Consider the following 144179-nt stretch of genomic DNA (forward strand, 5'->3'; position numbering starts at 1 on the left):
TCCTGTAGGCCTTCACTACCCATGGCTGATCCATCCAGCCTGCACATTCCTCGACACAATGGACAATTTAGCATAGCCAATCTGCTTAACTGCACATCTTTGGACTGTGGGAGGAAACCAGAGCACCAGGAGAAAACCCACGCAGACACGGAGAAATGTGCAAACCTCACAAAGATAGAATCAAAGCCACGTCTTTGGCACTGTGAAACAGCAGTGCTTGCCATTGAGCCATTTGAAGTCCCCTATTATTATTCTAATAGTGCCTTTATTACATGCCTTTTCCACCTGTTGATTTATTTTGTTTTCATCATCCTGATTACTGCAAGGAGGCTGTGCACAGCCCCAAACAGGGTCTTTTTTCTATTTGCAGTTCCTCAACTCCACCTGTACAGATACTATATCATCTCACTCTGCATCACTTCTTGCTATCAATTTAATTTTGTTTCTTACAAACAAGGCAACTCCACCCTCTCTGGCCATCTTCCTGTCTTTTCAATACAATGTGTATCCTTGGATATTTAACTCCCAGCCCGGGTGCCCTCGCAGCCACATCTCTGTGATGATGAAGGGCTTTTGCCCGAAACGTCGATTTTGCTGCTCGTTGGATGCTGCCTGAACTGCTATGCTCTTCCAGCACCACTGATCCAGAATCTGGTTTCCAGCATCTGCAGTCATTGTTTTTACCTAGCCAATTCCACCCGCCTGATCATAGAGGACACCTCATCTGCTGTGCCTGTTGTTAGGTTCCTGACCCTTTCTGTATGTCTATTACTTGTCCTGTTTCAATGTTGAGTTCTTTGGGTTGTAGGAGTAACAAGGGTAATTAAAATAGGCCATTCCCTTTCTGACATGACAGTACTTGGCCTCCTTCATTGCCACAATGAACCAAACCGCAGATTGGTTCTGCCTCATCTTTCGCCTGGGCAACCTACAATCCAGAGGACTCAACAGTGAGTTCTCCAATTTCAAATAACTTCCCTTCCCATTCCCCGACTCCCTTTCCAGCCCTTCCCCCTCCCTTCCATGCCTCCCAGCCACCTACCAGATTCTTTCCACCCATTGAACAACCAGGTTGTACCTTCTGCTTGTATTCACCTATCCCCACTTCAGCATCCTGCCCAGCCATCCTCGTTATCTGCAGCTGCCCCTATAACCAGCCCCAGTCCTGAAGAAGGATTACACATGAAACATCGATTTCTCCACCTCCTGATGCAGCCCGGCTTGCTGCATTCTTCCAGTCTCTTGATTGTCTACTTGGGATTCTAGCATCTGTAGTTTTTTTTTTTGGTTTCTGACATTCAATCGTGGCTGATAAGTTTCTCAACTCCATTCTCCAGCTTTCTCTTCATAACCCTTGAAACTCAAGAACCTATCTATTTAAGTCTTAAACATACTCTATGACCTGGCCTCCACAGCCTTCTGTGGCAATGAATTCCATTGATTCACCACACTGGCGGAAGAAGTTTCTCCTTATCTCCATTCTAAAAGGTTGTCCCTTAACTCGAAGGCTGTGCACTTGAGTCCTAGTCTCTCCTACCACTGGAGATATCTTCCCAACATCCACTCTATCCAGGCTATTCAGTATTCTGTAAGTTTCAATTAGATTTCTCCTCATCCTTCTAAAGTCCAAGTATTACCCAGAATCCTCATATGTTAAGCTTTTTATTCCTGGGACCATTCTCATGAACCTCCTCTGAACACACTCCAGGGTCAGTACATCCTTCCTGAGACATGTGCACAGATTTGGGCCCCAATACTCCAAATGTGGTCTGACCAAAGCCTTAAAAAGAGTCTTAGAAGTACATCCCTTCTTTTATATCTAAGTCCTCTCAAAATAGATGCCATCATTGCATTTGCCTTCCTAACTACTGACTCAACCTGCAAGTTTACCTTGAGCAAATTCTAGACTAGAATTCACAAGTATCTTCGCACTTCAGACTTCTGAATATTCTCAACATCTCATAAATAGTCCATGCCTCTTTTCTTCCTACCAAACTGCATGACCTTACACTTTCTCATGTTGTACTCCACTTGCTACTTCTTTGCCCACTCTCCTATCCTTCTGCAGCCTCTCTGCCTCCTCAATCCTATTCCTCCCGTATCCTATCTTTGTATCATCTGCCAAACTTAAACAGAATGCCCTCAGTTCCTTCATCTAGATCATTAATTCGTAAAGTGAGAAGTTGTGGTCCCAACACAGAGCCTTGCGGAACAACACTTGTCACTGGCTGCCATCCTTAGAAAGACCCTTTTACCTCCACTCTCTGCTTTCTGCCAGTCAATTTTTCAGTCATTTCCTCGTTCCCATTGCTATCTATCCAGCACCATTTTCTAGTAGCCCAATGTCGCAAGTTACAACATTTAACCACCAATGAACAACACTGCATTCAAAGCAGATCACAAAGAGTGAATAATCAGTTCAGTGACTGCAGCACGAAACGCTGGGCTCTGTCTTTCTTGGTTTCCCTTTAACTTTTTCAAAATTTCTGCCAATTGTTTTATGTGATCATGATTAAATGTGCCATTAGGTGGAAATGGCTTCTTAGTTTGTGTTCATTTCACCCATTTGTTGACAAATTGTACAGAATCAGGCCCATAATGGAAATACATATATACCAAAGGTGTTCCCTTCTGAGGCTATGTGCCTTATGAGGGACGTTGGTCCCCATTCTGTTGGCAGCTGTCTCACACACACACACACAAAATCACAAATCGTACAATCATTCAAACTAGACATCCTTTAATTCATGTATTACAATTTACCAAGTTGACCAATTTTATATAAAGTATTTACCAAAATGTCCAAACAGTCCCAGATTATTTTCAGGTGGGGTCCCTGAATAATTTACCAAGCTCCCCAATTTCACATAGGGATTCTAACCCATTTTTTCCTCTTAGGGGGACTATAACCCCCTTACTCTGAGCAAGCAGGTTAGAGTCCACGGACTATGCACATGTAAATAGAGGGTGACTGGGTGATAGGATGCTTCAGTGTAGTTATTGCAGTGGTGACAAGAGACAACAGTACACTCTTGAAGAAACTTTGCTCACAACAGTTGTCGTTGAGCTGGAGTAAGCATTTCTGGCATCATGCCTTTATTTGAAAAGATTGACTTACATGATCTTGCTGTTGAAGACTCAGCCCAGCATGTGGACAGAAAGCATTACTTTTTCCTGACAGATGAAAGAAAAACAGGTTTCTCAGAGATTCTCCTCACTCTCGGACCTGTCTGACTCAGCTAGTCAGAGGCCATATGCTGTGCAAGTATACATAAAGGGTGATTTGCTGATGGGATACTGTCCACCATGGAGTTATTTCACCCTCAATCTGTAAGTAACCTATATCAAATAGTCAAATTAGTAGCTATCAATTAACTTATGGTTTATCATTTATTTGGGCCGGGCCTCTGATTTTGGGCTTCAGTTTATCCCAGTTAAAACAAAATGTGAAACAATGAGCCAAAATAAAACCGCCTTTTTTTCTCTGCACTGACTTCCCACACTGCCTGCAAATTCCTTAACTACTGTATATGCTCACTCATACGGTGTCTCACTCTGGATGTGATCTCTCTGACCGTGCAAAGCTTAATTACTGGCATGAAAATTTGTGGTGTTGTTAATAGTAAGGAGGATGATCTCAGGCTACAGCCCAATATTACAGTATTCAACTGGTAAATTAAGCAGAGTAATAGGAGATGGAATTTAATCCAGACAAGTATGATATGATGGATTTTGAGAGATTTAATTAAGAAAAGGATATATACAATGAATGGTAGATCCCCAGAAAATAATGAGGAACAAGGGACATTCATGCACAAGTCCACATATCCCTGAAGATTCAACACAGGTAGACGGGATGATGAAGAAGGCATTTGGGGTGCTTGCCTTCACTCAGACCAGAAGACATAAGTCTAAGGTAAGGAGTAAGTGGGTCGCAGAATATAGGAGCAAGGAAATCTTATATAACTTCATGAAGCATTGGTTAGACCACCGACTGAATACCATGTGTAGTTCTGTTTGCCACGTTATCAAGACTTGATGGAACTGAAGAAGGTTCAAAAGAGATATTGCTGGAGATAGAAAATCTCAGTTATGAAGAGAGACTGGATAGACTGGATTTACTTTCCTTGGAAATGAGGATACTGGGGGTGGGGTGGGTGGAATATGATTAAAATTTTGACAGGCATATACAGTAGATTGAGAGTGTTATTCCCATGGCAGACATGTCTAAGACCAGATGGCATAAGTTTAAAAGGTGAGGAGTAAGTGGCTTAGAGGGGATTATGGAAAACCTTTTTCACCCAGAGGGTCTTTTTAGATTAGATTAGACTTAGTGTGGAAACAGGCCCTTCGGCCCAACAAGTCCACACCGACCCGCCGAAGCGCAACCCACCCATACCCCTACATTTACCCCTTACCTAACACTACGGGCAATTTAGCTTGGCCAATTCACCTGACCCGCACATCTTTGGACTGTGGGAGGAAACCGGAGCACCCGGAGGAAACCCACGCAGACACGGGGAGAACGTGCAAACTCCACACAGTCAGTCGCCTGAGTCGGGAATTGAACCCGGGTCTACAGGCGCTGTGAGGCAGCAGTGCTAACCACTGTGCCACCGTGCCGCCCACAATGGTGATATAGAACATGTGTGGAGGTAGGTATTTTTGCAACATTTAAGAAGCATTTTGATGGCACTTAAAATGCTAGGGCATAGCAGGCTATGCACCAAGTGCAGGTAAATGAGGATCAATCTAGTTTTATGGTTGTTGGTTGGCATTGACATGAGCCAAAGGGCCTCCTTCTATGCTCGAGGATTCGCTTAACAAAATAGGTCATTTTTCAGTTGGCAAGATGTAATGTATACAGTGTATGCTGTTACAGCCTCAACTATTTACAATCTATGCCAATGATTTGGATAAAGGGGCCAAATTTATAGCTGCTAAGTTTGCTGAAGATGTAAAGATGGATAGGAAAGTAAGTTGTGAAGTGGACTAAGGAGTCTGCAAAACAATATAGTTAAGTGTGTGGGCAAAAGTTGGCAGATGGAATATAATGCAAGGAACTGCAAACTTGATGAATTTGGTCATAATGTTATTTAAAAACCAAAAGAACTGCAGATGCTGTAAATCAGAAACAAAACAAATGATTGAAAAAGCTCATCAGGTCTGGCAGCATCTGTGGAAAGAAATCAGAGTTAACGTTTTAGGTTGAGTGATCCTTCCTCAATTAAATTACTATGTTCTTTAAATGCAGAGTGATTACAGGACACTGAGGTTGCCTCGTGTCCTATTACATAAATCACAAATAATAACATGTTGTCAAATTAGCAAGAAGTGTGCTAATATTTGCGTCCCACTATTCCTGGGATCATCACAGATTACTCAAAATTTCCAAGCTTCCTGTCCGCTAAACTCAGGTTAACAGAAAACCTGATCAATTTCCATACTTAAATAATTTATTACCAAGAAATCAATTCTAATCTGAGGCAGCCAAAACTGTGGATTATCAATATTTATCTCTACTAGCTAAAACTCAAACCTCCTTAAACCACTTAACACACAGGCAAACAAAAACTATTGATGTCATCAAGGAAATGTTCTGGTGAACAGCTCAATAGTACCAGTCCACAGGATTCAGTGAGCCATTCCTTTTACTTCAAGTATCTCCTTATTTCCAGGTTCTTTACTGAAAACACAGTCTGTCTGTTGCGCTAATTGTATAATCTTTCAGCCACTTGTGAACAGCTTATAAGAACTCATGGGAGACAATCATAAAAGTTTTGGTTAAATTGCTGCAGAAACAAAACACATTTGACCACAAATTCATCAGGAAGTGGCCAGCATATAGTGTCCTCAAGCCCCTGTGAAAGAAGGAGAGGGTATATCCTGTTGCACGGTTCCATGAGCAGACTTCAAAGTCATTTGGCAGAATGTCTCATTGTCAGAATTCTAACAAGCATCAAGATGTAGCTTGGCTGGTGAAAAGGGCAGTCCATCAGATCCTTCATTCATGGTCAGTCTTGTGCATCACCATATGCTGCCCACGAAGTGGCTGCACTTGCGAAGAATCCGTCACATATCGTCTTTTGAAATGTTCCTTTTGTGACGTCATTGTGCATTAAGAGAAATTTTCATAGATTCATTCAGTGCAGAAAAGGCCCTTCAGCCCATCAAGTCTGTAATAACAGTCTATAACTACCATCAAAAATGCACTAATCCCAATTGTACTCATCCAAATTTTTTTTTTAAAAAGGTTATAAAGTTTCCAACCTCCACTGCCTTTCCAGGCAATGCACTTCAGGTTCCCAACACCCACTGGGTGAATTCCTTTTTCCCAATTCCCCTCTGACTATACTGCCTCTTGGCCTAAAACAATGCCCTTTTGTGACGGACCCCTCAACCAACAGAAACTCGACTCAGGCGACTGACTGTGTGGAGTTTGCACATTCTCCCCGTGTCTGCGTGGGTTTCCTCCGGGTGCTCCGGTTTCCTCCCACAGTCCAAAGATGTGCGGGTCAGGTGAATTGGCCATGCTAAATTGCCCGTAGTGTTAGGTAAGGGGTAAATATAAGGGTATGGGTATGGGTGGGTGGCGGGTCGGTGTGGACTTGTTGGGCCGAAGGGCCTGTTTCCACACTGTAAGTAATCTAAGAAAACAACTGTTCTCTATTCAACCTGTCCATACCCATCAAATCTTATATACTTCGAATCATGCTCCTCTCAGTCTTCTCTGCTTTGAGTAATCCAAGTCTATCTAGTCACTCCGCATAGCTCAATTTCTCCATCCCATGCAACATCCTGGTGAACCTCCTCTGTGCCCAGTCTAGTGCTATCACATTCTTCCTGTAATGAGGTGACCAGAACTGCACACAGTACTCCATTTAGCCATGACTGATGACAGCAAGTGCCTATATGACTTAACTATCCTATTCACATGCTTAGCCAACTTAAAGGATCTGTAAATAATTATTCCAATATCCCACAGAGAGGTGTTGCCTGTGGTAACAGAATGTTTGCTTCAGTAGCAGTAAGACGACAGCTTTGAGCTCCGAGTGTTTTCTTTCAAATTAGACAAAAGAAGTCAGGCTCTCACAGATCCAGGGTTTCAGTTTTGCTTTCAGTTGGGGTTTGGAGTTGGCTGTTAAACCTTGTAGATACCCTCTGCTGCAGCAACAAGTTTGTGTTCCCACTCTGTTTCTTCTGGTGGTCCTTTTTCCTGGACTAAAAGGGGAGAAAGCATGTGAGGAAAATTGGTTTTGCTGAATTTGCCTTTATCAAATGTAAAAGTGTTTATTGATGCTGCGATAGTGGAACAGTTGATGATTAGTCGCTAAGTAATATGTTATTTTGTCAAGTATTTCAAAAGAATTAAAGTTGAGTAATTTTTTTTCTGTTTATGTTGTAACTATTTTAGAAGATCAAAATGGGTTTTGTTTAAAGCCTAGTTGTGGACCAATCAAATCATAAGCGGAACACTGGAACATTTTATTTTATTTAGAGGTAAATAAAGTTTGGGTTTAGGTTATTTCCTTGATCTATTTTGAGGTGGTCTGGTCTGGTCTATCACAGTTAGAGCTTGGATCCAGGATCAAAATCTCTAACTCCAGGTTGCATTTAGAATTATTGGACTTAAAGTGGAGAGAGTGTTAGCATTCTCTTTTCAGGTATTGCATTTGGTTGGTTTAAGTAGGGTGTGGCTAAGAAATCTTTCGCCACTGAAAGAGTTTCCTAGGTATGGAAGGAGTCTTTTGGGGTGGGTTTATGGAAGGTGAGTAAGGCAGAACTTTGAATTGGCAGACAAGCTGAAGTTAAGGTTGCCTGTGCCCATGCGGAAAGGGGAGATACTTGCAGCAATAGCTCAGTATTTACAATTGCTAGGAATGGAGTTAGAACCATTGGAAATAGCTAAAATTCAATTGCAAATGAAGCAAGGTTAGGGGGAATAAACAAAATAGAATAGCCCTAATACATGGAAGAGATTCAGGCAGAAATTTTGAACTTTAGAAGTTGGCACTGGAAAGGGAAAGTAAAGTATAGTGGAGATAAAAGGTGCAAGGAGAGAGTAGTGCTGAAGACCGTAATGAAAAGCAAATCCATTGAAGCCAAAGACCTGGTGGGGATCTGTTTAAGTACGTTCAAGCATTGCCAAGGTTTGATGAAAAAGACATGGATGCCTTTTTCATTTCATTTGAGAAAGAGGCTAAAAAATGAAATCGCCACTGGCCATGTGGGTATTGTTGATTCAAACAAAATTGGTAGGTAGAGCTAGTGAGGTGTTTGCATCACTATCACAGGATGTACATGTGGGTATAAGCTGGGAAAAGCCATCTTAATTGCATGTGAAGCTATAGACAATGATTTGGGAATCTAAAGAGGGAACCTGGTCAAACATGCATAGAGTTTGAAAGGCTCAAACAAAGTAACTTTGATGAATGGATAAATGGGATTGTAAAGAGATCAGTCATGGGACACTTAGATAGTTATTTTGGAGGAGTTCAAAAATTCATTTCCTGAATTAGTGAGAACCCATATGGAAGAGCAGATAGTTAAAATTGCAAGATTAGCAGCAGATGATTAGCTAGTTCATAAATCAAACATGAATTGCAATCTGTGAGGGATAGAAATTGTGGAAAAGAGAAATCCTCAGGGAATAAAGAAAAAGGATATCTAACTGAAGATAGTAATATAGGTTACCACAGTTAAAAAGGAAAACCATGAGGGGAGAAGAGAAGTTAAAAAATCTCAAGTGTTTTCACTGCAATGAAGTAGTTCCATGAAATCGCAGTTGAAATAGTGATTTAAAAGAAGCACAGGAAAGATGGACATGGTAAAACAAGACAAGCCTGTGGGGTTGTTAAAGTAGAAAAGGAGATCACAACAGAAGTTGTAAAAGAATACAGCCTGATCTGGGATTGATGGAGAGGGAAGTGCCAGACATTTTTAAGAATTTACCTATGTGGTAAGATTTAGATTTTATTGTCACATGTACTTAAATACAGAAATACAGGACTGCAGTGAAAAGTGTACAACAGTGCCATCTTAGATACTGGTCATTCTGTTATAATGCGCATTTCATTAACTTCCCACTTTTAGGGAGCATCAATATTTGTTGACCATAATGGATGTGTATTAGATTTCCAGAGGTCATTCCATTGGCAATATCACAGCAAAAAGGATTATAGAAGGTTTACTCAATTTTTATTGTATGGACAACCCACAGAAATAGAATCACCTTTTGTTTCAGCCCAGGAAGAGTGGGAGAGTCGACTGAGAATGGTGGGAAGGTGAATCACTGATTTAAACTTACTTCATGAACAGGCAGAGCGCACACTGAGCAGGAGTGGACATGGGACTGCTGAGTAAGTGAAGTAATATATTTGGGTGGTTGTGTTATCCAAAACACGACTTAGTGTCTCCCACCCATCCTCCTCTTCTAACCAAAAAAAATTTCTGTGCTCCAGATTGGTAATGTAACTCTTTTTTTCCACATTTTCTACTTTTCTAGAGCTTCTTTGGGAATTTAGATTTGTGGGAGTGGTGGTTAGGGCAGTTGAATGTTCCTCCTGCAGAATGTCACCACAAGTGTCCCTGCTGACTTCATCTGCTGGAATTGTACCCAACTCCAGCTCCTCGAAAATCGCATTAGGGAACTGGAGCTGAATGAACTTGGATCATTTGGGAGACAGGGAAGGCTATTGAGAGGAGTTATGGGGAGGTAGTCATACCTCAGGTACAAGAAAGAGACAGATGGGTTACAGTCAGGGAAAGGAAATGAAACGAAACCAGCAGGCAATGCTGAGAACCCTGTGGCCATTCCCCTCAATAACTGGTATACTGTTTTGGATACTGTTGCAGGGGGAGACAACCTATCAGGGATAAGCCATGGGGTATAGATCTGTGGCACAGAATCTGCCCCTGTTGCTCAAAAGGGAAGTGGGAGAGGAGCACAATAATTGGGGGCTCCACAGTTAGGGGGACAGATAAAGGGGTTCTGTGGGAATGAGAGAGACTCACTGTTGGTGTGTTGCCTTCCAGATGCCAGGGCACATATTGTCTCAGATCATGTCTTTGAGATCCTTGGGGGGCAGCCCCAAGTCGTGGACCACATAGGTACTAACAACATAGGTAGGAAAAGGGATGAGGATTTAAGGCAGAAATTCAGGGAGGTAGGGTGAAAGCTTAGTGCTAAAACAAACACAGAGTTGTTATCTCTGGTTTGTTACCTGTGCCACAGGTAGAGAGAAAGGAGTTGAACGCGTGGCTACAGGGATGATGCAGGAGGGATAGTTTTGGATACCACGATAGATTGGGGCTCATTCTGGGGTAGGTGGGACCTCTACAAACAGGATGGTCAACACCTGAACCAGAGGGGTACCAATATCTGCAAGGGAAAATTTGCTAATGCTCTTCAGGAGGGTTTAAACTAATTCAGCAGGGGAATGGGAACCTAAATTGTAGTTCCAGTGTTCAGGAGGTTGAGAGTAATTAGGTCAGAAATGAGGTTAAGGTTGCAAGAGTGCACGGACAAGCAGGAAGGTAGTTTGAAGTGTGTCTACTTCAATGCCAGGAGCATCCAGAATAAGGTTCGTGAACTTGCAGCATGATACCTGGGACTTCGGTGCTGTGGCCAATTCAGAGACATGGATAGAGCAGGGACAGAAATAGTTGTTGCATGTTCTGGGATTTAGGTGTTTTGGTAACAAGGTAGAGATGATCTATATGGACTTCAGTAAGGCATTCGACAAGGTTCCCCTTGGTTAGCAAGGTTAGATCTCACGGAATACAGGGAGAACTAGCCATTTGGATACAGATTTGGCTCAAAGATAGAAGACAGAGGGTGGTGGTGGAGGGTTATTTTTCAGATTGGAGGCCTGTGACCAGTGGAGTGCCACAAGGATCGGTGCTGGGTCCTCTACTTTTTGTCATTTACATAAATGATTTGGATGCGAGCAGAAGAGGTACAGTTAGTAAGTTTGCAGATGACACCAAAATTGGAGGTGTAGTGGACAGTGAAGAGGGATACCTCAGATTACAACAAGATCTGGACCAGATGGGCCAATGGGCTGAGAAGTGGCAGATGGAGTTTAATTCAGATAAATGTGAGGTGCTGCATTTTGGAAAAGCAAATCTTAGCAGGACTTATACACTTCATGGTAAGGTCGTGGGGAGTGTTGCTGAACAAAGAGATCTTGGAGTGCAGGTTCATAGCTCCTTGAAAGTGAAGTCGCAGGTATACAGGACAGTGAAAAAGGCGTTTGGTATGCTTTCTTTTATTGATCAGAGTATTGAGTACAGGAGTTGGGAGGTCATGTGGCTGTACAGAACATCGGTAGGCCACTGGTGGAATATTGCGTGCAATTCTGGTCTCTTTCCTATTGGAATTATGTTGTGAAACTTGAAAGGGTTCAGAAAAAATTTACAAGGATGTTGGCAGAGTTGGAAGATTTGAGCTATAGGGAGAGGCTGAACATGCTGGGGCTTTTTACCCCTGGAGTGTCAGAGGCTAAGGGGTGACCTTATAGAGATTTACAAAATTATGAGGGGCATGGATAGGATAAATAGACAAAGTCTTTTCCCTGGGGTCAGGGAGTCCAGAACTAAAGGGCATAGGTTAGGGCGAGAGGGGAAAGATATAAAAGAGACCTAAAGAGCAACTTTTTCACACTTAGGGTGGTAGGTGTATGGAATTAGTTGCCAGAGGAAGTGGTGGAGGCTGGTACAATTGCAACATTTAAAAGGCATTTGGATGAGTATATGAATAGGAAGGGTTTGCAGGGATATGGGCTGGGTGTTGGGAGGTAGAACTAAATTGGGTTGGGATATCTGGTCGGCATGGACCGAAGGGTCTGTTTCCATGCTGTACATTTCTATGACTCTAACAGTAAAGATGGTAAAAGAGGGAGGGGTGTAGCAATGTTATTCAAGGACAGTATTACAATGGCAGAAAAGACGTTTGAGGACTTGTTTACTGAGGTGGTATGGGCTGAGGTTAGAAACAGGAGAAGTCTTGTATAAGCCTCCAAATAGTTCCAGAGATGTAGAGGAAAAGGATAGCAAAGATGATTCTGGATGAGAAAGAGTGTAACATGGTAGTTGTTATGGGGGTCTTCAACTTTCCAAATATTGACTGGAAATACCATACTTTGAGCACTTTGGATGGGTCAATGTGTGCAGAATGGTTTCCAGAAACAGTATGTTGGCAAGCCAAGAAGGGGCAAGGCCACATTAGATTTGGTACTGTGTAATGAACTGGCCAGATTTGGAGGCAGGTGAGCTTTTTGGTTACAGTGACTACAATTTGGTTATGTTTACTTTACTTTTCCTGTAAAAAATGAGGTCTGCAGATGCTGGAGATCACAGCTGCAAATGTGTTGCTGGTCAAAGCACAGCAGGTTAGGCAGCATCTCAGGAATAGAGAATTCGACGTTTCGAGCATAAGCCCTTTCCTACCTATGTTGTTAGTACCTATGTGGATCACAACTTGGGGCTGCTCTCCCCTCCGCCAAGGATCTCAAAGACATGATCTGAGACATTATGTACCCTGGCAACTGGGAGGCATCACACCAACAGTGAATCTCTCTCATTCCCACAGAACCCCTTATCAGGCATGGCAAGAGTTATTGCTGGGGGAAAGGCAATTATGATGTGATTAGGCAAAATGTAGGATGCATAGAATGGGGAAAGAAATGGCAGGGGATGGGCACAACTGAAATGTTGAGCTTATTCAAGGGAAAGCTACTGAGTGTCCTTGATAAATATGCATCTGTCAGGCAGACAGGAAATGGTCAAATAAGTGAGCCATGGTTTACTAAAGAAGTTGCATCACTTTCAAGAGGAAGGAGACCACCCATGTTAGGATGATATGTGAAGGCTCACTCAGGGCACTTGAGTGTTAGCTACAATTAGCTCTCTCTTTAGGTCTTTCCTGGCTAAGAGGAGCCAGGAGAGGACATGACAGGTCATTGGCAGATAGGATCAAGTAAAACCCTAAAGTGGTCTATGGGTATATGAGGAATAATGAATGACTAGAGAAACATTAGGGCCTATGCAGGGTTGCAGTGAGAGGTTGTGCATGAAGTCAGAGGAGATAGGAGAAGCACTGAATGAATATTTTTCATCAGTATTCACACTGGAAAAAGACAACGTTGTTGAGGAGAATACAGAGATACGGGCTACTAGACTAGACTAGACAGGAGTTAGGTTCACAAGGAGATGTTAGCAATTCTGGAAAGTATGAAAATAGATAAGTCCCCTGGGCCAGATGGGGTTTTATCCTAGGAGGAGATTGCAGAGCTTTGGCTTTCATCTTTGTCATGGTCTACAGGAAAAGTGCCAGAAGACTGGAGCATAGCAAACGTTGTCCCTTTGTTCAAGAAGGAGAATAGAGACAACCCTGGAAATTATAGACCAGTGAGCCTTACTTCAGTTCTGGGTCAAGTGTTGGAAAAAGTTACAAGAGGTAGGCTTTATCATCATCTAGGGAGAAATAAGTTGATTAAGGATAGTCAACATGGTTTTGTGAAGGGTAGGTTGTGCCTCACAAACCTTAAGTTCTTTGAAATAGTGACCAAAAAGGTGGATGAGGGTAAAGCGGTTGATGTGATATATATGGATTTCAGTGAAGTGTTTGATAACGTTCCCCCACGGGGCGGCAGTGGCTCAGTGGTTAATACTGCTGCCTCAGTGCCAGGGACCTGGGTTCGATTCTAGCTTTGGGTTACTATGTGGAGTTTGCACATTCTCCCTGTGTCTGCGTAGGCTTGCTCTGGTTTCCAAAGATGGGCAGATCAGGTGAATTGGCCATGCTAAATTGCCCATTGTGTTATGTGCATTAGTCAGAGGGAAATGGGTCTGGGTGGGTTATTCTTTGGAGGAATAGTGTGGACTTGTTGGGCCAAACGGCCCGTTTCCACGCTAGGGAATCTAATCTAAAATATGGGATTGAGGGTGATTTAGTGGTTTAGATCAGAAATTGGCTGGCTGAAAGAAGACAAAGGGTGGTGGTTGATGGGAAAAGTTCATTCTGGTAGACCAGTTACTAGTGGTGTACCGCAAGGACACTGTGGTTTGTCTTTTAATAAAGTGACCTAGATGAGGGTTTAGAAGGATGGGTTAGTAAATTTGCGGATGACACAAAAGTTGGAGGAGTTGTGGATAGTGCTGAAGGATGTTGTGGATTACAGAGGGACATGGATAAGCTACAGAGCCAGACTAAGAGGTGGCAAATGGAGGTTAATGTGGAAAAAAGTGTGAGGTGATTCACTTTGGAAGGAGCAACAGGAATAAAAGAGTACTGGGCTAATGGTAAGATTCAATATAGTGTAGATGAGCAGAGAGATCGGTGTCCATGGTTCATAGATCCCTGAAAGTTGCCACCCAGGTTCATATGGTTGTTAAGAAGGCATACGGTGTGTTAGCTTTTATTGGTAGAGGGGTTGAGTTTTGGAGGCATTAGGTCACGCTGCACCTGAACAAAACTCTGGTGCAGCCGCAATTGGAGTATTGTGTACAGTTCTGGTCACTGCATTAATCGGAAGGATATGGAAGCTTTGGAAAGGGTTCAGAGGAGATTTTTTAGGATGTTGCCTGGTATAGAGGGAAGGTCTTACAAGGAAAGGCTGAGGGACTCAAGGCTGTTTTCGTTAGAGAGAGATGATTGAGAGGTGACTTAATTGAAACATACGATAATCAGAGGGTTAGATAAGGGTGGACAGTGAGAGCCTTTTTCCTTGGATAGTGATGGCTAGCATGAGGGGCATAACAGATATAGGACAGATGCAGGGATAGTTTATTTACTCAGGAGAGTAGTAGAAGTGGGGAATGCATTGCCTGTGACAGCAGTAGACTCACCAACTTTAAAGGCATTTAAATGGTCATTGGATAAACATATGGATGAAAATGGTATAGTGTAGGATAGATGGGTTTCAGATTGTTGCACAACCGGTGGAACCATCAAGGGCCAAAGGGCCTGTAGTGTGAGGTAATGTTATGTTCTATGTTCTAGATCAAGGATCAAATTTTACATCAACATTCTTCAAGGAAGTTATGGATAGCTAGTAATAAAATAATTCAAATCAACTGCAGACCACCAGAATCGCAGGGAGCACCAGAATGATGGCATCAAACTTTAAAGACCATGTTGAGGGCTTATAGCCAAGACCATCCAGAGGATTGATATAAAAGGAATTCCATTTGTATTCTTTGCAATTCAATCTATTTGAATTAGTTATTGGATATGAGTTGAGAGAACTACTGAAATTAATTAAGGAGAAATTGGTGAGTCAGAGTTCAGGGACTACATTATTGGACTATGTCTCAAATTTTAGGGAGACATTAAATAGAGCGGGTGACAGCATTTTGAAAGTAGCACAGCATATGATGAAACAAGAAGCAGACAAGGAATCAAAGATTCATAATTTTGCTCAGAGAGATGAGCTCCCAGTGGTAGGTGAGCCTTTAAAAGCAAGGATTAGTGGGGTTCAAAGCAAAAAAAGGAAAATTGTGTGAAATGAATTATTTGATAAGTATGCCACATAGGTGGAAAATTCAGTGTGCCATGTGGATATGCTCAAATGGTATTTTAAGTCGGAAGGAAAGCCGATACAAGAGAGTGAAAAACCAAATCCAGATGATTCTGAATTTCACAGTCCTCAAATTAAATTGGACAATTTCTGATATCTTCCAGTGGAAAATTAAAATGACCAGAAAGATTTTTAAAAATCACATGGAGAGATACATGGGAGACTAAACTGCTTGTGCATGATGTAGATTTAGGAAATACAGTTCCAATCAAGCAACATCATTACAGCTATTAACTCTCTAAAATTGTCACAGGTTCACAAGGTGAGTGGAAGCATGCTCAGAGGTAGCGTAATCAAAATGAGTTGCAGCAAATGGAGTTCACCTATAGTAATGGTGCAAAAACCAGATGGTACCCAACAATTGTTGGGTGGACCATCCCAAAGTCAATACAGTTACAAAATCTGATTCATATCCTATTCCATATTTAGAACACTGTATTGAGAAGGTGGGACCAGAAAGTTATATTTCTAAGCTGGACTTATTCAGATGATGCTGGCAGGTAGCTTTATCAGAAAGAGTGAAGGGAATTTCGACTTTCATGACACCAAATGGACTGTACCGATTTAAAGTGATGTCATTTGGTACAAAAAGTGTGCCAGCCACATTTCAAAGACTAACCAGTAAGATCATTTCGGGATTACCCAATTGTGTGGTGTACAAGACGATCTGGTGATTGTCATTAACACATGGAAAGTAAAATTTGGAGAATCTACAGAATTATTCAATCAACTTCAGGAGGTGATAAACCTGGCTAAGAGCAAGTTCACAAAACTGCAAGTCACATTCCTGGGCCATATTGTTGGATATGGACAGATAGCTCCACATGCAAAGTGAAAGCAAAGGGCAGCGGAGAGTTTCCCCATACTGATGAAGATAGAAGTACAATGATTCTTGGGACCAAGTGGTTTTTAGTGAAAATTTGTACCAAATTTGAACAGTCTTGTTGCTTCACTGACTTCTGTTGAAGGGCAAAAAAAATTCAGTGGACAGGAGTGTCAGTAGACATAACCTGAAAGCTGTGTTGACCACTACTTCTGTGTTAGCAACACCTAATTACACAAAGTTGTTTAAAGTGGTTGTTGATGCAAGTAATGTGCTGTATTCTTCCAAGTAGACAGTGAGTATATAGGAAGACCTATTGGACATTTCTGAAAATTGAATATTATTCAAAACAAATATTCCACCATTGAGAAAGAGACTTTGAGTTTGGTGTTGCAATATTTGAACTTATGTTGCCAGTAATACATGAGATAAACTATTTTCAAAAATGTTAAGAGGTTAAGGATAAAAATACCAAACAGTTTAGATAGAGTTTATTGTTCTAGTCGTTCAATTTGAACATTATACATGGGTCAGGATGAGAGAACAAAACCCTGACACGGAGGTCACGACTTCTTTGACAAAGGAAGATGGAGGTATTCAGTCACAAGAAAATGGACCAAGATAGACTGTAGTATTAGAGGGGGAGAGAAGCAATGGCAGGAGTCTTTGAAAATGCAGCCAAATTTTGTATATTCATGGCTCCATTTTTTTGAAGGAGGGAAGTGTGACACCTTTGAGAGGGATTTGTTCTGAGCGGTTTCTCTTAGAGGTGTTGCAACAGTGATGTAAAAATGTCTGCTTCAGAAGAAGTGGGTAAAAAGCTTTGAACTCCGAGTCCTCAGATCTGCAGGTTAGGTGCTTTGGCCATGGAAATATGCAAGGTTACAGGAATAGTGTAGTGTAGGGAGGGTGGAATGCTCTTTGGAGGGTTGGTGTGGAATAGCCTTTTTCCACACTATGCGGATTCTATAATCTGAATTAGATTAAATTACTTACAGTGTGGAAACAGGCCCTTCAGCCCAACAAGTCCACACCGACCCGCCGAAGCGCAACCCACCCGTACCCCTACATTTACCCCTTACCTAACACCAAGGGCAATTTAGCATGGCCAATTCAACTGACCCACACATCTTTGGACTGTGGAAGGAAACCGGAGCACCTGGAGGAAACCCACGCAGACACGGGGAGAACGTGCAAACTCCACACAGTCAGTCAGTCGCCTGAGTCGGGAAATGAACCCGGGTCTCAGGCGCTGTGAGGCAGCAGTGCTAACCACTGTGCCACCGTGTTTTTCTAAATTAGACAAATTTTCTAAATTAGACAAAAGTGGGTGGAGTCGGGCTCACACAGACCCAAGTTTTAGCTTTGCTTTTAGTTGGGATTTGGACTTGGCTGTGGAAGCTGAGATACAGGCTGTGTAGTTCACACTGCAGCCTCCCAGCACCAGGCACCAGGTTTGATTCAATCCTCGGGTGACTGTCTATATGGAGTTTGCACATTCTTCCCTGATTTGCGTAGATTTCCTCTTGTGTCCTCCTATAGTCCAACGACGTGCAAGTTAGGTGGATTGGCCATGCTAAATTGCCCATTGTATCCAGGGAGATGTAGGTTAGGTGGGTTAGCCATTAGAAATGCAAGGTTTTGGGGTCTGGTTGGGAGACTGTTCAGAGGGTTGGTGTGACTTAATGGGCCAAATGGCCTCCTTCCATACTGTAGGGATTCAATGATGATACAGCTTTCTGTTACTGCAAAAGAGTTCAGTTTTCTCTCTGCCACTAGATTGTCTCTTTCAATACTCCTTTCACCTGGTCTGGAAGGGAGATGGCAAGTTAAAAAATCTGCTGAATTTACCTTTGCCAAGTGTGTGTTTATGGAATGTTGCTCTATTGAAACAGATGATTAGTATTGTAGTTAAATAATACACTATTAATTATTTCAAAGAGTTCAAGTTATGCAAATTCTTCTATGTCTGTATTTTAATTATGTTGTAAGAATAAAGTGTGTTTTGTTTGAAGTTTCATAATGGACCAATCAAATCACATCTGGAACACAGTGCTTTATACTTGCCTATAAATAAAATTTTAAATTAAGATTAGATTACTTACAGTGTGGAAACAGGCCCTTCGGCAAAACAAGTCCACACCGACCCGCCGAAGCGCAACCCACCCATACCCCTACATTTACCCCTTACCTAACACTACGGGCAATTTAGCATGGTCAATTCACCTGACCCGCACATCTTTGGACTGTGGGAGGAAACCGGAGCACCCGGAGGAAACCCACGCAGACACGGGGAGAACGTGCAAACTCCACACAGTCAGTCGCCTGAGGCGGGAATTGAACCCAGGTCCCTGGCGCTGTGAGGCAGCAGTGCTAACCACTGTGCCACCGTGCCGCCCATCTAGGTTAATTCCTTGATATTTTTCAAGAGGGTTGAGTCTGGCCCATAATAATTTTGCAAGCAATGTCCAGAGAACGATGCAGTGATTTTTGTCGAGTTTCTTTCAGCAGTTCTGTGATGGAGGACTCTGCTGTATGGATTGTTCCCCAGGACACACAAAGACAAATATTGACTGCGCCTAGAGAACCATCAACTCAGTGAAAGATGCTCTTTGATCTACCCAAAACCTTGGTCTTCTAGTGAAAAGCATTGAGCTTGATCTTATCTTGTAGATTGGCACATTGCTAAGTCCAGGACTATGTGCTGAGGGATGCACTAAAGCCTAAGGCAGGTATTGCCAAAGCACAGTGGGGAAAGACCATTTCTAAGGTCCTTCTGCCAAAGTATAATAAGAGTCTCTTTGCCTCAACGCATGTAAAATGTCCTCCACAAGTAAGAGATGCCTTTGGTTTTTTTAGAAATGCAGGGAATGACAAATTCCAATGCTTATTTTTCTTGATTTGCAAAGACTGTAAGAACTGCTTTAGTACCTACAGGTGTAGATAAAGATTTTTTATGAATAAGTATATTTTTGTAATTAAATGCGGTTACCATTAAAATCACCATGCCCATCCTGAGGGTCATACTGACCATAAATTGAACTGAATCAACTGTACAAATACTATGGCTACAAGTGCTAATCAGAGGCTAGGAATTTGGCATTGAATAACTCACCTCCTGAACGCTGCAAGGCATGTCCATTATGTACTAGTAGCGTGATCGACTACTTTCCACTTGGCTAGATGAGTCCAGCTCCATCAATACTCCACTCTACACCATCCAGGACAAAGCAACAGTTGACTGACACCCTATCCACCCCCACCACCACTGATATACATTGGCTGCAGCAGGTGCCTTCTACAAGATTCAGAGCAGTAACTTATCTTCGGTGGCATCTTCTAAACCGCAACCTCTACCATATAGTGGTGCAAAGACAGTGGATACTCTTGAGAGTACTCCCAGATTCCCTTCAAAGCAACACAGGTATAAACTTGATGTGGATTTATAAATGAAGCTCATGTACAGTTGCTGGGTCAAATCCTGGAACTCTTCTTATCACTTATCACCAGTGGCCTGCAACAGTTAAAGAGCCAGCTCATCACCACCTTCTCACTGGCAATAAATACAGACCAAACTGAAGCAGTTCAAATGCAGCTAGATCTGAACAGTATCCAGTCTTGGGTTAACAAGTGGCATATAACATCCATGCTGCACACAAATGCCAGGCAATGACCATCTCCAATAAGAGACAATCTAACCAACATGTGTTGACATTTGATGGTGTTGCCCTCATTGAATCCCCCACTATCAACATCCTTGGGGTTACCATTAACCAGAATCTCAAATGGACTGGCCACATAATAGTGCCTCCAAGAGCAGGTCAAAGGCTAGAAATACCGTGGCAAGTAACTCACAAAGCCTGTCCATCAAGGCACAATCAGGGGTGTAGTGGAATACTCCCACAAACCTGGAAGAGTACAGCTCCAACAACACTCAAGAAAGTTGACACCATCCAGGACAAAGCAACCTGATGCTTTATGTGGCACAGAGGTGGAGGAAAAAGGGTCGGTGGGGGAATGGCATTTTTGATTAAGGGAAGTATCACAGCAGTAATCAGAGATTAAATAATTGAGGAATCATCCGGTGAGGCTTTGTGGGTGGAGCTAAGAAGTAAGCAGGGGATGGTGACGTTATTGTACTATAAGCCCTGAAATAGTCAACAGGAATTAGAGGAACAAATATGCAGGAGATTAAAGAGACTTACAAGAGTAATACGGTTGTCACATAGATTGGGACTGCCATAGCATTAAGGGCTTGGATGGATGGAATTTATTAAGTTTGTTCAGGAATGTTTTCTCTAGCAGTATATAGAGGTTCCTACTTGGGAAGGGGCAAAACTTTACCTATTCTTGGGAAATAGAACAGGACAGGTGACAGTGGGGAAGCACTTGGGACCAATGACCAGCATTCTGTTAATTTTAAAATCGTTATGGAGAGGGACAAAACTGATCCATAGGTTCAAGTTCCAAATTGGGGCAAGGTGAATTTTGATGATTTAACAGGAGCTTGCAGAGGTTGATTGGAGTAGTTTGTTTGCACGCAAAGGGACCCCCAGCATGTGGAAGGCCTTTAAAAGTGAGATTGCTAGAGTTCAAGGTCTATATGTTCCTGGGAGGCTGGCAGGAATAGGGAACCTTGCATGACAAGAGATATTGAGGATTTGACCAGAAACAAAAGGAGGCATGGTTCAGGTACAGGCAGCTGAGATCAAGGGAATCCCTGGAGGTGAATAGGAGATACAAGAGCTTACTGAAAAAGGAAATCAAGACTATGAAAAGGGAGCACAAGACAACTTCGGCTGAGAAGATTCGGGTGAATCCAGAGAGAATCCTTAAGTATATTAAAAGGAAAAATAACAACTAGTGACAGAATAGGACTGCTCAAGGTCCAAAGTGGACATGTTTGTGTGGAACCACGGGAGAGGAGTGAGCTCCTCAGAATATTTCTCCTCTGTTTACCACGGAGTACTATGTAGAGTTTGCACATTCTCTCCATGTCTACATGGGTTTCTTCCAGCTGCTCCGGTTTCCTCCCACAATCCAAAGATGTGCAGTTTGGGCTTTTCAGCACAGCCAAAACCTTAGTGTTCAGGGATGTGGAGGTGAGGTGCATTAGTCAGGGATTTATTTAGGATAAAAGGGGAATGGTGGGTTGCTCTTCGGAGGTTGGTGTGGATTTGTTGGGCCAAAAGGCCTGTTTCCACTGTAGGGATTCCATGGATTCCATGAATCAATAATGGGAACCTGAGAGCAACTTTTTTTTTAACACAAAGGGTGGAACACATATGGAAGAAGCTGTCAGCAGAAATTTTTGAGGCAGGTTCATTAACATTTAAAAGGAATTTGAACAAAGACATGGATAGGAAATGTTTAGAAGGATATGGGCCAAGTTCATGGAAATGCAGTTCATGTGGATGGACATATTTGTCGGCGTCGACCAGTTTGGGCCAAAGGGCCCAAATCTGTGCTGTCAGACTCTTTATAAAAAAATAACCTAGTTTTCTTCAAGCTTGAAGTGGCTTTTACTGCAGAGAACAAGAAGGGACAGCTCCTGAGATGGTGAAGAGCTGAAAGCTTCCCAATATCCTCTTCACAGCTTCAAGCTGTTCAGCCAACTGAGATGAAAATGTGTTGCTGGTTAAAGCGCAGGTCAGGCAGCATCCAAGGAACAGGAAATTCGACATTTCGGACATAAGCCCTTCATCAGCTAACTGAGAACCAATCACATAGCTGTTGCCTGGCAGAAAGCCTTTGTCTTCGACAACTGGACTACAGAACAATCAACCACAGGTCATCAACTAAAGCTCCACTTAGGCACAACTCTTATTCTGGAACTAGTTTGTACTGTACTTCCAGAACCAGCAACCGTGTCAATATTTTCTCAAACACGAATAGAAATTATGGAGAAACTGGCAGCATCTGTGAAAAGTTAAAAATCTCAACACCAGGTTATAGTCCAACAGATTTAATTGGAAGCACACTAGCTTTCGGAGCGTCACTCCAAAAGCTAGTGTGCTTCCAATTAAACCTGTTGGACTATAACCTGGTGTTGTGTGATTTTTAACTTTGTACACCCCAGTCCAACACCGGCATCTCCAAATCTGAGAGAGAAAGCAGAGTCAACGTTTCTAATCCAGTGACCCTTCTTCAGAACTCAGTTCTTTTCTCTTTTCAGTCCACAATGAAAAATAACCACAAGTAAGACTTAATCTTTACTTTTTCCTTTATCTGTATTTTAAAATGTCAAACTTCAGGCGAAAGCGAGTACTGCAGATGCTGGAGATTAGAGTCGAGAGAGTGTGGTGCTGGAAGAGCATAGCAGGTCCGACAGTTTTAGAGAAGCAGGAAAATCGACGTTTCCGGCAAAATCCCTTCATCAGATTCAGATTCATTCATCACTCTACACGAAAATACGCTAGAAGTGAATGCCTGACAATATTCCTTAATTGCCAAGAGTTTAACAGTTTTTTTTTGTTGGGGGGGGGATGTACACCCGTTTTATGTCTCCGAACCAAGACCGACCCACCATTTCACAATCCCCACCATTTTCCAGCTCCAGTTGTACGAACCATGACTCAACCATCACAAAACATATCTTCCAACATCTATCAAAATATTGTGGGAGAGTTGCTCATCACCAACACACAATTTGCGGAGAGAAAAGGGGGCTTTTGCTTTGGCGAAGGATGAATGTTGCATTACGTTTTACGCCTGTCTATACAGATTTCCTTGTTTGGAATCCCTGTACTTGATTATGTGCAGCCTCACAGTTCTCGTCGCTATTGGTTGCAGCAGAAGGCAAGATTTAACTGGTGTAGGCTTACTCGCCGTGAAATTTTCCATTTGCTCTGAACCAACTCTCAAACAGTGTATCCTACAACAAACAACCCAAAAACAGCCATTTCATATATGTGATGCAAAGTATTTCTTCACTTATGTTGCGTTCACGTCAAATGCAATCCATCGTTACCTATCTTTGAAAGGATTATACACGAAGAGGTAAAATACATCACCAATTACTGTATTCGAGAAAACTGTTTTGGTTTAAGTTGTCAGAAAAACACAATAATATATAACGTAAGTGCTCATTAAGAAACAAACATCACCCACCTATAATATTGATTATCTTTGTACGGAATCAGATCATCTTTTAAATCCATGTAAGCTTCTTTAACCCTTTTGCAGAAATATTTCAGTTCTATATACAGAGGATTTTCAAATGAAGCGTCTGAATCCATGGCTTGCTGGTATTCCCAAATGGCGGCTGACTCCTTTCAAGATTGAATATCTTCGGAAACAACATGGAATCATCAAAATCCGCCTCGATTTGCCTTTATACTGCGTGCAAATATCGTTTTAAAATGTGTGACGAAATAGATCAGCTGCCCCTTCGTTCGGGAGTGATGACGATTAGTCAATAAGATACACACAGTCTTGTGTCAGGAAGAGACCGGCTGCATACTAGTAGCACTAAGATCCATATGATCACTGGACAAGTTAACCCTCTCGATTCATGTCCATATCTCAATATCATCCTCTCCAAAAGCTGCCACAATATATCCGTGATGGAGGGGTTGAATGTTTGGGTGATGGGATGTTGATCAGGTGAACTGCTTTATATTGGATAAGGGTGAGATTCTAAGTATTGCTAGAGTTGCACTCATCCAGGCAAGTGAAGAATATTTCATCGCACGCCATACGTGACCGTTCTAGATAGTGGGGTCGAGAGTGGGGTGCTGGAAAAGCACAGCAGGTCAGACAGCATCCCAGGAATAGGAGAATCGACGTTTCAGGCATAAGCCAAGAGTTGACTTACTCGTCACATTCACAGCCTCTTACCTGCTCTTGCAGTGACAGTATTTATAGATTAGATTCCCTGCAGTGTGGAAACAGGCCCTTTGGCCCAACAAGTCCACACCGACCCTCCAAAGAGTAACCTGCCTAATGCACCTAGCAATGAGGACAATTTAGCATAGCCAATTCACCTGGCCTGCATATCTTTGGAATGTGGGAGGAAACCAGAGTACCTGGAGGAAACCCACACAGACAGGGGAGAATGTGCAAACTCCACAGCGACAGTCGCCCAAAGCTAGAATCGAACCTTGGACCCTGGCACTGTGAGACAGCAGTACTAACCACTGAGCCACTGTGCTAGTTAACAGTCTAGTCAATGCTAACTCCCAGTATGGACATGGTGGAAGATTCAGTTACCACTGAATCTCAAGGAGACATGGTTAGATTTCCACTTGTTCGAAAGACAATTGAGACGCACCTGTATGAGTGGTGGATGTGGTGTATATGGACTTCAGCAAGGCATTTGATAAGGTTCCCCGTGGTAGGCTCATTGAGAAGGTCAGGAGGAATGGGATACAGGGAAATTTAGCAGTTTGGATACAGAATTAGCTGGTCGACAGAAGACAGAGTGGTAGTGGAAGGAAAGTATACTGCCTGGAAGTCAGTGGTGAGTGGTGTTCCACAGGGCCTCTACTCTTTGTAATTTTTATTAACGACTTGGATGAGGAGATTTAAGGATGGGTTAGCAAGTTTGCAGACGACACAAAGTTGGAGGTGTCGTTGACAGTATAGAGGACTGTTGTAGGCTGCAGCGTGACATTGACAGGATGCAGAGATGGGCTGAGAGGTGGCAAATGGAGTTTAACTTGGATAAATGCGAAGTAATGCATTTTGGAAGGTCGTACTTGAAAGTTGAGTACAGGATTAAAGACAGGATTCTTGGCAGTGTGTGGAACAGAGGGATCTTGGTATGCAGGTACATAGATCCCTTAAAATTGCCACCCAAGTGGACAGGGTTGTTAAGAATGCATATGGTGTTTTTGCTTTCATTAACAGGGGGACTGATGTGGATGCTTTGGAGAGGGTTCAGAGGAGGTTTACCAGGATGCTGCCTGGAATGGATGGCTTATCTTACGAAGAGAGGTTGACTGAGCTCGGACTTCTTTCATTGGAAAAAAGGAAGAGAGGGGACCTAATTGAGGTGTGCAAGATAATGAGAGGCATAGATAGAGTTGATAGCCAGACACTTTTTCCCAGGGCAGAAATTGTTAACACAAGAGGCCATAGTTTTAAGCTGTTTGGTGGAAAGTATAGAGGGGATATCAGAGGTGGGTTCTTTACGCAGAGAGTTGAGAGAGCATGGAATGCGTTGCCAGCAGCAGTTGTGGAAGCGAGGTCATTGGGAATATTTATGAGACGGCTGGACATGCATATCGTCACAGAATTTGAGGGTTCATATGTTAGGTTTACCTTACATGAGGATCAATGGTCAGCACAACATCGTGGGCTGAAGGGCCTGTTCAGTGCTGTTCTGTTCAATATTCTATATTCTATTAGTTTAAGCAAGATTTCCATTTCATCCAATGATGCTAACTTTGTCTAATCCCATTAATGCTTTCCAAGTGTTTGGCTATCACATACAGGAATAGGTTTAGTTCAGTTGGCTGGATCATTGGTTTATAGAATGTGAGATGCCAACAGCGTGGAAGGCAACAGTAATTTGGAAGGCAAATGGTATGTTGGCCTTCACTGCAAGAGACTTGAGTTCGGAAGTAGGATGCCTTGCTGCAGTTAAACAGACCATGGTGAGATTATTATGTGCAGCTTTAGTCTCCCTACCTAAGAGAGGATATTGAGGGAATGCAGCAAAGATACTAAGCTAAGGTTACCATGAAGGACTCTCCTCCTCAACCTCTTCCCTCACCTGAGGCTTGGTGGCCCTCAGGTTAAATCACCATCAGTTGAGAGAGCATCCCCTATGATTAGATTACATTATAATGTGGAAACAGGCCCAACAAGTCCATACCGACCCGCCGAAGCACAACCCACCCATACCCCTACATTTACCCCTTATCTAACACAACGGGCAATTTAGCATGGCCAATTCACCTGACCTGCACATCTTTGGACTGTGGGAGGAAACTGGAGCACCCGGAGGAAACCCACGCAGACACGGGGAGAACGTGCAAACTCCACACAGTCAGTCGCCTGAGGCAGGAATTGAACCCGGGTCGCAGGTGCTGTGAAGCAGCAGTGCTAACCACTGTGCCACCCAATGGTGTGTTAAGACTATGGCAAAACAGCTATCATGTAGAAGAGGAATTCTTGGGGTGCATAGGAGATAAATGTTTTGAGAAACCAACTAGAGAACAGGTTGTCCCAGGGTTTTGTATAATGAAAAAGCAAAATTGTCAATATGGCTGTTTGAGACACATTAGGAAAAGTGACCATAATATGATAGATTGTGACGTAATTGATTCCAAAACTAGGATCCTGAACTTAAATAAAGGAAGCTGTGATGGTATGAGGCCTGAGCTGGCTATGGTAAGTTAGAAAACATTACTAAAGGAGATGATGATATATTCTTCAATATATGCTATTGCCTATGTTTGAAATAAAATGCCCAAGGCTAACAGGAGAAATTAATGATAGTACGAGATGCAAGGAAGAGGCATACAGAATCAGCAGCAAACCAGAGGATTGGTAACAGTTTAGCTTTCAGCAAAGGATGATGTGAAGGTGCCAGTGTTGGACTGAGGTGGTCAAAGTCAGAAGTCACATGACACCAGGTTATAGTCCAACAGGTTTATTTGAAATCACGAGCTTTCAGAGCGCTGCTCCTTTGTCAGGTAAAGAATGACTAAAGGATACAGAGAGGGAAAATAGAGTACAAGAGTGTTTTGTGAAAAGAAACATACAAGGAAAATGTAGGTCCTTTACTATCAGCAACAAGGGAAGTTATAACAGGAAACAAAGAGATGGTAGACCAATTAATTAGATAAGATAAAGCAAAGAACTGTGAATGCTCGAAATCTGCCATTAAAACAGAAATTTCTGGAGAAATTCAGCAGGTTGACAGCCTGGCAGAGAATGGCAGAGAGAAACAGAGTTAAGATTTTGAATCTGAAATTACTTCTTCAGAACTGAAAGGTTTTGGAAATATAAGATGTAAAATAAGGTGCAAACTGCAGAGAATTTATGAAGAGAAAAGTAAACAAGACACAAAAAAGACAAGGCAGTAGGGTGGTGGGGGGGAGCGAGGTGAAGTGGGTGGAGGGGAGAATGTAAAAAAAAAAGTGATTAGTTTCTGAACATTATTGAATTCATTGTCGAGATATCAAGGCTGTAAAGTGCCAAAATGGAAAATGAGACCCTATTTCTCAAACTTGTATTGTACTTTGTTGGAAAGATAGAATAGACCCGGCCCAGAATCACTGAATTCCTACAGTGTGGAAAAGGTCCATTCAGCCCACTAAACCCACAACAATTCTCTGAAGAGCATCCCACCAAAATCCATCCCATACCATCCTGTAATCCTGCATTTCTCAGGGCAAATCTATCTAACCTACATATCTTTGGTCTGCAGGAAGAAACCCAGACAGACATGGGGAAAATATGCAAACTCCACACAGCAGATCACCTAGCATTCAGAGTTGAACCCAGGTGACTGGCACTGTGAAGGAGCAGTGCTAACCACAAGCAACCATGCCACCCATAAATGTTAGTATGAAAACAAGATGGTTTGTTGAAATGGCAAATAACTGGCAGCCAAAATTAGAGTGGTGCTGGAAAAGCACAGCAGGTCAGGCAGCATTCGAGGAACAGGAAAATTTATGTTTTGGGCATCAGGTTATAACTGGGAGGTCATGGTCATTGCAATAAAAAAAGCGGAGGTACACAGAAAAGTGATCACCCAATCTGCATTTGGTCTTGCTGATGTAAAGCATTCCTTTTCAGAAAATATATATTTTCGTCTGGCTTCATAAAGTAGGACACAAATAACTTCCCAAAAACTTTGGAAAACATTGAGTATAGTAAGAGGGAGGAAATCAGTACTAGTAGCGAAACAGTATTGGGGAAATCGTTGTGAATGAAGGCTAATAAATCCCCAGGCCCCAAAAGGCATTCATTCTTCCAATAGTGAATGCATTGGCAGTCACCTTTCAAGATTCTATGGATTTTGTAATACTTTCTGTAGTTTGGACAGTAGCTAGTGTAACATCACTATTTTAAAAAGCTAGTAGAGTGGAAATCAGTTAAGCCTGACATTTGTAGTGGGGAAATATTAGACTTCATTATAAAAGCTTTAATAGCAGACCTCTTAGAAAACAGTGACAGTACTGGGCAGAGTGAACATGGGTTTACAAAAGAGAAATCATCTTTGGAATTTTTCGAGGATGCAATTGTTGGAGATGATATGGGGAATCTTTCTGTATGCAGTTTACTGGGACTTTCAGAAGGTTTTTAATAAGGTCCCATGTAAGAATTTAGCATGCAAAATTATAGCACACAAAATTTGAAGTAGAGTGCTGACATGAATAGAGAACTAGGAGAAATTGAGGACTGCAGATCAGAGTTGAATTTTGTGGTGCTGGAAAAACACAGCCAGTCAGGCAGCATTTAGGGAGCAGGAGAGTTGACATTTCGAACATGAGCTGCAACATGGCTTACCAATGTTTATACTCAATGCCCCAACTGATCAAGGCAAGCATGCTGGAAACCTCCCTTACCATCTTATTTACTTGTGCTGTCACTTTCAGGGAGCTATGGACTTGCATCCCAAGATTCGTCAATATGTCAATGCTCATAAGTATACTCTGTATACTTTCCTCTTGCATTTAATGTGTCACAGAGTCAAAAAATCCCTACAGTATTAAAGAAGGCATTCAGCCCATCAAGTTTTCACCAATCCTCGAAAAACATCCCATCTCCGTATTTACCACACCGCCTGCATATCCCTGGTCACTATGAAGCACAGACAATCCACCTAACCTGCACATCTTTGGACTGTGGGAAGAAACCAGAACATCAGGCAGAAACTCACACAGACATGGGGACAAATGCATCACCTTGCATTTGATCAATGGTTGGATCAGTGCCTTTCACAATATATAGTAATGATTTAGATGACAGCTAAATATAATCTCTAAGTATGCTGGATGAGAGGGTAAACTGTGAGGAAGATGCAGAGTTGCTTCAGTGTGATTTGGACAAAGTGACTGAGTAGGCAAATGTATATTGGATTAACTATAACGTAAATAAATATGTTGTTATTCACTTGGGTAACAAAAACAGGAAGGAAGATTGTTATCTGAATGGCAATACATTGGGAAAGGGAGAAGTGCAATGAGGCCTGACTGTCTGTGTACTCCAGTCACTGAAAGTAATCATGCAGGTGCAGCAGATGGTGAAGAAGGCAAGTTGTATTTTGGCCTTTGTAGTTAGAGGGTTTGAGCACAGGAGTACAGATACTTTTGTTGCCATAGTGAGATCACTTCTGCAACATGGTGTGTAGTTTTCGTCTCCTTATCTGAGGAAGGATGCTTTGGGAGGGAGTATAATCAGGTTTACCAGACTAAATTCCTGGAATGGCGGAATTGACTTATGAAGATTGACTGCATCAGCTAGGACTAAGGTCACTGGAATTTAGTCATATGAGGGAAAATCTCACATGACTAGATAGGCTAAACGCAGGAAAAAGAGTCCCAATGATCAGGGAGACTAGGACTTGGGATCACAGCCTAATGATATGTTGTAGGCTATTTAGGATTAAGATGAGGAGAAATTTCTTCATCCAGAGTGGTAAGCCTGTTGAATTCTCTGCCACAGGGAATTTGTTGAGGAAAAAACATTGAATCAAAAGGCATAGGGAGAAAGCAGGGCCAATGTGCTGAGTTAATGGTCAGTAGGAACTGCTCCAGAGTCTTTTAGAGTTTTGGAAGATGCCACCAATGGATCCAATTGTTCCAGGGTCACTTCCTTTAGTACTGTGAGAAACAAATTTTCAGGCTTTGGGAAGTTGTCAGACTTCAACCCTATTAATTTTTCTAGCATCTTTATTTTAAAGATACTGATATTCTTCAATTCTTCCATGTCACTAGTTCCCTCAGGCTCTGCGAAAATATTGATATCCTATTTTGTGAAGACAGACACAAAATGTGTTCAATTCATCTCCCCTTTCTTTGTTGTCCCATTGTAATTTTCCCAATTTCTGACTGCAAAGGACATACGTTTATCTTTACTAATGTTTTTCTCTTGATTTCTTAAGAATGATTTTAGTCAGGTTCTATTTTCCTTGTAAGTTTACTTTCAGATCCTATTTTCCTCCACTTGATGAAATATTTTATCCTCTTCTGCTGAATTCTAAATTTTATACGTCAACTCTCTGGATCGAATTTCTTTTGTAAGTCTTGGTTGAGCCACCTTTCCTGTTATATCTTTGTGTCAGATAGGAATGAATAATTGCAATAATTCATACATACGTTACTTCATTATTGGCCATTGACTATCCACTGCCAACCATTTTAGGAAGACCATAAGAAATAGGAACAGGAGTTGGCTCTGCAGCCTCTCAAGCCTGATCCCGCATCCAAAAAGATCGTGGCTGATCTGACATTCTTCACGTCCACTTTCCTGCCCTTTTTTGTAATTCTTGATTCTCCAACAGATCAAAAATTGATCTATCTCAGCCTTAAACATACACAAAGACTCTAACCCCCACAACTCTCTGTGGAAAGCAGTTCCAAAGACTGACAACTGTCTGAGAGAAGAACTTCCTCTGCGTCATTGTCAACTTGTGCCTCATACCCTCACAGTTCCCTGTATTCAGATTCAGGACCTTAGCTTCAGATTCAACAATTTCACTCTCCACTTTAATCAACAGTTCTATCAGTTTATGGTTGCTGCTGCCAACAGACCCCACACAATAGGATTGTTAATTAATCCTTTCTCATCGCACAATTCTTTGTGCATGATAACCTGCTCACTAGTTGCTTCCTCAGGTCAAAAACCATTACACATACATTTTAAGAAATCCTCCTCCATACTATTATTGTTAGTTTGGTTAGTCCAATCTACTTGTAGATTAAGGTTACCCATAATTACAATTGTACTCTTATTACATGCATCTCTAATTGACAGTTTAATATTCTCCCATACATCTCCACTTCTGTTTGCAGGCCAATAGAAAACACCACACCAATGTTTTCAGTCCCCTGGTGTTTGTTTTCTGTACTTATATAGATACAACATTATGATTTTCTGAGCCAATATCCTTCCTCCCAATTGATTGATTTCATCTTTTACTAACAATGCTACCCCACCTTCTTTTCCTTTTTGCCTATACTTCCTAAAATCAATATCCCTGGATTTTCAGTTCCAATACCCTCCAACTACAGAAGAACCTCAATTATCCGAATGAGATGGGCGGGGAGTATTTTGTTCAGATAACTGACCTGATCATAAACAAAAGGAAGCATTTACAGGACCTTGAGATCTTGTTCGGGTAATCCGCAATTCAGATAATTGATGATCGGATAACTAGTGTTGTTTTGTATATCCTAACTGAATACATTCATTTAGAGTCATAGTGTCATAGAGCTGTACAACACAGAAACAGACCGTTCAGTCCATGCCAACCTGATATCTTAATATAATCTAATCCCGTTTGCCAGCACTTGGCCCATATCCCTCTGAGTCCTTCCTATTCATATACTCATCCAGATGCCTTTTAAATGCTATAATTGTACCAACCTCCACCACTTCCTCTGGCAGCTCATTCCATATATGCACCACCTTCTGTGTGAGAAGGTTTCCCTTTATGTCTCTTTTATGCCCTTCCCTCTCACCTTAAACCTATGCCCTCTAGTTCTAGACTCCCACACCCTTATCCTATCCCTGCCCCTCATGATTTTTATAATCGTCTATAAGGTCACCCTTCAGCCTCCGACGCTCCAGGGAAAACAGCCACAGCCTATTCAGCCTCTTCCTTTCGCTCAGATACTACAACCCTGGCAACATCCTTGTAAATCTTTTCTGAAACCTTTCAAATTTCACAACATGCTTCCAATAGGAAGGAGACCAGAATTGCAAGCAATATTCCAAAATTCCAATCAATGTCCTGTACAGCCACAACATGACTTCTCAACTCCTATATCCAATGTTCAGACCAATAAAGGAAAGCATACTAAATGCCTTCTTCATTATCATATCTACTCTACTTTCAAGGAACAATGAATGTTCACTCCAAGGTCTCTTTGCTCACCAACACTCCCCAGGACCTTCCCATTAAATGTATAAGTCTGGCTTGGATTTGCTTTTCCAAAATGCAGCACCTCGCATTTATCTAAATGAAACAATATCTGCCACTTGTTATGAAGATGTGGGTGTACTATATCTTTCAGAGAGTTAAAAGCTAGCAGTGACAGCACCAAGTGTTCTCAATAAGATACAATGGAAGCATATGATCCAGCTGCTGGAGTAGCTAGGGTAGCTAGTTGCCTGGAGACAAAAAAAAATACAGATTTGAATTAGGCCAATCAGTTTAAATTATTCCCCAAAAAACCAAATGCCAATCCAGTTTGAATTGAGTGTATTGACAATCTTAAAAGCCAATGACACAATCTGATGCTTTTGGGGTATAAGGCCAGGGAAAATTGAACAGTTGGAGGGAGAACTGCCAAGCCAATTACATCTGCACACTGCCCAGAAAATTAGCTCTCTTAAAGCCATCTTTATCAATCAGTAACCTGTGAAGCAGAATTCCCAAGAAAAGAAGACGGGAATGCAGAGAAAATTGAAAGTTGCCTGTTTTTGAGATATTTTTTGTTTTTTAAAATCTTAATCAGGGGGTTCTATCCGATAAGTATTGTAGAAGAGTAAGGTAAAAGATAGGTTAGAGGAAGGACTTGTAAATAGTTGTTAGTTAATTATTCCCTACTGTACTTTAATAGATATAGTTGCTCATTTTTACTTGGAATAGTGCTTGGCCTCTCAAATTTTCCTGGGTTACTACACGGGATAAATCTTTTCTGTGTTGCTACTTTATATTCAGCAGGATTATTTACCCTGTGTCATAACAGTTTGGGGGCTCGTCCGGGATTTGAACTGTTTTAGACACAGATTTAGGGGTATGAAAAGTTCTCAACAGAATTAAACACTTGCAGGTTAGTGTTCTGGATCTTTAAATAAAACAGGTGAGGCAGTTTATTCACTTTTGGTGACTTGTAATTGAGTAAATTAAAAGTAAGAGAAATGGCCCTTAAAAATGCATGGGTTTTTTAGGATTAGATTAGATTCCCTACAGTGTGGAGGGATCTGAAGATGATTCTATAATTTGCCAAGAAAGTTTATAAGGAAAGAAAAAGGCCATTCTTTTAGAATTAGCAAAGAAGTTAGATTTGGGTTTAAGCTGAAATTGTTAGGGAGTTACTCAAACACGTAGGTGTGTCAGAGAAACAGACAAGTGCAGTAGAGATAAAAAAAACCTTAAAATTACAATTGAGGAAACCAGAGTTAGAAGATAAACAGTGAGAGAGAGAGAGAGAGAGAAAGAGGAAAAAGATAGAGAGAGAGAGAGAATTTGAACTTGAGAAGTTGTGACTTAGTCAGCAAAGTCAAGTTAACAGGATGGAGATTAAAAGACAAGGTACATACATACATATACATATGTCAAAACTCTGCCACATTTTGATGAGAAAGATGTTGAAGCCTTCTTTATTTCATTTGAAAAATTCGCAAGGCAGTTGGAGTGGTCGAAGAATTCATGGGTAATGCTAGTTCAGACTAAACTGGTAGGCTGAGCTGGTGAGGTATTTGTCAGATGAGGTGTCAAGAGATTATGAAGAGGTTAAACAGGCTATTTTAAGTGCTTGTGAATTGGTACCAAAAGCATATAGACAGTGGTTCAGAAACACAAAGAAGGAACGAGGTCAGACTTATGTTGAGTTTGAAAGAATTAAATATAGTCATTTTGATCAATGGGTACATGCTTTGAAAATAGGTAAGTCCTTTGAGGCTCTGAGAGACTATTCTGCTGGAGGAATTTAAAAACTCATTTCCAGATGGTAAGAATTTGCCTGGAGGAACAGAAAGTTCAGGAAATGAGAAGGGCAGCAAAATTAGCAGATGAGTACATGTGGTGCATTAGACAAGCTTCTGGCCAGAATTTTGTCCTGTGAAGGATTGAAGTTGGGAAAATGGGAGGTTCTCCACTACTAAACCAAGAATAGAGAGCACTAGTAAGTATTTATCACAGGATAAAAAAGAAGCCCAAGAAGGTTGAAAGGAGATAAAAGGCCTTAGGTATCTCCACAGTGGTAAAGTAGGACACAAATTCAAAGTGCTGGTCATTAAAGAAAGGCACTATGGGAAAAGAAGCTAAGCCAGTGGCTTCAGTGAAGAAAGTAAAGTGGACCCCAAGAAGAGCAGAGGAGCTGCAGGAGAGTGCACAGCATAGGCAGGGGTTGGGTATGGAGTTGGTACCTGAGCTCTACAGAGAATCTTCCTCAGTAGGTAAAATCTGTTCAGGAAGAACAGGGGGAGAAGGACAAGAAGTTATCATTTTCGAGAGTTGCAGGATCTAACTAGTCGCTGAAAGTAAGAGACGAGTGAATATGCACTCTTGCTGATCTGTGACCTGAGAGTGTGGTAATTTGTGGGATAGATGAGCATAAGCATTCCCCTATGTAAGGTTAGGTTGGAGTGCCAGCTCAAGACTGGGGATGTTACAGTGGGAGAGATTGACAGAGTGTCAGTTCCAGGAATTCAGTTTGTTCTTGGGAATGATTTGGCAGGATCCAAGGTGGAAGTGACACCCTTTTCTTAGAGAAGTCCAAGAAAGACCAAGAAACTGAGGAGTTAAAACAGAAGTATCCTGGTATTTTCCCAGACTAAATTGTTGACATGAATTTCTCTCACAAGCAGGATAAAAATCCAAACAGGCAGCATCAATACATTGAAACTCAGCTTCTTAAATCAAGAGCTGAAAAACGTCAAAAACGTAACTAGATCCCACTATCACCAGTCACAGCATGAAGTGAAAAGAGAAAGATGAAGGAATCAGGGTTTAGATAGCAGACACCCTGTTTGAAGTAATGGTGCAGGAAAAACCTGAACAGGCAAAGGGTCAGGCAGAAGTGTAGGAAAGAAAGATCGAAGACTAGGATACTTACAACAGCAAGACGATGAGAAAGGATGTGTAATCCGAAAAGGAGGCAGAGAATTATTATCTGAAAGATAGAATCCCAAGGCAAAAATGGAAACTACGACAGGTTAGTGCAGAGGAGAAATAGGTCAACGTGCACCAGATTACGTTGTCGGTAGTATACAGACAGGAGGTGTTATGGGTAGTATATGAACTACCTGTAGGAGGTCACCTAGGGGTATGAAAGACTCAGGCTAAGGTACAAAAACATTTTTATTGGCCTAGAATGCAGAAGGATGTGGTGAACTTTTGCTGAAGTGTCATACATGCCAAATGGTAGGTAAGCTACAGGCAGTATTAAAACCAGTACCTTTATTGCCAATTCCCACATTTGAAGAGCCTTTCACGTGGATTATAATTGATTGTGTAGGGTTCCCCCTCCGAGAACTAAAAGTAGGAACCAGTACTTATTAACTATAATGATGTGTTTACCAGATTTCCTGAGGCAATTCCATTATGGAGTATCAAAGCAAAAAGGATAGTCGAGGAACTAGTAGCTTTCATCACACGGTATGGGCTACCCAGAGAGATTTAGTTGGACCAAGGGTCAAATTTTAATGTGAGGCTGCTTAAGGAAGTGATGGATAGCTTAGATATAAAGCACTTTAAATCGAGTGCTTATCATCCTGAATCCCAGGGTCCTTCAGACTGGTGGCATCAAACCTAGAAGACCATGTTGAGAATATACTGTCAAGGTTATCTGAATGATTGGGATAAAAGTATTTCACTCATTGTTTGCCATTACAGATGCCCCAAATGAATCTGCTCAGTTCATTCCATTTGGTTAATATTCAGTTATGAAGTGAGAGGTCCTTTGAAATGAAGAGAAATTGACAGGTCCAAAGTTGGAAATCTCACACTTAGATTATGTATCAGAGTAGGTGAGTTAGCTAAACAACACTTAAAGAGGGCACAGTGTAGAATGAAGCAGGTGGCAGATAAAAGCTCTGAGATTCAGACGTTTTCCCTCGGGGATAACATGTTAGAAATGTTACCGGTGATAGGAGATCCTTTCAAAGGCAGATTTAGTGATCCCTATCAAATTGAGGAAAAGTTGAGTCAGGTGAACTATCTAATAAAGATGCCACATAGGATAAAAAAGACTCGAGTATGTTATGTGAACATGTTGAAACTGTATTATACTAAAGAGAAAGAACTGGACAAACAGGTTTTAGTTACTACAATGCAGAGTGAGGAATCAAATCCAGGTGATATGGATTTTGATGCACCTCAAAATAGATTAAAAACTGAAGAAGTCCTTGAGGAGTGGTTAGTAAGCTGTCAGGAGCATAGAACACAGTTGAAAGATTTGTTACTGCAGTACAAGGACGTATGTGAGGATTAGAAGGGGAGGACTAATGCCTTTGCACATGAAGTAGACATAGGGAATATCGCTCTGATAAAACAACATCCCTATCGGCTTAATCCTTTCAAAGCCAGACAGGCCCATGTGCTGGTGGAGGCCTTGCTCGACGAGGACATCTTCAAGCCAAGCTACAGCGAGTGGTATTCGTCGATCATCTTAGTTCCCAAACCAGACGGGACTCAATGATTCTGCGTGGATTATCGGAAGGTCAATGCCATTTCAAAATTGGTCTCATATTCAATTCCTAATTGGAGGACTTTATTGAGAAAATCGGACAAGCCAGTTACACCACCAAGTTGCGTGTAATGCGTGGTTACTGGCAGGTACCTTTATCAAAGACGGCAAAAGAAATTTCTGTGTTTACAACCCCAAATGGGCTATATCAGTTTAAAGTGATGCCCTTTGGAATGAAGAATGCACCCACCATTTTCCAAAGACTCATGAACAGAGTTGTGACTGGGTTAACAAACTATGCAGTCTATTTAGATGATGTAGTGATCTTTAGTAAGTCCTGGAAAGATCACATGGTACAGTTGGCAGAGCTCTTTGAATGACTATGAGAAGCAAAACTGGTAATAAACTTAAATAAAATGGAATTTGCGAAAGCAGAGGTGATGTTCTTGGGACATAACATCGATCATGGAAGGTTGACCCCATGGAATGCAAAGACTTCCTCCATCGAGGAAGTCCTATGACCAATCTCGAAGAAAGCGGTGCTTCAATTCTTAGGACTCAGTGGATTCTGTCAGGAGCCTGTTCCAAACTTCAGTAGTGCAGTGACACCGTGAACCAATTTTCTGAAGAAGAACACAAAGTTTCAGTGGACAGAATAATGCCAGGAGGCATTCGACCATTTGAAAGCCGTATTAACCGCCAAACCAATTTTAGCTACACCAAACTTTTCAAAACCTTTTAAAGTTGCCATCAATGCTAGAGACATAGGAGTTGGAGCTGTACTCCTACAAAAAGATGATGATGGGATTGAACTGGTTACTTTTTGAAGAACATCGACATCCACCAGAGGAAATACTCCACAATCAAAAAGGAACTATTGAGTTTGGTACTGCCCTTACAACATTATACTATGTGTGTCACGAACAATGTATCGGAGACATGGATCACAATCCGTTTACATTCTTAATCAACTTTAAAGACAAGATTATGAGACTATTTGGTTGGAGTCCTATCTTACAGGCTTTTAATTTAAAAATCATACATGTTGCAGGTCTTAAAAGTGTAATCGCAGTTGCATTATCACAGATTTAACTGATAGAGTTTAGATGAGATTTGTATTTATTTCATGTTATGTAGATATACAGGTATATGAGAAGAAGGTAAGGTTAACTTATATTAAGGTTATCTGTATGTTAGGTAATGGGTTTCAAAAATATTTTTAAAACATGAAGGCATCTTTTCATTTTTTCTTAAGGGGCGGAGCTGTTATGAAGATGTGGGTGTACTGTACCTTTAAGAGAGTTGAAAGTGAGTAGTGACAGCACCCAGTGTTCTCAATAAGATACAATGTAAACATGTGATCCAACTACGGAGGTAGCTGGGGTAGCTGGTTGCCTGGACACAAAAATACAGATTTGAATTAGGCCAAACAATTTAAATAATACCCCGAAAAATACCAAACTCCAATCCAGTTTCAATTTAGTATATTGACAATCTTAAAAGTCAATGACACAATCCAATGTTTTGGGGGTATAAGACCGGGAAAATTGAACAGTTGGAGGGAGAACTGCCAAGCCAATGACATCTGCACACTGCCCAGAAAAATAGCGCTCAAAGATATATTTATCAATCAGTAACCGGTGAAGCAGAATTCCCAAGAAAAAGAAAAGGAAGACAGGAATGCAGAGAAAACTGAAAGCTGCCTGGTTTTTAGATAAGAAATTTTGTTTTTTAAAATCTTAATCAGAGGTTTTATCGGGTGAGTATTGTAGAAGGGCAAGACCAAAGATAAGTTAGAGGAAGGACTTGTAAATAATTGTTAGTTAATTATTCTCTGTTATACTTTAAGAAATAAAGTTGTTAATTTTTACTTTAAATAGTGCTTGGCCTCTCAATTTTTCCCAGGCTACTGCACAGGATAAATCTTTTCTGAATTGCTGTTTCAAATTAAGCAGGATGGTTTACCCAGTGGTGTAACACACTCCTCAGCCCATTGGCCCATCAGATCAAGGTCCCGTTGTAATCTGAAATAACCTTCTTCACTGTCCAGTACACCTACAATTTTGATGTCATCTACAAACTTACTAACTATACCTCCTATGTTCACATCCAAATCATTTTTTTTTAAATGATGAAAAGCAGTCCTTGTGGCACACCACTGATCACAGGGCTTCAGTTGAAAAGCAACTCTCCACCACTACCATCTATGTTTGAGCCAGTTCTGTAGCCAAATGGCTAGTTCTCCCTGTATTCCATGAGATCTAACCTTGCTAACCAGTCTGCCATGAGGGACCTTGTTGAATGCCTTACTGAAGTCCAATAAGATCACATCTACTGATCTACCCTCATCAATCCTCTTTCTTACTTCTTCAAAAAATTCAATCAAGTTCATGAGACATGACTTCCCATGCAGAAAGTCATGCTGACTATCCCTAATCAGTCCTTGCCTCTCCAAAGACATGTACATCCTGTGCCTCAGGATTCCCTCCAACAACTTGCCCACCACTGACGTCAGGCTCACTGCTCCCTAGTTCCCTGGCTTTTCCTTACCACCTTTCTGAAATAGTGGCACCATGTTAGCCAATCTCTAGTCTTCTGGCACTTCATCTGCGACTACCAATGATACAAATATCTCAGCAAGGAGTCCAGCAATCACAGAGTTCTAGCGCACATCTGATAAGCTCCCAGAGATTTTCCACTTTTATGCATTTCAAGACTTAAAACACCTCCTCCACTATAATATGGATGTTTCTCAAGATGTCACCAAATTCTCTATCTTCCATGTCTTTCTCCACAGGAAACACTGATGAAAAATACTCGTTTAGTATCTCCTGTGGCTCCACACATAGATTAGATTAGATTAGATTACTTACAGTATGGAAACAGGCCCTTCGGCCCAATAAGTCCACACCGACTCTCCAAAGAGCAACCCACCCAGACCCATCTCCCTATATTTACCCCTTCACCTAACACTACAGGCAATTTAGCATGGCCAATTCACTTAACTTGCACATCTTTGGACTGTGGGAGGAAACCAGAGCACCCAGAGGAAACCCACGCAGACACAGGGTGAATGTGCCAACTCCACACAGATAGTTTCCTGAGGCAGGAATTGAACCTGGGTCTCTGGCACCGTGAGGCAACAGTGCTAACCACTGTGCCACCGTACCGCCCATAGGCTGCCATGCTGATCTTCGAGGGGCCCTGTTCATTATCCTTTTGTCCTTAATGTATTTATAAAATCCCTTTGGATAAAGGAAACAGGGAAAAAAAGCATAAAATCTCTTTGGATTCTCCTTAACCCTATTTGCCAAAGCTATCTCATGTCTGCTCTCCTGATTTCCCTCTTCTAAGGATTCCCTCGATCTTTGCAGTCTATACTTGACATATGCTTTCTTCTTTTTCTTAATCAAAACCTCAATTTCTTTCGTCATCCTTCATTCCCTATGCCTACCATCCTTTCCTTTCACTCTAACAGGAATATGCATTCTTTGGGCTCTCGTTACCTCATTTCTGAAGGCTTCCCATTTTCTAGCCATCCCTTTACCTGAAAATTTCTGCATCCAATCAACTTTTGAAAGTTCTTGCCTAATACCATCAAAATTAGCTTTCCTATAGTTTAGAGCTTCGACTTTTAGATCCAGTCTACCCTTTTCCATCATTATTTTAAAATTAATAAAATTATGATCACTGGCCCCAAAGTGCTCCCTCACTGACATCTCAGTCACCTCCCTGCCTTATTTCCCAAGAGTAGGTCAGGTTTTGCATCTTCTCTCGTAGGTACACTCAAATTCTGAATCAGAAAATTTCTTATTAACAAACTTATCTCCATCAAAAACCTAAACATTATGGTAGTCCCAGTCTATGTTTGGAAAATTAAAATCCCCTACCATAACCACCCTATTATTCTTACAGATATCCAAGTTTGTTACTCAGTTTCCCGCTGACTACTGGAGAGTCTATAATACAATCCCAATAAGATGATCATCCCTTTCCTATTTCTCAGTTCCACCCAAATAACTTCCATGGATGTATTCCCAGGAATATCCTCCCCAAGTACAGCAGTAGTGCTATCCCTTTTCAACCCCCCCCCCCGCCCCGCCCACACCATCTCTTCTCTTGGCCCCCTTTCTGTCCTTCCTATAGAATTTGTATCCTGAAACAACAAGCTGCCAGTCCTGTCCATCCCGGAGCCACATTTCTGTAATTGCTATAATATCCCAGTCCCATGTTCCTAACCATGTCCTGAATTCATCTCTTTCCCTGTTCAGCCTCTTGCATTGAAGTAAGTGCAGATTAATTTATCAGTCCTACCTTGTTCTCTTCTTTTGTTCTGTTAATTCATCTATTTTATTGCATATGCCTTTGCACTTGTATTTTTAGCCTTATTTTAGCATTGTTTGCACCATGCCCATGTTCCTTCCCCCGTTGTTCTGCTTTTCACTTTTACTTCTTACTTTCTTTCATTTCTATTCTTGTTTCCTTGTTCACTGTCTCCCTGCTCATGTTCCCATCCCCTGCCATTCTAATTCAAATCTTCTCCAACAGCACCAGCAAACAGATCCCCAGTAATATTGGTCCCCATTTTTCCCAGGTGCAACTTGTCCTGTTTGTATTTGTCCAATTTTTCCCAGAACCAGTCCCAATTTTCGAAAAATCTAAATTGCTCCTTCCTCCCATATTATTTCTTCTGACATATTCTGTTAATTGGATGCTCAGGTGACTCTGGTGTAATGCTGAGAGATTACTATCTTTGAGATCCAAGGTTTTTATTTATATTTAAACTCCCTCTACTCAGTTTTATGTATGTCATTGGTACTGTACCAGAATCACTGGCTGTTCACCCTCCACCTTCAAAAGTGCTCTACAGCCTTTCTGAATCATCTCTGACCTTGACATGGGGAAGCAACACACTATTCTTAAGTCTCTTCTCTGTAGCTGCACAGACACTTGCATGTGTCCCTTATAATGAATCCCTTATAAATGAATCCCTTATCTTTATACCTTATCACTCTTATTCCTCCCTTGCTGCCATGAACCTGGCTCCGACTGCAATTCCCTGAGAAGTCATCTCCTCCATCAGTATTCAAACTGGTATATCTGTTAGAGATGGGAGTGGCCACAGTGATCTTCTGCCTTCCTCTACTCTGTCTTATGGTCACCAATACCCATTTTGCCTGTTCAATCTTTTCCTGTGGTGTGACCATGTTACTGAACATTCTGTCTATAATAACCTCAGCATGTGGATAGCTAACAGTGAGTCCACTTGCAGCTCCACCTACACAATCTGGTTGTCCAGCAGTTGCAGCTGAACACACTTCCTGCACGCAGGGTCATCACAGACATTGAAAATGTCTATAATTTCCCACATTGTGCAGGAAGGGCATATCACGGTGTGACATTGGCTGCATGCAGTCCCTTTAAAATAAGCTCCTTAGTTACTCACTTTAAAGAATACTAATTCCACCATGGTCCTCTTTCCACTCCAAGGGCTCCCACTGCAGTCCAAAATCCCTCATTTATTTTGTTTATTCTAATGGACTACGACAGTTTAATTGTAGACTACTTGGAGTCATTCTGAGACCATTCAGAAATTACATTTGACCCTTGGTGGGCATTTTAACAACAGATAATTGAATTTGACTGTCAATAGTGGGTGGAGGTCTTATTTTAGGAATATGGTATTTATTTTCACTACACGTCAGCTGAACTTGTTGGATCTGGATAGCTGTGCAAACTTTTCAGCTATAGAACTTTAATTAGGCCATATTTGGAATATTGTGAAAAAGGTATGAACAGCATATTACAAGAATGTGGAGGTTTTGGAGTAGCTTCAGCAATAGTTACCTAGCTTGGAAGTATTAGCTATAAGAAGAGATTGGATACACATGGTTTGTTTCCACTTGAACTTCGAAGGATGAGGGGCAACCTGATAGAAGTTTACAAAGATATGAGTGTATGGATAGAATGGACAGTTGGAATCTTTTTCCCAGAGAGCAAGTTTAAAGGACATGTGAGAGGCATGTTTTTTTACATGGAGGGGTAAGTGCATGGAATGTGCTACCAGAGGAAATGATAGCGGCGCAAAGGACTGCAACTTTTAAGATGCATCTTGACATATGATTAGGCAGGAAATGGAGGGATATGGACTGCACAGAGGTAAGAGGTTTTTAGCTTAAAAAGGTTGTTGTGTCACCATTGTCTTACCAGACTATAAGGGTTGCTCTCTCATTAGAGAGAAGCAACTGGTGGTGATTTCACCTGAGGGCCACCAGTTCGCAGGTGAGGGAAGAGGTTAAGAAGGAGAGTACTTCATGTTAACCTCAAACCAATACTGGGAATTGGACCCATGCTGTTGGCATCACACTGCTCTGCAAAGCAATAACCTAGTCAACTGAGCTAAAATGTTAAAAAGGTATCATGTGTCAACACAGTCTTGGTCAGCCAAAGGGCCTGTTCCTTTGCTGTACTGTTCTTTGTGGAGGCAATAAATACATGAATGATGATTGCAGCAACTGGTGAACTGAAACATTGGCAAGTCAAGCAAAATTATACAATTTTATTGATGATGTAAACATCAGGTCAGAAGCCACAGAAGACTGTGACATATAAAGTTGCAAAGAGTTTAGACTGTTAGAAGAGGTATGGAGTCAATATGGCATAGTCGGCAATGGACCAAATGCCAATAAATGGGATTAGTGTAGTTTGATGTTTGTTGGTCAGTATCGGCATGGTGGGCCAAAGGCTGTTTCTATGCTATGTGACTTTATGACTCTCTAATAGTTGGTGAATGCAGTGAGAACTGAAGACTATGACTCACTCTTCCAATTGTAGAGTCATAGAGTTGTACACCATGGAAATAGATCCTTTGGTCCAAATTATCCATGCTGACCAGAAAATCAAAATTAACCTAGTCCCAAATGTCAGCTTTTGGACCATATCCCTCTAAACTCTGATTCATATACCCATCCAGACACTTAAATGTTGTAATTGTACCAGCCTCCACCAATTCCTCTGGCAGCTCATTCTGTACACGCACCACCCTCTGCGTTGAAATGTTGCTCCTTACATCCCTTTTAAATTTCTTCCCTCTCACCTTAACCTATACCCTTTTGTTTTAGACTCCCCTATCCTGGGGAAAAGCCCTTGGTCATTCACCCTCTCCGTTGGCCCTGATGATTTTATAAACTTCTATAAGGTCACCCCTCAGCCTATGACTTTCTAGGGAAAATAGCCCCAGCCTATTCAGCCTCTCCCTACAGCTCAAACCCTCCAACATGGCAACATCTTTGTAAGTGTTTTCTGAACCCTTTCAAGTTCACAACATCCTTCCAATAGCAGGACGCCAAAATTGAATGCAGTATTCCAAAACTACAGCCACTAGATAACCTCCCACCTCCTAAACTTAATGCACTAATCAATAAAGGCAAACAAATGCCTTCTTCACTATCCTATCTACCTGCGACTCCATTTTCAAGGAACTGTGAACCTACATTCCAAGGTCTCTTTGTTCAGCAACACCCCTCAGGATCCTACCATTAAGTGTATCAGTCCTGCCCTGATTTGCCCTAATAAAATACAGCACCTCACATTTGTCTAGAAGTTAGAATCCCTACAGTGTGAAAACAGGCCATTTGGCTCAACAAGTCCATGCCAACCCTCCAAAAAGTAACCCACTCAGACCCATTCCCTTACCCTATTATTCTACATTTACCCCTAATGAACATAATTTACACATCCCGAAACATTATGAGCAATTTAGCATGGCCAATTCATCCAATCTTTGGATTGTGGGAAGAAACCAGAGCACTCAGACAGCTAGATGTAGCACTGGGGGTGAATGGGATCAAAGGTTATGGAGAGAAAGCAGGATTAGGTCATGATCGTGAAGAATGACAGAGTAGGCTCAAAGGGCTGAATGGCCTCCTCCTGCTCCTATCTTTTATGTTTCTATGTAACCCATTGCCATTGAATCAAGACCTATTGTTGCTTTATTTCAAATAATGCATCAGTATGGACAAGCTTTGAGAAGTTGGTTTTATAGGGCACTTAATTTGGAGCATCAGTTAGGAAACCCCGCAGTAGCCAGGAGACAGGGAAACATAATCAGTAATCTTTCAAATCTAGCGCAGTGTGGAAAGGTCTAATCTTTACAGAGCAGTTAGTTTGGAGCAGCAGTCAGAAGGCAGGGACACTGTAATCAGTAACCACACTTCTGCACGAACAACGAGAGAATCTCTAGTACAGCTTCTGCTGACATCATAATTTCATGATTTGGAGATGCCTGTGTTGGACTGGGATGTACACAGTTAAAAATCACAAAACACCAGGTTATAGTCCAACAGGTTTAATTGGGCTCCACAATCACCTGATGAAGGAGCATCACTCTGAAAGCTAGTGTGCTTCCAATTAAACCTGTTGGACTATAACCTGGTGTTTTGTGATTTTTAATCATAATTTCAAACAGTGAGAGGGGCTCTGGATTGGTGAGTACTGGGCACCTGACAATTATTGGATAACCCTTTCTTAGTCAACCATATTTAGCATAGTGAGAACTTCAGTAAAATAACTAATAATTCTGGTCAATTCTGAATTATAAATTTAAGATATGTCATTGCATCCCAGTAATGCTCTCCTACAATCTTTTCTGTCATTCAAAAAGGTACAGATGCTTGAACACACGCACCAGCAGGTTCAATAACAATTTCTTCCCTGCCGTTATTAGACGAATGGACTCTCTAACTTCAAATAATGCTGATCTCGCTAACGTTGATCTTTCATGGCACATGACCTATACGATGTAATTTGTATACCTCTGTCTAGTATTTTCACCCTATGATCTCTTTGTTCTTGTTTACTGTGATCTGCCTGTGATCTGCTTTGTAATCAAAGCTTTTCACTGTACATATTTACACATAACAATAAATCAATCAAATCAAATTAAATCAAATCAAATGTCAGGCAAGGACAGCCGAGCATAATATGGAGGGTGTCATATATGAGTGTAAGAAATGGAGAAGTGTGTTGTTTTTGCAGAAATAGAAAAGCAAGAGAGTGTATGTGCAGAAAAGGGGTACAAGAAAAATATCAGCAAGGCAGCATTAGAGAAATGTATCTTTAATGAATAATTGTGGATAATTAAATACTAACTTTAGTGCAGAATTATTAAAGCAAATAATTCTTTCAAATAATAGTCTCAGCAAAATAGCTGAGACAGCTGAAACGCATAAACCAATCATGAAAAGATACATTGTTAAAATGTATGTTCAAGAATGGAATGTACTTATGAACAATGGAAGATGTTACAAGCAAAGTAAAAGAACATCAAGATGCAAGTTTAGCCTTATGTCAGCACTTACAGAGGGAAAGGTTGCCAACTTGGAGAAAAGGGGGCAATAAGGGTGGAGCGCAGCTGGGTAGTGGTAGAATACAATAGCAAGATTGGGTAATGCAAGAGTCGGGAGAGGTGACCTCATGCAGCTCAAAAGTATAACTGTGTACTAGTTTGAATGTTCATTGCTCATTTACTTCTGCATTTGATGCTCTTTCTTGCAAGATCGTAGAATAAATTGTCTCGTTTCCAGTTTTGGTGGTCTCATCTAAATTTTATTAAACTTGTTCCTAACATGAGGAACCCTGGATGCCAGTGTCCTAGATGACCACAAGTTCTGGAAGTGCTCCCAGTTGCAGAAGCTGGAGCTCTGGGATTTGGAGCTGAAGCAGTGGTTGGAGATACTGTGACACATCCACGAGGCTGACAGTTATGTGAATAGCATGATTAGGGAGGTGATCAGACCAAGCTCAAGGGACTAGACAAAACAAGGGAATGAATGACCACCAGACAGTTCAGAAAGAACAGGCAGGTAGTGAAGGAGGCCCCTGAGGTCCGACTCACTAACTGGTATTCCAGTTTTGGAAGCTATAGAGGGTGTTGGTTCATCAGAGCAGTTCGATCAGAGCCAAGCTCCAGGCAGCACAATCGGTTTGAGTGTGCAGTGGGGGAGAAAGAAGGAAGAAAGAACAATAGTGATGGGTGATTCTTTAGCCAGGGGAGCAGACAGGCAGTTCTGTGGCTGAAGACATGATTCCAAGATAGTGTTTTATCTCACTGCTGCCAGGGTCATGGATGTCACCAAATGGTTGGAGGGCTTCCTGAAAGGGGAGCATGCTAAATTAGAGGTCACAACACATGTTGGTACCAACGAAATGGGAAAAATGAGGAATGAGGGGAGCTCGGCAGTATATTAAAAAGCAAGTCTTCAATGTTTGTAATCTCTGGATTACTCCCAGTGCCACATGTTTGTGAGTATAGAAATTGGAGAATAGGATAGATGAATGTGTGGCTCAAGAGTTGATGCAAGAGGGAGGGTTTTAGACTCTGGATCACTGGGACTGTATTTGGAGAAGGTGGAACATGTATAAATGAGATGGTGTACATTTGAACCATACTGGGACCAACATCCTCACATACAGGTTTGCTCATGCTGTTGGGAGGAATTTAAGCTAGTCTGGCAGGGGAAGGGATACAGAATGTTGATGAAAGAGAGAGACATATCATGCTACAGCAAAGAAAGTAAACACAGTGAGTTAAGCTATGTTGAATGTCAAGAGAATGAGGCAAGGCTGGAAGGTCTTCACTTTAAGGCTAGCAATGTTACAGTTAAGACTTAGAGTTAAAGGCATAGATTGACAAATGGAAGTGTGATGTTGTTGCCATCACAGAAACATGGTTGAAGGAAGGGCTGGACTGGCAAGTAATCATTCTGGGATGTAGGACCTTAAGGCGAAGAAGGTGTAAAAAGGGTGATGGTGTAGCATCATTAATCAAGAAGTCAATTACTGCAATAAGAGATGATATCTTGGAAAGATCTTCAAATAGTCTTTGTGGGTGGAACCTAGGAATGTTAAGAGGCAGCCACTTTATTGGGAGTGTAGTATAGGGCCCAAATCAGTCAGCAAAAAATAGAGGAGCAAATCTGTAGACAATTCATAGAGGTGTTAATAATTTGGTAATTATACTAAGGGATTTCAACTTTCCCAACATAAACTGGGATAGTCATATTTTTAAGCGTTTCAAGACGGCAGACTTCTTGAAATGTATCCAGGGGAGTTTTTTGTATCATTAAATGGAAAGCCCAGCAAAGGGTAGCGCGGTGCTGGATCTGGTTCTGAGGAAAGCAACTGAACAAATATTTGATGGAATATTTAAGTGATAGTGAGTACAACACGGTATGGTTCAAATTTATTACAGACAAGGAAAGGCATGGCCTGCAAAAGGTGGCTTTGTATTGGGAAAAAGTAGAATTTATTAAAATAAAACAGGATTTGGCCAAAGTTGACTGGGAACAGCTCCTTGTAGTTAGGTGAGTGGCATTCAAAAAGGAACCGGAGATAGTACAAGTCCAAAGCATACCCTTTAAGGGGAAATATAGCAGCAAAAAGTTCAGAGAATCCTGGGATAAGGTGATACACTGACAGGGTGATAGGTAGATAGGGTGACATGTATGTCAGGTGGCAGGTTGCTAGGTTGATGAGGTGGCAGACAGAGTAACATGTTGGTAGTTGGGTAGGATGGCAGGTTGGTGTGGTGACAGGTTGGACATTTTTGAGGCTCACCTATTAAAGATAGCATGATTAGAACAAATGTGATGGACAAAGACATTGGGAGAATGGAATGGAATCTTTACAGGGAGCAAAGTGCGAGGATGTCCAAATAACAGTGAGATTCAGTGTGCTTGTGATTTCAGTGCTGAAAATGTGTTGCTGGAAAAGCGCAGCAGGTCAGGCAGCATCCAAGGAGCAGGAGAATCGACGTTTCGGGCATGAGCCCTTCTTTAGGAGTCTGAAGATGCTGCCTGACCTGCTGCGCTTTTCCAGCAACACATTTTCAGCTCTGATCTCCAGCATCTGCAGTCCTCACTTTCTCCTTGTGACTTCAGTGGCCAGCTCATCCCAAATTAAAGGAAATGATAAATGAGATATGAAGATAATACTCAGATAGATTTTACATACCTTTTGAAACCAAGTCTATCTTCATCTGAAGGACTGTCTAAGACACATGGGAACACCACCCACCATGTATACGGCAGGTACTCATGTGACTCGGCCAACATTGTCTATCTCATACGCTGCAAGCAATGATGTCACAAGGCATGGTACATTGGTGAGACCAAGCCGACACTACAACAGTGAAGGAATGGACACTGCACAACATTCGCCAGATAGAGATGTTCCCTCCCAGTCAGGGAACACTTCAGCAGTCAGAGATATTCAGCCTCAGATCTTTGGGTGATCATCCTCCAAGGCAAACTTTGGGATACGCAACAATGAAGAATGGAGAGTGTGGTGCTGGAAAAGCACAGCAGGTCAGGTAGCATCCAAGGAGCAGGAAAATCGACGTTCCGGACAAACGCCTTTTATCAGGGTTCAGGCAAAAGCCCTTCTGGCTCCTCAGATGCTGCCTGACCTGCTGATTTTTTCCAGCAACATCTTCTTGACTCTAATCTCCAGCAATGTAAAAACAATGACTGCAGATGCTGGAGATTAGATTCTGGATCAGTGGTGCTGGAAGAGCACAGCAGTTCAGGCAGCATCCAAGGAGCAGGAGAATCGATGTTTTGGGCAAAAGCCCTTCGATGCTGCCTGAACTGCTGTGCTCTTTCAACACCACTGATCCAGAATCTAGTCTCCAGCATCTGCAGTCCTCATTTTCACCTAACAATGCCAAGTGGCTGAGCAGAAGCTGATAGCCGGGTTCGCTACCCATAAGGATGACCTCAACCGGGACCTTGGATTCAGGTTACATTATAGTTGCCCCCGCCCCCCCCCCCCCCACTATACATTCACACACAAGCACACACATATACACACACTTATATAGCCATACACTCACACAGACCCCCTCTCATACTTACTCCCTCCCCCCACACTCATATCCTCTCACAGACATATACTCCATCACACGCACACACCCTCTCAAGCATGCACACTCATTTTTTTCTCACCTCATACACACACACTCTTTCTCCCTGACATGCACCTGCACACACACATAAGGCTATGGGGTGAACTTAACGTTTGCAGATTTGTATTTGTAGATACATTCTATTTTGTTCAAAAAGCACAAATTGTCGGCAGTCAATTTGTGAGACATTTTATAAATTCCACTTTGGAAATAGAACCAGTCTCACTCAAGACTGGAATACAGACTCTAGCCTCACACCCTTAATGCATTGTCTGAGCTGAGGTGTCACTTTTTAAAAAATAAAATCTTAAATTATCTCGAGAATGTGACTTGAAAGAAGTTCTGGGATTCACATATTAATGGATCAAAACCTGCAACCCATTCTAAAAGTTGAAAGACTGTTAGCAATCTAGGTTTGTTCAATGTATTGCATCATTTGTATGACATTATGATCTTTTGCTCTAAATTCTGTGTTCTACGATCCTGCCCGTTGAGCTACCAAATGAAGGAGCAGCGCTTCGAAAGCTTGTACTTCCAATTAAACCTATTCGACTATAAACTGGTGTTTAGATCAGATTGGCGCTGGAAAATCATAACACGCCAGGCTACATCCGGTGAGCAGAAATATCGACATTTCAGGCAAAAGGCCTTCATGTAATTTTTAACATTATCTAAGAAAACACGCAAGTATTCAGTTGCCTAAACAATGCAGAGTAGATGCCTGAACAAAATTGACAAAAAAACCTTATCGTAATTAATTATTTATGTGGGCAAGGGAGGGAATTGGTGAAAAGTCCAGAGCAACAGAGATAAAAGCAGAAATTGCTGGAAAAACTAAGCTGATTGGGCATCATCAATGGAGATAAAGCAAAGTTAATGTTTCGGTCCAGTGATTCTCCTGGATCTAAAACTGTTAATTGATTTCTTTCCGCAAATGCTGTCTGATCTACTGAGTTTTTCCAGCAACTTTCGTTCATGGCTCATATTTCGAACACCCGGAGTTCTTCTGGTTCTCCATAGCAACAATGTAAAATTACCCACAATGCCACATAATCCCGGCATACCGCGGGTACTTTCTTTTCCTGTTTGCGAGAAGGAGTTGAACATGGCGGCGATGGAAGGTGCGTTAAATGTATTGGGGCAGAGGACGTCTGGAGATTCGATTCGCACTCAGAATGGTAAGATATAGTGGATGGCTTTATAAGCGAAGAAAGGTGACGTTTCTTAGTTATTTCCGAGTGGTATTCCCACAGGCAGAGAGATCTGGGAACTTTCGTGGTCCCTCGTGGGATAAAGACACGTGTGTTATCGGTGAATGAGTAGGTAAAACGAGAATCCAAAAACTTACTCATGTCTGCGAGCTCGGCTTCTAGCTCTTGGATTCGGAGCCAAACGGTTGCTCCGTATCGCGGTCCGGCCCCGCCCGTCATCTCCGAATGTTCCAGAAGCTTCCCACCTGGAGAACCGTCCCACGTTCAACCCTTCCTTCATGTATCTCTCGTTGCCGAAATACTTCGACAAAGAGGCTCTATTTATCCTGTAAATTGCTTCAATTTATTATAGGATTCAGTTAAACTGAGACAAGCATTCTACAAAATGCGTGATAAAACCGGATGGGAGATTCAGCTTGTTTTTTCAGTTACAGTATTTCTTGAATGCAACTCCAGAAAAGTATTAGCTATCGTTTACTTTATTATTTTATGGATCTTTCATGCGCTGCCCGCCCCACTGTGTTCTCTTAGATTTCTCGCTTTTATATACTGAAGTTTATGATGTGAATCCTTAGCCTGAGGACTAATTTGCCCATTTGTTTGTCAATGGGAGTAATTCGTCCTTGTTATACAGGTGCTCATACTATAGAATAGTATTTTTAATTATCCTAATTTTCTGGATAAGCGCCTTTCATGCCTATTGAGGAAGGATGTATTGTTGGAACTGATACCCGGAAGTACCTTAGGCTCTGGGGAAAAGACCACAAGTAATCAAAATGAAAGTAGTTCATTGGGAAATAGCTGTTTTTAGCATGTTCAGAACAAATGCATCCCAGTAAATTAGAGTAACAAACTGTCAGGACAGTGGCTGCCTTTAATCAGACAGCTGTCATGACGCAAAAGCATTATTAGAGCATTTGCTGCATGCAATAGTTTTCCAACAGGTATTATGACCTGCTTTTTTCCCATACTATCATAAATTGTTGCTGAAAATGTGTTGCTGGTTAAAGCACAGCAGGTTAGGCAGCATCCAAGGAATAGGAAATTTGACGTTTCGGGCATAAGCCCTTCATCAGGAATCATAAATTGTTTCTATTCACAGAATCATCTAATGGCACGATGGGTTACTGAAGAGAAACCAGTTTAGGCTCCTGTTGAGGTACTTGCCCTCAAGGGGAAATATAGAACTATTGATAAGAGCCTGAAGCAAAATATGTGATAGATGTTAGGTTGTGAATACAAGTGAGAATCAGACTAAACTAGAAAAATACAATAGTGGCATGTGAAAGGAATCCAAAAGTTGCTCTTTGAGAAGATGGATGGGATTGATTTGGAATCAAAAAGGTGATAATTAGAGGGCATGGCTGAACTACTAAATGAGAACTACCATAGAATCCCTACAGTGTGGAAACAGGCTATTCAGCCACTGGAGCAGAGCAGTTTAATGAAAGATTGAGAGAGATGTTATTTGTACTGCTGAAGTGTATGTTCCTAGCCATGCCTCTAGTCAAATAGTCCCAGTGCAACAATGATATTGACAGCAACCTAACAAAGTGAAAATTACCTGATTCTTTTCTACAAAAGCAAAATAAATTCAAATACCACCCCATCATCTACTTTGAATTCAAAGCAAAATAACAGTCAGTGTCATTAAGTGTTATGGAATGGCATTTAATCCTCAATTTACTCATTCGCTCAGCTGAATTCAAGTTCCTAACACGCCATGGTGGGATTTAATGTATCTTCTCTATTAAATCTGTTAAGCCACTGTACTCAACTTCTTGTAATTGGTTTCAAAAGATAATTCTTATTTGCCTTTTTATGCTAGAATAATGGTTTTCTTTTCAGTGATGGCAGCAGCCTCCATTGCTAACATTGTGAAAAGCTCCTTGGGACCAGTTGGCCTCGATAAAATGTTAGTCGATGATATTGGTGTAAGTAAAATTTACCACTCTTTACATTTTTTGGCACCTAGTATATCTTCTGTTGAACGGTCAGTTGCTTTTTCATAAGCACTGGGTGCACTTGACCAAATGGCTAAGCTTCTTCATTTGTGCAGTTGAATATAGTAAAGCCCAGTTGTCTCCTCACATCTAAAGTTTGCTTTATGGATTTGACTACTTTCAATGCAGTCATCTTCATTTCAGTGGCAATTATCCTGATTCCCCTTCACCTTTCGCTCTGTATCTTGAGTCTCCCTACTTTCAAAGGCTCAAGTCTCCTCCCTTTGTTCCTCCCTTCCACTTCCCAGTTTACACTCCAGGAAAGAAATCTCTCGATTTTCTGTTCATGATTACTTTTTGTATGATGTGTTTAGATGCTTAACTTTATTGATGAAAAAATGCTGATTTTGAATCATAGGGACAGCTGACCCAAAGCTTGTACAATAATAGGTTTTGAGAGAGAAAAGTGGAGCAGTTTAAGGAAGAATTCCAGAGTTTGGAACCAATTAAATTGTGGTGTACAAGGTGCCAGATTTGGAGAAACATGGGGAAGTCCAAGGCCAGCTGAGATTGAAGAGGTTATGTGGTAGGAAAGGGCATAACAAGAGTTTTGAAGGCATGAGTGAGGATTTTAAAATTATTGGGCCTGGAGCTACTGCGAGTTTACTAGATTTGGAATAGTAGTAGTACAGGAGTTAAGGTTTGAGTTAATGTACACAGCAGAGCTTTGACTATTGCTAGTTGATACAGGGTAAAAAATGGGAGGCTGACCAGGATGGCATTATAGTAGCCAAGTCTAGGTTTAATATGCATGCTTGATGTTAGTGATGTTAAAGTACAGATTTGAGACGGCCCAGGGAATTCTTAATGGACTTAGACCTGTAAGCCCCTCTTGGTCCGTCCTGGAGATTGTGCTCTTTAGGAGTCTGGAATTAAAAAAACACTTATAGACAGATTAGTTTTAATTTTAGTCAACCCTTTTATTTACCAGTAGCATCACTGTTACAATATAAGCTAAACTAACTAGGTTCTAATAACCTAGGAGAGTAGGGTACCAGCTCTTCAAGTGCCCTTAGCTACTCTGATATACTGATACAAAGTGGCTTCCGTTATACAAAAGTTTACAAAAATATCACATAACAAAAAAATTCTTAATTAGACAGACAACAGTGAAAAACAATAACTTGTAAGGAAGAAAAGGTCTGTGTACACTTGACTAATCACTCCTGCAGGCCCTAGGTCATTCATGAGGTGGGAAAAACCTACCCAGCAGAGTTAGGCATCTATAGTAAGATAAACTCCTATCATAAAGAGGTAATTGAGAGTTCATAAGGTAACACAGTTAACATGTCAAATACAATCATTTTACAAAATGGCTTCTTAGCAAGGAGGGCAAACCTTTGACCATAAAATGGCTCCAGGCACAGGCTCATGCCCGAAACATCGATTCTCCTGCTCCTTGGATGCTGCCTGACCTGCGCTTTTCCAGCAACACGTTTTCAGCTCTTATCTCCAGCATCAGCAGTCCTCACTTTCTCTCCTTTTTTGAGCCTTGCTGCCTGTCAATTTTTCGTGTGCAGCAAATGTGTTCTATAATTCAGCATTACGTTTTAGTCTAAATGTTTAAAGACAAGTTTTAAGGCTATAGACTTTCTAGTGATGCTTTGTATTTGTTTCTTGAAACTCAGCATGCAATCAAACATCTTGATGAAGTACTGTCTTAATTCCTTTGCCTGGCAACTTTGCAAAGCTGAATGGAAATTCTTGTCAGGGGAACCACGTTTGATAAAGGACTCAAGATAATGGACCTCAGGCAATGAAGATGAGTGATTTATATTGGAGGAACCACTAGGTTGAGGCAGACTAATAATTTTAATGGGAGAGGGGCCTCAGTAGTGCTGTCTTGATGAAAGGGAGGTCCTAAATTTTTGGAAATCTGAAAATGCAATTTTAAGTTACTTGATTTTCAATCAGAAGAGTATGATGAAGGAAGTGGGCTTAACAAGCAAAGGTATAGTGTAAGAGCAATTTAAGGGAATGATCAGAAGTGGCCTTGTGGGGTGGTATGATAGGGGTTGTGAGACCATTTGAGATCGTCCAGGCAAGTCTTAGGAAAGAATGATCAGTGAACTCCTGAGGAGGATGCGCAAAGAAATAGCAAGAGGACTGCAGAAGAAAAAAATGCCAAAGGTAAATAAAGCTCAAGTCTAAAATACCAGTCAAAGCCCTATAGAATTGATATGAGGAAGATTGGCTACACAGATGTAGTTACATATCAGATCATAAACAAGTAATTAAATAAACAGTTATGCCGAGACAACACATCAAAAATCGCAACTTAGTTAGAAGTTCAATGATGTGGCTGTAGATTTGGGTAGGATTAGAGATACACTGATGTCCAAGTGCTTGGACGAATGACACCAGAAATGATTAGACAAGCTGTACTTTTAAGCATTTGTGAAGAAGTGGTCACTAACACTCGTCAGTCACCAGGCCTATGAATTGTAAAATACGTAGCAGCAAAATTATACTCCAAGTGCAATTTCACTAACAGTCAAATTGAGAATTAAGCAAGCTCAGTAGGTTCTGTGGCAGTAATTCCCCAGGTGTGGGTGGTAATTGACATGACTAATCAGTCTTCCAACCAATGTTCGTCCAGTCACCATTAAGATAAAGCTTTTGGATGATTTGACAAGCTGATCTGTCAGGCATGCTCTTCAGTGACTCGCTTTACTGTCTAACCTGCCATTATAATGAAGTGATGTTGAAAGTGAGCAGGGCTAGTTTGTGTATCAATGTCAATTTTGTTTCATTGCATAGATTTAAAAACTTATCTAAGTTAAAGAAAGCAACTTATCCCAAAAACACATGTGGCCCGATGCACATTTGTATATCAGCAAGCCAGATTTTGCCTTATTGTTGTAAGATTTCAGGCTTCTTAATTTGACTAGTTTGATTCAGCCTGTGGCTCTGCTGAAGAGACATCCTGTGACTATATCAACAAATCCTCCCCCAGTATTGATTTGCTCATGATCGTTTTCCTTTATCCATCCAGTATAGATTAGATTACTTAAGTGTGGAAACAGGCCCTTCGGCCCAACAAGTCCACACTTACCCTCCGAAGAGCAACCCACCCAGACCCATTCCCCTACATATACCCCTTCACCTAACACTATGGGCAATTTATCGTGGCCAATTCACCTAACCAGCACATCTTTGGACTGTGGGAGGAAACCGGAGCATCCGGAGGAAACCCACACAGACACGGGGAGAATGTGCAAACTCCACACAGACAGTTGCCCGAGGTGGGAATTGAACCCGGGTCTTTGGCACTGTGAGGCAACAGTATTAACCACTGTTGCCTCACTGTATAATGTTGATTTAATATTGAAAAAATTCGCAGTGTTCAAGAATGTCAGTCTTGCCTTGCATTTTATTTTGATGTTCTGTTCTTGAATGTTTCCTGAGAGTTTTAGATTACTGTAGTGTGCTTTCCTTTAGTAATGTCACATCTACTATATTTTGAAGAGCTCTAAACGAAAATTAAGAATCGGTATTGTAAGAATTAGTGCAAAATAGATAAAAGTATTGTGGGTGGGATAGAATAAATTATTTTAGGGTATCTTTTGGATTTTCATATTTCTTAAATTTTACATATTTCTGATCTTTTAGGATGTCACCATCACTAATGATGGAGCAACAATTCTCCAGCTGCTTGAAGTAGAACATCCAGCTGCTAAGGTGTTATGTGAATTAGCTGATCTGCAAGACAAGGAAGTAGGGGATGGTACAACATCAGTTGTAAGTCAATTGTGTCATCTGCCCTGCTTCTATTTTAGAAACGTACTAATGAGAAATACCTGTGGATTAACCTGAATTGTTCTGAAGTACAGTTTAAAAAAAAAATTATTTGTGGAATGTGTGTTGCTGGATGGCCAGCACTTAATTGATAGTCCCTCGTTGCTGTTAAAGATGATGGTGAGCTGCTGTCTTTGCTGCAGTTCACATGCTGTAGGTAGATCCACAACGCTGTTAGGGAGGGATTATGTTGCTCACTTAATTATTCTAACACTTGTTTACTGATTGGAACAAATTACAGCACCATGGACTGAGACCATTATTACTGTTTAGAATTAATTCATGACGGTGGATTAGAAATACAGTTGTCCACATCAAATGGGGAGACAGTGTTATTTTGAGATCCAAAAACTTAGAACATGAACTCTTGGGGTATAGAGAAATAATTATTCTGTATCCTATTGATGTCAAGTTGGAAGCATGATTTTTTTTAGATTACTTAGTGTGGAAACAGGCCCTTTGGCCCAACAAGTCCGCACCCACCCAGACCCGTTATGCTTTGTTGTTCATGAATGCTGTGTTTTACGTAGAAATACTCAACTTTGACTGTTTGGAAGATGAATTAATCACTAATTTCAATTTAATAATGAAGTTCAAATTTCTTTTAAAAACTGAACTTTCCATAATCTATAATATTAAAATTTCTTCAAATTGTTCGATGATTTGGTTTGTGTATGAATTAAAAACATTGCCTGTTTTTAGTTGTTTAATTCTTGTTGTTTTGTGAATGCTAGATTAACAAACCTATCCATCAGCTTTCAAAATGTATTCTGGGTGGGAAGAATAATTAATACTGGTCATCTTGTGTTGCTTTCACCTCTAATGCAGGTTATTCTTGCTGCTGAACTACTTAAGGGTGCAGATGAGTTGGTCAAACAAAAAATTCATCCAACCTCCATCATTGGTGGTTATCGCCTTGCCTGCAAGTAAGTTCAGAAAATATATTCAATAAGTCAAGTGTCGGAAGTTTTACAATTGAGCCTTTTACAGATGTGTGGCAGATTAAGTTGTTCTATGTTCTCTGGCATGATAAATAATTGTTTGCTGTTGAAGTTGTTTTTTTTTTCAGGTGAATTAAAACTTGTCAAATCTTGAAGTATTGAATTGGTATTTGTAACATTTTATTAAATAAAAATGTCAATAATGTGGGGTGCAACTATAGGTGCAAAGAATAGGCACAGAAGGTACATTGAGATAGTTGTTACATAAAGTCAAGTTTGGAGCAAGCAAGTGGGAAGAGGTGGTTTGTGGCAATTATTTTATTTAGTACAAGTGGAAATGTTTCAAATACAAGTCTGTCAACCATTTCTGAATTGAACTAGAACTTGTGAACTAGCTGTACGTGAATGTGATGAAAGCTGTTATCAGCAGTGCTATCAAGCAGCACTTGCTTATAAGTAAATTGCTCACTGTTCAGTTTGAGTTCTGTGACAGCCATTAGGTTCCAAACTCATTACAGCCTTGGTTCAATCATGCACAGCTGCATACACCAGAGGTGAGTGTTAGGTGTCCTTGACATCAAGGCTACATTGACGTCAAGGGACTTCACCTCAGCAAAATTAGAGTTAGTGGGAATTGGGCAGAAACTTTCACTAGTTGGAACAATTTCTTGCACAAAGGAAGATGGTTGTGGTTATTAGATGTCAGCTATCTCCGCTCCAGTGCACTTTGCAGGAATTCCTTGGAATAGATATTCTTAATCCATCTGTTCAAGAATGTTATGACATGTGTTGGAGCAGTTAGGACATGAATCTATGCCTTCTGGCTTAAAAATAACATGCCCTAGGCCCAACCAAGAGAGAATATAACCTTTGCCTCTTGGCATTAAATCCTAGAATCACTATGGAAGCAGTCCATTTGGCCTCGAGTCCACGCTGACCTTCCGAAGACCATCTCACCCAAGCCCACTTTTGTTTTCTATTACTTTTACCCTGCATTTCACATAGCTAATCCACTTAGCCTGCATATCCCTGGACACAATGGGCAATATTGTGTGGTCGATTCAACTAACCTGCACATCTTTGGACTGTGGGTGGACACCCACACAGACGCGTAGAGCATGTGCAAACTCCATGCAGACAGTTGCCCGAGGGCAGAATCAAACTCAGTCCTTGGTGCTGCAAGACAGCGGTGCTCACCACAGAGCCACCATGCTGTTCTTTACCATGAATGGCATTACTGTCAGTGAATCCCCGGTACTATCAACATTCTGGGAAGGGTGTCAACATTCACCAGAGCTTGAACTCTGTTGTGTGGCTATAATAGTGGGTCAAAACCTAGGAATCTTGCAGTGAATAACACACCACCTGATTCTCCAAAGCTGTCTGTTGTTCAACAAGACAAATCAAGAATGTGATGGAATGCTCTCCACACAAGTAATAACTGGATGAATGAATACAATACAACATTCGAGAAGCTTGACCTCATCCAGGAGATAACAGCCCCGTGATTGTCTCCACATCCACATGCGTTCACTCCCATTCCCACCAATGTTCATGAACAGCAGTGAGTACTACCTGTAAAATGCTCTACAAAAATTCTCCAAGATTTATTAGCATCTCCAAGCCTATGACCACTACCAATTAGATGGACAAGGTAACAGATATAAGGGAATACAACCACTCGCAATGTCACAACCAAGCCATTCTGATTTGACAATGTATCTGTTTCTTCAGTATAATAGTTATAATCTTTGAACTCTAGCCCAGCTCCCAGTGATATCTACATTGCATGTGAATATTTTAAAAGTATTATTTTTAAGAGAATCTTGGAGTTGAACAAAACTTTTGCATGTGTCCGTGAATGGTGAAGTGAGAGTAAGTTTGGAGGAACGGAGGATGTTTATTCTTAATTTAAGGGTCTCTGAGATCTGCATATTCTTGCAGGTTGTATTTTTCCCTTGCCACATGGAAAATGTTAGATATATTCAGCAGTAATAGAGACTGTAGAGATTCACATATCTTAATCAACATGCCTTACAGTCCTTTTCAGAAATTCAGAGTTGACACTTAATTCTTCCATGGTTTAAATACGAACACCATTACTCATTGTGTGTTGCACTAATATTGTACACAGGATGAACCCAAATAATAAACACGGTTGCTCCAATCAGTGTTAGTTGTGAGACCATTTTGTTCCCCTTATAAACTTCTTCATATTTTAAAAGAATTGTAGAACAGTGGTTGTTACAGCTTCAGTCTTTATTTCAAGATATACACGAGTTTTTATTTCATAAAAGATCTGGAGAAGTTGCTTTGTTGCCTGGGGTTAGATTTGAGAAATTATTAACTTTTCCATTAACCCGCATTGTTTGGCTAGCTTGACTTTGTTTCTTGGCTTGCTAGTTATTACTTGTGGGGAGAAAAATATAGTCACAACAATGTACTGAATTTGTTTCTGTACAAATAAAATGACTGCACATATGTATGAATTTTTTTGCATGTTGCTGTTGATGTATTCTTTTTTTTATTAGATTAGACTTAGTGTGGAAACAGGCCCTTCGGCCCAACAAGTCCACACCGACCCGCCGAAGCACAACCCACCCATACCCCTACATTTACCCCTTACCTAACACTACGGGCTTTTTTGTGACTATATAAAGTCATTAGAATTGTCTTGCTGAGAACTATAAATCAGGTGTGGAAGCGCATTCTCGAACATTGAGCCGTCAAGACGAACTTTTTGCCATGTTTATTTGCAGCCATTTGGGTATTAGATGAAACAAAAACAGAAATAGCTGGAAAAGCTCAGCAGGTCTGGCAGTATTTGTAAAGAGAAATCGGAGTTAATGTTTCGGATAGAGTGATCCTTCCTCTGAACGGACCCGAAACATTAACTCTGATTTCTATTTCAGCCAGACCTGCTGAGCTTTTCTAGCAACTTCTGTTTTTGTTTCTGATTTACAGCATCCAGTTTTTTTTGGTGTCTGTTGTGGATAAGATGAAGTTGCTTTAACCATTCTAATGTCGTGAAGTGAGAAATGGCTGATTTGTGGTAGTCTGATATCAAAGGAAGACCATTCGTAATTTAATTTTTAAAAAAGCAATGTCATGTTTTATCCATAGAGGTAAACATTGATTTCAGTTAATTTTTTGTATTGATACACTATTTTTCTCCTGTAAAAGATCCCAACATGAATCTTATTAAATAAAGACAATGTTGAGTAAACATATTCCTTTTTATTAACAGGGAGGCAGTCCGTTACATCCAGGAGAACTTGACCATTAATATGGATGAACTAGGCAGAGAGTGTCTTGTCAATGCTGCTAAAACATCCATGTCATCAAAAATAATTGGAGTGTATCTTTTGAACAGAAGCATGTGTTTCTGAAATTTTTTGACTTGTAAGAAGAATAAATTCAATGTGATTTTCTTGTCCTTGTACTCTAGTAGGCATTCCAAATAGAATCAATTCAAATGAGATATTTATATATTGGCAAGAAATGTGGCTGTTTTTTTAAAAAAATGTGTAAGTTGTTAGTGTTAAAGTCTGCTATACTTTATTAAGTGCTAGTTAGTATCAACTAACTGAACATGGTCAAGGTTGCTTTCCTGCCTATGCTTGGTTTTTCTTGATTAGAAACAAGTGTTTGAGTGCAACAGAACCTTTTAAAGATAACTTTGAATCTTAATTGAAATAAATCTGGAGTCCTCAAAATTGTTTAATACCAGCAAGTAGTATGAAATGCTGCTAGATGGCATTAGATTTAAATTTTTTCCATTCTTGATTTAAGGCAAATGTCCAGAGATATTCCGGTTAGATGGATTAGCCATGGGAAATGCAGGGTTAAAGCGATAAGGTAGGGGATTGGGTCTGGATGGGGTGTTTATTGGCAGGTCATTGTGGATTTGATGGCCGGAATGGCTTGCTTCCACACTGTAGGGATTCTGTTACCAGGCCTTGGTGAAACTTTCTTAAACTACATTTTGGTACAAGTGTCTGTTCTGTTTTCATTTGTCTTGAAATTAATGATTATAGCAACAATTTCTTGTATCTTGTCACCTGACAAATTTTGTTTCTGACGTAGATTATTTCAATTGCCTTCTTATATTTGTGCATTTGAGATGGATATCATTGAATTTTATGAATGAGTGGAAATTATCAGCAAGCATTTCTAGCTGACTAGTCTCAAGTTGACACATGTAAAGCCATAATACACTCGATATAATGTAGCCTCCTGAGTGTGAGAAGGGTGAGTTCTTAAACATACCTGAAGTAATTCTTGGACAGTTTTTAAATTTCTGTGATTCTTATTAACCTTGACTTTAATTGCACAGTGATGCAGATTTCTTTGCCAACATGGTGGTCGATGCTGCTCATGCAGTAAAATTCACAGATGCTAAAGGTCAGCCTCGCTATCCAATCAAGGCGATAAATCTGCTAAAGGCTCATGGACGGAGCCAGAGAGAGAGTCTTTTGGTGAATGGTTATGCACTTAATTGTACTGTTGGCTCACAAGGTAAATGTCAACAGCATTTAACTTTGTTCTAAATGGTGAATTTGAGGCATTTTTAAATGTCAGTCATAATACCAATGGAGAGACTTCAGTGTATCAGCAAGTGAATTGGAGATGGTGCATGACTTGTCAGAAAAATAGCGTTTTGCACGTACTCAATGTAGAATCTTTGCAGAACACAGGGACCCAAAGTCTGCTGCTTTACTTTATAGTGCCGAAGTGCAAGACATAATATGTGCAAGGTTATTACAAACTTCTAGATAAAAATCAATTCCATTTTATTTACTGCATGGTCTGAGATGGGAATTCACTAGTGTCTGCATTGTGGCTTGGAATAGTATCACAAATAATGGGCAATAAGCAGCTAGATTGGAATTTGCTAGTGTTCCTGTGAGCAAGAAGAATGTTAGAAAATACCATAATGCCACTGAATGAAGGATGGATTTTGGTAATGTCACTGGTCCAATAATCCAGAACCCCAAGTTAACGTCCTGAGTAATACTGTTCCAGATAATCTGGAATTAAAAGCTAACCTAGTGGCAGCCATTTTTTTTGTCATTTAAAAACCCAGCCGATTTATTAATGTACTTCAGGGAGAAAGTGAGGACTGCAGATGCTGGAGATCAGAGCTGAAAATGTGTTGCTGGAAAAGCACAGCAGGTCAGGCAGTATCCAAGGAGCAGGAGAATCGACGTTTCAGACACGAGCCCTTCAGGAATCCTGAAACATCAATTCTCCTGCTCCTTGGATGCTGCCTGACCTGCTGCGTTTTTCCAGCAACACATTTTCAGCTAATGTACTTCAGGGTAATGAATCTACCATCCTTACCTAGGGTGGCCTAGATGTAACTGATCTGTGACCCATTAGTGTCAAGTGAATCAAAAGGAATATTTTTGACTAAGTATTTTAGTAGATAGGTGTGGCAACATAGATAATTTGCTTGTATTTCAGATGTAATGTTCAATACATTAGTTTTAGTTAAAATCAATGAATCTTTTATTTAATTTCATCTGGCTAGGACTTGAATTAGGAGAGGGAGCATGTGAAGTAAGACCCTGGACTCCAGTTGGAAGGAAGTGGTTAGTGATGTCGCACAAAAATATCTGTGGGATGGCCTTCACTGTACTCAGAAGATAAGTACAGTATGTAATGTAGACACAGTACAAAACTGCAAAGAGTTCTTATAGTTTGTGTGCAAGCGTTTCAGTGTCATTAATTGTAGCATTATCCATTCTGGAAGAATAAAGAATGGATTTGTGTCCAATGGTTAAATGCTAGGACAGTGAATCTTGAGTATTGTAAGTCTTTGTGTGCATCAATTGTGGAGTATAGCTGGGTGTCCAAAAGGCAAATGGAATGCTGTTAGACTAGAGACCTCAAGTATCAAGGTGAGGAAGTTCTGCTAAAGGTATAAAAATGTGTACACAACCCTTGTTATAGATCACACCTGGGGTAGTGTACGTGCTTATGAGCACTGCCACGGAAAGGATGTGTTGCCTTTTGGAGGAAGAGTTCAGTACAAATTCACATGAATAGCCTACAGGAATTAAAATGAGAAAAGATTGGATGAACTAAGCCCTCCAAGCGGTGACAGTAACACAGAAGATTGCCACAGTTTACCACCAGTTCAGTATGAAGCTGAATTTAGAGATGGATTTCTGGAGGTGATACTGTGATTCAAAAAGTGGCATAGGTTTGGTTGATCAGGAACCATGTCTAGAGACAGTGAGTAAGGAGTGTCTGGGAAGAGAAAATACTTACCCAGTTGTAGTTTACTAGGAATATAGCCTGAGAGAAAGACACAGGGAAAAGTTTAGTGACGAGCTGATAAGGATTATTGTCTGCAGTTGATGAGATTTGAAATGGCGGGAGAAGACGTAGTAAATCTGCACAGCAACTGCTGTCATTGTTTGAGTTGGAGTATCTCTGGACATTTTTCTTAGACAATCTGTAATTCACAGTTGATCTTGGAGGAACCTGTGTTGGAGAGCTAACAGCACAGGAGCAGCAAAGTGGATTGTTTTAAGTGTTACCTTATTGATTTTTCTTTATAGATCTATCATAGTGAGGTTCTTTTTTGATTCTATGTTTTGAGATCTCTCTCTTAAAATTTAAAAATATAAAACATACAAACTAGGTTAGCCTGGAGCAGTGAAAGACTGCTATTTTCTGGCTTGCAGACTAAGGTGCAAACATAGCCTTTAGTAGAGTAGGCCTTGAGGATGGTATAGTGGCTCCACGGTTAGCACTGTTGTCTCACCATGCCAGGGACCCAGGTTTGATTCCAGCCTTGGACGACTGTGTAGAGTTGGCAGATTCTCCCTACGTCTGTGGGTTTTCTCTGCGTGCTCCGGTTTCCTCCCACAGTTCAGAGATGTGCAGGTTAGGTGAATTGGCCACGCTAAATTGATCATAATATTCAAGAGTTTGTGGTTGGGGTGCATTAGTCAGGGGAAATGCCGAATAATATGGTTAGGGGAATAGGTCTGGATGGGTTACTCTTGGAGGGGTCAGTGTAGACATGTTGGCCAATAATGGCCTGTTTCCACACTGTAAGGATTCCATGAGGTGATCTTCCTGTTGAATGAATGCTCAGAATTAGGAAGAGTTTCCATGTTACTGATTGTCTGTAGTAACTGTGTTTGATTGTGAATGCTATGAGATCACATCAATTGGTTGGAATAGCATTAGAAGCAATTAATCATTTACAGGAGGTAAGAAGTGATGGATCGCAGTTATTGGAAGGGAGAAAAGCTATCAATGCAATCAGTGGGTTGCTTCCAGGAAAGGTGGGAGAGGGAGGCAGGTAGTGCGGGAGTCTCCTGTGGCTGTCCCCACTTCAAACAAGTATGGTGCTTTGGAAAACGTAGGGAATGTAGTATGAACTGCCAAGCTTTTGGTACAGTAATGTAATGAGGGATGTGTGTTCCAAGCGATTAATTTGTGACAGAGGACTCTCTAGTCTGAGCCATAGACAGATGTTTCTGCGGCCCGAGCGAGAAATCAGAATGGTGTATTGCCTCTCTGGGCGGTGCCAGAATCACCTTTTATCTTGGATAGAGTACTGAATATTTTACAAGGGGAAAGGGATCAGCAGGAGGTTGTTGTATGCATTGCAACTAACTACATAGGGAAAAGACTGAGATTCTGAAAGGAGAATAGAAGATGTTAGGCAGGAATTAAAAACATAGGTCCTTGAGTAGTAATATCCGGATTACTCCCAGCGCCTCGAGCTAGTAAGGGTTGGAATATGAGGATAGAGCAGATGAATGCGTGGCTGAGGTGCTGGTGCAGGGGAGAAGGGTTCATATTTTTAAATGATTGGAATCTCTTCTGGGGTAGAGGACCTGTCAAAGAAGGACAGATTGCACCTGAATTGGAAGGGGACTAATATTTGCAGGAAGATTTGCTAGAGGATTTAACTAGTTAGGTGGGAGGGTGAAACCCAGTGAGATAATGAGGAAAGAGATCGGTCTGAGACGGGTACAGCTGGGGGAAGGAGCAAGTCAGACATTGAGGGCAGGCAGGAGCAAGGCAGAGAAGGAGGTTGGACTGAAATCAAACTGCATTTATTTCGATGCAAGGGGCCTAAAGGGAAGGCAGGTGAACTCAGGGCATGGTTAGGAACTGGGATATTACATCAGTCACAGAGATATAGATCAGGGATGGACAGAACTGGCAGATTAATGTTCCAGAATACAATTGCTACAGTTAGGATAGAAAGGAGGGCAAGAGAGGAAGAAAGAGTGGCATTTTTGATTGGGGTAATTTTACAGCTGTACTTGGGGAGGATATTCCTAGGAATACGTCCACGGAATTTATTTGGGTAGAGCTGAGAAATAAAGGGATAATCACCTTATTGGGGGGCCTATACAACAGTCTCAATAGTCAACAGGAAGTTGAGCAACAAATTTGGAAGGAGATCTATTATTAGTGAGAATAATAGGGTGGTTATGGTGGGAATTTTAACTTTGCAAACAAAGACTCGTACTGCCATAGTGTAAGGGTTTAGATGGAGAGGAATTTGTGTGTACAAGAGAATTCTTTAGATTAGATTACTGTATTACTTTTGACTGTATTACGAAAGATTTGTATTCAAAAATTGACTGAGGGCAGATGTTTGCAGGTAAAGGGATGTCTGGAAAATGGGAAGCCTTCAAAAATGAGTCCAGAAACAGGATATTCCTGTTAAGATGAGAAACAAGAGTGGTAGGTGTAGGGATACTGGATGTCCAGAGAATGAAGTTTTGGTCAAGAACAGGAAGGAAGCATATGTCAGTATAGATAGCAGAGATCAAGTGAATCCTTAGATGTGTAAAGGAATTAGCAGTATACTCGGGGAAATCAGAAAGGCAAAAAGAGGACATGTGATAGCTTTGGCACATAGGATTGAAGAGAATCCAAATAATATAATACAGTTAAGTACATGGCTAAAGAGCTGCTGGAGGAGAGGTGGGGTTCAGGTTTGTGGGGCTTTAGGATGTCTTCCAGAGATGTGGAACCTGTACAAGAAGGACAGGTTGCATCTGAATTGGAGGGGCACTCCATAGTCCTGGCAGGGAGGTTTGTTAGTGCCACTTGAGAGGATTTAAATTAGTGTAACAGGGCTGGGAACTAGACCATTAGGTCAAGTAAAATTACCAAGGAGCAGTCGGAGACTAAGAGGAAGATGGCAGGACTGGTGGTCTGAGGTGTATTTGCTTTAATACAATGAGTATGACGAGTAAAGCAAATGAATTTAGAGATTGCGTAGAGCACAAGAATAGGTTCAGTATAATTAGTTTGGGATTTTGCTGCACCCATCCCAGTAGTCAGTGAAAGCGGAACAGATGTGCAGGCAGGTTTTGGAAAATGTGAAAATAGGCGTTAGGTGGGTGATCTGAACTGTCCCTAAATTGACTGGGACTCGTTTAGTCCCAGCGGTTTGGATGGGTGGGGTCAAGAGAATATTTGTTACCTGTGTATAGGATTTTTTTTTAAATACCTTGTAAGTAGTCCAACAAGGGAAGGGACCATACTAGACCTGTTCTTTTGGGAATGTGCGTGGCCAGGTGATCAAAGTTTCAGTGGGGGAGCATTGGCACGTTCTAGAACAGTGGCCATAATTCTTATGTTTCAACCAAACTCGTCCGACCCAGTTTCGGAAACTAAAGTAATCCATTTGCCTTCATTTTGCCCATATCCCTGTGATCTTTCCCCATCCATGTATCTGTCCTGATGTCATTTAAATGTTGTAACTGTATATTCCTTTACCACTTCCTCTGGCATCTCATTCCACATGGGTAGAACCCTGTGTATGGAAACAGTTGCCCTCTGATCCCTTTTTAAGTCTTTCCCCTCTCTCAAAAGGAGCTGGCCCTCTATTTTTATACTCCCCTATCCTAGGGAAAAGACCTTAGCTATTCACCTTAACTATCCCCCTCATTTTATAAACCTCTATCAAGTCACTCCTGAACCTCCTGCACTCCAGGCAAAATAGCTAATTGTCAGGTGGAAGTATTGAATTTTGGAAAGGCTAACTGTAACAATACTGTACAGGTACTGGGGAATGTGTGGCTGAGAATAATCCATTTTTCATTTGGGAATCTTTTAATGGGCAGTTGATTAGAGGTAAAGAGCATGTTTTTCTGAAAACTAATTAAAATGGCAAGATTCTGGCACCTGAATTTGAGAGCTTAAGTCAAGTAGAAAAAGACATGGGAAGGTCCTCACCCTGAACAACTTCTCTTTCCAATCCTCCCACTTGCTCCAAACTAAAGGAGTTGCCATGGGCACCCGCATGGGCCCCAGGTATGCCTGTCTCTTTGTAGGATATGTGGAACAGTCCATCTTCCGCAACTACACTGGCACCACCCCCCACCTTTTCCTCCGCTACATCGATGACTGTATTGGCGCTGCCTCGTGTTCCCACGAGGTTGAACAGTTCATCAACTTTACCAATACCTTGCATCCCCACCTCAAATTCACCTGGACTGTCTCAGACTCCTCCCTCCCCTTCCTAGACCTTTCCGCCCTCCTAACCTGCAATTTTCTTCCTGACCTCTCCGCCCCCACCCCACTCCGGCCTATCACCCTCAACTTGACCTCCTTCCACCTATCACATCTCCATCGCCCCTCCCCCAAGTCCCTCCTCCCTACCTTTTATCTTAGCCTGCTGGACACACTTTCCTCATTCCTGATGAAGGGCTTGTGCCCGAAACGTCGAATTTCCTGTTCTTTGGATGCTGCCTGACCTGATGCGCTTTAACCAGCAACACATTTTCAGCTCTGATCTCCAGCATCTGCAGACCTCACTTTTTACTCACAGGTTTTAATTTCCCATGATATGAAATTTTTTTGGCTTACTGCTTTTCTGAAAGCCTTAATGTAAATGATGCTGAATACATTATATATTCGTTGAACTGCATTTCAAAGTTGGGAACTGAATATTCAGGGTTTTGTCTCTTTGAAAGAAAAGGATGGTGGGCTGACGTTGATGTGGCATGGAATAAGTACGATAGGAAGAGGTGATCTTAATTTGTTCAAACTTAGCCTATATGATAATAGAGTCATAGAGATATGCAGCATGGAAACAGATCCTTCGGTCCAACCCGTCCAACCAGATATCCCAACCCAATCTAGTTCCACCTGCCAGCACCTGGCCCATATCCCTCCAAACCCATATATAGTAGGAGGAAGAACCCATAAGTAGTTTATGGGCCCTTTGGCTATGTGGTGAAACAGAGAATAAGTCAAGAGATAATGTGGACGTGTAACAAACATATTACATTAATCACAGGGATAGTCAGATTGGCAGAAGTCATAATATTTAGGACTGTTTCCAAGAGTAAGTTATGGATCCAACCAGAGACTGGGATGTTTTGGATCTGAATGTGTAATGAGGCAGGTTTAATAAATGATGTCAGCATGAAAGATCCCCCTTTGCAACGTGACAATAAGATGATAGGATTTAGCATTCAGTGTGAGAGAGGGGAACTTGGCTCAGATACAACTAAGCTTAAATAAGAATAATTACAAAGGAATGAGGGAAGAGCTGACTGAAGTGGACTGATGAATAGAGTTCAGCAGCAAAGATTGTTGGGGAGCAAAGCATTTTAAGAAAATTCATGACTCATGGCAAAGACATGTTCTAGTGAGGGATGAGAGTTCGAGAAAAGGAATGAGCAAACTATGGCTAACCAGGAAGTTCATGATCGTATCTGATTGAAAGAAAAACATTGTGTGGCAAAGCTTAGTGATGAGAGGATTGGAAAAGTTTTTACAAGTTAACAAAATAATCAATAACATAAACTGAAGATCAACTTGCAAGTAATAGCAAGGTGGATAGTAAGTCTCTTCAAACTTTTTAAGAAAGAAGAGCAAAGCCAAAGTGAATGTGAAGTCCCTGGAAAATGAGGACTGCAGATGCTGGAGATCAGAGCCAAAAGGTATGGCACTGGAAAAGCAGAGTAGGTCAGGCAACATCCGAGGAGCAGGAGAGTCAATATTTTGGGCATGAGCCTGAATCGGGAATGTGGGGTCGGTGGGAGCTGAGAAATAAATAGGGGATGGGGCTAGTGGGACGGTAACTGGGAATGTGATCGGTGGATAATAGGTGGGGGGTGATGGTAATAGATTAGAGTGGATAGGTAAGAAGAAAGATGGTCAGTTAGGACAGTTCAAGAGGGTGGTTGGATCTGGAATGAGGTTGGGGGAGAGAGGAGATGAGGGAACTGGTGAAGTTGACATTGGTACCGTGTGGTTGGAGAGTCCCAAAGCGATAGATGAGGCCGCCTTCCTCCAGGTGTCGGGTGGCTAGGATTTGGTGGTGGAGGCGGCCCAGGACTTGCATGTCCTCAATGGAGTGGGAAAGGGTGTTGAAGTGGTCAGTCACAGCGATGGAGTAGTTTAGTGCCTGTGTCCCAGAGATGTTCTCTGAAATGTTCAATGAGTTGGCATCCTATCTCCTCAACGTAGTAGAGAACACATCGAGAGCAACAGGCACAGTAAGTTAGGTGTTTGGATTGCAGGAAAACCATCTGTCTGATGTGAAAGGATCCTTTGTGGCCTTGAATGGAGGTGAGGGGAGAAGTGTGGGTGCAGAATGTTGCCTAACCTGCGCTTTTCCAGCATCACGCTTTTTAAATTTTTTTAATAATATATTTTCATAAAGAAAAAAAGATTTTTAAATATTACTACAAATACAAAACAATGCAATTCAAAACCGTACAAAAATAGTACAAAACTAAACCCAAATAATAAAAAAAACTCCCCAACCCACCCTCCTATATGAATGTGTAAACATATATAGAGAAGTATAAAATTTTCAAAAACCTCAACTAGCTATTTAACTAACTAACAACAAACAAACAAACAAATAAATAGTAATAACTCAGCCCAGCCAAACAAAACACTCATACATTCACAGTCCCTCCTCTGCATATTGGACTCATGAAACACAATCGTTACAGCGATATAAAAGCCCTTGTTAGTGTAGCAGATAAATCTGTGTCCGGGTATTTCAAAAAGGGTTGCCATGTCTTGTAAAAATTCTCAGTTTTGTGGTGTACCATATTTGTGAGAAAATCCAGGGGAATATGCTCCATAACAATCTTCTGCCAACCCGACAGGCCTGGAAGTTTCTCTGATGTTCTTCCTTGCACAGAATATAAGAATATTGAAAAGTTTTCCTTATGCGAGTCTGCAGGAAACACAATGGATAGGCCCAAAAGGAGCAAAATAGGGTCCTTCTCCACCCCTACACCTAAAATCCTCTCCATTGCACCCATCACAGCACTCCAACATGTTTGAAGCCTGTCACAAGACCAAAGACGATAGGTAAGAGTACCCGTTCAGACCTTGCACTTGGGACATGCTGAAGATACCCCTGGTTTAAATTTTGACAAACTGTCTGGGCTAAGTGGACCCTGTGGAGAATCTTCAACTGTAAAGCATGGGTCCTGTTGCAAATTGATATCTTCCTTGCATTCTCCCAAATATCCTCCCATACCTCTGAAGAAACTTCAGCACCCAGCTCTCTTTCCCACATCTTGCAGAGTCGATCAGACTCATCTGAGGTGGCACTCCCCCAATTGGTGATATAGAGTACTGGCAGAGAGGCCCTTAGTGCCCCTATTTCTATGTCAGATTTGTAGGGATCAGTCAAAAGTGTGGTCTTTTTCGAATAAAATCCCTAACTTGAAAAAAAACGAAAGAGGTCTCTATTAGGTAACTCGTACTTCCGTACTAACTGATCGAAGGACATCATTACATCTCCCTCAAATAAATCACCCATGCAAGATATACCCCTAGCTGCCCAACGTTTAAATTCTGAATCTATCGTACCTGGTTGAAAACTCTGCATTCCCCCTAAAGGTGTAAACAAAGATGTTTTGCCAATATTACGTTCCCTCTGCTGAATTGCCCTCAATGCTTTAACATTTGGGTTATGGCAATATTCCCTAAGTGTCCTCACCTTGACCAAAAACAGCAAACTAGTAAGGGGGCACCTTGCCTGGGAGACTTCGATATCTAGCCATATGGAAAGAGGGTCCCCACAAACCCAATCACTTACATAGGTCAATAGCGAGTTTAATTGGTCATTTTTAATGTCCGGAAGGTCTACTCCCCCCAATCTGTGAGGCAACTGCAGTTTGGCTAATTTAATGAGGGGTCATTTACAGTGCCAGATATAGGAACTGAACAGACTGTTCAGTCTCCTGAGTGTTTGTTTATTGAAAATCAGGGGGAGCATCCATATAGGGTATAGCAAACGAGGGAGAATATTCATCTTAATAAGTGCTATCTGACCCATCCATGAGACTGGAAGTGCCTCCCATCTTTAAAGATCTTATTTAATTTTTTCAAGTAATTGAGTAAATGTGAACAGCCAATCCAGAACTGGAGTAATGAATATGCCCAAATACACCCCCCAACCCCCGTGACCACCTAAATGGGTATCTATAGTCACTCTCAAGAGCTAACTCTTTCGTAAGACCACCCATAGCAAAATTATTCTGATTTAGCAAAATTAATCTTATACCCTGAAAAAGTGCCAAACGTGTGAATCATTGTTTCAGGCAATGCATAAATGCATTGCATGAGACTGCTGGATTTGTCAAGAAAATTAGAACATCATCTGCATACAGTGAGATCTTATGTAATTTTGACCCCACTTCTGGAGCATATATATTGAGATCCCCATGAATGGCCTCTGCCAACGGTTCAATCACCAACGTAAAAAGTAATGGTGAAAGGGGACAGCCCTGCCAGCTGCCCCTAGAAATATTAAAATTGCTTGATCGTACCCCGTTGGTAATGACCTCAGTGAGAGGTACACTGTAGAAAACCTTTATCCATCTTATGAAAACTTCGCCCAGATCAAACCGGTCTAGAGTATAGAAAAGGTACGGCCACTCAACTCGGTGAAATGGCTTCTTTGCATCTAAAGAAATCACCAATGCCTGTATTGACTGATGTTGGCATGCTTGAATTATGTTAAGCAGTCTTCTAGCGTTATTGGAGGATCTGCGACCCATTATGAAGTCCATCTGATCCTCTTTAATAATAGAAGGTAACACAGTCTTCAGCCTTAACGCAAGTGCCTTAGGGAGGATCTTAAAGTCCACATTTAAGAGCGAGATGGGCCTATATGAAGCACAGTCTTCCGGATCCTTCCCATTTTTTAAGGATAAGTGAAATATTGGAGATGGTGGGAGACAAACATGTCTGTATGAATCATAAACATATTCAGCATCGGGCTTGACAGTATACTTATAAATTCCTTCAAGAATTCACTGGGAAGTCCATCAGGACTGGGTGCCTTTCCACTCTGAAGCTGCCTTACAGCTTCCTGCACTTGCTGCTCTGATAATGGGGCATTGAGAATGGACTTTTGTTGGGAGTCACACCCGGGAGCTTCAGATCTCTAAAAAAGGAGTCCATTTTGGCCTGCCCCTCGTCACAATTCTCAGACTGATGTAACTTAGAGTAGAATCTCTGGAACGCCACATTAATCTTTTTAGAATCACATGTTAGGTTCCCAGACCCTTCCCTAATCCCTATAATGGTTTGTGGGGCACTTCTCTTTCTGGCAAGGTATGCTAAGTATTTGCCTGGCTTGTCACCATGCTCGTATAACCTTTGCAAAAGCCAGCTCCTTCTGTGTGAACACGGAATTTGGTGTAGACCGCAATGCCGTAATCCTCTGTAGTTTGACCAACGAGGGTCTGTCAAAATAGGCCATTCTCGGCTGCCTTCAAACGTGCTTGAAGGAGACGTTGCTGCTCGCCCTTCTGCCCCTTCCTACTTGTGGAATATGAAATAACTAACCCTCTGGCGTAAGCTTTGGCAGTTTCCCAGAGAACAGATGAGCTATCAACCGAACCTATGTTGATGTCTAGGAATGTCGGAAATTCCCTAGAGAAATACTCCACAAACTAGCTGTCCATGAGAATAAAGGGGTCCATTCGCCAGTACTTTGAATCCACTGTAACATCCTTTAATTTTAACCATGAGGTACGCCGGAGCAAGATCAGAGATGGCAGTATTACCAGTCGTACAGGATGCCACCAGATCCAGGGTTAACGCAGGGGTTACAAAAAAAATCAATCCTCGTGTGACATCTATGCGGATTGGAGAAAAATGTGAAATCCCTACCTGTAGGGTGGAGACACCTCCAGACGTCCACCAATCCTAATTCCCCAAACAGATACAATAACTGTTTAAATTGTGCAGAGGGTATCGAGGGACTTTTAGGCAACCTGTCTACTATGGGGTCCATGAGGCAGTTAAAATCTCCCCCTATAATGATGTGCGGACACTTGAGACTTATCAATTTAGAAAAAGCATCTACCAAAAATTTAAGAGGATGAGCTGGGGGACAATAAACATTTAAGATGCCATATTCTTCCCCATTTATCAAGGCTTTAAGAATTACAAACCTCCCGTATGTGTCTTTAACAAATTCCAACAATTTAAATGAGAGATTTCTCCTTACCAATATAGCCACTCCCCTACTTCTGGTATTAAATGATGAAAAATAAACTCGGTCAAAGCCATTTTGCTGTAATTTCAGATGCTCCTTGTTGTCCAACTGTGTCTCCTGTAACAAAGCAATATCCACCTCCTCCTTTCTAAGACTCGAGTACCTTCTTCCTCTTAATTGGTGAGTGACTTCCCTTGATATTCCAGGTACACCATTTAATCAAATCACTAGCCATAATCTTCTACAATTCCATTTAAATTCCAGAGAGGAGGAACCCGAACCACAAATTGCTGAGCCTTAGTGTTGCATGATCCACCAAATATAATAACTACATAAACTAAAACCACTACATTTAACAAACATACAAAATTATTAAAAATAAAGAACAAAAACCAGAAAACAAACCAACATATAAAGCGCCAATAGCGCTGAGTAGGGGAACTCGCCCCCTGCCCGGAGGGGGCAACTATCCATCCCGAACTGCCCATAAATCGGCATCTAACCATCTCAAGCACCTTCACTTCTCCCAGCTAGAGCTGCATCGCAAGCACAAGCTAAAAAGAATACACACCCCATAGAATATCAATATGAATTTTTTTTAAAAATTCTTTTATATTTAAAAAAAAGGAATAAATACCCCACCCATCCCTTGGTTTGTCCTAACTTAGAAATTTAAAATGTCCATCTTAACCACCGCCAGACATAGTTTGAACCAAATTATTATCAATAGAGGGGGGAAAAAAGGGGAAAAACAAAGCTCCAACTAGATTTCCTTCATTTCTTTTACAGAATGATAAACGCATACCCAAGCAACAATATTTATACGTACTACAATTGTTTAAATTAGGTTAGTTTGTCCACAAAGTCTCTTGTCATCTCCGATGTGTCAAAGAGATGCATGGATCCATCTCAGGTGATCTGAAGCACTGCCAGATATCTTTGAGTACTGAATCCCAAGTTCCTTCAATCTTCTCTACACCATCATACGACTTTCGTTTCTGGATCACCGCCGTTGAAAAGTCCTGAAAAAACATGATCTTAGACCCCTCGTGAATTAGGGCCTTTGGATCCTTCCCCTGGAGTCTGGAAGCCTCCATGACACTCTCCTTATCCAGGTAATGATGGAACCGCACCAGGAAAGGACGAGGGCATTGACCCAGACCTGACCTCTGTGCTGCAACCCGGTGAGCTCTCTCTGTCTTCAATCCTCTCATGCCAGTCTCCAAGTCAAGGAATTTCAGAAGCCAATCTTCAACAAATTCCGCAGGCCACTCACCTTCCTTACCCTCAGTCAGACCGATGATCTGAATGTTTTTCTCCTGCCCCTGTTTTCAAGATCATCCACTTGGTCACGCAAATTACGAACCTGCGTCTTCAGGGCTCGGATCTCTTCCTTGAATGAACTGGCATCAGCTTCCACCACTGTGACCATGTGCTCCACCTTATTCGTCCTCTTCTCCAGGTCTCCCAGCTGCTGCTCGTGCTTCTGCAGCATGAGAGAGACTGGAGCCAACTTCTTCTCTTCAATCTGTTTCCCCAACATCTCGTGAGATTTCGAGAGCTGGTTCACCAGGTCCTGGAGAGTAATCGGCTCCAAGGCTGCTGCAGGCCTGGCCTCAGATGCTCCTCCTCCCTTTTTAGGTATTTCTGGGCAGCTGAAAATACAGGTAAGTCACTTTTTAAATGTTTCTTGGGGCTCCACAATCTTTCCAACACCCCAAGAAATCCTGATGACCTGGGTTGGGTGGAATCAAGGACCCTCCTGCTGCGATGCGAAGCTCTGCAGTGTGATCTTCTCAGATCGCCGCCACCTTAGATACCCCCAGCACCATGCTTTTTGATTATTTGGAAAATGATGTGGAGAAAGAATAATGGGGAACCAGGAAATGGCAGATGTGTTGAGTAAATACTTTCCTCTGCTGTGAAGACTGCACAAGAATCAGCAAATTAGCCAACCTTTCTTCCGTGCTGTGCAAGTATACAGCCACTCAAGGTTCCACACATTATAGCATTGCCTTCCAGTTCCTGAAGTCACTGCTGCATACGGGCCTCTGAGGCCTTCACAACTGCTAAGAAAATTAGAGGAAATGCTGCTAATCATAGCATTTCAAAAATTACTAACTATTTGAAACGTAAAAGGAGGAGCGGAAACTAATCAGAGTAAAGACCAATGAGTTCTGTCTTTGATAGTATGCATCGCTGGGCATAAAATGAAGTAACTACAGAGGGGTCCTTCTGGAACAGATTGAGTCCACATAGCAATTGTGAATGACCTACTTGAGTGGGCAGAAGCTTGGAAATGGCACATAATGTAGGGAAATGTCAGGTTCTGTGCTTTGGCAGAAGGTATGGAGGAGCTGAATATTTGGAGAAGTGTTGCAGATGGATATATAATAGAGGGATTTGGGAGCCCTCTTCCATGAATTATAAACTCTGATGCTCATATTTTATCAGGTAATATTGATGACAAAGGAAATGTTGAACTTTTATTTTAAACAAATGAATTTTAAAGGTGGAGAGGTTTTGCTAAAACCGTACAAGACACTTGTCAACCACACCTGGAATACTGTGAACAGTTTTGGGGCTCTTATCTCAGGAAGAATATACTGGCATGGAAGGCAATCGAGGGAAACTTGTCTCTGCATGAGATACTGTCTTGTGAGGACTATCACCTGATGAAGGAGTGACACTCTGAAAGCTAGTGTGCTTCCAATTAAACCTGTTGGACTATAACCTGGTGTGATTTTTAACTTGGTCTTATGAGGAAGTTGTGTATGTTGGAATTTAGATGAACGAGTGGTGACCTGATAGGTAAATACAAGATTCTTGAAGAACTTGACAGAATAGGTAAAGAAAGGTTGATTCCTCCCATGGAACAGTCTAGGATCAGAGGGTATAATCTCAGAATAAGGGATTGAAAATTTAAGACTGATATAAGAAATTTCTAACAGAGGAGTGAAGCTCTGGACGTCTTTGCCACAGAGAGGTGTTGAGGTGATGTAGTAAAGGTTATGGGGCAAAGACAGGAAGATGGAGTAGGGTATCAGATCAGCAATGATATCATTGAATGGCAGAGCAGATAGGTAAATGGAATGGTTTACATCTGCTCCGGCATGTGCATCTCTGAAGCACTTTTCTGCCCAGAATTATAAATGTAAATAAATTGAAACAACATTGTCTCCTTGTTTATAGAATAATCCTGACTTGTAATCTGAAGGTAACTGATGAATTGGTTGCACAAATACAAGCAGCCCAAATATCCCATCGTTGCTTTGTGTATTCAGTCTGTGGGCATTGCCGGCCTCAATTAACTGGATATCATTGCCCAGCTCTGAACTCTTAACCAGTGGTTGGCCCACTGCCATAGCAAAAGCTGTGTAACAGTAATCATCATTGAATCTTGATCTGGTGTCTCAGAAGATCTACATGGCACTCTTAAGACTAGAGGAAGTTTATCCATTTCTGCATTTTAACTGTAAATTTAAAGTCTTGAAGTTATGTTGTGGTTTACTTTTGAACCTTTTTAAACTTAAGATCTGATGTATCCAATTATTGTTTTGGCAGAGTTAACTGCATTTTGTATTAGCAAACATAATTTAGCTTGATTTTTGAGTTAATTACATTGAGTTTGAAATCTTTTGGGCCTTAGGAATGACGAAAAGAATAATTAATGCGAAGATTGCATGTTTGGACTTCAGCCTGCAGAAGACAAAAATGAAGTTGGGTGTTCAAGTTGTCATCTCAGACCCAGAAAAATTGGACCAGATTAGACAAAGGTACTGTTGATTTGAAGCTGGAGATGGGGTGAACCATTTTTTACTATAATTTTGTTATTCAAGTGAGTACTGAGAGCTTGACTTTTAAGTTGAATTTTTAAAATCATCTTGAGATTGCAATTGGGAGTTTTCAGACATTTTCTTTTGTAATTGGAGTTGAGGGATTATCTGTCTTCTCCCCTTAGCCTCTTTTTCTATTTGTCTGAGACCGGACTCCCGTGACCATTTATTTAAAAATTGCTGAATACTAATAAAAGGAAAATTGGGTGGTTATTGTTTAATGAAATTATCCCAGTTTATTCTGGTGGAGCTGTTGTTCAGGCTGATATGCTGGCTATACCATTCTGGAAAGCCTCTCCTCCTTTGGCCAGCTGAGTGGTCTTACTCCTGTATAAGTGGTTATAGCCAGCAAGACTCTGGCATGACTTCTCTTCCTGCTCCTAATTTTTTTTTAGGCCCCAAGTTCTATCTGTTTCACATTTACATGGTGCCCCTTAGAAAATTCAGGAAGAGCAGTCTGGTTATAAGTATGTCTCTGATCTTGAGCTTTACTGTGCCATCACCATCTCCACTGTCTCTAGTTTGTTGTGTTTCTAGTCAACATCCAATATTAGATGGACAGAAGTTTACTCTAGAAGAGAAATAAAATCATTATCTTAGCCGTGCCAAAAACTTTGTTCCTTTGCCACTGACTCCATCTCAGTCTCTTGTATAGGGCTAAACTTGAAGATTTGCAACATAGGCATTTTTTTATTACAACCTGTGATTCTGAATGGATTTTCTGGCCCATATCCTCCTCCTCGCCAGAAGTGCAGTTATCCTCTTGTCATTTCCTTTCTCTGCCCATAGTGGCAGACATTTGCCACTAAAGCATCTAATTGTGTCCAATTGTTTGTGAGCCAGTGTAAAAACCAACAAAGATCAATAAAGGAAAGAAAGATTAAGAAAGAATGCTAGCTGGAAAAATAAAAATGCAATAAATTGTAATGAATTGATTTTCTATGTATATTTAGAAAGGAAATATTAATATCTCAAAGTGGATATTAATATTTCAGAAAATGAGTTTAGGGCATTAATATCAGATGAATTGAATAGGTATTTTGCATTGGTCTTCATTAGCAGATTGAAATAATATTCCAGAAGTAGCTGTAAATCAACAAATGGAAGTCAGTGCCACAATGTGTGGAACCTTGCAGTCGCTGCATGCTTGCATCACATGGCAGAGGAAATGTTGGCTAATTAGCCGACTACTGTGCGTCAGTCGTTGCAGTAGAGTATTTCACTCATGTCATGCTAAATATAACCCCACTGTTACAATGTGGAGGTCGAATGCCTCAATTAAAACCAAACACCCGTACTCAGTTAGATTGTGAGTGACAGAAATCCGTCGTCTCTGCTGATCTCCTTGCGTCATTGTGGTTTTTATTATGGTGCGAGTATTACAGGAAAAGGTATCGTTAAGACTGTCTTCTAATTTCTTTTGAGAGCAAGCTGTTAGTTGGGCAGTTAGCTGTCCAGCTCTAAGGCAGTTGCTCAGCTGATCAGTGGCAATTGTTTTGACCAACTTCAAAAATGACCTGGTGTTACCCAAACCACCCACCCGCCAGCACAGTTCTGTGTCATTGGTCTGATGTCAAAACAATAAATTCAAACTTAATCGGGTTTTAGTATCCTGAGCATAATTTGAAGTTATTGATTAAATTTGAATTGTTGTCAAAGCAACAACCAAATCTCAGGTATCCATTTAATACATGTATCAATTTTGCAAGTGTCTGTCTCCCAGCTATTTCATTCGATTCAGGCAGCTGAGCCTGCACTTCACTTTCATTTCTTCTAACTTCAGAAAACACACACTATTTTAAAGTGATCATATATTCATTCGACTTCAAAACACCTCTCCCACTCAAGAAAAAAAATGAACCATCATAATGAAAAGATGACTTTATTTTTTCTCTAATTCTTAATACCATTATTGTGAAATGTATATGTCATTAATCTAAGTTAAATCTTTTTAATTCTGCGCACATATGTAATTTTGGAATCAAAATCTTACCTACGCTTCTTTTAAATCATAACATATCTGCAATCATATTCTTACCCACAGAGCTTACAGTTTGTAAATTAAAAGTCTTTGACATGAGACTTGAACAAAGTAGTTGCATATTCTTGTCTTCAAATTTTTCCAAAAGTGTGAGAAGGTTGTGGTCCGTCTACATAACCGTCTCTAACGCATTGTTGTCACAAACATTAAAATGTTGTACAGCCAGTACCAAATTCAATAACACTTTTGTTTTGATAGCATATGTTCTTTGGGGGATATTGAGTTTCTTTGCAAAGTAGTCAATTGGATGTTCAATTCCATCATCATTGCCCTGCATCAATACAGCTCTAACCCCTATATCACTTGTGTTGGTTGCAACTTTGAAGGGCTTCAAAAATATTGGTTTAGCTAAAACTGGTGTGGTGGTTAATACGGCTTTTAAATTCTCAAATGCTTCCTGGCATTGTATCCACCGAAATTGTAATCTTCATAAATTCATCAGCAGTATCACCACGTTGCTGAAATTTGATTAAGAACTGGTGGTAGAATCTGTTCGGTCCCAAAAATCAAGCACTTCGAGGATGGTAGTCGAAATTCCTCGATGTCTTTTGTCTTGGGGTCTTTGGAGTCGTCCTGTCCCAAGAATGTCACCTCTGTCTTCACGAAATATGTTTTTACAAATCTATTACCAGTTTTTGTTTTCATAATCATTCAACGAGCTCTGCTAGCTGTCCCACATAATCTTTTTATGGATGGCTAAAGATCACCACATCAACATAAGGTTGAGTTTGTTAATCCTGCCACAACTCAGTTTGAGTGTCTTTGGAATGTGACTGGTGTGTTCTTCATTCTAAAAGGCATCACTTTGAATTGATGTAACCCATTAGGGGTTGCAAATGCAGAATGTCTTTTGCTTTGTCTGATAAAGGTACCAGCTAATAACCACACAGTAAGTCCAACTTCGGAATGTAAGTGGTTTGTCCAACTTTTTTTGGACAGTTCTCCAACCTTGATATCGGATAAGAGTCTGATTTAGTTTCTGCGTTGGTCTTCCAGTAGTCCACACAGTCGTTGAGTCCCGTCAGCAAACTCCATTCACTCAGGCTCAGTTCGTTGAGCATCGCAACCACTTCCTTCTGGACCAGTACACCATCGAGAGGATTAAGTGTTGTTTTATAGGAGCAGCATTTCCTACCCACCCACACACCCCGCCCCGCCCCCACCCAATGCTATTCATACTGCAACATATCTTTCAACTGAGTTCTTTTCTCCTGAGACGGCTCCTTTTTCTATCCCATTTTTCAAGGACTTTGTTATTTTGAGGTACATAAAAAATCCATGCCATGTCAATTTGATTCCTCACCCACCAGAGCAGTATTGCTCCAGTTCCCTGTGTCCATTACAGTAAGGCTTCAGTATATTCTCATGTCTTATCCAATACAGTTTTTTTGCTATCCAGCATCTTTACCACTTAGTTTAACTGACGAACCTTTTCTCAATTTGATAGGGACTTCCCTGTCTTTGAAGGAATCTCCTACCACTGGTAACAATATGATTACGTCATTCCCATGGGAAAATGTCTGAATTTGTGTTTTTAATCTGCCACCTGCTTCATTCCATACTGTGCCCTCTTCAGGTGTTGTTTAGTTAATTCACCTACAGGCATAATCTCTCCCTCACTTCCGATACATAATCCAAGTGTGAGATTTCTGACTTTGGTCCTATCAGTTTTTCTTTAATTAGTTTTGACGGTCCTCTCACTTCATGTCTGAATATTAACTCAAAGGGAGTAAACTGGTTATATTGGTTTGGGGTATCTGTAATGGTAAACAATATGACTGGGATACCTTTCTCCCAGTCATTCAGATAATCCTGACCGTATGCTTTTGACATGGACTTCAGAGTCTGATGCCACATTTCCAAGGCTCCCTGGGATTCAGGATGGTATGCACTTCAGTTAAAGTGCTTTATGCCTAGACTATCCATGACTTCCTTAAATAGTCTAGAAGTAAAATTAGACACTTGGTCTGACTGAATCTGTCTATGCTACTGACAGTACAATCTGGTGCATTTATACCCATTCATCCTCTGCACTAACTTGCTGTGGTCTCAATTTTCATCTTGGGATTCTATCCTTAAGATAAGCCTTCAGAATACATTGATTCCTTTTGAATATGGATCATAATGTATATCTTTTATTGTCTCACCTTTCTGTTGTAAGTCCATTAGTTTTTCAGGACTCAACACCTCTGCCTGACTCTACGTGTTCGGGTTTTTCCTGTACTATTTAATCAAAGCAGATGTCAGATAACTGAACCTCAACTCCTTCTTCTTTCTCTTAAGTTATAGCCAGAAGGAAAAACTAATGATATGGGGATCTTGTTATTACAGAGTCTGGAAAAAATCCAGGGTTTTTTCTTTTAACTCCTCAGTTCCCTGGTTTTTCTTTGGCTTTTCCAGCATAAGAGGCATCACTCCCACCTTGGTTCCTGCTCAGTCATTTCCAAGAGCAAGCTGTATTCCTGGAACTATTCAATCACTCCCACTGTTGGTTCCCCAGTCTTGATTTGGCTCTGCAACAGGATCTTACACGGATGAAAGCTAAATTTCTGTCCATCTGTTCCACAAATATCTCACTCTGTGGTAACATGTCAGAAAGAGTGCAAATAATTTCATTTTAGTATTAGAGACTGACCAGATCCCAATGCTCTCAAAATTATCACTTCTTTCCCTTTCTCTCCTATTCTTCACGAGTAAAATTAATCCACAGAGGTGAAGTCTTTATAGAGATTGGGCACTAACTCAGTACCTAGCCCCTGCTTAGGTTGTGTATCTCCTGCAGTTCCTCGACTTTTCTTTGGGATTCCTTTACAAGTTGTTCTTACCTCTGGAAGTGAGTTTTTAAACTCGTCCTGCAGAATAATGTCTCTTAGAGCCGCATATGTCTTGTGTATCTTTAAAGCCTGCACCCATCCATCAAAATTACCATGTTTAATTATTTTGAACTCCACATAAGTCTGACCTGGTTCATCCTTTGTTTCTGAACTGCTGTCTATATGCTTATGGTACAAATTCATAGGTACTCAAAATAGTCCCTTTGACATCTGCATAATTTCTTGACCCCTCATCTGCAAAGACCTCACTCTCCCTGCCTACCAGCTTAGTCTGAGCTAGCATTACCCACAAGTTTTCTGGCCACTGCATCTGCCTAGCCAATTTTTCACATGAAATAAAGGCTTCAACATCTTTTTCATCAAAATGTTTTAACATGTTTGTGTTAATTCTCCCTTCACCTCACTCCTGTTTATTTTGCTGACTAATTTACAACCTTTGAGTTCAAATTCTTTGTTTTTGCTCAGCTAAGAACCTTCTTTTCCTTTCTTTATCTTATAACTTTGGTTATATCTTTTGCAATTTTTCTAACTCCACTGTGCATATTTGTTTGATATGCCTGAGTGCTTGACCATTGCCATTACAATTTCAGCTTTCCTTTTGTCACTGGTTGACCCAATTCTAACGTGTTTGCTAATTATTGAAGTATATCCTTCCTCTGTCTAGCCAAACTTTCTTGGCAAATTTAGCAAGCATCTTCAAACCCCAGAACCCGTCTAGCTATGTTAAGAGCCTTTTCCCTCATTTGAAATTTAACCAACCACAATTAACAGATACTAAACAAATTTTCTCACCTAAATTTTATTTAAAGATATAGGACACTAACTGCAAGGTGTTTTAAGTCTGCTGGGACCTTTCATACCTCTAATCTGTTCAAGTCTGTCCAAATCCATCCAGATCTTGAACTTTATTCATCAGATCAATTTAAAACTGTTCAAATCCCAGTCTGGATTTGTCCAAACTTGTCAAAATCTCAAACGACAAGCTGCAAAATTGTTACGAAACAGAGGTCAAACCCCCTTAATTAAAAGTAAACACCCAAAAAAAAGTTCACCACACTTCATTGAATTGTAGAATCCTACAGTACAGAGACTGGTCCATGCTGACCAAAATGACCATCCATACTAACCCCACTTCCTTGCAGTTGGACCAATTCCTTCTAATCCTTTTCCTATCCATCTATTTGTCTAAATGCCTTTTAAATGTTGTTAATGTAACCACCTCAAACACTTCTGCTTGCATCTCATTCCATATTCCATGTGCATACCACCCTCTGTTTAAAAACAAGCTGCTTCTCACACTCCCTTTTATACTTTCCTCAACATTAAACCGATGCCCTCTAGTCTTCAATTCCCCAACCCTAGGAAAAAAACTGAGTGCATTTACCCTATCCATGCCTCTCATGATCCATACACTTCTGTCTCTCCACCCCACCTCAGTCTCCTATGCGTAAATCCAGCTTGTCCAACCTCTTCCTATAACACTCCATTGAGGCCTGGCAATATCCTCATAAATTTTGTCTGCACTCTTCCCAGTACAATGACATCCTTCCTATAGCAGGCGACCAAAACTGAACACGGTGCTCCAAGTGCGACTTCATCGATGTCCTGCATAAATGCAACATAACTTCCCAACTTCGACACTCAGTGCCCTGACTAATGAAGGCCAGTGTGCCAAGAGCCTCTTTTGTTGCCCTGTCTACCTGTGACTTCGTTTTCAGAGAACTGTGAACCTGAACTCCAAGATCCCTCTGTTCCGGTACAGTCCTTAAGACCCTAACATTCACTGTAAAGCTCCTGTTAAAATGTGAGTGACAGAACTCCTAATTTCCACCAATTAAAGGAAATTACCAATTTATTTTCATAATTGTTTCAATAGTGAACACTATACAAAAACTATTCACAAGTCCAAGCCCCCTTTTCATAACTACTTATTATCTGGCCCCAACTCTAAAAATGCTGTTCCAATAACACAATTATCAAACATTAACTTAATCTCAAGTCCACACAGTTCGGTATTCTGCAATGTCTTCCATCTGCTCATCTCCCCGGGTCATCTTTTTTTTCCACTACAAGTATGTTTTGCAGGAAAAGGTACCTTTGCTAGAGAATGTCTTCTAATTTCCTTGAGAGCAAGCTGTTAGATGGGCAGCTAGCTTTATGGCTCTACAGCAGTTGGTCTGTTGTTCAGTGGCGACTGCTCTGACTAATTTTTAAAGTGCCCTGATTTTATACCTCCCAACATCATTCCATGTTATTGGTCTGATGTTGTCAAGACAATAAATTCAAACTCAATTGGGTTTCCTTTTCCTGAGCATAATTTAAAGTAATTGGTGAAATTTGCTTGTTGTCAAAACAGCAACCAAAACTTTGGTATCCATTTAACAGCCAGTTATTTTGGAACAGTCTTTCTAGCAGTCCCATTCAGGCAGCTGAGCCTGCACTTTTAAGTTCACATCAAAATTCAGAAAACTATTTATTTTAAAGTGAACACACTCATTTAACTTCATAACACCACCATTCTATTATATATTTGTAAAGTCTTCCTTTATTTTCCAGTTTTGACACCATAACCTTGATGACCTGTTATGATCTCTCTACCTTGATTGATCTGTATGGCTTTCCTTTTAATTTTTTGTAATTATCTCAGCCTCAATTAATCAGATCATAGGTCATCCCTTCACATGCTATTCAGCTGCTGATACTCTACTCACACCCGTCTGACACTTGATCACCTGCAAATACTTGTTATTCAGCTTGTTGCCACTGCATTCCTACCATTTGTACTGTCTTCAGATTTCTCTGCCTATAAATTGTGTGCTTCTTGTCACTTCACCTGACAAAGAAGCAGGTCTCTGAAAGCTTGTTATTTCAAATAATCCTTTTGGACGTAACCTGGTGTCATGTAACTTCTGACCTTGTCCAGTCCAGCACCAGCACCTTCACATTGTTTTCACTACACGAGACAGCAGAAAAGGGAACCGCAGCTAACGTGAATAAGGTGATCTGTCCAGCCACCCCCCTCAGCCCATACAGTGGGATTCTTGCATTTGTGTTACTGCGATCAAATACTTTGAAAATTTAATCTTTTTTTATTTCCAATTCTTCATTTATTTGCTTTGGTCACTGCAGTCCAACATTATCTGAAACTTGCCACCACTTATCACTTGTTCAGTAGATCTCTTCACCAGTCTTTCGCGATCTTGAGATTTCGGCAATCAATCAGGTCTGCAGAATCTAGACTGCTCCAATTCTGACTTAAGCCTTTATTTTCATGTATAAATATCTTTGAGTCTCCTTTTCACTTTTGCTTTCTTTGCCATTTTTTTCATCGATGATATTAGCAGTTACTAGGTGACAACAACAACTGGCTTTGTCAAACCAATCTGGCAACCATCTTGAGCGTGAATTGAGAACTAATAAATCGCTCTGTCTTGATGGACTTAGTCATACAGCACGGTTCAACCAGTCCATGCCGAACATAATCCCATGCTAAATTCGTCCCATATGCCTGCTTCTGACCCATATCCCTCCACACCTTTCTCATTCATATATGTATCCAAATGTTTTTAAACATTGTAATTGTACTCACATCCAACTACTTCCTTCGGGGGTTCATTCACATTCGAACCACCCTCTGTGTAAAAAATTTACCTCTGTCTTTTTTTAAATCTCTGTCTTCGCACTGTTTAAAAAAAAAAGTACCCGCTGTCTTGAAATTTCCCAACTTGGGAAAAAGACAGCTACCACCAACTCCATCTATACCCTCATTATTTTATAAACTTTACATCCTTGTGTGCTCCAGTGAAAAAAGTCCCAGCCTATCCAATCTTTCTTATAACTCAAATCTTATGTACCAGCTAACATCCTGGTAAATTTCTTCTGAATCCTCTCCAGATTGATAATTTCCTATAGCTGGTGACCAGAACTGGACACTATTCTAGATGTGGCTTTACCAATGTCCTGTTCAACCTCAACATAATGTCCCAATTCGTTTACTCAAAGGTTTGAGCAATGAAGGCATGATGCCAGATGCCTTTTTAACCCCACACTTTGTATGTGATGCAAAATTCAAAGAATTATGTATCTGGACCCCTGGGTCCCTATACTCTGTAATATTATTCAAGGCCCGCCATTAATTATATAAGTCTTACAATCATTTGTTCTGTTACAATGCATATTTTATCGATGCAAATTTGCTGTAATGTGATTGACAAATTGGGGATGCGGTTTCTCTGCAAATTTTTAAAACCTGTTTTGGTTGTATTGTAATTACAGCATTGTCACTTTAAAGTGATTTTTCTATAACATGAGGTTGCACAAGAACACAACAATCATGTTATCAAAGAACTGACTACCAAAATGCTATGTCTTGCATTTATCCAGATTGAATCCCATCCTCCATTTTTCAGCCTATTGACCCATTTGAACAAGATCCTTTTATAATCTTCGAAAATTTTTATTATCTACTCACCACCAATTTTGGTATCATCCACAAGCCATTCCATTTATTTTTTCAGCCAAGTCATTTATCTGAATGACAAATAAGAGGGCCCAGAACCGATATCTGTGGGACAGTTAATCCTAATCTTAATAATTTGACTACTGGAAGAGTTGATGCGTTGGTTTCAATTTCTTCCGGTAACACATTCCAGGCTCTTTTTTTTTAAAAAAAGCAAAAAAAATTGCCTCATCTCCTTTTAAACTTAAATTCTTTAAACCTATGTCCTTGAGTAATTGACATTTATGCCCTAGGAAAAATACTGACTATCCATTCTATTTATGTCATTCATAATTTTGTAAGCTTCTATTCTCCTTCAGCCACTTTACAAACAAACAGTTTGTACAATCTCTGCTCACAAATGTAGGTTGGTTCACTGAATTGGAAGGTTCGTTTTCAGACATTTCGTCACCATACGAGGTAACGTCTTCAGTGAGTCACCAAACAAAACACTGGTGGTGTAACCCACTTTATATGTTTGAGTTTCTGGGGGTTGGTGGTACCATTTCCTGTAGTAACATCATTTCCTAAGATGATGTCATTTCCTGTTCTTTTTCTCAGGGTTGGTAAATAGGATCCAAGTCAATCCAATTGGAATGCTATGCTTCTAGGAATTCTCATGCGTGTCTGTTTGACCTGTTCTGGGATGGATGTGTTGTCCCAGTTAAAGTGGTGTCCTTCCTTATCTATATGTAAGGAGTGAGAGAGGGTCATGTGTGTTTGTGGCTAGTTGATGTACATGTATCTTGGTGGCTAGTTTTATGCCTGTTTGTCCAATGTAGTGTTTGTTCCAGTTCTGTATTCTGTAAATGACATGAGTTTTGGTTGTTGTCTGTATAGAGTCTTTCAAGTTCATTAGCTGCAACAACAAACTGCCATTCCGAGATGTCACAATAGAGCAAACAGCCAATGTGGAACTTCAAACCAGTGTCTACAGAAAAACAACACGTACAGACCAAATATTGAACTACAGAAGCAATCATCCCAGCATCCAGAAATGAAGTTACATTAGAACAATATTTCAACAAGCCACCACACACTGCAGCACAGAGGAACTACACAGAGTAGAGGAAAATCACCTATATGGTGTATTCAAAAAGAACGGGTACCCAATGTACTGATTTCTGAGCATTAAATCCAAACAAGCAGACAAAACACATCCAGAAACCCTAGCCACTCTCCCTTACATCAAAGACATCTCGGAAATGACTGCCAGACTACTCCGACCTCTTGGCATCATGGTAGCCCACAGACCCACCAACACAGGTAATGGGCAAACACTGTATTGGCAGAAAACTAGCGACCAGGATACATGAACATCAACTAGTCACAAAATTACATGACCCAGTTTCACTAGTATCACTATAGGTGAAAGTCAAACCTATAAATATAAAGGGCTGTATCACCAGTGCTTAATTCAGAGGCTCACTAAAGATGTTACCTAGTATGGTGACTTAACGTCAGAAAACTCACCTTCCAGCTCAGCGAACAAACCTACATTCAGAACCTCAACCTGAGCTTCAAAACTTGCTGTCCCTACTCATGTCATTATACTCTCTAAACCAGGCAACATGCTGGTAAACCATTTCTATACCTTCTCCAAAGCCTCCACACCCTTCCAGGTAGTGTGGCAACCAGAACTGTACAAATATTCAAAAATATGACTTAATTAAACTTCTCCACAGCTGCAACATGACTTGCCGGTTTTTATACTCTGTGCCCTGACCTTTGAAGCTAAATATACAATATGCTGCCTTGTCCACTTGTTTTGCCGCTTTGAATTGTGGATGTGTACACCTAGATCTATTTGTACTTGATGCCTCTGAGGGTTCTTCCATTTACTGTACAATGAACATAATTTCAAGTAACTTGTTCAGATAGTTACACAATAGCTACAGTTCCAGAAAACCTTTAAGATGCACATAAAAGACTATAATAGAAAATGAAAGCAAATGCTGCAGATGTTAACACATTGGACATGAATGGAAGTTTGCATAGCTGATGACAATCAGACATCATAAGCAGGGTGTGTTTCTGGTTTGAGAGATATAATGAGTGTAATACAATAGAATGCTGGGACCTCAAGGTAAAAGTTTACAATTATGTAGAATATTGGATGAAGGAGCTGATGGTATGATTGCTAGATTGGATGATGGCGTAGCTTGGAACGTAGAATGTTAAATGATTTAGGGAAGCAACAAATAGATATAGTTTAAGAAAATGGACAAAGATGTTGCAAATAAGTATATGGTGGCAAAATATGGAATTGTCCGTTTGGCAGGAAGAGGTAAAAAGAAGACTCCTACCTAAATAGAGAGTGCAGAGCTCTCAGTTGGAATGATGGTGTGCTAATGTCTGAATTGCAAAAGTTAATATGTAGGTACAGCAAGTATTTAGTAGGGCTAATAAAATATTTTTGTTCATTGCGAGGAAACCCTTTGCTGAAATAGATATGCTTGAGTTACATAGGGCATCAGAGGGGATCATATCTGGAGTATCGTTCAATGTAGATCTCTTTCATCAAGAAGGGATGTAAATCAGTTGAAAGCAGATCAGAGGAGGTTTTCAAGACTAATAATTAACCTGATTGAACTATCCAATGTATTTCCTCCAATGTAGAATGTGGAACTAGGGTTTCTGTTTGAGATAGAGAAGTAATATTTTAAATCCTCAAAAGTGAAAGTAGGGTCTTTAGATTTTTGCCACAGAGGTAGGCAGGTTGATAAGCAGCATTTTCTGGCTAGGTGGAAATATGGAGCATTCAGATTAGCTGTGATCTCACCAAATGATTCAGCAGGCTTAAAGCGTGTTAATGTCCTGCATCTGCTCATAATTGGTATGTGCATGATCTCTTGACTTTTCTAGCTTGCACCTTTACAATGCACCTGAGCTCTCCCCAAATCCTACTCCTCACCCATGATTGTTCATTTGTTACCCATGCTTACTGCCTGATATTGTTTCTTTGCAGTCCATAGTTCCTTATTTTCAAACCCCTCTTTTCCCTTCTGTACATTTATACATGCAAGACCTTTAAATAGTTTGTGTGGAGTTTAGGCAGTTGAACAGTTAGGTTTTATAAACTTAATTTTTTCTGTAAATACCCATATGTATTGTCTGTAAATGCATTTCACATTTTTTCCATAACAGTAGTTAAACGTAATAGCTTCAGCCTTTTGTGGTCAGGGTTATGATGATTCCTTCCTAAGTCAAAAATCTCACAACACCAGGTTATAGTCCAACAGATTTAATTGGAAACACACTAGCTGTCGGAGTGACGCTCCTTCATCTGATGAAGGCGCGTCGCTCCGAAAGCTGGTGTGCTTCCAATTAAACCTGTTAGACTATAAGCTGGTGTTGTGATTTTTAACTTTGCACACCCCAGTCCAACGCTGGCATCTCCAAATCCTTCCTAAGTCAGTTTTTACCAACTTGCCTGACATCAGCTAATACGTCAGAAGCCTTCTGGATAGCTTCATTGAAATTGCTGCATTTCTATATACTGTTTTGGTAATTGTTTTGCTTTTTGGATATTGATTTCAGAGAATCTGATATTACCAAAGAGCGAATTCATAAGATCTTGGCTACAGGAGCAAATGTTATCCTGACCACTGGTGGCATTGATGACATGTGTCTAAAGTATTTTGTGGATGCTGGCGCCATGGCAGTCCGTCGTTGTCTGAAAAAGGACTTGAAGCGGATTGCAAAAGCAAGTGGAGGTAAGTTGAAAGTCTGACTTGGCAACTTTTTCTCTTGTTTCATCAATTTTGAATGATGGGCATTTTTCACTCTTCCTACCAAAAAGAGCATCATTTCAATTTTGTCAAATATTTTTTACATCAACTTGTCAAGAAGTGTTGTTACGCATCTCTGGAGGTGATGGCACTTGAACCTGTACCAAAAGACTGTTATGCTTTTTAAAAATCATCAAAAATGCAGTGACAAAATCTTGGGGGGAGGTGAGAAGGTCTGCTAATCATGAATTGCTCTTCAATGATTACTGCTGACTGCGAAGCTAATACCTGTTTCTATCCTTGAGCCAATTCATCCGGTCTATGGACAAGTCATTGACATTGACAATTATTTGGAAGGACGTGTGTATTGCAAGTGTGCTCACCGGAGGTTTAAATTCCTTGGACAATAACTGTGTTTACATGGGAGCCAGGACTTCTAAAGCATCCCAATGTATAGCAAATGTTTTCCACTTGACACCAGCAGATCAGGAAATTTGTTTCAAATGTGTTAGAGCTTTTGAAATGAAAGCAGCGAATCATTTTGAACTAGGAACAAAAGTCCTAATTAATCTCCTCCGTGATTCATTTGAGATGACTGACCTAAGAATTTTGAACTCCACTTTCCTTCCTTGTCCCTAAAACCCTTGATTCATTTGTTGATGAAAAATCTTTTAATCTCATCCCTGAATATACTTAATGACCCAGACATAACTTTCCTTTGCATCAATTCACTACCACCAAAAGGAATTCCTCATCTGTCTTAAGGTGAGATCCCTCCTTGTGAGAGTATGCACTGTGGCCCTAGAGTTTCCCCCATGGGGAAACAAGCACTTTGCATACAGTGTGGAAAGAGATCCTTTGGTCCAACCAGTCCATTGCCACAATGTTCCCAATCTAAACTAGTACCACCTTTGTAAGTTTTGGCCCACATGCCTCCAAATGTTTCTTATTCATTGGACTTATGCAAAGGTTTTTTTTAAATATAACTGTACCTGCGTCGTCCACTGTTTAAAACAAAAAGTTGGTCTTTTTAAGTTCTCCTCTCTCCTTGCAGATATACCTCCTATTTTTGAAACCCACCCCCCGACCCTCAGGACAGGACCATTGTCATTCACTTACCTGTGCCCCTCATGTTTTGTAACTCTCAAGGTCTCCAAAGAAATAAAAATAAAATAAAATAACCTGTTGTTCATAATTCCTACCTTCTCAACCTGTCCTCACAGGATACTCCCTGATGTCTACCTAGAAAACCTTCTCTGGACTATTCTATGTCAGTTTTTTGTTACATTAGATAAGCGGCTCAAAACAGTGTCCCAGCTGTGGCCTGACTAATGCCTGGCATCATTTTCGCAAAACTTGTGTTTCATTCCCTTTGAAAGGCCAACGTTCCTTTTGTCTTCCCTATTACCTGCTGAACTTTGATTTACCTTGTGTAAATGGTAGTAGTTCAAAGTTTGGGAGAAGATTTGTAGCTCGGGTGCTTGTTGTTGTGGTTCTGTTCGCTGAGCTGGGAATTTGTGTTGCAGACGTTTCGTCCCCTGTCTAGGTGACATCCTCAGTGCTTGGGAGCCTCCTGTGAGGCACTTCTGTGATCTTTCCTCCGGCATTTGTAGTGGTTTGAATCTGCTGCTTCTGGTTGTCAGTTCCAGCTGTCCGTTGCAGTGGTCGTTATATTGGGTCCAGGTCGATGTGCTTATTGATTGAGCTTCAATCTGCCATTCTGAAAATGCCCCCTTCTCCCAACTCCATCATCTATTGAATTCTGACCTGAAGTGTTAACTCTGATTTCTTGCCATGGAAGTTGCCACGTATGAGCATGTAATGTGGCGAAGGGCAGTGGGAAACCAGAAGATTGGGAAGCTTATAAAGACCAGAGGGCAACAAAAAAAGAGAAGATTAAATGACGGAAAGCTAGCCAGTAACATAAAAGAAGATAGCAAGGGTTTCTTCAGATATTTAAAGGGCAAAAGTGGACATTGGACTGCTGGAATATGACACAGGAGAGACAGTCTTCACAGTGGAAAGCACTAGTATTGCTCCAAATATTTCAAGAGCAAGAGGGCCAAGTTGAGTATGGTAGCCATTACTAAGAAGGCTAAAAAACGGAATGACCTTGAAGGTCGATAAATCAACAGGACCAGGTGGACTACAACAGAGAGTTCTAAAGCAGATAGCTGAAGCGATAGCATTTCTGTCTTCTATTGCTTAACTAATCCTCTATCCATGCTAACATGGACTCAATATAATGGACTCTTACCTTATCAAATTGCCTAATGTTAATTCTGTTTTATTTCTCCACAAATGCTATCAGAGCTGTTGAGTTTCTCCAGCACTTGCCATTTTAATTGCAGATTTCCAGCATCTGTTTTCATTTGAGAGCTTTTTAAAATTTATTCTAGCAATGTTCACGTGCGTTCTATAGCTTTCAATTTGATTCAAAGAGTGTTTTGTTTGTTTTGATATTGAGAAATTAGTAAAAGGCAAAAAAGAATTCAGGAGTACTTATTTGACAGATTTTCGCCTTTGTTTTCTTCATAGCAACTGTGTGTTCAACTTTGGCAAACTTGGAGGGCGAAGAGACTTTTGAAGCTTCCATGTTGGGCCAGGCTGAGGAAGTAGTTCAAGAAAGGATATGTGACGATGAACTGATACTGATTAAAAAGTAAGTAGGGAATCACGGTTAAAATGTGTTCTCTTTTGAATTAAATACTGATTTCGAAAGTTTTGTTAAAATAGCCTTTCAATATTATGTCTTTGTTTCACTTTTGGACAATTTTTTTTGAACATTTAACCTGTTCACCCTCAGCTGGCTTATTGTGTATAGTACTGAGTTTCACGCTTTAAGAAGAATGGGACACATTGGGTAGAGTGCAGAAGAGATTTGTAGGAATAATTCTACGGATGAGAAACTTCAGTTGTGAAGATAAATGGGAGAAGCTGGGACTGTTACCTCAAAATGGAGATTTGATTGAAGTTTTCGTATTTTGAGATTCTGAACTGGAGGGGACAAATTGCGAAGAGATTTGCAAAGCAAGCACATTCTGTGGAAAAGTCTTATCGCACAGTGGTTTGGGCCTGGAATGCGCTGTTTGGAAGTGTGGTGGAAGAAAGTTCCATGATTTACGTAGAGATGTAAAAAATTAAGGAGTGGGTCATACAGTCCTTTTAGGCTACATTGCCATTCACTTTAATGAAAATTAAAGCAAGCAAATTATCCAACTCCACACCCTGTTCCTTTTCTCCTTTTTGGTACCTTTGCCCCGACGAACTATATCTAACTCCTTGAAAACAATGTTTTAGTCGCAGAGAATTCCACAAGCTCACTGACCCCTGCTTCTGGACTCCTTTTTGAACATTCTTCCTGTGTTTACCCTGTCCGTTCCTGTTAGAGTTGTATTGGTTTCAATGATATTTCTTCTCCCTTACCATGCCCTTCATTTTTCTGAATTCCAGTGAATATAGTCTTAACCAATTCAGTCTTTTTTCATATTTGTCATCTCGGGAGTTAGTCTGGGAAACCTCCTTTTCACTTCCTTCATTGGCAGAGCATCCTCAGATAAGGAAATGAGAATTTCACACAATATTCCAGATGTGGTCTCACCGAGGCCTTGTATAATTACAGTCAAGAGTGTGTTGCTGGGAACGTACAGCAGGTCAGCCAGCATTTGAGGAGCAGGAGATTCGACGATTCGGGCATGAACCCTTCATCAGAAATTAAGCCTGTTGGCTGGGGGCTGAGAGATAAATGGGAGGGAGGTGGGGTTGGGGAGAAGGTAGCTGAGAAAGTGATAGGTAGATGAAGATGAGGGAGAAGGTGATAGGTCAGAGGGGGAGTGAAGGACAGGACTTGAGGGCCATGCTGAGTTGGAGGCTTGGAACTGGGATAATGTGAGAGGAGGGGAATTGAGGAAAGTGTTGAAATCCACATTTATCCCGTGTGGTTGTAGGGTCCCAAGGTGGAATATGAGGTGTTCTTCCTCCAGGTGTCGGTGGTAGTGGTTTAGCAGTGGAGGAGGCCCAGGATCTGCATGTCCTTGAAGGAGGTAGAATAGAAGTGTTCAGCCATGGGGTGCTGGGGTTGGGTGCAGGTGTCTCCGAGATGTTCTCTGAAACGATCTGCAAGAAGGCGTCCTGTGTCCTTGATGTAGAGGAGACCATACCGAGTGCAATAGATGCAGTAGAGGTACAGGTAAATTTCTGACAGATGTGGAAGGATCCCTAGGGGTGTTGGATGGAGGTGAGGGGAGTGGTGTGGGCACAAGTTTTGTACTTCCTGCAGTGGCAGGGAAAGGACCCAGGAGTGGGATGTAGGCTGGTGGGGGGCATGGATCTGTTAAGATAATTGCAGAGAGAATGGTCTCTCCGGAAAGCTGATAGGGGTGGGGAGGGGAATATACCTTTGGTGGGGTTCGTTTGGAGGTGGCAGAGGATGATGTGATGTTTGTGGAGGTTGTGGGGTGGAAGGTGAGGACCAGCGGGGTTCTGTCCTTGTTGCGTTGGGAGGGGTGGGGTTCAAGGGCAGCAGTGCGTGAAGTGGGCATTGGAGGGCATCATCAATCCCATGGGAAGGGAACTTGTGAAGTTGGAAGGAGGAGGCCATCTGGGACTTTTAGGTGGAATTGTTATTGTGGGAACAAGGGGTGGTGTTTTTACAAGTATAATTACAGCAAAGTATTCACGTTCCTGTACTTCAGTCCTTTGACTATGAAGGCCAACATACCATTTGCCACCTTCACTACCTGCTGTACTACTACATGGTTAATTTCCATGGTGTACAAAGGCACCGAGATCACATCTTCCCCTTAATCTATCACTAGATTATCTATGTCTTCCTGCATTTGTGACCAAAGTGGAGAAGCTCACATCACATTATATGATATCTGCAGTGTGTTTGCCCGTCATTCAACTCGTCCAAATTATTATGTAACATATCTGCTACATCTTCACAGTTCACCCTGCAAGTCAGCTTTGTGTCACTTGCGAACTTGGAGATGTACATTTGGTTTCTTTCTCATATTGAGTGGCTGAAGCCCAAGCACTGATCCCTATCGTACTTCAACTCCTGGAAATAGACCCTTGTGTTTTCCTACTTGTTTTCTGTCTGCCGATCAGTTTTCGTCCCTGTCAGTACATCACCCCCAATCCCAAGTACTTTAATTGTCCTTACTAATATCTTGTGTGCAACCTTACCTGAAGCTTTCTGAAAATCAATGACTGGCTTCCCCTTATCAACTCTCCCAGTTACATTTTCAGAATTCCAGTAGATTTATCAAGCATGATTCCCCTTTTGTAAACCCATGTTCTGTCTGATCCTGTCACTACTCCAGGTGTTTTGCTATTGAGTCCTTTATAATGGATTCCTGATGAAGGGCTCTTGCCCAAAATGATGATTTTCCTGCTCCTCAGATGCTGCCTAACATGCTGTACTTTTCCAGCACCACTCTGATCTTGACTCTTTTATAACAGACTCTAGTATTGCTTCATTAACAGTGTCAGGCTAACTGGTCTGATTCCCTTTTTTTTCCAATGCTGCCTTTTTTTTAAATAGTTGTGTTATTGTTAATTATGCCCAAATCCAGAAGAACTGTTCCACAGTCTGTAGGATCTTGAAAGATGATACCAAGGCATCCACTATTCTTAGGATCACTTAAGTATTCTGAGATATAGATTATCAGGCTATAGAGAATTTATCACCCTTGGTCCCATCAAATTTTCCCAATACCATTTTCCTTATTCATACTGATATCTGACAGTGTCTCCCTCTTTCTCCCAACCCGGTTTTCCTCAACATTTTGGGATTATATTTCTGAAGAGACGACCAGAGTGTATATGTAATTGATCCGCCATCTCTATTTGTATGCCCCTTCTTTGGTTCTGATACTGTAACTTATTTCCCTTGTTAGCAATGGTATGGCTATGTTTTCTGTTTTATTCTTGTGCTAGAAAGGAATGAATAATCCATGTGCTTTTTAAATGTTTACCATGTCTCAAACCAACTTGTATCTCATAACATTGTAGTTTCCTTTATTTGGATTTAGGCCCTTGTCTCAGAAATAATCTTCTGCATAAGACGTAGCAGAAATTAGACCACTCAGCCCATTAAGTCTGCTCTGCCATTCAATCATGGCTGATAAGTTTCTGAAACCCATTCTCCCAGTTTCTCCCTGTAACACTTAGGTTCTTGAGTATCAAGGAGATCATCTATCTCTGTATTAAATATACTCAATCACCTGGCCTTCACAGCCTTCTGTGGCAATTAATTTTATGGAATCACCACTCTCTGGCTGAAGATTCTCCTCATCTCCGTTCTAAAAGGTCTTCCCTTTACTCTAAGGCTGTGCCCTCGGGTCTAGTTTCTGCTACCAATGGAAATGTCTTCCCAATGTCCAGTATACAGGCCATTCAGTATTCTGTATGTTTCAGTTAGATCCCCTCCTTATCCTTCTAAACTCTAAGTATAGAATCAGAGTCCTCAAATGTTCTTATGTTAAACTTTTTTGTTCCTGGGACCAGTCTAGTGAACCACCTCTGAACATGCTCCAGGGCCAGTATATCCTTCCTGAGATACCAGCCCCAAAATTGCAATCAATACTCCAGATGTGGTCTCGAGCCTCAAAAATACAGTTCTAATTTTATATTCCTGTCCTTTCAAAATAAATTGCATTTGCCACCTTAACTACTGACTTAACTTTCAAGACTCTTGAGAGAATCCTGGACTAGAACTCAGACTTCTGAATTTACTCAACATTTAGAAAATAGTCCATCCTTCCTACCCTTTTATCCCCACTCTGCTTTCTGCCAGACAGCCAAATTTCTATCCATGCTAGCACCATGCCTGTGACACTTATCTCAACTCATAACCTCCAGTGTAGCACCTTGTCAAAGGCGGGCATGAGGTCCAAGTAGATAGCATCCATTAGCTCCTCTTGGTATAACCTGCTTGTTAGTTTCTCAGAGTTCTAGCAGATTTGTCGGGCATGATGTCTCCTGTTTTGCTGTACACTTCCAACTATTCAGAAATCTCATCCTTTACAACGGATTCCAGGATCTTGCTGCAACTGAGATTAGGCTAATTGATCTGTAATTTTCCCCCTCTTGTCTTGCCTTCCATTTTAAACAGGGGTGTCACATTAGCGATTTTTCCAGTCCTCTAGGACACTTCCTGATTCTAGCAGTTCCGGAATGATCACCACTAATGGCTTCACTATCTCTACAGCTATTTTCTTTAGAAGCCTGGGGTGTAGTCCACCAGGTATAGGTGATTTATCAATCTTCAAGCCATTCTGTTTTTTTAAGCACCTTCTTAGTAATGGCTACCACTTCTGCTCTGCCCCTCACTGTCTTGAAATTTTTCGGACATTACTAGTGTCTTCCACTGTGAAGACTGATGCAAAAAAATTATTCAGTTCCTCAACCATTTCTTTATTCCCCACACTGTCTCTCCTGCGTCGTATTCCAGCAGCTCAATATCCACTTTTGCCCTTTTATATATCTAAATGAACTTTTACTGTCTTCCTTTGTTACTGGCTAACTTAGTGGCATTTAATTTTTTTTTCCCTCACTTTTTTTCTCTGTTGCCCTCTAGCCTTTGTAAGCTTCCCAATCTTCTGGTTTCTCACTGCCCTTCGCCACATTATATGCTTTCTCATTTGCTTTTAGGCCATCCCTGACTTCCCTAGTCAGCCATGGTTGCCTCATCCTCTCTCCTTTTTTCTCGGGATGAGTCCCTGCCATGTCTCCTGAATTACTCCCAGACAGCCCTGCCGTTGCTGTTCCACTGTCCTTCACCTTCACACCTGAGAAGCAACATACCTTCCTGGAATCTCTAAGGCCACAGGAACGTCTGTTTGTTATCCTTAGAATTGAATCCACTATTATTCCAGCTTTCCCACACTTATTCTTCCTCAACCATGCAGCAGAGCTAACTGCAGTACAACAATTTGGCTATTGTTATATTTCTCAGAGAGGCTTTCTCTCCAACAGTATCCAAAGCAGTGTATCTCTTTAGTTGTGCACAGTCTTGATAAGTCATCTTTAATCGTCCACTCCATTTCTGCCTGTGGTGTCTTAGCCTGCAGACTAATACCTCTGTCTTTCTTTGGCATTCTGTCAACCTCGTGATGCTGCATATAATCTCTGGGCAAAGCTCTAGCTCTAAAACCCAGATTTCCAGGAGCTGCAGCTGGACACTTCCGCTGCATGTTGTGGTCCTGAGTGCTGTAACTGTCTGATTTCCCACATAGAGCAGGAAGAGCACTTCATGAGTTTGAGTTGTCCTTCCATGTTCTGCTTTTCCTATTTACTTATTCCCTTAGATTGCCCAAAAATCAAATGTTAGCTACAATTGGACACTTCTTGGGGCCTCTGAACCCAAACTAAAGACCACTTAAAAGCCACTAGGGGAGTTCTTGTCACTTTGTCTTTCCAGCTAATAATGAACAATCATATGGTTTGTGTTAGGTTTATCATTACCCTGAACTTCATGCTTTTGAATATTTGATTTATAATTGAGTTGATTTAAGTTGTGAATAATCTGAAGGTTTGATGCCAAGAATCCCATTTATTTGCTGCTATACTTCTATCAATAGTATGGCAGTTATACGCGTGGGATAAAGCATGTTCAGTCATATGTATCTGAAAGACACTGCTGTTGTCTTTGACAGAACTGGCAATGGCTGTACAGAAATCCTATTATTTCACTTGTATCCACCATTCAATTTGTCGCTTCAATTCCTATTACAATTTTACATCAAAAAGTTTGATGCAGCCGATTTGATAAAAGCACATTTGAATGTCTTGAGTCAGGTTTGTTTGTGACTTACTCCTTGGAATCATTAATTGCATACTGCAAAAAAGGAGGCTAATTGGATTGCCAAGTTCTCTTTCTGCAGTCTCTCCTGCACACCGTGGGCGGCACAGTGGCACTGCTGCCTCACAGCGCCAGAGACCCGGGTTCAATTCCCGCCTCAAGCGACTGACTGTGGAGTTTGCACATTCTCCCCTTGTCTGCGTGGGTTTCTTCCGGGTGCTCCGATTTCTTTCCACTGTCCAAAAATGTGCAGGTTAGGCGAATTGGCCATGCTAACTTGCCCGCAGTGTTAGGTGAAGGGGTAAATGTAGGGGAATGGGTCTGGGTGGGTCAGTGTGGGAAAGGTTGGGTCGAAGGGCCTGTTTCCACACTGTAAGTAATCTAAGAAACCACTCACTTGGAGGCTCCTGTTCTCTGACTTAAGGGTTGGGGCCACCGTCTCTCCCCTGGGTGCCAATGGCACCTGTGTCCCTTGTGCCCTGGACCATGCAGCTCTCCACACTATCTCTCCCTACAACAAATGGGCCACTCTAACCTATGTTCCCTTTTTTCTCGCTCTCTCTCTCGCTTTCTCTTTCGTGTCCCCCCTCTCTCTGGAATTGTGTGTGCATGTCAGTACGTCTGGATGCTGCAGGTTATAAGTGAGATGTATGTAATTTTTGTGCATCAACATATTCTGCCATTTTAACCTTTTTTTTGTTCTTGTCTTTTTCTTTAGCACAAAGGCCCGTACGTCTGCTTCCATCATCCTGCGTGGAGCAAATGATTTCATGTGTGATGAGATGGAGCGTTCTGTCCATGATGCACTTAGTGTGGTCAAGAGAGTTTTGGAATCCAAGTCATTAGTGCCAGGTGGTGGTGCCGTAGAAGCAGCCCTCTCCATCTACTTGGAGAACTATGCTACCAGTTTGGTATGAATCTAGTTTGGATGTTTCTTCAAAAAAAAATCTGGATTTGTTTTTCTCCTTTCTGATTATTCAAATTGTTTTGATGTCATTAGTCCAAATTGAAGATTCAGAGTTGTAACTTTATTTTGACCAAACACTAGCAACTATGGTAGTGTAAAATACAACATCTAATTGTCCAAACAAAATATCTTGATTGTCAGATATGCTGCAGAAGAAAGCTGATTTTAGTTGAATGTGTTGGGGATAGATGAGGATTCATGAAATTGTAGACTGAGGTTTGGGTGGAACAACATTCTTTGTTTAATTTCTGTACTGGAGAACATTTCATCTAATTGAAATTCTTTTAAAGGAGTCTGACTTATGCAGTAAAGTAGCTGTCACTGATTTGTTGTGCCTGTTTAGAATTGGGAGGAAATTGTCATGAAATTTAGAGTGTAATTGAGGAATTTTATCATTCAGGGATCACGTGAGCAGCTTGCAATTGCTGAATTTGCCCGGGCTTTGTTAGTTATTCCAAAGACTCTGGCAGTAAATGCAGCTCAGGATTCTACAGACCTGGTTGCTAAATTGCGTGCATTCCACAATGAAGCCCAGGTAAACCCAGAACGTAAAAATCTGAAATGGTAAGTGTTTTTTTTCCCTTTTTGGGTATGAAGTGTATTTTGTGCTAATATCCATAACTTTTGTTACAATCTGTTGGGTGGTTTCTTGGTTTGCAATATGAGGACACACATCGATTTGTACATAAACTGAATGCTTTAGGGTTAGGGTTGAACACTCTTAGTACAATTCTTGAGTTCCATTTTGATTGTGTGGCTTCATAAGACACGACTGGTTCATTTTCACCTCTTGTTTTCCCAGTATTGAGTTTCTGTAGGTGAAGCATTGCATAAGCATTCAAATTAGGAGCAAGAGTAATCATTCAGCCCTCAAAAGTTTGTATCATTGGATATAGCTGATCTGATTTGGAGCCATAATATCCATGTTCCTATCTACCCTCGACACTGTTGAGCTTTGTTATTGAAAAAATCTCTATCTTTGCCCTAAAATATTCAAAGATCCTGCTTCTGCACTCTGGAGAACAGAATTTCACATGCGCTCATTCTCAGAATGTTTTTAAACAAAGTTGTACATGGAATACTGGCGTTGCTAGCCAGGCCAGAATGTATTCCCCATCCCTAATTGTCTTGAAGATGTTGATGGTAAGCTACCTAGTTGAACCTCTACAGCCTTTGGTCTGTAGATTCACCAACAAAGCTGTTGGGAAAGGTGTTCCAGGTTTTGGACATGGTGACAATGCAGGAACAATACACTTTCAGGTCAAAGTAGTATCTGGCTTGGAAGGGAACTTTTCAGGTTGTGTGCTTCCATGCATTTGCTGCCCTTGACCTTCTAGGTGGTTGGTAGACATTGAAAGGTTTGAAAGAACCCTTGATCTACTGCAGTACATCTAGATGCAGATCTTTGCAGGTACTTTTTTTTGTGTCTCATTTTTAAACTGTCTCCTAATTCTAAGCACCTCCCATAGAAGAAAGTATCATTTCAGCATTCATTTTGTTAAATCTCCTGAGGAACCTTTGTTTCGATAAGATCACATCAGTCGTCTTAACCTGGGAATGACCTTTCGCCAACAAATAATTACCTTCACTGCAGGAATCAATAGCATTGAATATACTCTTTTTTTTTCTCATGCAATTTTGCCCTTTTCTGAATAAGAAAATCAAAACTGTACACAGTACTCTAGATGTGGTCTCCAACGTCCTCTATAACTGTAGCAAAAGGTTTTTTTTATGTTCCATTCTTCTTGCCTTCCTAATCACTTTCTGTACTCCAGGTTGATTTTTTTATCACTGCCAGATCCATCTACGAATTCTGATTTAATTAAGATATTGCCCTTCATTTCTTTATGCCAAAATGGGCAAGTTTGGTTCCCATATTATGTATGAATCACAAAAAGGTAGTATCCAAGGAAAGCAAATGGAATGTTGGCCTTCATTCAAAAGAAATGAAGTATTAAAGTAGAGAATGTTTGCTAAAACTATAGACTGCATTAGTCAGCTGAAATACTGTAAACAGTTTTGGACCCTATCTCCGGAAAGATATACTAGCATTGGAGGTAGTCCAGAAAAGATTCAACAGGTTGATAGTAACTCTGAAGAGGTTGAGTAGATTGGGCATGTGCTTGTTGGAATGTAGAAGCATGAGACAACCTTATTGAAACATCCCTCCTTGGGGGATGTAACAAGATAGATGCAAGGTAGTGGGAAAGTCAAAGGCCAGAAGGCATGTTTTAAGATGAAGGGGTACAGCATTACGGGCAGCACGGTGGCACACTGGTTAGCACTGCTACCTCACAGCGCCAGAGACCTGGGTTCAATTCCCGCCTCAGGTGACTGTCTGTGTGGAGTTTGCACATTCTCCCCGTGTCTGCGTGGGTTTCCTCCCACAATCCAAAAATGTGCAGGTTAGGTGAATTGGCCATGCTAAATTGCCCATAGTGTTAAGTGAAGGGGTAAATGTAGCTGAGTGGGTCTGGGTGGACCGACCTTTGGCAGGTCGGTGTGGACTTGTTGGGCTGAAAGGTCTGTTTTCACACTGTATGTAGTCTAATTGTAAGACTAAAGAAGAATAATTTTCTGCTGAAGATAGTGAATTTGTAGAACTCATTGCTATAGAGGCTGTAATTATATGCAAGGTTGAGATATAGTTTTAAACAGGAATTAAGGATCTGACAAAAAGTTTGGATTTAACAGATTAGCCATGATATCACTGAATAATGAAGCAGACCCAGTGAGCTGCTGATTTGTTTCCATGTGGTATGATCTTATACAGTGCTCACTGAAGACCGACATTTGCCCCGGAATGCGAAAAAAATGAAAGAAATTTTCTTCATATTCATGCACTAGTACTGACTTGTAATCTAAATATAACTGGTGATCTCTGCACAGATCAAGCAATGCAAATATCTCTTCTTTGTTGATGCTCAGTCTGGGTGTGTTACCAGTGTAAATCAACTGTAAACTATCAAACATCATTGCCAAGCTCAGAACTTCTGCCAATTCAGTTGGATCTTGACTACTGCCATGGCAATGACAGTTAATTGAATCCAATTTCATTTCTTGGCTTGGATTGGCACTTCTAGCCTAGAGGAAACTTGCCCATATTTTGCTTTAATTGTAATTGAACAGTAATCTTAAAGTTGTGGTTCGTGTTTGAAACAGTTAAAACCTGAGATTCTGTTTTTTTGATCCACTAAATTTGATTGGATACTGATGCTTAGATTTAATGTAATTCATATTTTATAATTTAGCTTTAGTCAATTACATTGAGTTTAATTTTAATCTTTGGACCTTTTGTAATGACTAAAAGAATAGTAATGAAGATTGTGTTTGGACTTCAGGCGTTTTTTAATATCTTCTATGGGTTGTGTGTATCATTGGAAATTGACCTTTGAAGGTCAGTGGCCTTGGTTGCCATCCCTAGTTGCCCTTAATGGCACTCTGGGCCATTTTAGGGGGCATTCAAGAGCCATAAATATTTGTCTTGCATCAAATATACCCCTTGGGTATCCAGTATTCTCTAATGTCTTGTCACCCACCTTTTCTTATAATCTCTGAATGTTGTACATCCTTGAATATTAAACATTCCATTCTCATCATGTTTAAGGCACATCTAACTAAAGACTAATTACTTTACCTCATCCTTAAGTTAATGTGGATGTCTTATAATGGTTGTCGGTTATTCTCTGAGAATTGGTTTCCTATTTGAACCAAGCACATTTTTTTCTTCTTGCACAGGATTGGTCTTGATTTAGTGAATGGAAAGCCGAGGGACAATAAGCAAGCTGGTGTTTTTGAGCCAACTATGGTCAAAACAAAAAGTCTGAAATTTTCAACAGAAGCTGCAATTACTATTCTTCGTATTGATGACCTCATTAAACTTTATCCAGAAGATAAACAAGAGAAAGGAAAAAGCTACCATGATGCAGTTCAAAGTGGAGAGCTTGATGGTTGAAGAACTGAAGTTTTAAATGTTATTTGTTGGATTATTATTAGTATTTTTGCGAATAGCGAAATACAAAATTTTCCCATTTTCTGCTTTTGCTTATTGTTTTTGTGGCTACTGAATATTTAATTGTTTCTAGTGCCTGCATATTCCACTCATTAAGGAAAAAATCACTTTCTTTGGAACTTGGAAATTGCCTGCATATAGTACCTTTTACTTTTTGTTTACTTGTACTGGATGATATTCATGTCTTCAATAAAGTCTGACAAACTACTTTTTTGTCACAATTTCTGGTTTTGCATCCATCATAATGTTTTCAGATGATTACACATTTTTCAGTATGATTCATGACAACATGATTCTAACTGTAAGAGACATACATTTGTCTTCCAGTCTTTTCTTCACATTATCTGTTGAAGTTTGGTAGTCAGTTTTTTAATGTTTTCAGCAAGTTTACATTCATGTTCTAATTTCCCTTTCCGAACCAAACCTTTGCTCTTCTCTGCTGAATTTTAAATTTCTCCCAGTCGTCGGGACTGCTGCTTTTTCTGGCCAATTTGTATTCCTCCTCTTTGCTGTTAACACTATCCCTGATTTTCCTTGTTAGCTATGGTTGAGCCACGTTCCCTGTTTTACACTGGACTAGGGGGTTGAAGTTCATTACCTATTCACCGTCAACTCCTTTAGTATCCTTAGTCAGCTTCTCCTAGCCAATGCATGCATCATACCATCAAAAGTTAGCTTTCTTTAAGTTCAGGATCCTAGTTTTAGATTTAATTGTATCCTTCCCTGTCTTAATGAAGGACTGTATGATATTATGGTCATCCCCCACACACATACCCAAAAATAAAATCTCGTAACGCAATGTTGCTAATTAATCCCCCCTCATTATACAATTACCAGGTCTAGGATGGCCTGTTCTCTGGTTGGTTCCTGGACACATTGGTCAAGGAAACCATATCTCATACATTCCAGGAAGGAAGTCCTACTCCATCACATTGCTACCAGTTTGGTTAGTGCACTCAATATGTATATTGAAGTCACCCAGTAAGGGTACACCATAATAACTGGTGTACCCTTACTGCATGCACCTTTGATTTCCTGTTTGATGTAGTCCCCAACATCACAACAGCCACTAAAGCCTTTTTTTCCCCTTTGGTGTTCCGCAGCACCACCCATACTGGTGTTACATCGCCTTACTATTGTTAATCTCCTCCTTTACCAGCAAAGGTATTCTACTTCTCTTTCCATATGCCTTTCCTGAAAATTGAGTAACCCTAGAGCTAGGTCCCTGTGATCCCAATTATGTGATATTCATTTCTAACTGCAGTTAATTCATCCTAATTGTAAATGCTCCTTGCATTGAGACACAGCCTTCAGGCTTTTTAAAAAATATTTATTGCTCTTTTAGAATTACTGTGAAATGTGGCCTTCTTTCATTTTTATCTTTCTTTTCTTTGCTTTCTATTTTCACTTTTTCCTCTTACAGTGCTTTGTTTCTGGATAAAATAGCCTGATTGACATTACATTTATTAATACAATACATTCCCACCTTCCATTCCGATGTGTATCATTTACAAAATACACTGCAGAGACTCAGGATTCTTGGAAAGCACCTTCTAAACCTAAGACCATTGAATCAAGAAGGAATATGTCACAGCTACATGGGAACATTACCTGCAAGTACCCCTCAAAACCAACTTAACATCTTAAAAATATGTCACTGTTCACTGAGCCAGAGACCTGGAATGACCGGCAACAGCTCATCACCACCCCAATGGACAACAAATGCTGATTCAGCCAGTGAAGCCAACATTTCAAAATTATTATTTTAAAAAGCGGATTAGTTGGTTTTAAATCTGGAAGGTTGGAGTACTAGAGAATGACTAAGGTATTAACTTTCCTTTTCTCTGCAGAGCAAGAATGTTTAAAATGTTGAACCAGCACTCTTGCTATATACACCAGAGCATCAGTCCAATAACGCATACATTAATGTCACAGTCTGGTTTTTAAAGCCTTTTTTGTATATTCATGGAGAGTAATACAGACATGCTGCAAAGAAGTATCTTTCTGCTGAGAGGGAAGGGTAGTTGGATCTTGTTATATCAGTCTTGTTGACTCTCTTCCTATTTGTAGTTTCCCTGTCACTAAAGGTGTGATACCCTAGGTTTGCAAAGCATTTGCAGGGTTTTTTTTTCCTGCAGCTGGAATTAAAAAGTAAAAAAAATCAATATTTTGAGACCACACTAGTTACAGCCCGTGGAGCTGAAACAACCCTATTTATTTATTAGATTAGATTAGATTACTTAGTGTGGAAACAGGCCCTTCGGCCCAACAAGTCCACACCGACCCGCCGAAGCGCAACCCACCCATACCCCTACATTTACCCCTTACCTAACACTACGGGCAATTTAGCATAGCCAATTCACCTGACCTCCACATCTTTGGACTGTGGGAGGAAACCGGAGCACCCGGAGGAAACCCACGCAGACACGGGGAGAACGTGCAAACTCCACACAGTCGCCTGAGGCGGGAATTGAACCCTGGTCTCTGGCGCTGTGGCGCTTTATGTTTTATGCCTTACTCTTGGCACAAGTACAGACTGGTTTGTTAATGTAAATCTCCTAGTGTCTTAATACAATACTTCTAACCTTGTCAAAATAGCATGTCTTGGTTGGGTTGTCCAAATTAAAGCTCTTCATGTTCTGAACTCAAAAAAACCCCCAAAAGATGTCATGATGTATTAGGAAGTAACAATGTTATCGTAAGCCAGCGGGAAAACCTTACATTTCTGCCCAAATCTGACTTCATTCAGACCGAAACACACCTCATTAATTTAACCTCTTTATACCACTGCTTTGTTTGATAAATTACAATCCTTCAAACAGCTTGCCTATCCAGAGAGAATTGTAGAGCCATGAGCCATGTTGACCAGTCCTGGACCATCTTTATGACTGTAGACCCCTCTGGGACGAGATTTACTATTATTTAGCTGGAACACCAACAATCACCAACATGACAGATCAGCTGGCACTGATTAGAGGCCTGAGTCACTTGACCTGGTCCTGACCCATTTTCTGTGTAGAAAAAAAGCTTCAATTTCATCCCATTTATTTCAAGTCTTGTCAAGCACACCACAATCACATCAAACATTTTGCTGTAGATCAGGATGTTTGAGAACTAGAGTCATAGAGAGTCAGTAGAATCCTACAGCATATGGAGACAGGCCATTTGGTCCGAACTGATCCATGCCAACCAAAATGTCCATCTATGCTAACCCCATTTCCCTGCACATGGCCCATATCCTTCTAATTCTTTCCTATCCATGTATTTGTCCAAATGCTTTTAGATGTTGTTAATGTACCCACCTCAACCACTTGCACTGGCAGCTCATTCCTTATGTGTCCCACTCTCTGTGTAAAAATGTTGCCTGTCAGGTTCCATTTCATTCTTTCACCTCTAACCTCAAACTGATGCCCTCCAATCCTCAATTCCCCAACCCTGGAAAAAGACTGAGTCCATTCTCCCCATCCATACCTCAATCTTATACACCTCTATAATGTCATCCCTAAGTCTCCAAGGCTATAAAAAAAAAGGTCCAGGCTTGTTAAATCCCTCCCTATAACTCACTACATTGAGTGCAGGCAACACCCTTGTAAGTTTCTTCTGTACTCTTTCCAGTTCAATGACATCCTTCCTGTAACAAGGTGACCAAAACTGAACACAATACTCCAAGCGTAGCCTCATTAACCTCCCGCAACATAACTTCCCAACCTCTATACTCACTGCCCTGACTGATGAAGGCCAGCATGCCAAAAGCCTTCTTCACTGCCCTATTTACCTGTGACTCCACTTTCAGAGAACTGTGCAACTGAACTCCAAGATCCCTCTGTTCACACTCCTTAAGGTCCTACCATTCACCATGAAGCTCCTACCTTGGTTTGACTTTCCAACATGCAAGACTACCTACATTAAATTCCATTTGCCATTTCTCGGCCCACTTCCCCAGTTAATCAAGGTCCTGCTGATTTTTCTGATAACCTTCTTCACTGTCTATGATACTTCCTATTTTAATGTCATACGCAAACTGACTAATCATGCCTTGTATATTCTCATCCAAGACATTGATATAGGTAACGAACAGTAGGACCCCTGAGGCACTCCATGAGTCAGAGGCCTCCAGGTCAATAAGCATTTTTAAACTATTACCTTTTTCTTCCTACCATCTAGCCAATTTTGTATCCAATTTACCAGCTTGCCCTGGTTTCCATGCGTCCCCAACCCAACAGATTTGCTTCTGAAATGCTTGCCTTCCTGTCCTGTTCACTGTCTTGCTTCAGTGCTTGATGCTCCAAATGGTGTACTGCTTGCTGGGGAGCAGGTTAGGTGTGGGGAAACTGGGAATTATAGTGCAGAAGAATTGCTGGGGATCAGGACAAGACCTGATAGGATTGGGGTGTAGAGGCTTGCTAGACGTCTAGATCCAAATGTGAGGAGTTTCTATGAAGATTGGCTTAGGTCGACTTTCTCGGGATTGGCAGAGGAGGAGTCTCTTTGGAGGGCGGAGAGAGTCACATGATCAAGGGATGGTCTCTATGCAGATTATTGACTCCCGCCTTACGGTATTCCAAGTACTCCTGACTGAGTTTTGGCATTATATTCCAGGTGTACCACTGCCAGCTGTGAGGCCTTCAGTGGAGTTGGCTATGAGCAAGAACAGGCTGTGAAGTACTGCCTATATTGTTCACACTGGCCATGTTCTGTATTCAGAATGTTTCTGATTCTATGCCAGGAGATACCAGGTTAACCTGGAAAAATGAGAAAACATGGTGAAGCTGTATGCTGGGAATGAGCAGTTGAAGGCTGCATTCAATGACATTGCGACTCTCAGTAACATCCAAAATCAGAAGAGTCAAAGGGGTAGCATGCTGGTGCAGTGGTTAGCACCACTGCCTCATAGCACCCGGATCTAAGGTTCAATTCCAGCCTCAGGCAATTGTCTGTGGAATCTGCACGTTCTCCCTATTAGTCAGAGAGGGGTGGGTTGGTGTGGACTTGTTGGCCTGTTCCCACCCTGTAGGGAATCTAATCTTTTTAAAAAAACTTTAGGCAGGGGTCAGATTCATGCTGTGATACATTATGGAAGATTCAGCAGGACAGGGCACAGATGTATTCAGCTGGAGGGAAACAGCATCCATTGCATTCATAATGCTGGACCTATGAAGGCCTTTCTGGAGACGTCCCCTCAGCTACTGGTCATGAATGCGACCTACAAAATCAAAAAGTGTGGCTTCCTTCTGTATTGGCTGATGGTGCAGAATAATGCTAGCAGGACTAGGGCAGTATTAGAAGAAGTCAGATATAGTTCTTAGGAGAAATGGGAATCCTGAGCTGGATGATCAGTCATGATCATATTAAATGATAGAGTCAGCTTGAAGGGCTAACTGGCCTATTTTCTATGTTTCTATGTTTATGTGGAATGAGGTGATTGATATTCTGGATGAGATTATAGTTTTTCATGGATTTTGTGGGCTCCTGCACTACATCAAGTCATCACTCCAGACATAGACATCAATGAGGCAACTGCTGTCAGGAGGAGCCTGAGCAGAGAAATAAGCACAAGTTTGTTTGTGGCCTGTAGGGGGAATAAAAGCACGAATGGAAGAAATTGGGTGGCTACACAGGCCCATGGAGCAGTCGGTAGTTGTGTAAAAGATGGAAATATAGAAATGCTGTTATCAGGCATTTGACTACATGAACAGCAGTAATAATTGTGTCAAATCTGGGAATGAGAAGATAACATAATGTTTTGGTCCAGCTCACTGATGAAGAAAATGTATTCTTAAGTGGTTTTCCATTGATGTTTAGATGGATTATGGCCCTACTTGTCACTCCTGTAGGGATTCTCTTTAAAGCATGTTGCTGATCTGCAGGCACTATATTCAAGGTTCATAAGCGACACTTGAGTTGATAGGTGCAGTATAAAATAAACTATAGACAGTAATTATCTAGCAGCAGGATGCTCTACCGCTAGGTGTCGCATGGTCCAGCCACGATAGCCAAGCTACCTGTTGCTGTAGTTTTTCCATGTAAACCTCATTATCCTGCATTGATATGCAGAGGCTGTTCGGCTTCTCTTTGGAATGACTTGCTCCCAATAACACTGACACACAACTTTGCCAACCATACATGCTTACTGCTACCAGAGTGATTAGAGAGGCCCAGTTAAGGCCCCTCAGTGACAGTGAGAAGCACCTTGTATTTTGAGGAAAGTTCAAGCGATGTTGCATGTTATCATGCCGAGTCTTTCTGGAGATGTGGACTGACCCGAGAGTCAGATTCAATGCTAGCTGCAAAAGTCATGAGACAGTGTGGAAGCCCTCAATGAAGTACTGGATTAAGCATTGTGACATGTGATTGCCAAGAGGCTACTTTGCAGGGATTTAGTACCGAGGTTGCAGCTGATGATAGTCTTCCTGTAAGAGTAGACAAATTTCAGGAGAGTATCAGAGATAAAAGGATCCCTTTATCCAGCCTACTGATCTGGTAGAGATTGTAAAGTTTAGCCTGTACTTGAGCAGACCTATACTTGGTACCTCATTATATGGGCAGACCATCTCACTGGTCCAACAATGAGCACTATCAAATAACCATCTGCTGCCTCGAGAAATCCGTATGCAGAGCATTTGTACCTGTCAGCTATGTATCATATGGTGAGGGAGGCCAAAGGGAATTATGCACCTGGTCACCATTCAGCCTGGCGAGGCAGCATGGAGTGTGAAGAAGTTGGGCTTTGGCCAGTTACATCATGAACAGGAATGCTTTAGCTGATTCTACCATTGGTTTAGTGTAAGTTTATCCATACTTTCCTACTGTTTTGGATCCTGTCGCTGCATTTCCTATGATTCTCTTCTGAAGTATAATGCCTATCATGCTCAGCTTCCTGTTTCACGGAGCTGCATTGCTGACAGGAAGTATGCCAGGTCCACTGCCAGAGAAGACGGTGATCAAGGGAGTAGTGTGGAGATGAAGGAGCATCAAAGATTAGGGAGGCATGGAGCAGCTGTGATGATGAGACAGATGTAGAAGGAATAGTGAGAATAAGCCTCACAAACTTTAAAGTAAATTATGCTATCGTCACAAAGCAGTCACTATTAGCAAACTACCTGATACAAGTGGAGCATCAGATCCAATCATAAGATAAGTACAGAGATTTGGGCTTGCTCTGCAGTAGCCATGTGGACCCATGCCGTTGCATTACTGGACTAGAGACTCCCAGATTCAGTTGAAGACATTTACCCTGAAGCTATTAATTGGGGCAGAGCCATATAACTGCAGTACTTGACTGTCTCCCACAAACTGTGCTAATGCAGCACACATGCACATCTTGTTCTGGAGAGTACCAAATGGGTCTTCCTCAATGCCGTTACTCCCACCAAGACAATATTCCAGCAGCATCTGAAATCATTAAGGTCTCGCTGAAATTCTCCCATGGTTTAATTCTTCTTTGTGTTTACAGGCAACGTAAATTTCCACTGTCTAACCCTGGGAGCATGAATTGTAAGAAGACTAATGAAATAACTCTTCAGAGGCTGGCGTCCCATCATCAATCATTCTCTATTCACAAATGTAAAGCCTTTGACAGGAACATTGCCTCTCACTGAATCAGGCATTCAGAGGCCAATATCCTTGACATTCATTCTTTTTTTTCAATGTGACATTCATTCTTTTATGTCTGAAAATGTGTTGCTGGAAAAGCGCAGCAGGTCAGGCAGCAACCAAGGAACAGGAGATTCGACATTTCAGACATAAGCCCTTCTTCAGAAATGAGGAAAGTGTGTCCAGCAGGCAAAGATAAAAGGTAGGGAGGAGGGACTTGGGGGAGGGGCGTTGGAGATGCAATAGGTGGAAGGAGGTCAAGTTGAGGGTGATAGGCCGGAGTGGGGGTGGGGGCGGAGAAGTCAGGAAGAAGATTGCAGGTTAGGAGGGCGGTGCTGAGTTCAAGGGATTTGACTGAGACAAGGTGGGGGGAGGGGAAATGAGGAAACTGGAGAAATCTGAGTTCATCCCTTGTGGTTGGAGGGTTCCTAGGCGTAAGATGAGGCGCTCTTCCTCTAACCGTTGTGTTGTTATGGTCTGGCAATGGAGGAGTCCAAGGACCTGCATGTCCTTGGTGGAGTGGGAGGGGGAGTTAAAGTGTTGAGCCACGGGATGGTTGGGTTGGTTGGTCCGGGTGTCCCAGAGGTGTTCTCTGAAACGTTCCGCAAGTAGGCGGCCTGTCTCCCCAATATAGAGGAGGCCACATTGGGTGCAGTGGATGCAATAGATGATGTGTGTGGAGGTGCAGGTGAATTTGTGGCGGATCTGGAAGGATCTCTTGGGGCCTTGGAGAGAAGTAAGGGAGGAGGTGTGGGCACAAGTTTTGCATTTCTTGCGGTTGCAGGAGAAGGTGCTGGGAGTGGAGGTTGGGTTGGAGGGGGGTGTGGACCTGACGAGGGAGTCACGGAGGGAGTGGTCTTTTCAGAACGCTGATAGGGGAGGGGAGGGAAATATATACAATGTGGTGGGGTCCGTTTGGAGGTGGCAGAAATGACGGCAGATGATGCGCTGTATATGGAGGTTGGTGGAGTGGTAGATGAGAACCAGTGGGTTCTGTCCTGGTGGCGGTTGGAGGAGCGGGGCTCAAGGGCGGAGGAGCGGGAAGTGGAGGAGATGTGGTGGAGGGCATCGTCGATCACGTCTGGGGGGAAACTGTGGTCCTTGAAGAAGGAGGCCATCTGGGCTGTACGGTATTGGAACTGGTCCTCCTGGGAGCAGATGCGGCGGAGACGAAGGAATTGGGAATATGGGATGGCGTTTTTACAGGGGGCAGGGTGGGAGGAGGTGTAGTCTCGGTAGCTGTGTGAGTCAGTCGGTTTATAGTAAATGTCCGTGTTGATTCGGTCGCCCGAGATAGAAATGGAAAGGTCTAGGAAGGGGAGGGAGGAGTCTGAGATGGTCCAAGTGAATTTGAGGTCGGGGTGGAAGGTGTTGGTAAAGTGGATGAACTGTTCAACCTCCTCGTGGGAGCACGAGGCAGCGCCGATACAGTCATCGATGTAGCAGAGGAAAAGGTGGGGGGTGGTGCCAGTGTAGTTGCGGAATATGGACTGTTCCACATATCCCACGAAGAGGCAGGCATAGCTGGGGACAATACGGTTGCCCATGGCAACTCCTTTGGTTTGGAGGAAATGGGAGGGTTGGAAAGAGAAGTTGTTCAGGGTGAGGACCAGTTCAGACAGTCGAAGGAGGGTGTCAGTGGAAGGGTACTGGTTGGTACGGCGGGAAAGGAAGAAGCAGAGGGCTTTGAGTCCTTCGTGATGGGGGATGGAGGTGTACAGGGACTGGATGTCCATGGTAAAGATAAGGCGTTGGGGACCAGGGAAGCGAAAATCATAGAGGAGGTGGAGGTGGTGGTGTCCCGAACGTAGGTGGGGAGTTCTTGGACTAAGGGGGACAGTCTGCCACTTCTCCCTGATTGGACTAGATTAACAGCCACAAGCAGGGAACTCATATTCTATGACTTAGTGACAACTACTATAGTTATACTGGGCAGCACGGTGGCACAGTGGTTAGCACTGCTGCCTCACAGCGCCTGAGACCCGGGTTCAATTCCCGACTCAGGCGACTGACTGTGTGGAGTGTGCACGTTCTCCCCGTGTCTGCGTGGGTTTCCTCCGGGTGCTCTGGTTTCCTCCCACAGTCCAAAGATGTGCGGGTCAGGTGAATTGGCATGCTAAATTGCCCGTAGTGTTAGGTTAGGGGTATGGGTGGATTGGTGTGGACTTGTTGGGCTGAAGGGCCTGTTTCCACTCTATAAGTAATCTAATCTAATCTTAATATGCAGGTGCAGCAAGTAATTAGGAAATCTAATACAATGTCACCATTACCAGAGGGTGTTGGGGGAGTTGAGTTGTGTAATCAGTATTTATCATTGTTGCATGCTGTTTTGGCTATCTTAAGTTTTGTGGATTGTGTTATCTTGTGGCTGATTGTGGGTAATATGCAAAGTGTTTGAAATTACATATTGTGGGCTTTTGCCTAATGTAAACTTTGCTGTTAGGGGCTGAAATGGACTCTTTTATGGACTTCTGACATTATGGTACCTTTTAAAAGGACAGTGACCTGTGTGAAAAATACAATACAGCATATGTTTTATGTAGTGTTGTTTTGCAAGATTTCAGGCACTTTATGGTTGTGTCCCAGTTCTGTTGTGTATTGTTACTGTTGTCTTATATTTTGCATAACTATGAACAAAAAAACAGAATTAAAAAACTGTTTATTGCAGTAGCCTGCTCCTGCTTCTAATTCCTATGCGCTGCCTAAGATGAAATGGAATTACAAGCCTGAAGATTTTGCAGGTTTTACTGGCAATACTACAACATGATAATTAGATGAGAAGGTGCCAATTTTGAACTGGGATGGACAAAATTAAAAATCACACAACACCAGGTTATAGTCCAAAAGCTTTATTTAAAAGTACTAGCTTTCAGAGCACTACTCCTTCATCAGATAGCTAGTGGGGCAGGATCGTAAGACACAGAATTTATAGCAAAAGATCATAATGTCACACAACTGATACGATATATTGAACAAACCTAGATTGCTGTTAAGTCTTTCATCTTTTAGAATGGGTTGCAGATTTCGATTCATTAATATATAAATCCCAGAACTTCTTTCATGTCACATTTCCAAGATAACATAAGGTTTTTCTTTTAAAAAGTTGACATTTCAGCTCAGACAATGCATTAAAAGTATGAAATTAGAGTTTGTCTGTATTCCAATCTTGAATCAGACTGGTTCTATGGTTCATGTCCTGAGCCTGATCAATCCATTGTGAACAGTAAGGACCCTACCAAAAAGGCGTGAAGACTTTTAGGTTTATACCTGAATTGCTGTAACACCACACTAGGGGTCGTAACTTGAGATCAACTACCGAGAAGAGAAGACACCTCGGGACCATCAGGGGAAGATCAGTCGACTATTACCACATGGATCAAGGCCAAAATCTAGTGTGGTGGTATATGATCATCCAGAGTTAAGTTAAAGCACAAAATGGTTGATTAGATTTGTAGTGCAAGTTGTTAGTTTATAATGTGTTCCCTCAACTCAGCACCGCCCTCCTAACCTGCAATCCTCTTCCTGACCTCTCCGCCCCCACCCCACTCCGGCCTATCACCCTCACCTTGACCTCCTTCCACCTATCCCACCTCCATCGCCCCTCCCCCTAGTCCCTCCTCCCTACCTTTTATCTCAGCCGGCTTGGCTCTCTCTCTCTTATTCCTGATGAAGGGCTTATGCTCGAAACGTCGAATTCTCTATTCCTGAGATGCTGCCTAACCTGCTGTGCTTTGACCAGCAACACATTTGCAGCTGTGATCTCCAGCATCTGCAGACCTCATTTTTTACTATAATGTGTAATAGCAAACTATAATAGTTTAAATTGTGTTAAATAAGTATTTTTGTTTGTTATCATTGAGAGTTTACATGCAGTTTCTTTGCTGGATATGAGACTTAAAACACACTAGGTGGCATGTGCAAAACATTGGTAACCCAGCAGATACCTCAAATAAGCGGTGACTTTGTTGCTGTGAGATCAGCCCGTGGAACTTAATATTCCTTGAGATTTCGCCTGAGCAAGTTTATAAGCAGACAGCTGACCCACACAAAGGCCAGGAATTCAAGTAAATCAAAGGGACTAGAAAGGTCTAAACTGAACTATTCTTTAAAAAATAAAACCAACAGTTGTTTACTTCTGATCAAGCAAATTACTGTTTCTTTTGTTTGTGTGTGGGATTCTTATTGGGATAGATAAGATAAAACACTGAAAGTCAGTAGACACCTGGTGGGATTAGAGCTGAAAATGTGTTGCTGAAAAAGTGCAGCAGGTCAGGCAGCATCCAAGGAACAGGAAATTCGGCGTTTCGGGCATAAGCCCTTCATCAGGAATGAGGAAAGTGTGTCCAGCAGGCTAAGATAAAAGATAGGGAGGAGGGACTTGGGGGAGGGGCGATGGAGATGTGATAGGTGGAAGGAAGTCAAGATGAGGGTGGTAGGCCGGAGTGGGGTGGGAGCGGAGAGGTCAGGAAGAAGATTGCAGGTTAGGAAGGCGGTGCTGAGTTTTTTTTTAGATTAGATTAGTTACAGTATGGAAACAGGCCCTTCGGCCCAACAAGTCCACACCGACCCGCCGAAGCGCAATCCACCCATACCCCTACATATACCCCTTACCTAACACTACGGGCAATTTAGCATGGCCAATTCACCTAACCCGCACATCTTTGGAAGGTGGGAGGAAACCGGAGCACCCGGAGGAAACCCACGCAGACACAGGGAGAATGTGCAAACTCCACACAGTCAGTCGCCTGAGTCAGGAATTGAACCCGGGTCTCTGGCGCTGTGAGGCAGCAGTGCTAACCACTGTGCCACCGTGCCGCCCTAAAAAAATATAGACTTGCCTTCTCCGAGGAATGAACTCAGGGCCTTCAGATTATGAGACTGACGCGCTACCGACTGCGCTAAGAAGGCCAAGTTCAAGGGAATCGACTGAGACAAGGTGGAGGGAGGGGAAATGAGGAAACTGGAGAAATCTGAGTTCATCCCTTGTGGTTGGAGGGTTCCCAGGTGGAAGATGAGGCGCTCTTCCTCTAACCGTCCTGTCCCTCCTCCCTACCTTTTATCTTAGCCTGCTGGACACACTTTCCTCATTCCTGATGAAGGGCTCATGCCCGAAACATTGAATTTCCTGTTCCTTGGATGCTGCCTGACCTGCTGTGCTTTTCCAGCAACACATTTTCAGCTCTGATCTCCAGCATCTGCAGACCTCACTTTCTACCCAGTGGGATTAGGACTGGAACACGGCGAAAGCCATACTTTCAGTCTGATCCATCTCCTATACCCTGCAATTTATTTGAAAACGGCAGAGAAATGCACTGGTGTAGAGGATGGTGTCATATTGGAAATGAAAATATTAGTAAGAAAAAGTGGCTCATATGGGCATAATTCTGTTGCAACAATGAAACGAGACCAGATCCCTAGGGCAGAAATATTGGGATGATTTTAGGAGAACTCAGTGGAAGAGGGCTTCTAAATTTGAGCAGGTCACAGCAATAATGTGTTGTCTAGGACAAGTATTAAGGACACAGCAAACCATCCATGAGGAACTACAGGATGCCAAAAAGGAAATCATGTCGTTAAAGCTGAAAAATGCAGCTCAAGAGCAGAGAAATCAGGCAGATGGGACAATTCCAAACCCAGTGTGAAAGAACATTCCAAGATACCCAGTATGCAGTTTCAGCTAAAGAGGTTTTTGAGAATGAAGTAAGGCAATTGAAAAATATATGTGCAGATTTGAAAGCAGCAATCGAAGTAATACACCAGGCTGATAGGGAGAAAAACAGGTAGCTGCAGAACTCACTAAGTGCCTGCCAGAGATCGAGAAAGTAAAAGTCCAACTCTCAGTCTACAATTAAATAATATGCACTTATGGAGAAGTTAGAGAGGAACAAGACAACAGATAGATTGAGATGAACTCAGGGAAGACACAGTATGTCATGTGCACAGCAGATTGGGGTTCACCCCCAACCTTCCCAGAGGAGTCATCTACTTCAGCACTCCTGGTGATACCCCCTGTTCCAATGAACCCGATTACCACTGAAAGACGGGTCAGGGATGCCAAGGCTCCAGTAATCACATACACCACTCCATTTATGGTGGCACAGTTTGTAGAAATCTTGAAAAAGATTCCTGATTTTGAATCATTGGCTGATCCATTTATATTCTTTGAAAGGGTCAGGCAGCAGAAGGGTTTACATGGGTCAGATGAGAGAGGGGAAGTAAAATTCATCATAATGTGTCTGAGCCAGTCTGTGCAGTCTGCAGTCACGGCCCTACTAAATGTAAGGCTTGGAACCCTCATCAATATGAAAAAGGCGATCCTAACGGCAATTGGTTAGAATTAGGCAGATCCATGGACGGGTTAAACAAGTTCAGACAAAAGAAGGGGGAACACCTGACTGCCTTTGCCAGTCGTTTATGGGTGTATTTTACAGGACTCTACGAAAGCTTAGACAGGGGTCTGTTATCTGAGGCTGACTCAGCTAAGTGGGCTAGAACTTTAGTTTCCCATGCCATCGAGGAGAGCAGGAAGACATGGATGAATTTCGATCTTGCAGAGCCAAGCCACAAGGTTGAAGCCCCGCAACTGAAGTACTTCACAGTACTTGATGTTGGTAATAGTTTCTAGTTAATACCCTTAAATCTGTCCTGCCAGTAAAAATACATATTTACCTTCAAGGAACAACAGTGTACCTGAACTTGTCCACCCCAAGGATTTCATAACTCACCCTTAATTTTTCACAGATGATTGGCAAGGGACTGGAAAGGTTATATTGGCCTGACTGCCCAATACAGTATGTAGGTGACTTACTCCTACAAATGGAAACAAAGCAGAGCACATTCAGTTCCTAGATAAATTACTCGATTTGTTACACAGGCTAGGATGTAAAATAAATCCAAAGAAGGTGCAAATTCGACAGCCTAGGGTTACAAACTTAGCAATAATAGTCACCCATGGGAAAAAGGAAATAGACCAAAAGTGAATAGAGACCATAGAACAACTTCCACTCCCCTAAGATGTTAGTGTACTCCAATCTTTCCAAGGTCTAGTGGAATACTGCTGGAACCACAGTGATGGGTTCACTAGCAAAGCAACCACTCTCATAGTTGCTGAAAAAGAATGCTGCCTGGAATTGGACAGCCCAACATACAAAGCAGAAAACTGCTTTAAAACACACCTTTGCAACAGCACCGGCCTTACTAGTTCCCAACCCTGACTTACCATATGCCCTAGAAATTGCAGCCACTGACCAGACGTTAGCTGCTGTTATACTACAAGAGCAGCATGGTAAGCAAGGTCAGCCTTCAGGGTTCTACAGCCCATGGAACAAAGATTTTCCATGTGCGAACAACACTTCCTCAGTCTTTTGAATAGTCCAGTACTTCAACTTTATCACTGGTTTAAACCTACTGACCATACTAATTGAACACACTTCAATACAGCTTCTGTTGGATGGCCAAATTAAAGATGGCTCAGTAAGCCAGATTTGAGCTGCACAATAGACTCTACTAATTCAAGGATGGGACATCACAGTCAAATGCACCAAGGTGGCCACCTTCCTAGCCAATCACCTAAATTATGGAGGAAACCCATATGACTGGCCCTAAAGAGCAAGAAAAATGGTTAAGAATGAGTCAAAAAGATAACCATAGCCGGCAGAATTTATGTAGATGGATTCTCCACTGTGGAGGATGGCAGTCAGATCACCGGCTGTGGAATAGACATGACCGAGACTCAAGGACAGCCACTACCTGAACTAGTTTTAAGGTTATCAGCCATTTAAGTGCCCAGACGGCTCAACTAGCAGCCATAGTCTGTAGTCAGCCACCCTGATGTGTTCCTTCCATCCGCAGATATATATTCTGAGAGCGTGTATGTGTACAACAGCTTCACTGAATTCTTACAATTATGGGAAGCCAGAGGTTTTATTTCTGCTGATGGAAAACACTACCATCAGTTCCCTTATTAAAGTGCATCCTCAGGCTGCCAGTGGAATAATTATATGGCATAATTAAAGTTAGAAGCCACCACAAAATGGCCCAACAAGTCCACACCAACCCTCTGAAGAGTATCCCACCCAGACTCATTCCCCTACACTTCACCTGAATACTACAGGCAATTTAGCATGGCCAATTCACCTAACCTATGCATCTGTGGACTGTGGAAGGAAACTGGAGCAGCCGGACGGAATCCACACAGACACAGGGAAAAATGTGCAAACTTCACACAGACAGTTGCCCAACACTGGAATTAAACCCAGGTCCCTGACGCTGTGAGGCAGCAGAGCTAAACACTGAGCCACTGTGCTTTCACTGTGTGGGAATGAATTTACCTACATTCTAATCATCAGAGACACCTTCACAAAATGGGTCGAGGCTTTTCTCGTTAGGACAAGGACAGCCAAAACAATCACGCAAATCCTAATGCAACAAGTATTTACAAGATAGGGTCTACCCCATAGTATCGAGTCAGATCTGGGAACCCAGTTCATCAGCCTAGTCATGCAGAATGTGATTAGATTAGATTCCCTACAGTGTGGAAACAGGATATTTGGCCCAACAAGTCCACACCAACCCTCCTAAGAGTAACCCATCCAGACCCATTACCCTACCCTTCATTTACCCTCAACTAATGCACCCAACAGTATGGGCAATTTAGCATGACCAATTCACTTGACCTGCACATTGTGGGAGCACCCAGAGGAAACCCATGCAGATACGGGGATGTGCAAACTCCACACAGTCACCCGAGAGTGGAATCGAACCCGGGTTCCTGGTGCTGTGAGGCAGCAGTGCTAACCTCTTGAGCCACTATGCCACCCCAATGATGGCTAAGCTTAGTATCAAGCAGAAATTCCCAATCTAGTGGGATCATGGAAAGGATGAAATATCCCTTGAAGGGATAATTAGGAAGAAGGCACAGCAGAAAAATAAAACATAGGACACAGCACTTCCATTCGTCCTCATGATGGTATGCAACACTGTCTCCCGATCCACAGGGTATACACCCCCATATTTTGATGACAGACTGACTTATGAAAGGAGAAAGTGAGGACTGCAGATGCTGGAGTTCAGAGCTGAATGTGTTGCTGGAAAGGCGTAGCAGGTCAGGCAGCATCCAAAGAGCAGGGGAATCGACGTTTCGGGCATGAGCCCTTCTTCAGGAATGAGGAAAGTGTGTCCAGCAGGCTAAGATAAAAGGTAGGGAGGCGGGACTTGGGGGAGGGGCGTTGGAAATGCGATAGGTGGAAGGAGGTCAAGGTGAGGGTGATAGGCCGGAGAGGGGTGGGGGCGGAGAGGTCAGGAAGAAGATTGCAGTTTAGGAAGGCAGTGCTGAGTTCGAGGGATTTGACTGAGACAAGGTGGGGGGAGGGGAAGTGAGGAAACTGGAGAAATCTGAGTTCATCCCTTGTGGTTGGAGGGTTCCTAGGCGGAAGATGAGGCTCTCTTCCTCCAGCTGGCGCACTTCCTCCAGCCTCCAGCCGTCTAGCTGGGCATGGGGGTTGTGAGTGTGAGAAAGTGTGTGTGTGTGTTTGTGTGTGTGTGTGTGTTTGTGTGTGTGTGTGGTGAGTGCAGAGTGTCTGAAGTCTGTGAGGGGGTGCATGTGGGAGTGTGTGTGTCCATAAGGGTGTGTGTGGGTGTCTGTGTGCGCATCTGTGTGTACCTGTGCCCGTGTGTATGTGAGAGCGTGTGCGTGTGGAATATCCATGTGTGTGTGGTGCAATGGTGATCACCTGTAATGTGACATGAACCCAAGGTCCCGGTTGAGGCCTCAACCGGGACCTTGGGTTCATGTCACATTACAGGTGATCACCACTGCACTACACACACACACAGATATTCCTACACACACACACTCTCACATACACATGGACGCACACACAGACACCCACACTTCCACACTCACACATTCACAGTGCACCCCCTCACAGACTTAAGACACTCTGCGCTCACTACACACATATACACACACACTTTCTCACACTCACAACCCCCACCCCAGACAGACAGACACACACACACACACACACACACACACACACACATACACACACAGACAGTCTAAGACCCACATGCACACATATATTTTGTGTGGTGAATTTGTACTTGCAGAGTTACATTGCGCTTTGCTCAAAAACTGCATACATTCATGTAGAACTCTGAGCTCAAAAACTGCATGAATTTATGTAAAACTCTGTTATCTCACTTTTTAGATTAGAATTGTGGGATATAGGTAAATTAATGTTACTTCTGTAATTCTGCAATTATAATTGATTATATAAAAATAAGTGAGCTCACATCAGTGTGTAATTGTTTCAGCCAGGAACTGAGACGGAACTATGTGGAGGAAATGCATAATATTTTTTGTATTAGCTAAAAATGTATACAAGAAAGAAACTTGCATACATTGACTATAAGACAATGGTAGAAATACAGGCACTAGATAAAATGCCGTGAAGAGAGGCAGTTAAACTAAATATGCCCATATAAACAGTAGGTATAAAAATTTGTTTCCCACTTTTACAGAAACACAGGAACAAACCCCAATTAAAAGGGCTTAGTGATAAGACGCTGTGAGGGGCAGCACAGATGGAGGGAGTAGATAATGGTGAGCAATGGATGGGATGAGGTCAAATGGCCTTGTGAGAACAGGAATAAGCATTTTTGTCACAGACAAGGCTGGATAAGACAAGAGATAAACAGGAGTGATGGGTACCGGTCTTAGGGAAGTGGAGGATGTAAACAGGGGGGGAAAACAATGAAATAAGAAAAAAAATGTAGGAACCAAATTATATAAATATCGAGTATTTGTTGAATTCCATGTGTTTTGTCCCTGCCTTGCAAGTGTGAAATAATTGACACTACTGATTCAGATCTTGTCTCGGACTGAAATTATTGAAGTGAGTGAGCTTTGTTTCTCACAGAATCAATCTAAACATCAGGTCATAGACAGAGAACACAGGGGGCTAACACCTTCAACATATTGTCTAGCTATCACCATTGTTAACAGCTAACCCGAGAATGCAACTTTAAAAAAAAAGGGTTTTGTGATTTACACATGAAACAAGTGAAACTATCACTGTATTCTAACGGATGAAAGACTTAACAGACAATCAATTTTTCAATGTATAATTTCAGTTACTTCACACTGCAAATTTTTGCTATAAATTCTGTGTTACGATCGAGCTCTCCTCAATCACCTGATTGCTCCGAAAGCTAGTGTGCTTCCAATTAAACCTGTTGGACTATAATCTGGTGTTGTGTGATTTTTTAATTTTGACGGTGTTAGACAAGAACTTTCGGGGGATCCAAGATGGCGGCGACCCAGCAAGTCTGAGTCTATAGTGCTTTTCCCAAGACTTGGGTAAAGTGGGTCACCCACCCCCACCACACTCACCAAATCATGCATAATAGCTGTTAAATTTAAATAGTTGCTTAGTATTACATTTAGTCTAATATTTAGTGAAAAATGACCAAAGGGAAGGAAGCCCGCAGCTCTCAACAAGCAGGACCCCCTCCCCCACCCTCTCCCTCTTCAGCTGCAGCAGAGGCGTCCACAGCCGACCCGGGGGACTTACCGACGGTAACAAGCCTTGTGGAGATGATCACCAAGCTGGACGCGAAGATCGATGCCTTTATCGAGGAGTCCCGAAATCGATGGGAATCACTCTCGGCCGCGCTGCAGAAGCACGGCTGAGACATCCAGGGACTCGAGTGCCGAGTCGGACGGGCAGAGTTAAAGGCCGCGACCTCCGAGACTACAGCGCAATCGGCTGTGGATCAGGTCTGGACTCTCGAACAGCGAGTCCGGACCTTAGAAAATCATATTGATGACCTCGATAATCGAGGTCGTCGAAAAAAATATTCGTTTGCTGGGCCTTCCCGAACGGGAAGAGGAAGGCCAGCTTACAGCATTCCTGGAGCAGTGGCTGCCACAGATTTTAAATCTGCATGCTGGATCAGGCCAGGTAAGGGTGGAATGGGCCTACTGGGTTGCAATACGTGGGCCCGGCTCGAACCAGCGCCCACGCCCGGTCCTGTTCTGGCTGCAGAGCTATAGGGAGAGACAGATGCTCCTAGAAGCCTCTAGAAATCTTGGAAAAGATCCCCAAGCCATGATCTATAAAGGATCCAAGATCATGCTATTCCAGGACTTTTCCCCAGCTCTGGTCTGAAAGAGGAAGGCATTCGATGAGGCGAAGAAGCATTTAAGGGACTTAAATATTCAGTACTCCTTACGCTGTCCAGCGACGCTACACTTTAACCAAGAAGGATCTATATATAATTTCGGATCACCAGAAAAGGCTAAGGAATTCTTGGACTCTCTTAGATAAACTGTAAGAGATAGTGGATGTTGGTTTGCCTTTCCCCCCACTTTGGTCTATATCCCCCCCTTTTTTTCTCTTTTTTCTTACCTTATTGTTTAATATTATCATGGGGAGCGTGGAGAGGGATTTGATTTTCTCCCCCCCCCTTGGGGTTGTTTTCTTTTATTACTTTATGTATATATGTGGGTATGTATATGTGTGTATGTATATGTATGTGTGTGTGTATATATATATATATATATATATATCAGTTGGGGCGTTTGGTTAATGTTGGTGGGGGGAGATGGTTACTTTATTCTATTTTACCTCTGTCTTTAGGAGCAGGGTTGTTTCTCCCTTGTTATTTTGTATTATTATATTTAATTATTACTTGTTGAGATTGTAATTTTATAGTTATATATTTATATATGGTATTAACATTCCCAAATATATCCAGGTGTTGGTGTGGGCGGAGGGAGGGTGCTCACTGTTAACTCGAGCTTTGTATTATATTTGAATTCTCCTCATTTTATTGAGGAACACCTGGGTCAAGGGTGGGGCATTGGTTGGCCAAGGATAAGATGGACTTTTGGAGAGGAAGTGACACCCCCTGGGAACAAGGGGGAAAATCTCCACTTAGGTACGTTTTATATTTTTTTTATTTAGAAACAGTTTTTTATTTTTTTATTTATGAACCACTAGCAGAAGCTATACGGACTGATCCTAATATAACGGCCCCGAGGATTGGTACAGGTAAACATAAAATTACCCTTTATGCAGATGATGTTCTTTTATTCCTCAGTAATCCTCTGATGTCCGTACCTCACCTAATCCAAGTTATTAATACATTTAGTGCATTCTCAGGCTATAAAATTAATTTTTCAAAATCGGAGGCTATGCCAATGGGTGGCCTGGCTATGACACCCACTTAGTGGACGGATCCCTTTTTCCCTTTCGTTGGTCCCTGGAGGGCTTCTTATATTTAGGTATTTTTATTACTTCAGTATTTGGTCAGTTGTATAAGGCTAATTTTGTGCAATTACTGGAAAGGATAAGGCAGGACCTTCAGCGATGGGGAGACCTTCCAATTTCCTGGTTGGGTAGAATAGCACTAATTAAAATGAATGTTCTGCCCCATCTCCTATATCCTATGAGAATGCTCCCAGTGATGCTGCCAAGGATGGCTCTAAGTAAATTATATGGCTGGCTGGGTTCCTTTTTCTGGAATCATAGACGTCCCCTCATTAAGCTGAAGAAGTTACAGCTTCCACAGGCAAGGGGAGGACTGGACTTCCCAGACTTTAGGAAATATCAGTTAAGTTCCCTATTAAGTTACATAGCTGATTGGGTCTTGTCTGATCCACAATCAATCTGGCTGGACATCAAGGCCTCTCAAGTAAAATACCCACTTATTAACCTCTTATTTTCAGACAAGAGGAAAATCATTACAGATCACTGTAAAAACCCCATAAACCCTATAAAAAACACAATTAAGGCTTGGAATATAATGCGGCAAAATGAGGGTAATTTACATAAAACATCCCCCTATGCACCGATAGTAGGAGCATGGGGATTCCAACCGGGGTTTACAGATGCCACTTTTAAACTCTGGAGATCCAGGGGTATCTCATGTTTAGGGGACCTATTTAAAGATGGGGTCCTGATGTCTTTTGAACAGCTGCGTCAGAAATTCGGATTACTTAATGGAGACCTCTTTCGGTACTTCCAAATTCGAGATTATATACAGAAGAAGACTACGTTATTAGATAGTCTTTATAAATCAGATAGAGAATGTAATGTCCTACGACCAGTGGGGGTATTCTCCGTCAGTACTATTTATCATTTACTACATGATGAAATATCGGGAGATATGGACAATCTGCTTAAAACATGGGATCAGGATTTGGGACTAGAAATCTCTATAGAAATGTGGAATGATATTTGGGAAAATGCTAGAAGAATTACTTTCTGTAACAGAACCCAGGCTATCCAGCTGAAGATACTTCATAGGGCCCATATAGCACTGGTTCGATTGGCAAAATTTAAGGCAGGAGCATCTCCAACGTGTCCCAAATGCAAAATAGAGGTGGGCACTCTTGTACATTGCCTATGGACTTGTCATAAGATCCGTAGATATTGGACTAAAGTAGCAAGTACCCTGACAGAAATTTTAGGAGCGGAAATTAGAGTAGACCCTAAGTGGGTGTCATAGCCAGACCCTCCTTTTGGGCTTTTCGAACTTTCCCTCCCTGGATATGCATGGGAAGAGACTATTTTCTATTCTCTCTTTCTGTGCAAGGAAAAATATTTTGGTGAACTGGGTGGCTGAGGGCCCCACTGGACTTTCAAATTGGCACAGATTAATTATGGAATGTATTCCCCTTGACTTCCTTACAAATATGGTGCACAGAAAGACTGAATTATTTTATAAAATATGGCAGCCCTTCTTGAATTACATAAATACAGATATTTCGGCCATCCTAACAAGGGCTTTTATTTAATGGAGATTACAAACCTGGCTGCTCCGGGGCCCCTTAGGAGAGGAATCCCGCACGAATATGGGTTTTATTACATTTGATGTTAATACATTCCGAGCATGTAAGAGACTTAAATATATTAGTAGAAAGTTGAGTTTTGTTTTTTTTTCTATTTCGGTATTTTTTTTCTTTTCCTTTGTTAAATTTTGATTATTGTATATTTGATTTAATTGTATATCAATGTTTGTATTTGAGAGTTTTGTTTATTTTTGTAAGCTTGTAAAAATGTTAAATTTCTAATAAAAATATCTTTAAAAAAAAGACAAGAACTTTCAAAAGCTGATTGGAGGCAGATATTCGCAGGTAAAGGGATGGCTGGAAAATGGGAAGCCTTCAGAAATGAGATAACAAGAATCCAGAGAAAGTATATTCCTGTCAGGGTGAAAGGAAAGGCTGGTAGGTATAGGGAATGCTGTATGACTAAAGAAATTGAGGGTTTGGTTAAGAAAAAGAAGAAAGCATATGTCAGGTATAGACAGGATAGATCAAGTGAATCCTTAGAAGAGTATAAAGAAAGTAGGAGTATACTTAAGAGGGAAATCAGGAGGGCAAAATGGGGACATGAGATAGCTTTGGCAAATAGAATTAAGGAGAATCCAAAGGGTTTTTACAAATATATTAAGGACAAAAGGGTAACTAGGGAGAGAATAGGGTCCCTCAAAGATGTGGCCTTTGTGTGGAGCCACAGAAAATGGGGAAGATACTAAATGAATATTTTGCATCAGTATTTACTGTGGGAAAGGATGTGGAAGATATAGGCTGTAGGGAAATAGATGGTGACATCTTGCAAAATGTCCAGATTACAGAGGAGGAAGTGCTGGATGTCTTGAAATGGTTAAAGGTGGATAAATCCCCAGCACCTGATCAGGTGTACCCGAAAACTCTGTGGGAAGCTAGAGAAGTGATTGCTGGACCTCTCGCTGAGATATTTGTATCATCAATAGTCACAGGTGAGGTGCCAGAAGACTGGAGGTTGGCAAACGTGGTATCACTGTTTAAGAAGGGCGGTAAAGATAAGCCAGGGAACTATAGACCCGTGAGTCTGAACCAGTGATGGGCAAGTTGTTGGAAGTAATCCTGAGGGACAGGATGCACATGTATTTAAAAAGGCAAGGACTGATTCAGGATAGTTAACATGGCTTTGTGCGTGGGAAATCATGTCTCACAAACTTGATTGAGTTTTTTGAAGAAGTAACAAAGAGGATTGATGAGGGCAGAGCAGTAGATGTGATCTATGTGGACTTTAGTAAGGCGTTCGACAAGATTCCCCATAGGAGACTGATTAGCAAGGTTAGATCTCATGGAATATAGGGAGAACTAGCTATTTGAATACAGAACTGGCTCAAAGGTAGAAGACAGAGAGGGTGGTGGTGGAGGGTTGTTTTTCAGACTGGTGGCCTGTGTCCAGTGGAATGCCACAAGGATTGGTGCTGGGTTTTCTACGTTTTATCATTTACATAAATGATTTGGATGCAAGCATAAGAGGCCCAGTTAGTAAGTTTGCAGATGACACCAAAATTGGAGGTGTAGTATACATCGAAGAAGGTTACCTCAGATTACAACAGGATCTTGATCAGATGGGCCAATGGGCTGAGAAGTGGCAGATGGAGTTTAATTCAGACAAATGCGAGGTGCTGCATTTTGGGAAAGCAAATTTAGCAGGACTTATACACTTAATGGTAAGGTCCTGTAGAATGTTGCTGAACAAAGAGACCTTGGAGTGCAGGTTCATAGCTCCCTGAAAGTGGAGTTGCAGATAGATAGAATAGTGAAGAAGGCGTTTGGTATGCTTTCCTTTATTGGACAGTGTGTTGAGTACAGGAGTTGGGAGGTCATGTTGCAGCTGTACAGGACATTGGTTAGGCCACTGTTAGAATATTGCGTGCAATTCTGGTCTCCTTCCTGTCAGAAAGATGTTGTGAAACTCAAAAGGGTTCAGAAAAGAATTACAAAGATGTTGCCAGGGTTGGAGGATCTGAGCTACAGGGAGAGGCTGAACAGGCTGGGGCTGTTTTCCCTGGAGCGTCGGAGACTGAGAAGTGACCTTATAGAAATTAACAAAATTATGAGGGGCATGGATAGGATAAATAGACAAAGTCATTTCCCTGGGGTCGGGGAGTCCAGAACTAGAGGGCATTGGTTTAGGGTGAGAGGGGAAAGATATAAATGAGTCCTAAGGGGGAGTTTTTTCACGCAGAGGGTGGTATGTGTATGGAATGAGCTGCCAGAGGATGTGGTGGAGGCTGGTACAATTGCAACATTTAAGAGGCATTTGGATGGGTATATCACTAGGAAGGGTTTGGAGGGATATGGGCCGGGTGCTGGCAGGTGGGACTAGATTGGGTTGGGATATCTGGTCGGCATGGACGATTGGACGGAAGGGTCTGTTTCCATGCTGTAGATCTCTATGACTCTATAACTGATTAGTTTCTATGTCTTGCCCTGTTTCCAGTCTCCACTTCTTTAACTGTTTCTCCAAGTAGGCAGCCGGTTTTCACTTTCTTCAAGTGGATCCCCTCTCAGAGCCTGCGGGTCGATTTTGGGTGGGTAATAGTCTCTTAAGGCCTGCCATACATTCTGTCTCACTTGATCAAACCCAACCCCATCAATCATTGTATTGTCTGCCACATTTTTCAAACAGGCTCGGACCATTATTTCCTTTAACTTCGGGAGCTCTACCAACCTCACCAGCAGCGCCTTCAAGTCTCCTAGAGCCAGCAATCGTCTGTGGTTTCATCTTCAAAAGCCCTGATCCACTTTTCTGCTCCCTCATGTAAACTGGATAGCGCATTCTTCAGCCGTTCCAGATCCTGAGTTCCCCAATGAATGTATTGTGGGTTTCTCCCCTCTTTTCTAAGGAGCGGTAGCATCCTTCCCTGTTGGCCCTTTTTCCCTTTATTAACACTACTTCTCAATAAATCCCCCTCGGGCGCAGAGCATGATGCTATTTCTAATTCCTCCCATTATTTAGGTACTGGGGTCTTTTTCTTTCCTTGTCTCTCATCATCCCTTTCTGCTTGTTTTGCGTCACTTTCACAGCTTTTCTCTTCAGCCCTCCTTTCATATCGCAATGAGTATTCCTCAATTGCTTTTTGCTCCCTTAGCCCACGCAGCACACTAATCTCATGTTTCAGCTTTTCTTGCTCTCATCATATAGCTCTTCTATTGGCTCCTGCCTGTCCATTTTCTCTCTTCCTCTTCTTTCCCTCAGTTCATTTTTGTCTTCCACACTTCTATCCCATTCTAACTGTCCATCTATTTCTACTGTTCCCTATATTACTGGAATCTGCTTCAATGCCTCTTCATTCAAGTAGGGAGGAGGTCTATTCAACTCCTCCACATCTGGCCATAGAGGGGGTGCTGATTCCTGCTTTTCTGTTTCCTGTAACTGCTCAGCTTGTTCTTTTGCAACTTTCCTAGTCACCACAGGTGTCTGACAAGCTACCTTCAGTTCATCATCCTCTTTCCTTAAAAGTTTCAGTATTTCCATCTTCTGCTCCCTTTTTTGGTTTCTATTTTTAGATTTATCTTTCGGCTTATAGTTCTTAATTAATCCTTCCATCTCATTGCACATATGTATATCAAAGGTACCTTCTTTTGGCCATTTGGTCAATAAATCCTCAGTTCTTTTTTCCCATTTCTCAGAAATTTTTACATCATTTCTTGCCACTGGAAATTTCTTACTGAGTATCTCAACTGCAGTCCCTTTATCCATCCTACGATATATTTCAGTCCAACTAATGTATTATCTTCGCTCTCATAAATCACTTCCTCATACCATGCAAGTCCGGTGATTTGTTCAATAGTATGAGCAATTCCTAACTTTATAACTTACAATTGTTGCTTCCCTATCTATCAATTTCTAAACGTCCTCAATTGCAGGTAGTTAATACAAACAATCTAATCTCATTCATTCAACCTAACTGTGAAGAAGGCATATGGTGTACTGGGCTTTATTGGTAGAGGAATTGAGTTCCAGAGTCCTGAGGTCATGTTGCAGTTGTATAAGACTCTGGTGCGGCCTCATCTGGAGTATTGTGTGCAGTTTTGGTCGCCATACTATAGGAAGGATGTGGAGGCATTGGAACGAGTGCAGAGGAGGTTTACCAGGATGTTGCCTGGCATGGTAGGAAGATCGTATGAGGAAAGGCTGAGGCACTTGGGGCTGTTCTCATTGGAGAAAAGAAGGTTTAGGGGAGATTTGATAGAGGTGTACAAGATGATTAGGGGTTTAGATAGGGTAGACACTGAGAATCTTTTTCTGTTAATGGAGTCAGCTGTTACTAGGGGACACAGCTTTAAATTAAGGGGTGGTAGGTATAGGACAGATGTTAGGGGTAGATTCTTTACTCAGCGGGTTGTGAGTTCATGGAATGCCCTGCCAGTAGCAGTGGTGAACTCTCCCTCTTTATGGCCATTTAAGCGGGCATTGGATAAGCATGTGGAGATTATTGGGCTAGTGTAGATTAGGTAGACTTTGGTCGGCGCAACAGCGAGGGCCGAAGGGCCTGTACTGCGCTGTATTTTTCTATGTTCTATGTTCTATGTTCTAATCCAATCTAACACTCCACCTTCAAAATGTATCAATCACTAACGGTTTCTTGAGAAATTTCTCTCTCAAAAAAACTATCTTAAGTTCTTACAGTGCAAAATAAAATCAAAATACCCTTGGATTTCGAGCTCCAGGGAAACAAAACACAAACGTTTAATCACCAAAAAACAATTATGCATACAATCAGATTTGATTAGATTACTTACAGTGTGTAAACAGGCCCTTTGGCCCAACAAGTCCACACCGACCCGCCGAAGCGAAACCCACCCATACCCCTACATATACCCCTTACCTAACACTACGGGCAATTTAGCATGGCCAATTTACCTGACCCGCACATCTTTGGACTGTGGGAGGAAACCGGAGCACCCGGAGAACGTGCAAACTCCACACAGTCAGTCGCCTGAGGTGGGAATTGAACCCAGGTCCCTGGCGCTGTGAGGCAGCAGTGCTAACCACTGTGCCACCGAATGATTAAACTATAAACACTCTCTCTCTCTCTCTCTCACATGCACACAGAAACATTCTGCAAGCCACAGCTGTTTACACACACACACACACACACACACACACCAATCTTTCTCAGCCAGAACCTTACTTAAGCAGACGCTTTGTTCATTTCCAAAATGTAATTTTCTTACAGGCCTTATCTAAAATACTTAACAGTCTAGTAAAAGTATAACACTATGGCTATTCTCTGTTATTTTACTTTTAATCATCCACTATCAATCTGCCGGCTTTCTAAACAGGTCTGTCAGCGCTTCCAGTAAAACAATTTCCCCTTATTTATTCTGCCCTATCTATCTATAGAATCTTATAAAACAATTATCCCTTCTTTATTCTGCCCTATCTATTTACAGGGTCTTATATTTCAGCTCTATCCATCTATCTATCTATAGGGTCCTATATAGACCATGTGGAATTTTTAGTCAACAATTGCTACTTTCTATTCTTACTCACCCCTTACCCCACTGTGCAGTTTTCTTGACCAATTTTCCACGTCACCTTCAGCAGCAATTTGCCCCTCGTCTTTGGACCATGGATTGGAGAGACCTTCCGGCAGGTTCCCGCACCTCTGAGTCCCCAAGGACCACTCGAAGCCAACAGAATATAGTCCGAATTCATAGCAAAAATGCGAACCTTTTTTTGTTGGGTACCATTATTCTGTCAGTCTCGGGAATGCCCCCAGTGGACCAAGAAGCGCTCTGTTACTGCTGTCCTCTCTCCAGGTGGGTCTCTGCATGACCCTGTTCGCAGCGCCAAATTTGTTGTGGAGAAAATATAGAGAACCACCAGGAGATGCAGAGAGTTCTTCAAGAAGTAGGTCTTTTATTAGCAAACAAAAAACCGTGACACTCAGAAAGCAAATTCTTGAATGCCTCCAAACCTCAGGGTCCGTGGATTCTTTTATTTTTTTTATCATGTTTCTGTTAGCTTATCAGCATGTCCAACTATATTAATCAAAGTAACTCACTCGAGTTACACAATAAACCATTGATGTTAGTTCCCATTACCTCTTCAGTTGTACATTCTATTTAATGTTATTGTAATGTCACGGTTAGATATTTATTGTAACTTTGCAACAGTGATCTTCCATCGCAGACTAACCTGCCATGATAGATATTTAGCTATTCCATCTATTACAATAGTCTCTTGTCTCTACTAACTATTAATTAGATATTTTAATGTCATGTCCCAAATATTTATTGTCTCAATCCTGTCATAATAACACTTAACAGAGAAACTTGCTTTATTACTTGAGTTATCTCATCTCGCCATAGTGAACTTTCAGACTTAACCTTACTTTGCTAATTGGTGTAAGAATGTTTCACTATGGTTATCCCATCCTGCCTTCCACAGAACACAGATTGCCAGCGGTCTTCATGCTTTAACCCTACCCATGCTTTCATGCTCTTTATTTTCCATATCTGCTGGATTGCTTAAGAAGAAATTGTTTGTAAGTCAGTTGTTCCGTTAACTGGTTGATTTTATTTAAATGTTTAATATTTTAAAAGAAGCTTTGTATGCCAAATGTAATTCTTGGGTAAAGAAAGGTAGTTTATTTTATATCTAAGGTGCTATTGAAAGCTGCTTCTTTTTAGATTTAATGTGATTGAGTAATAGGGCAGGGCAAGTGTCTGAAGTGATGGTAGGGGAACACTTTGGGTCGAGCTATCATAATACTATTAGTTTTAAAATATTTATGCAAAAGGATTAATCATCCATAAAAGTTAAAGCTTTTAATTTTAGTAAATCAAATTTTAATGGTATGAGACAAGAACTTTCAAAAATTGATTGGAGGTGACTATTCAAGGTAAAGGGATATCTGGTAAGTGTGATAACGAGAGTTCAGTATCTTTATTTCAGAAAGGACCCTTGCAGAGACATTTGTATCATTTATAACTGGTGAGATGCCAGTTGGCTGGGGAGTAGTTAATGTTGCGCCTTTATTTAAGATAGGATGTAAGGAAATTTTGGGAACTATATACCTGAGAGTCTGACTTCGGTGGTGGGTAAGCTGTTGGAGGGGATTCTGAAAAATTGAATTTATATGCATTTGGAGAAGCAAGGAATGATCAGGGATAGTCAGTATGGTCTTATGCTAGGGAAATCATGTCTCTCAAATTTGAGGAAACAACCAAAATGATTGAGGGCAGAGCGGTAAACATTTTTTACTTTGACTTTAGCAAAGCTTTTGACAAGTTTCCACATAGAATCATAGAATTCCTACAGTGTGAATACAGACCCTTTGACTGAACAATTCCACACCAACACTTGTCATGATTTGGAGATGCCGGTGTTGGACTGGATGTGCATAGTTAAAAATCACACAACACCAGGTTATAGTCCAACAGGTTTATTTGGAAGCACTAATGTTCGGAGCTAGTTGTACAACCACCTGATGAAGGAGCAGTGCTCTGAAAGCTAGTTCTTCCAAATAAACCTGTTGGACTATAACCTGGTGTTGTGTGAGTTTTAACTTTGTACACTGACACTTGGAAGAGTAATCTACCCAGAGCCATTCCTCTGCCCTATTATCTTATATAACTAATGCACCTAATCTACACATCCCTGAGGCCATGGGCAATTTAGCACAGCCAATTCATCTAACCTGCATATCTTTTGGGTTTGGAAGAGATTTACCATGGTGTTACTAGGAGTGGAGGGTTTGAATTATAAAAAAAGACTGAATAATCTGGTACCTTTTTCACTGGAGCTTAGGAAGTTGAGGTATGAGCTTTCAGGGAAATCAGCCCCAGCCTATTCAGCTTCTTCCTATAGGTGAAATTCTCCAACCCTGGCTATATCCCTCCAAATCTTTTCTGAATCCTTTCAAGTTTCACAACATCCTTCCTATAGGAGGGAGACCAGAATTATACACAACATTCCAAAAGTGGCCTAGCCAATGTCCTGTACAGCTGCAACATCAACTCTCAACTCTTATACTCAATGCTCTGGCCAGTAAAGGAAAGCATATGAAATGCCTTCTTCATTATCCTATCTATCTGAGACTCCACTTTCAAAGACCTATGAACCTGCACTCCAAGATGTCTTTGTGCAGCAATACTCCCCAGGACCTTACCATTAAGTGCCTAAGTCCTGTCCTGAAGAGGATTGATGAGGGCAGAGCGGTGGACATGATCTATATGGAGTTTTGGAAGGCATTCGACAAGGTTCCTCATTGTAGACTCGTTAGCAAGGTTAGATCACATAGATACGGGAAGAACTAGCCATTTGGATACAAAACTGTCTCGAAGGTAGAAGAAGAAAATGAGGACTGCAGTTGCTGGAGATCAGAGCTGAAAATGTGTTGCTGGAAAAGCATTGGGGCCATTGGAAATGCAATAGGTGGAAGGAGGTTAAGGTGATAAGATGAGGGTGATAGGCCAGAGTGTGGGTGGGGCAGAGAAGTCAGGAAGAAGATTGCAGGTTAGGAAGGTGAAGCATTTCCAACGTCCCTCCCCCAAGTCCCTCCTCCCCACCTTAGCCTGCTTGGCACACTTTCCTCATTCCTGAAGAAGGGTTCATGCCCGAAATGTCGATTCTCCTGCTCCTTGGATGCTGCTTGACCTGCTGCGCTTTTCCAGCAACACATTTTCAGCTCTGATCTCCAGCAACTGCAGTCCTCATTTTCTTCTTCTACCTTCGAGACAGTTTTGTATCCAAATGGCTAGTTCTTCCTGTATCTATGTGATCTAACCTTGCTAACGAGTCTACAATGAGGAACCTTGTCGAATGCCTTCCAAAACTCCATATAGATCATGTCCACCGCTCTGCCCTCATCAATCCTCTTCGTTACTTCTTCAAAAATCTCAATCAAGTTCATGAGGCATGACTTCCTGGCAGTACAGTGAATCAGTAGTTAGCACTGCTGCCTCACAGCGCCAGGGACCTGGGTTCAATTCCAGCCTCAGGCCATTCCTGATGAAGGGCTTATGCCCGAAACGTCGAATTTCCTGTTCCTTGGATGCTGCCTGACCTGCTGCGCTTTAACCAGCAACACATTTTCAGCCCTATTTTCTCTCCCTAGTTACTCTTTTGGCCTGAACGTATTAATAAAATCTGTTTGGATTCTCCTTAAACCCTACTTGCCAAATTTACCTCATGTCCCCTTTTTGCCCTCCTGATTTTCCTATTACCTTTATACTCTAAGGATTCACTCTATCTCGACTGTCTATACCTGACATGTGTTTCCTTCTTTTTCTTGATCAAAACCTCAATTTCTCAAGAGATCCAGTAATGCCTACACCTGCTAGCCGTGCCTTTCACCCTACTGTCTCTGGACTCTTGTTATCTTATTTTTGAAGGCTTCTGATTTCCAGCCATTCCTTTACCTGCAAACATCTGCACCCAATCAACTTTTGAAAGCTTTTGCCTAGTACTGACAAAATTGGCCTTCCTCCAATTTAGAACTTTTAGATCCTGTCCATATTTTTCCATAGAATTATGGTCATAAGCCCCAAAGTGCTCCTCCACTGACACCTTAGTCACATGCCCTGGCTTATTTCCCAAGAGTAGGTCAAATTTTGCACTCTGTAGTAGATACATCCACATACTGAATCAGAAAATTTTCTTGCACACACTTAACACTATGGCAGTCCCATAGTGTTATATAAAGACTTGGAAAGTTAAAATCCCTGACCACAACCAGTCTATTTTTCTTACAGATAACTGAAATCTCCTTATAAATGTGTTTCTCAATTTCTCCCTGACTATTTGGGAGTCTATAGTACAATCCCAGTAATCATTAATATAGTTACAATGTTTAAAAGATATTTGGCCAAGTACTTGAATAAAATATTTGGAGATATATAGGCCAAGCCCAGACAAGTGGGTCTAGTTTAGTTTGGGGTTATAATTGGCATGGACTGGTTAAACCCAAAAGTTTGTTTTTGTGCTGTATGACTCTAAGACTCATAAAGATGGTTAGTCTATCAGAGAAGGATTAGTGTTGGAGATTGTTTATGAACTGTATTTTCTGGGAGAAGAGCTTGACTGCTGATGACAGGATGAAGACTAGCAAGCTTTCTGACGGAGTAGAAAGTTGTGTTAGAAGCATTACTATCTTTACTTGAGTGAAGTGCAAACATGACCCTGATCGATGTCTCATGAAAAGAAACCAAGTTATCCACATCTATACCTGTGAAACAATGCATCATGAAAACCATTTAAGTAATCAGGCCAGTTTCTTTAAGTTTTTGTTAATGAACCCTTAAATGTGAATCTGGATCAATGCTAATGGGAATATAAAACATTTTTAATGTGAATCCCAATCATTGTGAACCTGATTCCATCTGAAATGGAATCTTTATCCATCAAGTTTACTTTGACTCAGATTGTGATAGGAATAAATAATTATTGTAATTCATGCAAAGATTCCTTAAATGAGCCATCTACAGTCAACCCTTTTAGGGAGGTTCCTTAATTCATCACTGCCAATTCACACTTCATACAAGGACAGTCCCCTGCATTTAGATTCAGTACTCTAATTTTGGATTTAGCTTCTTTACTCTCCATCTTAAATTATAACTATGGCTAAATTAATTATGGTCATTCTTCCTCAAGGGAGCCTGTACTAGTCTACGATAGCTTGTCCAACCTACATATAGCATCACCCACAATGACAGCTTAACCCTTACTATGTCTCTAATTGCCTATTTAATGCCTTCCCTTATATCTTTGCTACTGTTTGATGGCCTATTTACAACAACCATTAACTTATATTGCCACTAATGTTTATGCCTGTCCACACAGATTCCACATCGTGATTTTCCAAGTCAATAGTCTTGCTCACTACTGCATTGATTTCATCCTTTAGAAACAATACTACCCCCACCTCATTTTCACATTTGGGCATAATTTTAAGGTGATTGGAAAAGGTTTAGAGGACATGTCAGAAGGAGATTCTTTACCACAGAGTGATGGGTGCGTGAAATGCACAGCCAGCAGTGGTAGTAGAGTCAGACAATTAGGGACATTTAAGCAACTCTTGGTTAGGCACATGAATGATAGGACAATGTAGGTTAGTCCGAGCTTAGAGTAGGATAAAAGGTTGGCACAAAGGGCCTAGAGAACATAGCACAGAACAGGCTCTTTGGCCCATCAAGTTGTGCCGAGGATTAATTCTAATGTAAAATAAAATAACTTAACCTACGCACCCCTCAATTCACTGCAATCCATGTGTATGTCCAGTAGTCGCTTAAATGTCCTTAATCAGTCTGCTTCCATGACCACCGCTGGCAATGCATTCACAACTCTCTGCGTAAAGAACCTTCCTCTACGTCCCCTCTACACCTTTCTCCTAATATCTTAAAACTATGACCCCCTCGTGCCAGTCAGTTATGCTCTGGGCCAATACCAGCAGTGTTGACTAGGCCAATATCTCCAGCATCAAGGCACTGACCATCCTTGAGTGGCTACAATAGCACATAATCCACAAGACCGATACAAAACCCCGCCCTCCCCCTCCACACCAAAGTAGGTGCTCTACTCCTAGCTTCAAAACAGTAGGTGAGCCCCAGCTGAACAGAGGAAGAGCTTCAGTGATACCCTCAAGGCCTCACTGGTGAAGTGCTGCATTCCCACAGATACTTTGGAATCACTGGCCCAAGACTGTCCAAAGTGTCAAGCACCCCACCAGGTATTAAATTTGAAGGTAGTGACCCACAATTTGGTTATGTTTACAATAGCAATGGGCAGAGATAGGTATAGTAAAAAGTGAGGTCTGCAGATGCTGGAGATCAGAGCTGAAAATGTGTTGCTGGTTAAAGTACAGCAGGTCAGGCAGCATCCAAGGAACAGGAAATTCGACGTTTCAGGCCAGAGCCCTTCATCAGGAATGAGGGTGTGTCATTCCTGATGAAGGGCTCTGGCCCGAAACGTCGAATTTCCTGTTCCTTGGATGCTGCCTGACCTGCTGTGCTTTAACCAGCAACACATTTTCAGCAGAGATAGGTATATATGGGATAAGGAAATTATGATGAGATTAGGCAAGTTTTAGGATGCATAGGATGGACACATGTGAAATATGGAACTTATTCAAGGAACAGCTGCTGTGGATCCTTGCTAAGTATGTACCGATCAGGCAGGTAGGTAGTTGTCGAGAGAGGGAGGCTTACTAAACCAGTTGAAGATCTTGTCAAGAGAAAGGAGGCAGCTTATATGAGGATGAGGTGTGAAGGCTTAGTTAGGGGCTTGAGTGTTATAAGTTAGCCAAAAAAGATCTAAAGAGACAGCTAAGAAGAGCCAGGAGGGGACAGGAGAACGTTTTTGGCAGATAGGACCGAGGAAAACCCTACGGTCTTCTATAGGTATATCAGAAATAAAAGAATGACTAGAGTAAGATTAGCGTCAAAGACAGTAAAGGGAAGTTGTGTGTGGAATCTGAGGACAGGGAAAGCGCTTCATGAATACTTTTCATCAGTATTCACATTGCCCTTTTCCAATGTTAGTGAGAATATGGGGATACGGGCTCCTAGATTAAATCAGATTGTGGTTGACAAAGAGGAGGTTTTAGCAATTTTGGAAGATTTGAAAATAGATAGGACGGATATCAGGGTTAGTTTCTTTACTCAGAGTCATAGGGGCATGGAACGGCCTGGCTGCAACTGAAATAGACTCGTTGATGTTAAGGCTATTTAAGTAGGCATCAGACGCACATATGGATAATAATGCAATGGTGTAGATTAGATGGGCATCAGATTAATTTCACAGGTTAGTGCAACATAGAGAGCTGAAGGACCTATAATGCACTATAACATTCTACGTTCACCTCAAAACCTACCATGGGAAAAACTGGAAGCCAAGCAACAACAGTGAAAGGAGCACAGAGCCACCATGAAGCCCCACCCACTGCATCCTGTGTCCACCTTCTGCACCAGGTGAAACAGAACCTGAAGTAGCCGCATAGGAGTTTGAAATAGGACACACCCTCAGAGTGGAAGATAGTCATCCTTGTCTGTGAGAGACCACCAATGTATTAGATGAATGTGATCATATGCGCATTAAGGCACAATGCCTTTAGACCAGTCTTTCTAACCTCGGTCATCTCAGTTTTATTTTGCACTTAGGCCTCACTTGTTTCTTGCCTCGTTATTTCTGCTTCTTTTTTCTTTCTATCCTTTTTTCTCCTTCTCAGTCTCCATATTCAGGTTAGGTGAATTGGTCATGCTAAAATGCCCGTAGTGTTAGGTGCAATGTAGGGGAATGGGTTTGGGTGGATGTGCTTCGCCGGGTCAGTGTGGACTTGTTTTGCCGAAGGGCCTGTTTCCACTCTACCTGTAATCTAATCTAATCTAAAAAATCAGATTTCCACTATATTCCCCTGCCAACGTATTTCAAACCTCGCTAGCAGTCTGGCAGGATAAAGTTATGTGGTCTAACATTACTAATGACTTTGCTGTGTACATGCTTGTCGACCTAATGATTATTGTTCAAGCACCAGTGCATCCCTTATAGTGCGTGTGCAACAAAGTTGTAAGTGGCCAGAACAACTTGAAGGGCACAAAGTATACTATGAGATTATTCAGCGTCTGGCGTCCTGTTAAGTTTGCAGACTGAACGGAACTGTGAGATGTTGTACAGCTGCAATCTGAGTGTGATGACTTGTGCTGTATGATCATTTAGCAAAGAGCAAATGTTATTTGGAGAGCTGCTGTGGCAGACTCCTCAGAGCTGGAACTTTTAGACAGATCAGGACAACAGGGTGGCACGATGGCTCAGTGGTTAGCACTACTGCCTCACAGTGCCAAAGAGCAAAGTTAGATTCCAGCCGAGCAACTGTCTGCACATTCTCCCTGTGTCTGTGTGGGTTTCCTTCCACAGTCCAGTGATGTGCAGATTAGGTGAATTAGAGTCATAGAGAGGTACAGCATGGAAACAGAGCCTTTAGTCCAACTCCTCCATGCTGACCAGATATTCCAAGGCAATCTAGTCACACCTGCCAGCAGCTGACCCAAATCCTTCCTAGCCATACTCATCCAAATGTCTTTTAAAAGTTGCAATGGTACTAGCCTCCACCACTTCCTCTGGCAACTCATTCCATACACGTACCATCCTCTGCGTGAAAAAGTTGCGTTAGGTCCCTTTTATATCTTTCCCCTCTCAACTAAACCCTCTAGTTCTGGATTCCCCCACCTCAGGGAAGAGACTTATTTATCTTATCCATGCCCTTCATTATTTTATAAACCTCTATCAGGTCTCCAATGATCCAGGGAAAACAGCCCTAGCGTATTCAACCTCTCCCTGTAGCTCAAATCCTCCAAGCCTGGCAACATCCTTGTAAATCTTTTCAAAACCCTTTCAAGTTTCACAACGTCTTTCTGAAAGGAAGGAGACCAGAATTGCACGCAATATTCCAAAAGTGGCCTAACCAATGTCCTGTACAGTTGCAATATGACCCCCCAACTCCTGTACTCAATACTCTGATCAATAAAGGAAATCGCCAAACGCCTTCTTCACTATCCTATGTACCTGCAACTTCACTTTCAAGGAGCTATGAACCTGCACTCCAAGGTCTCTTTGTTCAGCAACACTTGCTAGGACCTTACCATTAAGTATATAAGACCTGCTAAGATTTGCTTTCCCAAAATGCAGTACCTCATGTTTATCCAAATTAAACTCCACCTGCCACTTCTCAGCCCATTGGCCCATCTGATCAAGATCCCATAGTAATCTGAGGTAACCTTCTTTGCTGTCCACTACACCTCCAACTTTGGTGTCATCATCAAACTTACTATCTATACCTCTTATGCTCACATCCAAATCATTCATAGAAATGTTGAATAGTGGTGGACTCAGCACTGATTCTTGTGGCACTCCACTGGTCACAGGCTTCCAGTCTGAAAAACAACCCTCCACCACCTTTGAACCAGTTCTGTATGCAAATGGTGAGTTCTCCCTGTATTCCATGAAATCTAAACTTACTCACCAGTCTCCCATGGGGAACCTTGTCGAACGGCTTACTGAAGTCCATACAGATCACATCTACCACTGTTCCGTCATCAATCTTGTTACTTCTTCAAAAACCTCAAACAAGTTTGTGAGATATTATTTCCTACGCACAAAGCCATGGTGACTATCCCTAATCAGTCCTTGCTTTTCCAAGAACTGATTCCCTCAGGATTCTCTCCAATAATCTGCCCACCACCAAGGTCAGGCTCCATGGTCTATACCACCTTTCTTAAACAATGGCACCACGTTAGCCAACCTCCAGTCTTCCAGCACCTCACCTGTGACTATTGATGATACAAATACCTCAGCAAGAGGCCTAACTTCCCACAGAGTTCTTGGGTACACCTGATCAGGTCCTGGGGATTTATCCATTTTTATGCATTTCAAGACATCCAGAACTTCCTCCTCTTTAATATGGACACTTTTCAAGATGTCACCATCTTTTTCACTACTTTCTGTATCTTCCATGTCTTTTTCCAATAGTAAATACTGTGGCAAAATACTCAATGTCTGCCCCATCTTTGAGGGGCCCTATTCTCTCCTTAATTACAATTTTGTCCCAAATGAATTTGTAAGAACCCTTTGAAATCTCCTTTACTCTATTTGACAAAGCTATTTCATGTCCCCTTTTTGTCCTCCTGATTTCCCTCCTAAGTATAATCCTACTGCCTTTATACTCTAAGGATTCACTCGATCTCTCTGGTCTATACCGGACATGTGCTTCCTTCTTTTTCTTAACCAAACCCTCAAATTCTTTAGTCATCCAGCATTCCCTATATCTACCAGCCTTTCCTTTCACCCTAAAGGAATATACGATTCCCTGGACTATCATTTTCTCATTTCTGAAGGCTTTCCAGCTTTCCGTCCTTCTTGTACAGGTCACTTCTACCCCAAAACATTTCCAATGATCCAAAAATGTGAATCCTTCTCCTGTACACCAGCTCCTCAGTCATGCATTCATTGGCTCGATCCTTCTATTCTTGCCCTCACTAGCTCGTAGCACTGGGAGTAATCCAGATATTACTAATCTTGAGGACCTCCTTTAAAATTCCTGCTTAACTCTCTGTAATCTCCCTTCAGAATCTCAACATTTCCCTTCTTATGTACTTGGTTTACAATGGCCTCCTGCTGCCTCCTCTCCCCCTTGAGAACATTCTGCATCCTTGATCCTGACACCAGAAGTAACACACCATTCTGATCTTTTGCTGCTGGCCACAGAAATGTCTGTCTGTATCTCGGACTAGAGAGTCCCCTAATACAATCGATCGCTTGGAACCAGACATACCTCTCATTGCACAAGAGCCTATCTCAATACCAGAAACTTAGCTGGTTGTGCTACATTCCCCTGAGAATCCATCACCCCCTAAATTTTCCAAAACAGCATACTTGTTGAAATGGGGATAGCCACACAAGGCTCCTGAATAGCTGCCTACCTCTTCCCTTTTCTGGAGTTAACCCATCTATGTGACTGTATCTGAGACTTTTCTCCCTTCCTATAACTGCCATCCATCACATCCCCTTGCTCTTGTAAATTCCTCACTGCCTCTCCAACCGACCCATTCGATCTGATGGGATTTGCAACCAATGGCATTTATTGCAGATATCATCCTCAGTAACCCGTAAACTCTCCCTAAATTCCCACATCCGACAAGAGGAGCATATCACTCTACAAAA

General features: G+C 41.5%; 2 protein-coding genes and 1 non-coding gene across 4 annotated transcripts in view; 1 reads left to right on the forward strand and 2 right to left on the reverse strand.

Moving 5' to 3' along the window:
- tmem181 (transmembrane protein 181) overlaps nucleotides 1-23720 on the reverse strand; it is a 398388-nt gene extending 374668 nt beyond the window's left edge. The window contains exon 1 of the mRNA XM_060831604.1: nucleotides 23515-23720. Coding sequence (XP_060687587.1) covers nucleotides 23515-23642 — 128 coding nt within the window. The 5' untranslated portion in view covers nucleotides 23643-23720. The remainder of the gene's footprint in view (nucleotides 1-23514) is intronic.
- Nucleotides 23721-50973: 27253 nt separating this feature from the next.
- Nucleotides 50974-105273, forward strand: tcp1 (t-complex 1). Of its 2 annotated transcripts, none has more exons than XM_060831602.1 (12): nucleotides 50974-51083; nucleotides 52965-53050; nucleotides 56732-56860; nucleotides 57746-57843; nucleotides 61106-61216; nucleotides 62195-62376; nucleotides 77988-78114; nucleotides 91088-91263; nucleotides 93817-93940; nucleotides 100806-100998; nucleotides 101455-101618; nucleotides 104793-105273. In XM_060831602.1, exons 1-12 carry the CDS (start codon nucleotides 51011-51013, stop codon nucleotides 105007-105009), a joined length of 1680 nt encoding a protein of 559 aa, XP_060687585.1. In that variant the 5' UTR covers nucleotides 50974-51010; the 3' UTR covers nucleotides 105010-105273. The 2 variants fall into 2 exon arrangements, with proteins under 2 accessions (XP_060687585.1, XP_060687586.1); XM_060831603.1 differs by having other exon boundaries at nucleotides 62195-62262.
- A 12221-nt stretch (nucleotides 105274-117494) lies between these two features.
- trnam-cau (transfer RNA methionine (anticodon CAU)) lies at nucleotides 117495-117567 on the reverse strand. Its single transcript has one exon. It is a non-coding gene; the product is annotated as a tRNA-Met (tRNA).
- Between the last annotated feature and the right edge of the window lie 26612 nt (nucleotides 117568-144179).

This window comes from Hemiscyllium ocellatum, chromosome 10 (assembly GCF_020745735.1).
Source record: "Hemiscyllium ocellatum isolate sHemOce1 chromosome 10, sHemOce1.pat.X.cur, whole genome shotgun sequence".
NCBI classification, from domain to species: Eukaryota; Metazoa; Chordata; class Chondrichthyes; order Orectolobiformes; family Hemiscylliidae; genus Hemiscyllium; species Hemiscyllium ocellatum.

Excerpts from the sequence above, each read along its gene's own strand:
- tcp1 (XM_060831602.1), top strand. The coding sequence starts at position 51,011 with ATGGCGGCGATGGAAGGTGCGTTAAATGTATTGGGGCAGAGGACGTCT. Across the intron at positions 51,084-52,964 it reads TTCGATTCGCACTCAGAATG|TGATGGCAGCAGCCTCCATT; the intron begins GTAAGATATAGT and ends TTTTCTTTTCAG. Across the intron at positions 61,217-62,194 it reads TCATCAAAAATAATTGGAGT|TGATGCAGATTTCTTTGCCA; the intron begins GTATCTTTTGAA and ends TTAATTGCACAG.